The sequence below is a fragment of the Diadema setosum genome, chromosome 19 (genome assembly GCF_964275005.1).
Source record: "Diadema setosum chromosome 19, eeDiaSeto1, whole genome shotgun sequence".
NCBI lineage: Eukaryota > Metazoa > Echinodermata > Echinoidea > Diadematoida > Diadematidae > Diadema > Diadema setosum.
The window spans coordinates 4,161,188-4,305,366 of NC_092703.1; the positions used below are offsets into that span (position 1 = coordinate 4,161,188).

Consider the following 144,179-nt stretch of genomic DNA (forward strand, 5'->3'; position numbering starts at 1 on the left):
TTTACCTTTTTCCTAATACAACACAGCCACATGGATACAGTACAGTCCTTCATTCTTAGCTGCGCATACTAAGGGAGATCAATGACCTTTTGTCTGTTTTGAATTCTGTAATTAGGCAATAATTTGCAGTGTTTGTAACTTGTATTATACCTATTTAGGGAAGAGTAGAAGAGAAAATAGCCTTGAGAAAATAAAATTGAGACTTAACATCACGCATCGCATTGTTCTCTTTAACAATTTATTACACCTTCTCCATAAAGTGTTACTAGTGTTAAAGGACAAGTTCACTTTCATTAACATAAAGGTTGAGAGAATGTAGCAATATTAGTAGAACACATCACCGAAAGTTTGAGGAAAATTGGACAATCCCTTCAAAAGTTATGAATTTTTGAAGTTTTTGTGCAGTCACCGCTGGATGAGAAGACTGCTGCAGTGTATGATGTCACATGCGTACAACAATATAAGGAAAATATAAAGATAATTTCACAAAATTTCATCTTTTAAAAAAAGTACACATTCCCTTGACTTGTTACTGACATATGTTATGGGTAATATTATTTTCATTGCCTTTAGAAAGAGGCAAGTCAAGTGCTCTTTTATTATGTGAAAAAGGTGAAAATATGTTGATTTTTTTTTTTACATTTTCTTTATACTGTTGTACTCATATGACATCACGAGCCTTAGTAGTCTCCTCATCCAGCGGTTCCAACACAAAAAAAAAAATCATAAATTTTGCATCGATTGTCCAATTTTCCTCAAACTTTCACTGATGTGTCCTATATAATTGCTGCATTCTCTCAATCCTTATGTTAATGAAGGTGAACTTGTCCTTTAATGTTAAGCATTATAATTCGGATTGTCGGTCATTCCGTCGTCATTTCGTCTTTTTGCCTTTTCGTCCGTAATAGATTTGATGGCAGACGTGACTAAGGAACTGTTTGAGATATCGATGTGAAAATCGGCAGATCCAATCATAAGTATAAACGAGTCAAGGATTTTTTAATACATATTCTTACTTGAAAATGGTAACTTACGCAATATTTTCAGTTCAACGTGAAATGATTGAGGTACCTGACACCTTATTAGAATGTTTGGTTTGTGTCCTTGCAAACATTTAGATATAGGATGGACTGAGGGAAATTCACTAACGAAGAAGACAAGACTCGTTTGATGATTAAGTTCATCAAATATCCGGCATTGCTCAAACTATGATACATGGCATAAGCGGCGAAAACATTCAGATTGGTCACGCTCCACGCGCAAAAGGATTGGTCTCCGAGTGCTGCAATGGAAACATAACATACGATTCAATTGTCCCAAACCATAATGCCTGATTACCATTGCTTCTCGTCTGCACCTCTTATTTACTTCTTCTTTCAGGACAATGAGAAGACACGGTGACGGAACCAAAATGGGATGTTGCAATTATCTGTTGTTATTTCTTTTATGCTGCCATTTCACTCTTTTTGAATTTTAATGTACAACTCCCCCATTGATGACCTAAAACGGAGAGCCCACAGATTCCTTGATGATATCTGAATAATTCAGTTACCATGGTTACATCTTGTGAATGATCAACTCTGTGCCACGGTGTAAACTCCCGAGCTGTGTGCCACTCTATTCAAGGACCGCAACGCATGTGCGCTTTTGGAAAACATTTTGTGTTTCATGGTCATGTTACATTTTATAGAAACGTTTATGCTTGACATGCAATGAACAAAGTTGTAGAGAAAATCTCAAGTTTTGCTCTGATGTGAAACAGGAAAAGAAGGCATCAGTGTGTTCCAGGAATGCTGCAAAGTTGATAATCCGTATGGCTCTTTTCTGTACCAATAGTAAAGAATTTAATATTGTTTAAAAGCATTTTCGGATCCCCACCCATGCCAGGATTCCATAACCTATACACTATATGAGCCAATGAAAGAGTATACATAGAATGCAATAAATGCAGAATGTGCTCAGGAAAATACTACTTTAACTTATACATCACACCTACATCTTTTGATAATAATTTACACAGAAAATTGACATGAACTTTCCATTCTACAATCTACATAAAGACCAAAATTTTTTATAGATTTAACCTGGATCAATTCCACGCCATTTACAAACAATTTGCCGGTAACGTGAATTGTACTACTGAAAACCATAAATTTTGTTTCCATCAAATTCAGTGACAATTGATTTCATTTCATTTCATTCATTTTATTTCCACACGGTCACTTGTTTGAGCCACAAGCTGTTCTTCCACAAGTTCGTGCATCTTAGAAATTAGACTGAATTAGACTGCTTACACTCAATCCACTTAAATGCTACCTTTAATTCAATGTTGATGCTATTTAGTAAAATTTGAGGTTTTGATTCGAGTAAAAGATTCTGATGTCATTGGCAAAGAGTATAAAATACAACATATGACGAACTGCGAAAATCATTCATATAAAGAATAAACAGCAGAGGGCCTGAAATAGGTCCTTGCCTTACCCCAAAAGTTATAGGCTGTGAACTAGACTCGTGGCTATTCAAACTGATATACTGAGGTCTGTCAGAAAGGTAACTTCTAAACCAATCCAAGGCCCTTCCACGAATCCCATAGTGGTGTAATTTTTACAATAATGTTTCATGGTTAATTGTGTCAAAGGCCTTGGAGTGGTCCAGAAAGAAGCTCACTTTGTGACACCTCGAATGACCGAGGATCGACCTTTCATCCTCTATCACAAAGTGATGAATTTCATATCCATTTCCATCCCAGATGCCAACCCCCTCCCCCCCCCCCATGGACAACCAACCTATAAGCACTCCAAGAGCGCAGACCTCCACCAAGCAGCTTATTTCCACCAATATACACACATGCTGAAAATCCCCCATTTTCCCAACATGGAAGCCTTTGTTCATGTTTACGTCATCAGCTTCTAGCTGCGCAGCGCTGAGCGGAGCACGCGCTTTAGCGCAAAGCTTGAATTCCCAAGTTCCTCTGGCTCTATCCTATCTACCAAAAAACAAACAACAAACAAATAAACAAACAAACAAACAAACAAAAATCTGTCAAAAATTGATACCATTTTCCGGACCACTATTTCAATGCCAAAATTCTATCATCATTCCTTACGTCATTATCAACTTTTCCTGCAAGTCTCATCCAAATCTGTTCTCAATTTTTCTTTAAAATTATTTTGCTTTCAGACAACAAGCAAACAAACGCCTACAAAAACAGAACCGCCTTGGTGGAGGTATAAAGACCCCATCATTATTGGACTTACCTGATGAATTCTTTTTCTTTATTTGTTTTTCCATTGGCCTTTGTCGTTACACTACTGTCAATTCCAGCAACTAATTGATTATTCACATTTCATCTTACCTAAACTTTTTACTTTTAAAATTATAGGCGCTTGGAATATATATATATATATATATATATATATATATATATATATATATATATATATATAGATATATTATATATATATATATATACATATATATATATATATATATATATATCCAATGTATCCCGTACTCACACATACTCCACGCTATCTATCTCTTTTCCGTTATGCTTCGTATCTCTTATCAAATACCACCTATTTTTGAACGGACCTCCATTTTTACTTCATATTTTTTCTTGCATTATGATATCGTCTGACCAAACGATCCCTTTTTTGTACAGACTTTACTTTTTTTTCTGAAATGAGCAACGCCTGATTTAAGAAATTTGATTATGTTTTATGTATGATTGATATACCATGTGTTAGTATTGTTATTCCTTTGAGAAATGTTAACATAGATTAAATTGAAATTGGGAAAAAGGAAGCGGTCTTTATAGAAACTTTGAAGGGAAATGATAGTAATTATGATGAAAGTTATCGTAACATTGTCACAGTCATTTATGATAACGGTAAATGGAAGATAACTTTGGCTCTTTTTCCTAATAACATTACAATTGCTCTTTGGCAGATCCTCATTGCTCGCCTTTAAACTTGGCCTCAAATTAGTGTATTAATACAGGATATGTCTGTCAGGCCATCGTCTATTCGCCAAAGTTTTGACTTCTCTTGGTTGCAAGATTCCTAGCTCTCTCTTGCCTCCGTGAAGCAGTGACTGTGAATCTGGACAGTGTGTACAACGCTATTAGGTTTTTCTGTGAACATGGGCACTAAAACATTCAAAGGAATAATTCAATACATGCCACACCCTGTTTCTGGAAGAAATGGGTGTACAAAGGAGGCCTTTATTATGGGATTGTAAGGAAACAAGACATGCGGCATGGGAAAATGATATCTTTTGGCAAAGTCAGAGCACGTCGTCCTTTAAGGAATTCAAGTCATAATATCTACACAGATTCAATGCCGTTGCTCTCTCTCTCTCTCTCTCTCTCTCTCTTTACTTTGATGGGGAGGAATTATTACAACAAAATAAATATATTCATGAAGACCTGCATCTCATTATATCCGAAAGTGGCATCAAAGCAGACATAGCTTCTATAATGGGCCATTCGACTTGATGACATACCGAGATACTTCATCTTGTCAAGTCGATTTGACATTCTTATCATATTGACGTGTCAAGATATGTATTAAACTCGCCATGTCGACGTATGAACTGACATACGTTATCTCGTCAAGTTGACTTTCCAAGTGTGTGTGGCCATGTCGACTTCCCAAGTAGTGTATATGGCCATGTCGACTTAATTCCCAAGATAGTGCATGTGGCCATGTCGACTTCCCAGGTAGTGCATGTGGCCATGTCGACCTACATTACTTCGCCATGTTGTCAGGTTGAATGACACTTTATCAATAGAAATCTTCCGTACGCTAGGCGCCACATGTCTCATCCCACTTTACAGAAGAACCTCCTGCAGAGAAAGAGAGAGAGAGAGAGAGAGAGAGAGGGAAAAAATGTGGTCTCTTTTGGGTACTGTAATAGAAACTCAGAGAAAGATACAGGGACCATTCATTCTATTGGGATTTATCGTAAGCCTTGCGCTGCATTGTTGCTCTTGAAAATAGCTTCTGATTCTTCCTTGGCTTCGGCGAAGCCAAGCAAGAATCAGAAGGGGTAGTCTGAAATATTTGCTAGCTTTCGCGCCATGGTCGTAAAATCATCGGAATCCATGAGGTTTTGAAAGGTCGTTTTTCCCCCAAAGAGGTGAATCCCGCTTGTAATAATAAATTCGCAATGAATGTGTCGCCAATAGGACTTATGAGTTGCTTCTCCTCTGTAAAGACCGAAAACTGCCGTGGTTTAAAATCTCGAATACTTGTTCTTGTGCCCTGATTCAATGTGTATTAAAGATGGCGCCGGCACAGACAGCTAAAGTCGCTCCGTTACAAGATTCGAGCGATCCTTGGAGATTCGTCGTGTTGGTGAGCAAATTTTGTGTTCTTTTCTTCGATGCGGGGCTGGCTAAATCCTTTGGAGTGCTGATAGCAGATATGGTCTCTCGCTTCGACAGTGATTACGAAACAATCGCCCTTATATGCAGCCTGCCTTCAGGTCTACTGGTTCTTCTTAGTAAGTAATGGTCATTGAATTTGCTATACCGCTAAACATGCTAGAAGCTTTCTTCTTGACATTCATACAACTGACATACCAAACGTACGACTGTGTAACTATCATTGTAACCTTGTGACTTTGTCTACTATTCATTCAAAAACCTCTCGTTTTGGACAACTCTGCAACCTCTTGACTGGAGGAATTCAAGCAAAGAAGAAGAAGTTTCCCTACCCTTGTTTATAGCTTTTGCTCTGATGCCCTTCGTCCCCACCACTTGCCAAATGTGCGTGTCTGTATACATTTGTTAACAATGGTATAGGGGAGTACAGAATGATACGGCAAAATTAGTGGGGGGGGGGGGGCATAAGGACGTCGTTCTGAAATAAGAATAATATAAAAATCGTATTATCCCCCAGTTTCGTAATGATGACTTTTGTGTCGTTGTAAGAAAAAAGACCTGAAGAGAGGCCTACATATTGTCTTGTAGCTTATGTAATGTTAAAAAAAAATAATAATTAGTCTCGGGTGCCACAAGACGTATAGGCCTGGATCCACACTAAAAGAAATGCCCCCTCCCATTATACTTATTCGATTTGGCTTGTTATTTTTCTCTTGGTTCCTGCATTATCAGTGTACATGCATATACATGAACACGAGTACACGTATTGGTGGTTCCTGGATTTACATGCATAAGTGTTTGGCTGTGGGTGATATGCGACTGAAATCATACGAAGTACAAGGTCACTATTTCAAATAGATACAGTAAAAACGTTTGTACAGGCCTAAAGAGTTGGCAGCGCATCCAGGGCATTATTACACAATATACAAGATGTAATGCGTTTTTTGTTTTGTTTTGTTTTTGTTGTTGTTTTTGTAGTTACTGGATAGGAAAAAAGTGTTGATTTATATTTGTAGTTTAGGATGGAATTGATCACGACATAAACATTTCTGGGGTTTTTTTTTTTCACCTTTTTTTTAACATTTATATAACAAAATTATACTGGAATGGTATCGATGGGGAATTGATACTGAGATTACACATTCATTTGAACATACAAATGCAAAACACACACACGCATACATTATTCAGCTTATGAAGCATGCCAATATTAAGAGAAACTTTATCAGAGATTATATTGCTCAAGAACACGAACCAAAAATATCACTGCACAGAAGAGCATATCCATAAGAACATCAATATCAGTAAACAATTAAGGTTAGTGGTCAACATGATGAGATGACTGTTATTCTTGATGATTTATCGATTGTCGTGTTGCGCAAAGATTTGCTTACATAACATTGCACAGTCTATTCTTACGGATAATTGTTATTCACTACATTCAAAAGATTAATATTAATATTAAATCTATTACATCTATCGACACCATACATCATTGTTTTCTGATTCAATCCTTGTGAAATATCAAAATCATCAAGAAATTAAGAACTGTTTGTGTGAGGGGATTTGAATATTTCACAAAGTGTTAAATTATGTTTATGTTTATTTCTTAAGAGAATGCGAGCATTGACATGCAATATACTTAAAGAGTGATCACAGTATACAGTGAAATTGGTAAGTTGGAATTGAACTTGCGAGGTAAATAATCCTGCCCCTGGACATTTCATGCGAGCATGAATTCATTCCATCGATATTGAACATATTAAGAACAACATATCGACCATGACGATACCATCAAATTTTCCCCAAGCCGGCAAGGAGAGAAAGATGAATGTAATTTATTGAAGCACATGCACTTAATCAGGTGCGACCATTGAATATGACAAAATGGTATGGCGGCTTTTGTAACACACCTTATCTGTGACACTGCATTATCCCATGCGTCCTTGCGGTGTAGTTTGTTTCAGAAGTGATATCTCCTCGTTTTAAGTGAAGCCATGGGGAAAAATCGTATTGAAAATTACCTAGATTGAGCTGGTTCATACTGGATCTACATAATGTCAGGAAAAAAAAAACTGCACAAATATTAATTAATCTAAGAGAGAGGGAAAGACAGACAAACAAACAAAGAGGGGACGGGTTGTATGTGTGAGTAGATTTACAATCTTCTAAAATGTGTTGCCAATCTAATGATCCGTTGTAAATAAACCGATTTATAGGTTTTAGATAATTCTGCAAACGGATAGTGGAAAATAGCGAAAATGTTTAGGGTTCAATGAAAGTTTGTATATATATATATATATATATATATATATATATATATATATATATTTGTCAACACCTTACATGACACTTTCAATGAATATAAAAGATAATTGTATTAGAAGATACAACTTAAATGACAAAGGTGGGATTTTGGCCCTCCGTGGGTTTATGAGTGCCAAAACATCAAGCAAAATGACTAAGCAATGTGATGGGTTACTATAAAATACACTTTGTATAGGTTCAGGTCCAGGTTTATTGACATTCATTTCCAGCAATTGTATGCATATAAGTACAAGTAACATGAGATCAACTTGAAAATGCTGGGCACATCTCTAGAAGTAAAAACAAAAAACAAAATAAAATAAAATAAAAATCTTGTGACGAGTGTCTCCTTAAATGAATTAATATGACATTCCATAACATGTAATATCACAGTAAATAGAAATACAAAACCGAGGAAAACACAAAGGTACAGAGACAGACAAAAACAGAAACAAAAACAGGGACATTCAAACACTGACATTGACAGGTAATGACAAGGACATCAACTTGGATTTACATAATAGTAATAGGGACATGAGACCCATCAAACGTGTGATACAGGTGATTGATTATGTAGCTGCATTATAAATAGTCGTGTGTGCTGGGAATTCCTTAGAATGTAAGTCTACTTGAAAAGAACGCTTTCCATCGACTTGTTACTGACATTATTATCAAGGGTAATATTATTCCCATACATTTTGACGGAGGTAAGTCAAGTGCTCTTTCATTACGCTAGAAGAGTGAAAATAATGTTTTATGTTGAATTTTCAATACTATTTCTTTACATTGTTGTCAACAATAACGTCGCAAAGTGTAGTAGTATCCTTATCCAGCGATAACGGTACTGAAGTTAAAAAAAATCATAACTTTTTAATCGGTCGTCCGATTTTCCCCAAAGTTTCACTGCTGTGTTCTACTGATATCAAATTGCTGCTTGCACTCAATCCATATTTGTGTTTATTTGGGGTTTGCTTTCTCTTAAGAATGAAGGCTGAGTAAACGTTCATTTTTTTTTCTCTCTCTCTCTGCAATGGGTATTAGTTTTAGATCATACTACTGCTGCCGCTACTACTTTACTCTAGGAAAAATAAGTTCAACTTTGCACTTTCATCAGTATCACAATGGGAGCACATTTAGGAGTGCAACTTTGCACCTCTCTGGTCTGACAGGTGCAAAGTTGAACCTTTCTTTCTTAGAGTGATATTGGCTGCCTTATAGGGCAAACTAATAATCGTTGTAAGGACAAAATACTTCATATCCAAGTGCATTTCATCAATATGACACTGACGTTCGAGTTCATGCTGTTCACAGGTCCGTTCGTGTATTCACTGATGAAGGTCCTGCCGAGAAGGTTTTTGGCCATCGCTGGTAGCTTCATGTGCGCCGTGCCCTTAATGTGTGTTCCTCTGGTGGAGACCCCAATCTACCTTGGCTGCCTCTTTGCTATACTAGGTTAGAACCTTGCTTTTATAGTAGAATGGTTGATATACTGATGAACTCATTTTTGACACCACTGTGTGTCCCAAAAATCAAGATATGACTTTTCGCATTAATAAATTTCATAATGATTTTAAAAATCCCAATGCTTATCCAAGATATAAAATTACAACTTGTTACCTATATCTTGCAGAATATCCCATTCAATTTGGTTCAGTGGTCATGGAGAAATGTGGATCTTTGTAAAGCATTCCATGTCCATTTCCCAAGTTTAGCACTTGAATGCTCTTGGCATCCATATGAATGGGAATATTTTGCTCACATTTAACTGGCAGGGCAACCAACAAAATAATTCAAATTTTGTGCATAACATTACATCAATATGTGACTATACAAATTTGTACATATATTGCTGTCACGATCATCTTTATAAAGAAGAAAAAAGAAACAGAAAACAGGAAACAGAAAGCCAAAAAGGAAGATAACATCAAGCCGGTCTTCAATGAGTTAATAATGTCATATCTTTCCGTAATCATTCATTTTCATATACCTTATAAATATTTGCAATTTTTTTTTAGTTGATAATGAAAAAAAAACAGTCACTTTTTTTCAAATGAGAGTTCTATGAGAGAAAGCTAATAACAACATGATATTTGGAGGTAGTGAACACAATGGACAACGTGTCTCCCTATACAAAACTTGGAGGAAAGGGATTTCCGACATGCTTTACAACGATCCCTATTTCTCTGTGACCACTGAAGCTAAATTTTCTGCAGGATGTAGGCAATAAGTTATAGCTTCATACCCTGACATTACATTTTGATTGATTACAGAAAGTCCGTTTGATTTTTCTTTTTTTTTGGGGGGGGGAGGGAGGTTGGGGGGGGGGCATACGGTACTTTATCGAAGTGGCGTAGATATCAGGCACCAAGTTACTTGTCTGACCTTCTCTCTGTACGCCCTTCTTCATCTATTCGTCCTCACAAATATTTCTTCGTGTCCTTCAAAACAACAAATCTATTTGTGATTGTTCATGCTCTGCGTTTGAGACTAAAGTCTGTGGAATCCTCTTAGCAAAGTTATTCCACACTATAGCACTAAGACACTGTAAAGAAGTTCTTTAACCATCACATGTTCCAGTAAATCCTTTTTATATTTCTATTCGTGTGAACTATAACTAGATTTATGATATATTATCAATAATGGTACGTTTATGTTGTATATATATATATATATATATATATATATATACGATTTGCCATAGCTCTGTTACAGCTCATACGACCTGTGACGTAAACGCGTTTTATTCACACCGTTCTGCTCCGTTTCGAGTTGGTGAACCCCCTAAAGAATTCGCAGAGAGCCTCAAAAGGTTTCCTTTTGATAGACGAGCGGTTCAACGACTTTAGGACATAACGCTTTGTGTAACCTGGAGACTGATTGTGAAACATAAAACGTCGCACCGTAGCGTTGTACATGCTATCCAAAGTCCCCGATCGACACAAAAAGTGCAAGGCATTTCGCTTGGCAGGAAAGCAGCATTATTGTGCCGAAAGGTCCATTATTATGCCAACCATGACGGGTGTGTCTGAAATTATATCAGCTTTAAAGTTACTGTTTCCCTTTGGGAGCAATGATTTAAAAAATGTTCGAAATGTCATTTTGCACATGCGTAGGTTAGCTGTATCACAAAACACGTACCTATCATTAAAAAAATTTCGTATTAAAGGCTAAACTATAGGGATACATCACTATTTTCCCCACTAAACCATAATTTTAGACGGTTTAGTCTAGAGACATTTTATCATAATTACTGTTCACATTGTATGTGTATGCTTAGAAATACTTTACACTGATTACACTAATTCACATCTTTACATTGGTTGTTTCTATTCCTAAGTAAAATTTTAGAACTATTTTGAAGCACTAAAGCTGGGTTATTTGTTTCATCTGCAAATTGTCAATAATGCCTTTAATCATCCTTGCTTCATCAACTCTAAAAAAATGAAGAATTTTAGGAATATGAGAGAAATCATGTATAGCTATTTCAGACTTACATAAGGAAGGCCTTTGTTATACTTTTCATCCGTCACTCATATTGCATCGGAAGCAAGCTTTGTTGCTTGCAGCCATCTACCGAGGTGTATCGGATCGCAGTCTGATGAATCCGACTCGTGTTGGGCGACTATCAGGTTAGTGTGAGACATGGCTGACGAGCGTGATCCTCGACGATCTTGCCTCATCGGGTCACCGCCCGACATGACTGACACTGACCTGATAGTCGACCAACACAAGCCAAATTAATTGGACTGCAATCCGATGCACTTCGGTGGGTGGCCGGAAGTAAACCCTGCTTCCGACGAGTGACCCCTGAGAAAGAAAAAAAAATCTCTGTGGGATGGGGTGTTAGCTATCTCTGTATTTTATAAAGTTGTATTGAAATTTCCATTGAGATTCATGACGACAGAAATGTGGCAATCTGAAAGCTCTTCCATTATTTTTTTCTGTTTTGTGTTATTTTGTTTTTTTGTCAGTAAAAAGTGTTAAAGATACTTTTTGATATGGTGGCGGGTGAACAAAAAGAAAAGAAACAGAAAAAAGAATATTTTGCTTACTGAGCTAAATGAATATGTCCTTTTGAGGACTTAAAAGAAGGAGAAGAAAAAATCTTTGGTTTCCAATAGAGAAAATAGAGTCATTATGCTACTGCCAAGAGTTATATGGAAAATATATCACCATGCTTTCAAAAAAAAAAAGTATATTATTGAATAGTTTATTCCAGCACTATTTTCTTAGATAAGTGATGCGTATGGTATACCTGGCCCCTTAAAACTTATCGCTTTTTAGAAACTTCTGATATTCATTTTCAATCTTGAGTCTTATTTTCATCCTAACTTAACCTTTGACTACTTCTCTGTCAGGGACTTTGGACAGTGTGTGCAATGCTATGCGACTTTCATGCCCGAATTCATGAAGGTGGTACAATCTTTGTCCATGGTTTAAACCATGGACAAAGATCGTAGTTTTGTACGGGGCATCAAGTGTCGCATGCCCTATTCCGCTAAGAAAACGGTCATTTCGTTGCGAAATGTTAACACTTCGTCGACGAAATGACGGATTTCGTAACGAAATAGGCCATATGCGACACTTGGCGCCCCATACAAAAGTACGGTCTTTGTCCATGGTTTAAACCATGGACAAAGATTTTACCACCTTCGTGAATTCGGGTCTCTGTCTCATTGGCACTCGGTGCAAACAGAGGGTAAGCAAAGGGGTCGGCAAGAGGGTTAGCTTTGCCAACCGGTGGGATCAGGCAATTCAGAATTTCAAAGCGGAAATGTTGTTGAACAGTGCCTTACTATTTAGCAGATGTTTAAGGTCTTCCCATCGACAAGACTAACATCAAGTAAAACAGAATATAACTATAGGTCTGATTAAACACGACGTTGGATCAAAAATTTAACACCGAAAGCACATTTTTCTATGCAACGAAACTTCTAGTAAATATTTTGAAAAGAGCGTGAATGCTTTCATGCCCATTACACCAATACGGCCCATTATAGAATAAATTATCAGGAATGTCCAATTGACGTAATAAGTTGTCATGATTTTGCTTTTGTAGCTCTCTGAAAATCCATTTCTCGAGGCAGAAACTGAATTCTTAGAATTCACAGTTTTATGAACGTGACATTCCTGTAGAACGTATGTAGAAAATATGCAAAAACAAAAGCAAAACAAAGACAAAACAAAAACAAAAACAAAAACAGTCGAAGGGCAAACCAGCTTTGGAGGCATTAACAAACTTATCAGCTTTATCACATCGGTTTTCCTAATGATTACATGCATTTTATGCTTCATTCTGTTGTGTGTGGTAGGTATTATAACTAGTTAATTTTTCTCATATCGTGTGTTCATGTCTTTGCAAAACAGGATTTGGAATGTCCATTGTGTATCTCATCAACTTAGTAACTCTCAACGACTACTTCCCGAAATCGTTCATCTTTTTCAACACATTCAGCACCCTTGGACTAACTCTAGGGGCGTTTTGTCTTCCAGTCGTGGTAGAGAGGTCGTTGAGAGCATACGGATACAGCGGTGCGTTTCTCATTTTGGGAGGAATGTGCTTGAATGGCGTTCCCTGTGCCATGACAGTCCGACCACCGAGAGATAAAGACAAGCTTAGTGTGCATCCCACAACTGTACCGGAAACAGAATGCATTATGGAAGGCGACAAGGATTCTTCAAAGCCACTGCTAGGCTGTGACAGACCGTCGTCTGAAAATAGGAACACGCCACGGACTGGTTCCGGTTTCGGATCCGGTGAGGCCTTACAGCTGTCGTCACTTCTCTCTAAATTGAAATCATGTGCCTGTTTCGCAGAGCCTCTCTATGCCTTGGTTATTCCGAGTTTCACCCTGTTCAACATCTGCATGTACGGCTGGATGCTATTCCTCGTACCCGGGGCGGAGTCCGTAGGTATTGAAAGTTCACGGGCCGTTTACCTAGCGAGCATCGCTGCCTTTGGGGGTGTACTCGGAAAACTTTCTCTGTTGGTCGCTATGCTTGTAAAGTTGGACTTGATGGTTGTGTATCTGATTAGCTGTTCAGTTTTCGATGTCACCATCTTCATCACTTCAGCGAGCGACGCCTATTTCTACCTTGCGATAATGGCATTTATTCAAGGATTTGCCGTCTTCATGCTGGATTCTCTAGGAAGCGTGCTGACGAAATTAACCATTGAGGATGAAGAGAATGTACCAATTGCTCTCACTGCGACGTCCTTTCTAAGTGGCATCGGTAGTCTAATAGGCGGTGCTTTATCAGGTACGTATGTTTTTGTATGAATCGAATATCGCATGTCATCACTTACCCTGATAGAGTCACGCACGTTTACAGAATAATGATTTGGCCTTTAATGATTTATGTAACAATAATGAAATTCCTGTTTCTTAGACGCCTCCTTACCAAATTTGAAAATTTAAGGAACGTTGAAATCGACTTTTTCTTGTTTGCACTTTTTTTAACATGGATCGAGTAGCCTATGTGACATTGCCGTGATTAATGCGTTTTGTGTTTAGCCATGTACATGTGCACATATCTGAAATGACGAATAAAATAAAAGTTATAATAATAATAACAATGAAAATAAAAATGATAATAATCATGATAATGATAATAATAATAATAGTAGTAGTAATAATAATAATAATAATAATAATAATAATAATAATAATAACAATAATACTCATATTACTATAGTATTGTGTTGAATGGAATACTGAAATGTAAACGTTTCTGCAGTACAATCACAAACTTCCGATGTTTTATTTTTCGACGTGTTGCTACATGAAATGCGTCCTGAGCATAAAACCTTAGCTAAAATAATTGTACATTGTCACATTGGACTTTCTTACCCCAGTGTTGTAAGCAAATAATGGATGAACGCTAATACGTTTCGTGTCTTGGTTTTTTTTTTTTCTTTACTTACTATCAAGGTCGTATCTACGACATCACGCACTCGTACAAGGCAGTCCTCGATACGTTGGGTCTTGTCCTGTGCTCCATGATCGTCAACCTCATCGTTGTCTTCGTGATCATTCGCCGCCGAGCTAAAAAGAAAGCAACCTGACATGGAACTGATTGACACATTGCCCTACATCGACGTAAACAAGCATTGAATTGATTAGTGTTTTAGTACTAGCCATGATGAAAAATCATGGGCGTAAGATACGTACTCGAGCAGGATTCGAACCTACGACCTCCTGATCTCCGGACAGGCGTCATCTCCACTAGACCACCGAGCTTTCGCCCGACAGCAAGTGTTGGTTCAAATCCTTATAGCAATTTCTAATCCTTATAGCCATGGTTTTTTTTTTTTTTTTATCATGGCTACTACTAAAACACTGATCAATTCAGTGCTTGTTTACGTGGATGTAGGGCAATTTGTCAATCAGTTGCAATGAAAACATCTCGACGGAAGAATTTCATGAATTTGAATAACCTGACATGGTTTCTTCAGAGTATAAGATTTTGGAAATGATGAAATTTGACATCAGCCGGCTATGAAGGGCGTTTTGCAACATTCCTAGCGAGTAGCGTTGAGGAGTGTTTCTTACACGGCCACATAATTGTTAGGCCCAGCTACCTTGATAAATCCTACCCTTGTTGTAAAATGTCGTCGATCCATTTTGCAAACTTCATGGAATTTTGCATGGTTGAAGAATAATGTTTTCCCAAAACGGGTATGGCGTCTCACGGAAATTTACCTCAGAGCTAAAAAAAAAAACAACAAAAAAACAAAAAAAAAACCCCGAAAAACAAAACGTCCCCCTTTGTATTCAGAATAGCGGTTGGAATTTTTCGGGGTCCTCTAAAGTTTCTTAGTTTTATTATTCTTAGGAAAGGTCTGAATTGCCTTGCTGTAGGCCCTACAACATAAAAGCTGGTGAAAGAAATGTGCTATTCAGGGTTACAAAAAGGATACGCATATTAAACAACAACAAAAAAAATTATTTCAAAGAATTACAGTGTTTCAAAATGTGACTGATAATCAGCTATTAAATTTGAACAAAATCGGGCAAGAAATAAGGATATTTCACCTTGTTTGAATAATATAGGCGGTCATTACCAGACGGTTATGATCAATTATAGGTGACAAGTTCTGATCAACTCTCTATTCACTTAATGTATATTATGATTCTATCCAATTGTTGTTCGTTTTAATCTTTCCGTTTTCTTCCGTCCAAATCAATAGTTTATCAAGGAGGACACATCTCTTAACGTGAGAGATGGATGTATTTATATAGACATTATACGAGAAGTACAAACATATAAAAATAAAAATCATATTGACGAAATATTAGCATGTTATGGAAAACAGACTGTCAACACATTTTCTTGTCCCAGTTTGATGATTACATCAAAGTCCGATTTCGCTCAATTTTTTAGCAAGTCACAAATATTGTCTCGAGGATGAGAAGTATAATGTTCATATTTGCTAGATTTATTCATTGAACACAACAAGATATCGAGTCATTGTGACGCAAATTGACAGCTTAGTCCAATTCAGGAACAGAATGACAGAGTTATGGACGTAGTAGCCTACAACTGCAAGCATCACGATTACTGCGTGTGTGACTTACTAAGTGACTTTTTGAATGATAATGATATTGAGGGAATAACTGTTCAATGAAATTTCGTGCATGTACGTTTCAATGATAAGATAGGCCCATTACTATTGATATGATGATATGTTAACATTGAACTATCTTCCGTTTGAAAATTCAGAATTGTAAGTAGCCACTTATGTTTTCAAATGAATCTGAGTCATATTTCATTTTCATATAACGTACAAGATAGTAAATCGTAGTATATTAAAGTATGTTATGGAATTTCAAATAGAACTTCCTTAATGCCTGATGATAATGCATAATATATAATATTATGTTGCTTGAATAAAAACAGAAAAATCAGAGAAGTCATGGAAGTAGATCAGTGAAAGTTTGGATTTTAAAAAAAGCAGATACAGACACAAACACAAACTTTTAAAATTTAAATCTGAACAGAATAAGGCAAATTGGAAGCTTTGCCAGATGTGTGATGTAGGTGTTGCGTAATTCTCATTTCAGTTCACGCACACACACACACACACACACACACACACAGAAATTTGCTTTCTTTTTAAGATTTTTTTTTCTTTACACCCGTGCTTGGTATAATTATATGAAAGAGTAATAAGTTTTTTTGTTTTTTTTTTGCATGCCCTCCTGAGCGGATAGTTCTTACTGTGAGCAAATATTTCCGAATAAATGTAAATTAGTGACATTTTGTGGACAAGACAAATTTAGAGCTGCTCAACAGCTAAATCACAGTTGCCAATTTGTCCCCAACTCCCTGAACTTTAAAAATTTGTACATCTCTTACATTTCCAAATTCCTAATTTACTCATCTGATTCTTCCGTTATCCTATACAAAGCAAGAACTTAGGATAGAATCTCCTTTGAAAATTCAATATGAAATGAGGAGACATTTTAATCGTAATGTGATAAAAATTACCTTGTAATTTAAAGACACTTATATTCAAATTGAAGAACTTCTTATAAATTCCTTTATCACTGAGGATTTGCATCTTTGAAAGCCGTCAATTTACTTCATTGTTTTATCGTGATTCATTTAATATATCACAATTTCTATTCAGTATATCTCGGTAAATGGTAAGCCCGCGGTTTCGTGTGCTCTGGCATTGACCCTTGAACTCTTCCTCAATTGTCCCTTTCCCCGTTCTCTTCTTCCTGTCCACTTTTGCCTCCTATTTATTATTTCAATGCGTATGTAAGAGAGCTGCTTTGCTGCGATTTTGTATGATTACTAGTATTATGATTACTATGATTTGTGTACACTTGTATGTACGTATAATTATGATCGGTCATTTGTTTCTCCTGCATCTCGGGCAATATCGTTTCGTGTTGCTTATTACTATTAACAATGATTAATCAGTGGCGGATCCAGTGGGGGAGGGGGGAGGGGGGAGGGGGGAGGGGGGAGGGGGGAGGGGGAGGGGGGAGGGGGAGGGGGGAGGGGGAGGGGGGAGGGGGGAGGGGGGAGGGGGAGGGGGGAGGGGGAGGGGGAGCGCACGGTGCATGCGCCCCCCCCCCTCTAATTTTGTAAAGGCGCCCCCTCTTTACGGAATTCCTGGATCCGCCCCTGATTCACTACTGCTCATGAGGGGACTGCATTCTACAATACAAACTATATGCTTTTTAGCAGTTCCCTCCATTTCCGACAACTTCTCCTGAGCTCGGTTTAGTTACAGTTTGCTTATGCATTTCCTTAAACTATGTTTTGTTTTATTGTAAAGAAAAAAAGAGCTGCATTGATTTCGTTTGTATATGCAAATGTCATAATTGTACTTTATACTTTTGCTGGAAAATGAAATAAAATGCAATGCAATGAAATGAAGTGTAATTGAATAAATGAAAGAAGATTCCATTTTTGTCCACATAAAAGTTATCTTCACTTGATTTTTTGCTCTTGCCTTTTGTTTTTCTTGACTATAGAATTCAAGAGAGGAAAATTCATTAATATTTTTTTTTCTGTCACATTGTTCTAGAGCTGTCACAATGTGGCAATGGTATCGCTCTGCTCGAGTTTCCATTTTGGATTTTGACCAGTATTACTTATTCTTCGGCAAACGCTCGATACTCCACTGAAATTTCATACCTTTCTTTTACTACAGTCCTATTTTGAAGAATACATAATCAATGGAAGATCACGAATTGAATATATTCAATGATTTGATGTATCTTACCATGTCTTTTATTTAAGTATCATTTTACACACACACAGAGAAAGACACGCACACACACACACACACACACACACACGCATATATATATATATAAGATGACGGAGTAGCGAAGTAATGCATTTTCTTCCATCAGTGCTATTTATTCAATAGCATTGTTGGACTAAAAATGCATTACTACCCTGCTTCGTCATCTTTTCTGTACTGGTACCAGCACGCGGGGCGGACTGCAAACATCGTTTTGTACGCATGTATACGGGTATATGAATGAACTGTCAAATAAACGCGGTTGACTGGGAAAGAACGAAATATAAAAGTCGTACGTAATTAACCGTTAACCTGTTGTCGTTTACAGTTGTTTAGCAGAGTTTGGCTCGATGTTTCGAGCTCTGTTTTCATCTATTTGTAATTTGTTTGTTTGTTTGTTTGTTTGTTTTACATTATACCGCAGACGAATTAACTCGTCACCTACACCACAGTGCACAACGACGGAGTGCTCGTTGTCAATTTGTGTGTGTGTGGGGGGGGGATGTTTCACAAAAAATTCAAGTTAAGATCTTGAATTTTAAGATCAGCTTGAAATTATGGTAGGCTGTGTGTGACTTTAATAATATTCTAAATTTCATAATTTCATAAGAGTGAACACTTTTGACTTTTTTTTTTCATACAGCATTAAATAACAAAATAAAGTAAGGGACAACAGAATTTTTTCTGTATATTTCGATAGCACTTTGAAGTGGATTCTAAAAACATTAGATAAAACCGGAACGAGAAACCAACGGCCTACCATAATTTCTTCGTGAAACACTCCCCAGGTATGATACTGAAGGACCCACTGACATCATCCCCTTATCCAGTGGTGGATCGGGGGGGGGGGGCGTACCGTGGGCGCGCCCATCACTCTTTGATTTTTGGTTAAAACAAAATAAATAAAAAGAAAAAAGATGAGGATACGTCCCCCCTTTAATTTTGCAATGCCGCCTCTCCTTTACGGAATTCCTAGATCCGCCCCTGCTTTATCCAATGTCTACACTATATGCAGCACAGTTTGGTTGTTGCAACATCATTAGGAGAGCTTTGCTGAAAGTAACGGGTTGCTGGTTTTTCGGTCAAGGATATCTACTTGTTTTCAATCTTCCTAATATGAGTCGTTTAATGCAACAAGTGAAGGCTGCATATACGTCCTACGGAGGGAAAACATCGAACCACAAAGGAGCGTGTGCGCGTGTGTGTATTAAAGTAATCTGTGTGAGTATGTGTATCTGTGTACAGGTCGAAGAAATGAATGTGCGCAAAATAGACATCCCGTTTTCGAGCTTTTGGCATGTTTATGTCAAGAGGATCTGTATATCATTGTGAGCATGATAATACTAGACGGTTTGAGCTACAACATGAGCAACGTGCGCTTAATATACATACATTGGAAAGTACAAGTATACCTAAGTCTCTTCCTATCTTATACATAAGATATGGGCCTACATGTATCTTATAGACCGGTCATCTGATGCTACACATCTTATGTTCATCCATGGTGAGAAATATGCAAGTATGCAAACATGTTTGAGATACAACCGAGTAATGTTGCAAAACATTCGTATGAAACATTCAATGCGAGTTTAAACATACGCAGAAATACATGGCAATTGCTTATAGTTGTATACATGACATGAATAAATACGAACCAGGTAATGAAAAAAAAAAAAGAAATAAAAGCCTTACTATTCCACTTGATGTTCAGAATATGTGAGGATTGTCTCCGCTGTGAAAAAAAAGGAAATATGTTATCTATTTATTCTATACAGAAATTTGTCATCACGTACAAAATGGGTTTTGTGACATTACGGCGTCAACATGGCACCGCCTGTAATTAAGCTTCTCCCTCTGCAGTTTCAGCGGCCGAATCAGGCACTTTTATCAGTTTAACTAATCAATTTGTATTAAATATTAAACCTGCATGTCATGATGTGCACGCAATGTTTCCCCGATTCAGCGTAAAGCCAAAATAATTACCAAAATGATGCACTCGTATGTGCTGTTGTCTTGGCGATTGTATTCTAAGCTGCGAAACATCGTTGCACGCAACAACCAACCCGGAATTGAAAAAAAAAAAAAAAAATCCTCTTAAAGCGCAAGACGAGTCATGTGATTTTTCTCCACGAAATGCTCAGTATTTGTAATTAAAGTCACAATAATTACAGAAATCCAACGAAGAAATATCATTTGGGTAACAACATCAGTCTGTAGTGACATGAATCAAAATAACATATTAAGGCATACTGTATCTATGAACAAAGGAGAAATCAATACAGGGGACCGTCATCATAAGCAGAGCTTGACTAGGATGAGGCCCTATATGATACGAATATAATACAACACCAATTATATACGTATGTACTCATAAAACTCTTAATCTTATTACACGAAAAACATTTTGCGAAAGGAAAACGAAAGGAAACTTCCTTAAATTTACTACATTTACTTCTGACATAATTGTAATTAGCTTCATTTATATCTTCAAATGAATTCATCTCCAACCTTTTTGAAGAGAAGGAAATTCAGTTGGCTTTGCAAACACACACACACACACACACACACACACACACATACACACACACAAACACACTCGATAAAAACCACTTAATAATTCAAACAATATCGGAATTCGACGTACTGCACATAACAATGCTTGTTGCATTTTTTTTTTGTGACTAAAGAATTGATAAATACCATCAGTCAGGATGTCATAAGCAGATGGACAGAAATGATTAATGATTTCATCGTAAAATTAGTTGTAACGCCATTCTTGATAGCTAAAAACGGTAAAGATAGATCAAGGGAAATAAAAGGAAATATTACAAGATGTATAACTTCAAGAATATTCCTTGTTCATCAACAAATAAGAGTTATGAGAAATAACTGGAAATGTTTTACTTTATTCTTATGGGGGGCATTTCACTGAGCGTTTTATCAGATATTTGACAAACTGCTTTAAGCTATAGTGGAATCCTTGCATCCGATTGTCTAGTAGCAAATTTGTCAGATTAAAAAAAAAATGACCAATCGCTTGATGAAATGTCTCTCTCACGTTGGTCTTACTCTAAAATGTTCAAAAAGGGCGCTTGCCCCGTTTTCCGAGCGAACTCTTCATTAAGGAAAATAGAATGAGATTGGTAGATATAGTGCCATATGAAAGGGAATGATAAAGTAATGAATTATACAGAAAGATAAGAGAGACGGAAGGATAGATGAGCTCACTTACTCGTAATTAGTAGCCGAGAATAATGATCCAGATCCCGCGGTCAAGCCAAAGATAGATTTACTGACCGTGTTGACTTTTAATTTGCTGAACGTTACACGCTCGAGTAAAGTTCAATCAATGATATTGACCAGTTTTCCTTGACCCTCAACACTCATTAAAGATATATTTCATCCTTGAAAAAATAGGTATAAGGGAAAACACTAATCCGTTCTTTAATATTATGTACTGCATATTCCTAGTTATGGAAATGGGAGTATAATACAAAGCACAAAATTTAACCCAGTAATCCTTATAAACTAAAAGCAGCCACACAAGCAAAATCTATACAATAACAAATTAAGATTCAAACTTTATTGTCATTTCTTCAACAAAATTCATGTTATTATTGAAGTGCAAAAGTTGAATTAATAAAAAGAAATAGGCTTATTAAGCTGGTAGATATTTGAGCTCAGATGAACAGAAATGTAGATTTTCCTAATCCATTGAATATTATTAATCTTTGCTAATTTTAACACATTTATCTGCAGTCACGAGTGACTCTCTGGCACTTGAATGTGATGTCACAATTACATCATGATTCTTCCTCAATCAGTTCCCCACACTGTGACGTCACTTTAATTGCATATCATCTCACTATAGCAACAGATGCATGAAGATTTATTATTCTTTCCCATGACGTACAATGCCGGCCGAACATGATTATGGAGCTGAATGTATTACATGTATTCATTGAATATCTGCAACATATGTTGCTGTTTTAATCATGCAAGACGAAAATGAAAAGTGCTTAAAAATAGAATTATGTGAAAAGAAGAAGAAGAAGAAAAAGAAGAAGAAGACGGTATATAGTGGGAAGTTAAAGGTTCAGGGATACCATTAAATCCAGTCATAGCCGGTTCTTTAAAAAAAAAGATGAGAAAGGAAAAAATGATGCTGCAAATCAGTAGGAATATTGATAAGAGTAACACATAAAATTATATGAATTATACAAAAGTATTGAGACAATGATATAATAAAGGTATTATCAGCGAAGTAGCATGATTATAACATATACAAAGTACGTTCCATGTAAGCAAAAGAGAGTCATCATATCTAAAAAAAAAAAAGACAAAAAAGACAAGTATAAAACTGTTCTCTTTAATAGCACGGGTGTAATAAATCTGCATGATAGTACATCTTTGAGCTATGTCTACAAATGCCAACGTTCGGATGGGAGTTCTTCGGTGATTTCCGTAATGCAAGAAATTGTTAACCAAAATTAGCATGTCCTAAAGAAAGAAATGTGGCCATAAGTGAAGTAATAAGCATTACAATATGACAGGTATATCAACAAGAAAAACACCGATAATAGATCGCATCTTGTGTAATTTGTGGAGAGAAATCATAAAATCTGTTTTGAAAGTATTTTAAAGAAGAGAAGTGTTTTGAATATTGTAGGATGTTTCACATGAGTAACAGTTTCACTTTACAAAAATGGAGATGAATGTAATTATTGTGCGTGGTTTAATGCATCCATGTAGGCAAGTGTATTAGTTGTAAGGATCAAAGTACGCTATGTTATGGACAAACTGGAGAGAAGTCAGCTGGGAGTAAGTGACATCTCCGGTTTCCAAGGCAACGGTTGCTATGATGTTGGCCATAGAATCCGCCACCCGAAACACGTAAAACAGAATGCCGTCACTTTGGTCGATGTTGACAACTGCACCTCCGTAATACGGGGCGAACATTCCTGAAAAAAAAAAAAAAAAAGAGGGAAAAATTACGCTAATGAAAGTCGCAACGCAACCGTTTCCAATTTTCATCAAGAAAGATACCCTCTGTTACACATCATAAACAGCAGATAGCAAATAGAATAACAGGTTTGACATTTATACTCTCTGGATAAAAACAAAAAACATATCACAATCTGTTTTGCATTCCCTTTCCATTTGTGGTGATGATAATAAAGTCAATTGGTGAATCAACCTTTTCGAAAGCAAGCAATTTGCGCGGGGGCGGGGGGGGGGGGTGTTGCCTGTTCGAAAGATTAATCAGCCGTGTGCTAATTACGATTAGCTTGCTTTGCCTACAAACCTTATATGAATTAAGCGAGACCTGTACTGCGGAAAATATCTATACAAATTTTGTATGCCTGCATTATCATTACGTAAACACAGACATCGTATGATATTGCTGAAGTGAGATTACTGTGAGGTTGCAAACATCGAATTTCTGAATTCAGGCGGACAGCGTTTTTTGGTGTTCTGTGTCTGGTTATTATGGTACATGTACATATATGTTATATCAACAGCAGAGATACATAACTCAAGTTGGTCTTTGTTGTAACAGCATAAAATTAATGGCGTATTCTGTAGGTAAAATATTGAAGCACTTAATGATATTGAATGACGTCACAGTCCATGTCGTGCAAGGGCAAGGTCGAGTGGCGGTAGGAATTTCATTCATAGACAGTTGAAGAATCTAATATTAAAAGCAAGTTAAGCGCCATCTTTAAACATCTTAAAAAACAATTCCATCATCATTAATGGAAAAAAAAAAAACTTTTCCAGCACATACCTCATTAATGTGTCGCATAAGTATGATCTTAAAGTTATGTGTAAGAATATCTCAAGTCTTCTTATTCTGTTTTTGTTATTACTCAAACTAACAAGAATGGAATTAACTCATTTTGCAAGCTTATTCTTCAATTAGATATGAACGCCCAAGTATGAAAGAAAAATGCAACCAATAACACTAAGCTAAAAACTGTACAGGGCTGGTAAGCAGTACACTTTCGAGATGTAAAAAGAAGTTTGACGCTCCTTTAGTCGTTTAAAGAGTACCTTAAAAATGGGTATGTACAATTCACCAAAATATCAGGCAACTGCTGCTGAAATGTGCGGGGTATTTTTGTTGTTGTTGTTGTTTTTTGTTTTCTTCAATAGATCAAAACATCTCTAATGACCTGTGCAAAGGTTTGTGTGTGAAATTTGTGCACTTAATTCCACTCACTGTCGCAGAAAGGGTTAATTAGGGACAGTGATCATAAAACTGATAATAGGTAATGTTAACGATAATGATGATGATCATCATCATAATAGATACATTGATAACTGATATGATTATGATAGCGATGCTCGGGGTGATATTACACTCATAATAACGAGACTAACAATGATAACAAAAAAGACGAATGGCATTACCGTTATTCTATAATTAATTATCTGCACGTAATGTGCTCCTTTAATCAATATCTGGAAAGCAGATGTCTTAATAGATACAATCATCTTTCTTACTCCTGATGGTGTAATGCAAACCTTGAGCCACATTTATCTTCGAAAGACACATAATATCGGGAAAAAAAAAGAGGATCGACTCCTTTCTGGGGACTTTACCTGAGGGCGCTATTTGCATTACGGGACTGACATCACCAGTGTTTGGATCGACAGTGACCAAATACCACGGCGGGTACTGTTGCGGGAACAGTCCGGGCGAAACGGCCAGCAATTGTCCTTCCGAAAGAGAGCAGATGAGATGCAAGATAATGACAAACAACAACAACAACAACAACAACAACAACAACAACAACAACAACAACAACAACAACGGCAACAAACAAGAGAATTAACATATTAACGAAACAAAAACACCAGCAGTTGTTCTCAACCTTTTGATCGACACCACGCCAGGAAGTATGATAGTAAACACTAACTTATTAATCAATGGATTACACGGAAAAACAATGGAATCTGACGCGAAATTTAAATCCATATCATTCTTTAAAGCCGTTACAAGACGTGTACCTTATAGCAGATCATCTCAAGCCAATTCAGAGCTTAATAACATCATAAGTTTTGGAAGCATTTACCTGTTTTCTCGTAAACGTGGATCGCGTTGATGGTGTACTTGGACACGTCGATTTCCACTATCTTTGTAACGTTGCTGCCCAGGTAGAAAGGAAAGGAAAAAAAAATATGAACGAATCTCTACAAATAATGATGAAGTGCGTATTTTACTTTAGGGCATACATAGTTGTGAAAGTGTGGAACTAGATATGAGATGTTATGGTAGATTTCTCAATCCTTAATCATTCAAATACTTCTCTAATGTCACTGCAGAAAGTTCAACATCTCTTTCATGATACATTGTATACCCTATTTATCTTCAAACTGCATCATATGTTATTATAATGATATGATTTCCTTGAACTACACGATTTCGGATTTGCATTAAAAGTAATCAGTAGTGCTTTGTAACTCTTAAATGTAGGCCCTACATTACCAAATGGTAGACACAAAGTCCATAAATATCTGTTACATCAATGCGTCATTACTTTGAAGTAATGTTGTACGAGTGGATGCGTGCATTCAGCTTGACTGGTGCGTTCTCGTTGCCTAGCAACACGTAATACATCTGCCGCTTCAAGTCCTCCGTAGCATAGAGGAAGTTCACGTAGAGATCCTCGATCTTGGGTTCGGTGAAGTGGTTGACGTAATTCCCCATGTAATCCAATGTCCCGAACAAAAACGTGAAGTTACCTGGAACAAAACAAAATGGCAACCATATAACATGCATATATTAAGAAATCGGCAAGGGAGACTGAAACAAGTAAAAAAAAAGGAAAATAAAAACATTACTACTGGAAAATAGCATGAGAGAAACGATTGTCAAAAATAGTTATAGAGTATCACTGTTGGAAAATTCAAAATGCAACGCTGTAATTTGTATCGGTCGGCACCCATTTCGAAGACATCATTAGTTCCGGTTTGCCTTTTTTTCCCCCACGGACACATTATCAAAAGTTTCCAACAATCCCCTGAGTGGAAGTGATACAGTACAGTGTGTGTTTCTGTGTTATACCAAGACAGGGAAATCTGTGTTTCTGATTTGTTTTGAGTTTTTGACCTATATTTATGGTTATTACTAAGTTCATAACAGTTGCTTTATAATGGTATCTTGTTGCAATGTCAATTAAGTGTCATAACCATGATGACATGTTCAAATGTTGCTTTGAATCTTCTGTTTTTGTTCTGTGGTGGGATAGTAAACTAAACAATTCACTTATTTTGTGTGGGGTCATAACATCTATAAAAAAGAAGAAAATAACGCTATTGACTACTGCAATAATTATTGGTCGGATAATGGTACAAAAATCACACAAGCTTATCACAGTCTTTGCTTTTATTGAATAATAAAAATAATGCCAGTTAACATTAACGGTGTGTTAACGTACAATACATCAATGTTTCAAGTTTCAGCTCCGGTTTGGGTGATGTCTTGTGCGTAAGATAGTATGTCGTATTTTACTGTGATATCCAATGTGGGACCAGGGCCCCATTTCATGAAAGAAAAAAAAAAGTTCGTATGATAGCAACTCTTGCTGGAATGGCAATTGTCATGGTAACGACAAGAATCTATAGCTTCCTGATTGGCTGTTGCTATTAGGATGTTGCCATTCCAGGAAGAGTTGCTTCCAAACATATTTTATGAAATGGGGCCTAGGAGATTCCCTACCGGGATTGTTAGGAGTCGGCTGCAGAGCAAACGTCAGGAATGTTGTCCGCTGGTAGCTGTTCAGAGCGGTGATGTGTGCGTCGTCCGCAAGGCCTTCTACCTCGTACTCCCCGGCTACGTCGTACGCCTGCATGTCGATCCAGATGATCTTGTTTGGGCGAGCGTCCAGGTCACCGTTGCGATGCTCGAGGAGGAAAACGTAGGGGATTTCCCGCGAGTAACACGTGATCGCATCCATGATGTATTTCTGCGAGAGGGCGCTGTTTAAAAACAACAACAACATACAGTCATCTAATCATGGAATTACACCACCCCCCCCCAAAAAAAAAACCAAACAAACAAACAAATAAACAAACAAACAAACAACAAACCTTTACGAACAACATCTCGGTTTTAAGATGCCAACGATTATCTACTTTAACCCGTTGAGGACGGGCTGATTTTACTACAACACGCATTTCCCATATTCTCAGATACTTGCCGGAGTATACTCTGTACTCGTCCTCAACGGGTTAATTTGACACCACTCCGTTTCGTTTTGGAGTTTCTAGCGCAGTTTGACTTCAGGTGCTGTATAAAGTATTTCTCTCCTTCTTACCAATTGATGTTGTAAAATGTTAGCTCTAACCTCTGTGAAGCACAGAAAAAAAAAGTTGACAAATCTTTCACTGCCACAACAGAAATACTCATTGACACAAACATAAAGCAACACTAAAAAAAAAAAAATAAATAAATAAATAAATGAAAAAAAAAAACTTTCAGCCCTGTAACGGAATACCTATATCTATGATGGTCGAGATCATAAAAAAAATTCCTCATCTATCTTGAAGTTGATAATCGATTTGTTTTCACAGAGAAAGCATCCTAAAAAAAAAAACAAGCAAAACACAACAAAACAATGCAAACAAATAGTTACACTCGATCTATCAACCTGTTGCTACTAGTAGTTACATTGTGTCTCTGAAATCAATAAGGTTGTCTGTGTTTTTATTTGTTCTTGTTTATGAAGGACTTTGTTACTGCATTTTCTACGTGTAATCCTTCAGATGATACAGCAAAACATTAACACAGGACATTTGATACTCGGTTGTTGTCATGTTTAACAATCTTCGATAACATACCTTATACAAGCTTGTAATTTGTGTAATAACAAATTGAAAAAAAAAAAAACTCGTTTGAGTTGAGACAGTCTTGACCACTGAAGGCATAACCAAAGTAATCTAGAACTTAGGATCATTCAATAAGTAAATGTAAGTAAATGTTGGTATAATTATAATCATTCAAAACAACACCGTGATCGCATGAATTGACGGTGTGGTTACCTTGGTGACGGCGTCCCGTATTGAATGTTCGGACCAACCCCGAAATAGAGGGCCAGCTTAGGTTCGATGGCTCCAGTTTCTTGGTCAATAGTGATGAGATGACTTCCCCTCTCTTGTAACGGGTTCCACGAGATGCCGTACAGGGACGGGTAGCTCAATTTCGTGTCTGATAGTCTGCCGTTTGCACGTCGGGACTCTAATGCATTGCGACGAGTTAATGCCATTGCCTTTGTCAAGCTGTTGGGAATGTTTTTTCGGTCATCTTTCGTGAGGGTCTGTTATCAATACAGAAGTAGGAAGAGAAATCGGCGCATTTGAGCAAATACGAAAAGAAGCAGTAATATCATGTTTTCTCAGGCAAACTACCTGTGTTTATTGCAAAATGATTCGACGAAAGAATTTTATGAATTTGAATAGGCCTATCTTATACCTAGTTCGATTTCGTCCATAGTATAAAGTAGCAAGGCACTAAAATTTAATAATACTATGTTCATCAGTGTGTTAATAGGTAAATATTATTGCCAATCTAGCATCTTTTGAGACACGTTAGACGTTTTGTGCTGTTATGAATATGTCTTTGTTAATAAAAATCTGCGGCCTACCGATACGCATTACAGTGCTACTGTTCAGCTATGATTATGAAAAACAAATTGCAGTAATTTTTAATGCCTTAAAAGTATCTGAAAGGTTTCATTCAATGTTTGATGTTTTCCCTAGAAAGCTTAATTTTACCCCAAAAGTTGGTCTTTTAGCTTCATTTTCGTTTTATATTCTTTACTTGAAAAGTTGCAGAAATAAATTGAAATTGAAAATGAAAATGAAAATGAAAATGAAAAATGAATGCTGAAGTAGTCGAAAATGTAGATGTCGTCATTATTAGGGCAACTGAGATTCCGAGATTTTCAATCGTTGAAATTAATCCGGGGGGCGCGCCCGGTGCGCCCCCGTCCCCTGTACTAGAATTGTCATAAGTGATTTCAAATGGATCAAAGAGAATTTTGACTCACCTCATTGTATTCATAATGATTTGTCTGATTGGATTTTATGGCAATATCAGAACACTGGTAGAAAACTTCCTCTCCTTCCTTATGGCTGACGTAGCGCATGCGCAGAACGCAATGATCGCAGGTGACATTTGGCATGACCTGTAATTGAAACACAAAAATAACAATGACAACCTGTGGTCAGCGTTATACTAGAATCATAGGTCCATGCTAGAACACACCAATGCATTTATTTTTGACTGAAGCGTATATGCGTTCTCTTCAAAATCATCTATCAAATTATGCGATGGTTATGGGGGTGCTGTGACATAGTGGAATACTCCCTACTCCCAACTGGAGGACTCAAGTTCGATTTCCGCCAATCAAGTGCTTACGTCCTTGGACAAGATGTTTTCACCCACCACTTCCCTCTCGATCCAGACGTGCAAATGGGTACATGGTCATCATCATCATCATCATCATCATCATCATCATTATATAGTTCAGGTTTCCTTTCTGAAATACAAACTTTCTTGCTTTTCCGATCAAAAGAGACGCTTCTCATCTAACAGCTAATGGAGTTTTGTTGTTGTTGTTGTTGTTGTTGTTTTTTTTTTTTTTTTTACTCTCTGTGACAGGATCATGAAATAACAGTTATAGACCCACTGCTGCCAGTTTCAACGAATTATTTTGTGTTAGTTATGTGCGATTACATAGTGCCTTCTTTGTGTTTGTATTTATTTCATGGTAAGAATACTTTGCGTGCGTGGCACTGGTGCGGGTTCTTTCTCTTTTGTTAGTCGGGGGGGGGGGGGTGAGAAGAATTCTCACCTCCCCTTGATATAGATGGTTGGTGCATAATCATTATACTCCCGATCTACGGTACTATACAAACTGACAACTTCGTTCGGTCACACTTACCACGGCAACGGTGTAATTTCTCTGGTTCCACTGGGCATATTCGTATGTGTCCCCAAGAGCGGCGAGTGTGCGAAAATCTGTGGACGTTGTGTTCGCGGATAGGGAAATGTCCATGTATCCTGACAAGATTTTTAATGAAACATAAAGTGCATTTAGGTCAGCGACGATAGGGGGACATTTTTTTTTTCACTTCGCATCAACGTATTGGGTGCCCAAAAACTTTGTGGAACCAAAATGTTCTTTTGGAAAGTGTTAATCTATTGGCCATAGTACACGTACAGTGGAAAATGCATTATTTCTATAGGGACATATTGTATTTAAAGATAAGTTAAACATATTATGAGAAGATGAGTTTGTATTATGTGTTTCTATCTGTTTATTTGTAATTATTATCTATTCGTTTTTAATCTTTTTTTATTCATCCAGCTCTTTAAAGCTTTTTATGTCATTTTATAGCTCCATTCGGTTTATTTGTTTATTCATTCATTCATTCATTCATTCAGTCAGTCAGTCAGTCAGTCAGTCATTTATTCATTCATTCATTCATTTAATTCATTTAATGGTCGGAACTGCAGGGTTTTTTTTTTTTTTTTTTTTTTTCTCAAAGTGTCCTTACCTGGCAGTCCGACTTCATAGTGGTTAAGATTCTGCTGGAATCGAATGAGTGCCGTTTGTCCTGCCACATACGTTACCCGGGGCTGCTCCGGGGACTGGCCACCACATGGGGCTTCGTGCCGCACGCAGGTTTTGCTCCCCGGCTGTCCATAATAAAATGAGAGAGATTTATACTACTGTCAGCTGAGTGTTGATAGGTTCCAGATTATATATATCTATATCTATATGTAATATATATATATATATATATATATATATATATATATGTATATATATATATATATATATGTATATATATATATATATATGTATATGAGGGTCACAGTAACATCAGCACTCAACTCCTCCCCCCCCCTTTCCTGTGATGATTACACTCGCTCATTATATTATGTAGTATTTATATGTATGTTTATCTATTTGATTCTCTATCCACACATATATAGGTACATGATATATCACAGTACTCTAGTTATATAGTAGAGGTACATACACGGTGGTGTAAGGTCAGGAGGTAATTTACATAATCATGGGGAACACCCCTCCCCCCATAAGTGGAATCTCCCTGTGAGGGGTAAAGCGGGTCCTGAAGTTATTCAGAAGGGGCACCTCCTTTGATCATTCTTGAGAAGGCGTCCAAGCAGGCAACGTCACTTTAATCAACCTGCTCCTGTGGCTGTAGCTATAGTCCAGTCCCTCATCCTTTGTACAAAGAAGACACCAAGACTTCTGTCAAGTGGATGGACCCCAGCGCACTGCACATGCTGTAATGTCAGAGCTTCTGTGGGAAAGGGACACGGACTTGCTGTATTCTGCGTCGGACAGTCAGCGTTGTTTGCGTTGTTTAAGTTTGCTTTTAACTTTCGTTGTTAGAGTTGCTGTAAAGTTGTTAGAGTTGCTTTAAGTGTTTGCGTTGCCTTTTTGTACTTGTTTTCAGCGTTGCCCTTTTGTTGTTTAAGTTTGCTTTTAACTTTTGTTGTTAAAGTTGCTTTAAGTGTTGTTTTGTTATTAGTTGTTTTGAATTTGTTATAAGTTGCTCTCCGTTGTTTTAAATTCGTTTGCTTTGTGTTCAGTCTAATGTTACAATTTTGGAGTTGTTTGGATTTTGGTTTAGTTTGGAATACTGCAACAAAGTGAAGTAATAAAGACACCCTTCTTTTACAACGGAAACACAGTAAAATCATCTTTGAGCATTCCTTCTTTTCCCAGTCCTTATTAAATAGAACCAGGTGACTGATTTTGTCTAATTGAGTCCGAGCTATTGTAGGCCAACACTGACTGGACGTGTCCAGCCGGTCACATAATTTTGGTGCCGAAACCCGGGATTACTGAAAAGACGGAAGCTCGCATAGACTCAAACTCTAAATTGTTTAATAAATTGATAAGGTTTAAAAAAATAGCAACGCAACACTGTCCAATTAGTCGTCAAGATGGCCTCTCCCATTCCACCGAGTGATGTGAGAACTCCAGCAGACGATCCCCGCAGCATGCCGAGAGCGACGTCGACGCCGGACCAGATGACTTCAGCTACGTGGCAGTACCCGAGGCCAGCTGTAACCCCTCTTCAGATGGCAGGATTCGACCCCGTTCCTGAGCCGACACAGAGACAGGACCAGTTCATTACGCCGAGGCTCGTGGTGTCACATCAAGTGAAGGGCGTCAATGTCTTCACAGGTAAGGGGGGAATCAAAGTAGAAGATTGGGTGCGTGATATGAAGTATGTAATAGAATCTAAGGGCCCAATGCCACCACAAATGCAGTTTAATGAAATTGTTAGGCATACAGGGGGAAGAGCGCGGGACCTCATCCTGAATTTGAAGCTCCGTGGTGACGAGGAGATGACGCCTGCGCTGGCTTTCCGGGAGCTTCTCGACGAGTATGGGGACCGCGACTGGACGACGTCACCCATGGCGAGCTTCTACGCCCGAACTCAGCAGGCCAGCGAAACTCCATCCGAGTACGCCGTTGCACTGGAGGCAAAGCTGAGGATCGCACGAGATAAAGGGGACCAAGCGGCGATGGTTGAAAAGTCTGTGCGGGACGCTATGCTTACGACCCAGTTCATGTTCGGCTGGGACCAGAAGGTCAAGGCTCGTCTAGCTCCTATGAGGCCGAGGGAGATGACATTCCGAGAACTTAGATGGGAACTGCACGTAATTGAATCAGAAGATCGTCTGACCACGGCTCAGATATACCGGCAAGATGTGAAGGAGGCCTCGAAGGATGCACAGACGATAGAGCAACTCACCAGGAGTATCCAAGAGCTGGCCTCCACACAGCAACAGCATATGGCTCTCTTCCATAGGGTGATGGAAGACCAGCAGAGGAGGCTCGCGGAATTTGAGAGTAGGTTGCAGCAACCATGGACCTCCCAAGGTGGCAGTCGGAGAGGGAGAGGAAGAGGTGGTAGGCAACCACAACATAGCAACGCTTGCTATACCTGTGGACAGCCTGGCCACTATTCACGGACTTGTCCCAATCGACAAAACTCGCAAGGCTTCCGTGGACCTCAGCATCCTTTAAACTAGTTCGACCTGCAGACGAGGGGCAGTCTGTGGGTACATTCAACCAATGTAGCCCTGGCAGAACTGGAACAAGCTACCAGACGCAGGTGACAACGGGGAATAACACTGGTAAGGAGGAGCCTGAGGTGTCCCGGACCCCTCCTTCAGATGTGAAACAAGCATTAGACGTGCCAGTCAATACAGCAGCTGAGCAAACGAAGGACGACTCACCCTTGCATCAGGCGGCAGCCAGCCACAACATTAATGTTACACCTGCAGAGCAACATGATGATGGCTCATCTACTTTGTTGGCAGGCGTAGATGTGGAAGAGTTTGCACAGCTGCAGAGAGGGGACGTCATTATCAGCCGAGTCGTCGAGCTCCTTCAAGCCGGACAGAGACCAGCCTCACGTCAGTTGCGAAAGGAAGCAATTGTTGCTCGCTTGCTGCTTCGACAGTGGGATAGACTTCACATCTGCGAGAATGGTGTACTGTGGTATAGTAGAGGAGAACGTAGACTACTCGTTCTGCCTAAAGGTCTGAGAAAGCTGGCTCTCCGTAGGGCACACGTTGAAATGGGTCATCTCGGACTTGACAAGACTTTGGCACTCATGCAAGACAGATTCTACTTACCTGGCATGAAGACGATAGTCCAGCAGTACATCCAGAGGTGTCGAAGATGCACTGTCCGGAAGACGACAGAAGCAAAGTCCAAGGCCCCACTTCAACCCATCAGGTCAAGCAGGCCACTTGAACTGGTATGTATCGATTTCCTTAGCTTAGAAACGTCACGGGGAGGTATAGAGAATATCCTGGTGGTCACGGATCACTTTACTCGCCACGCCCAAGCTTTCCCTCCTATAGAGACCAGTCTGCTCAAACAGTGGCTAGGACTTTGTGGAGCAGGTACATAGTTCACTATGGCATACCTGAACGCATCCATAGTGACCAAGGCAGGTGTTTTGAGGCAGCTCTAGTGCGTGAGTTATGTGACCTACTTCACATACAAAAGAGCAGGACAACGCCGTATCACCCACAGGGGAATGGAATGACGGAGAGGTTTAATGGCACACTCCTCAACATGCTAGGGACACTGGAGCCATCGCAGAAGCCGAACTGGAAGGAGCACGTTGAGTCTCTTACCCATGCATATAATTGCACCAAACACGCATCAACAGGGTTTTCCCCATTCTTTTTGATGTTTGGAAGAGAGCCACGTATCCCCCTTGACCTCATCGGCACACCTCCGGAAGATGACGACAAACCCATCTCCAACTATGTCGACGAGCTTCGCCACACCCTCCAAGAGGCTTATCAAAACGCCCAGGAAAATGCAGAAAGTGCTCGAGCCAAGCAGAAAGGCACATATGACAAGAAAGCCAAGGATGCTCCCTTTGAACATGGAGATAAGGTACTCGTGGCACATAAGGCACTGATAGGTCGTCAAAAGCTGGCTGACAAATGGGGTGAGTCTCCTTACACTGTGATACGCAGGCTCCCTAACCAGGATGTATACACTGTCAGAGAGGACAGCACAGGCAAAGAGCGGACTCTTCACAGGAATATGCTGACTGCGTGCACATTTTGGCCGGGTAGCAGTGAAAGTGAAGACGATGCTGATGAAGACAGTACAGATGTATCGAGTGAAGAGGATGTCAGTATTGCTCCTGTGGACCCAAGTTCGAGTCATCCTCCAGGGAAGAAGCGCAGTGCAGTCGATGCAAATCGTCAGCGACGCTCATCGAGAACACGACGAACTCCACAAAGATATGGAGGCCCAACCTCTTCCCTCATCGTGCAACAAATACGACCTCGACTAAATTCAATTTAAATGTTGTGTTTTTTTTTATTTACATTGTTGGGGACAACAATGGTTTTAAACGGTGGCGAATGTGAGGGTCACAGTAACATCAGCACTCAACTCCTCCCCCCCCCCCCTTTCCTGTGATGATTACACTCGCTCATTATATTATGTAGTATTTATATGTATGTTTATCTATTCGATTCTCTATCCACACATATATAGGTACATGATATATCACAGTACTCTAGTTATATAGTAGAGGTACATACACGGTGGTGTAAGGTCAGGAGGTAATTTACATAATCATGGGGAACACCCCTCCCCCCATAAGTGGAATCTCCCTGTGAGGGGTAAAGCGGGTCCTGAAGTTATTCAGAAGGGGCACCTCCTTTGATCATTCTTGAGAAGGCGTCCAAGCAGGCAACGTCACTTTAATCAACCTGCTCCTGTGGCTGTAGCTATAGTCCAGTCCCTCATCCTTTGTACAAAGAAGACACCAAGACTTCTGTCAAGTGGATGGACCCCAGCGCACTGCACATGCTGTAATGTCAGAGCTTCTGTGGGAAAGGGACACGGACTTGCTGTATTCTGCGTCGGACAGTCAGCGTTGTTTGCGTTGTTTAAGTTTGCTTTTAACTTTCGTTGTTAGAGTTGCTGTAAAGTTGTTAGAGTTGCTTTAAGTGTTTGCGTTGCCTTTTTGTACTTGTTTTCAGCGTTGCCCTTTTGTTGTTTAAGTTTGCTTTTAACTTTTGTTGTTAAAGTTGCTTTAAGTGTTGTTTTGTTATTAGTTGTTTTGAATTTGTTATAAGTTGCTCTCCGTTGTTTTAAATTCGTTTGCTTTGTGTTCAGTCTAATGTTACAATTTTGGAGTTGTTTGGATTTTGGTTTAGTTTGGAATACTGCAACAAAGTGAAGTAATAAAGACACCCTTCTTTTACAACGGAAACACAGTAAAATCATCTTTGAGCATTCCTTCTTTTCCCAGTCCTTATTAAATAGAACCAGGTGACTGATTTTGTCTAATTGAGTCCGAGCTATTGTAGGCCAACACTGACTGGACGTGTCCAGCCGGTCACATATATATATATATATATATATATTAAGAGTTTGTTCGCAAAAACCGATAAGTCCATATTTGCCAAATGGAGATATTTGCGATTAAAGGTCAAGAAAAATAAAGAGAATAATAAGAAAATTTTTGCTTCTTTTGACCATAACTTAAAAATGTACATTTATATGTAGTGACAGATATATCATTTAAAAGGTATTATTTTGTACTTTATGACAGAGACCGTACTTCAAAATCTTCAAAAATGGACTTATCGGTTTTCGCGAACAAACTCTTCATATATATATATATATATATATATATGAAGAGTTTGTTTGCAAAAACCGATAAGTCCATATTTGCCAAATGGAGATATTTGCTATTAAAGGTCAAGAAAAATAAAAAGAACAATAAGAGAATTTTTGCTTCTTTTGACCATAACTTTAAAAATGTACCTTTATATGTAGTGACCGATGTGTCGGGTTTAAAAGGTATTATTTTGTACTTCGTGACAGAGACATTACTTCAAAATCTTCAAAAATGGACTTATCGGTTTTTGCGAACAAACTCTTCGTATATACGTGACATTCTGACATATCATATTTGTGTCATTATTGTAAATAACATTCCCTCTTTTGGTGGGATGTTATGGCAGGGAATACGCTTTATACACACTTAGGAACGTCATCCTTAAAATACTGATAAAGTCTGCTAGATATTTGCGTTTTATACAGACATCTAATAATATTTAACAATCTGTGCGATTATTTTTTTTTTATTTTTAATCTTATAAATCAACATTAGTAGTATAAGAACTCATATAAATGATAAACGAAATTTGCACTGCTTTACTATCAAATCTCTATGCTGAACTTTAGTGCAAGCATTTTGTTTTTTAACCCGGCAAGTTAAATTATCTGGAGGTTATGAAAGGAAACTGGGACATAACCATTAAGTTATAATGTCTGTTAGTAGTCACGAATGTTGCTGTCTCTTAGTGATGACGTCAATTATGGGTAAGTATGTGAGTGATGTGACGTCACTTAAAGCTGACCTGTGAGATGTCGAAGTCACCGCGTTGTCGAGGCGTGATGATGCAGATGTGTGCGCGGGAACCCTCCGGCAGAAATCCAATCGACAGACTGAGTAGTGCCGCGAGCAGGACCAGATTTGATGATGCCATATTGCTTTTGACAACAAACGAGGTGATCTATTTTAAGGAGCGTTGCGTTGACTGCAGGATACCTTTGAGTAGTACTCCTTTAAAATCACATAGTCGGAACAGTAATCTTGGAATTGCTTTTAGCTTGAAATATCCGATTGTATTTCTTATCATAACATGGGAGAAGCATCAGTCCTTTGTCGTTAACGCAAGATGAACCTAAGAAGAAACACACTTTTACGATACTTATAACCACAGTTTGCAAGACCCCGCTATTGACGAGTAATGATAGCAAACACAATACTCGTGATCGCTACGGCAAATATACAAAAATAATCTTTTTACAATCGGACGAACTTTGCTCCGTTACAATCTGAGAGGGAGTTGCTGTTTTCACTACATGGGAATACAATAATCTGCCACTCGGGTCTACATACTACGGCATGACAAACCCATGCATGGATTTTCTTAAAGTTTTATGGGAAATAACGAACATTGATTCTTGTAACGAATGTAACATTTCCGTCGGACACGATCATTGTGAACCTGTACCTATGACCAGTTAGCGCCCTCTGTCGATCAACTAAAACCTAACGTACTCTGACACTGATTGAAATGTCAGTGCAGCGAAAACAAACACGATTCGTTCCCTGTATTTGATTACCTTCTTGTGTTTGTTGGTTTCCCATGTACACATGCCTTTTGCTTTATTACCCCGTGTCTTTTTTTTATTATACTAAGATTCGTACCATAACAACCCAGAGAGGTGGAATATTTTTGCTTCCCTGATGATAACACAATTATTTTGACTTCACGCCACTTTGTACACAGTAGATAGGGGACGTGAACAAACTCAGAACTTTATTGTTTTCTTATTCGTCGTTTTAAGACACGTTTATGATACAATTTACATCATCCTTGCCCATTCTGAATATCATATGACGTGTTCTCGTCGCCCCCCCCCCCTCCCCACACGCACACACCACACTAACACACACCACATTGGACATCATTTGGATTCTTTCAAAACTTGTCCGGCACTTTCAGTCCCTTCAAACAACACCAAAAAAAAAAAAAAATAAAATAAATGAATAATGATAAATATAGGCAGATTACCTCGCACTACCCCCACCATAATAAAGTGCGTCCAAAATAGCACGAGTAATAATGTCAACCTGGTCCTCGTCCACTGCGGATCAACGGGATAGAAGCGGGTCAATAGTAACTCTCAGAGCTAGATATGTCGTTATCAGGCCATTACACGCCACTAAAGAATCGTTCCCTTTGAACGAGACACACCCCCTCACCAGGGATTAAAGCGTGTGCGCGACGGGTAAAGAAGATCAATGTCGTGTAGTTTTAACGTACCCTTGTTCCAGACCTTAGTTTTTGCATTTCTTCTCAATATGACTGCAATGGGAGGGAATATGCGTATCAATGCAGGGACGATGTTCATGATGTCCGGTCTTCAGATGAAGTTTGAGGGGCACACAATGTATTGTGATAAAGAGAATAGCATAACAATATTGTATTCTTCAAATTACTTTATAATGGCTAGACGTCAGACTAGATTTGGTAAAATGCGCTTAATACAATGTCATGTATAGTGAATTGTGCACCTGTCTAACAAGCACTGGTTGTGATTGCCATATCGATTGTTTCTCATCGTAAATCCAGATGAGAACTCAATCGTTGTAAACACGTACCCATTAGCATAAAGAATAACTCTACCCCCCCCCAAAAAAAAACAACAACAACAAACAAACAAACAAACAAACAAAAAACAAACAAACAAACAAAAACACGAAATTAAACTGACCTAAGTCATTAACACTGCTTAATTTGCATGATATCAAAACAGCTAAAGTCTCTTTTATGGATGCCATTTAAAAATGTAAGCGGAAGCCCTATGACAATTTGGCAAAATAATGGATTATGTTGGGGTTTTTTATAAGTAAGTAGGCCTATGTAGATCATCAAAAATGATACAAATACGTGTGATTTTTTTTTTCTGAAACAATAAAATACTAATTTTTATGGGATCTCATGACTCCTGTATACGTTGTCCAAGAACAGTGGTCTTTTAATCCTTCACATACATTGTATATGGACATGTAATCAATGTGGCAGGTCAAGGGTTAAAGATTTTCGTCATCCTGAGCAGTCATTAAAGATGGAGAGTCTTGAAAAGCTGGCTATTTGAGGCAAGGTCTAGATTTTGTTGCATTCATCATTATTATTACCACTTTCAAAACGAAAGAGAGAATGGAAGCGTTAAAGTATAAGCTATGCTGTTGGCACTGATGGCAGTTATGACGAAAATATTATGAACGACTCCCAGCCCGTAACAACAGTTACTATGGGGACCTATACCACTACGCGCACCAATTTCAAAGTCCTACAGTAATTATTATGTGCTGATTACATAAACTTTTTTTTTTTTTTGGGGGGGGGGGGGGGGGGACTACATGCAGCCCAGGAAAAGCAGATTCAACTTTACACCTTTGAATATCTCATTGTGAGAATCTTTTAGGGTGCAATTTTGCACCACTTTGAGACCAGTTCACACCTTTTAAATAATAAAGGTGCAACTTTCCAGTGTGACAAAGATGCAAAGTTGAGTCTATGGGGCACCCCTCCCCCTCAACCAACACAGAACTAGGAAAGCACTCGGAGAATCTCTCCGCCAAACCATTGCAGCTCATTTCCACAAAACACGCATAAATGCCTATAGATTGTTTACGTCACCAACTGCTGCATAGCACAGTGCGAGTCGTACATGTAAACCTCCAGAGCTAGAACTCCTTGAAGTTCATTGACCTTATACGCCAAAAGATGAAAATCTCTTCAAAAAAAAATACATAAAAAATCCCAGGTCGCTATACCAAAATGTAATCATCTATTCCTTGTGTCATTATCGACTTTTCCTGCAAGTTTCATTCAAATCCATTTACAATTTTTTGGTTATTTTGCAAACAGACAAACCAACGCCCGATGATAATTATGATCTTAGGTTGTGAAGCATGGTAGAAAATTATGTTTGTTTGTCTTTTGCTCATTATTTTGATTATACATTGAGTTGAGTTGATATATGTACCACATGTTATTGTAATACACTGGTACCCCTCTGTACCATTTGTGAATGTACTTGTAAATACTGTATATAATTCGTTTGTTTGTTTGTTTGTTTTTGTGTAGGTCACCTACTGTTTGTTTTTACCTGAAAATTTATGTATGCAGCGTATTATTGTATACAGGGCTTTCTTGAAAAGCAGGTCTGCTGGCTGTCAGCAGAACTGAACGGAATGTCCCTGTTAAAAGATGTTGTGAATAAATAAATAAAATAAATATCTTGACCTCCTCCTTCCTTGGCGGAGGTAATAACAGACGCTTTTGATTACAAGGGGAAAATGATGTTGGATTCTAAACACATAAGAAATCTGAAGCAAAGACTACCAAATCAATAATTTCCCCGAATTCAGTTTCCAGATCTCTATACCCCTCACGACTAACCACCCCCATCCCCTCCCCCTCCAGCAAGCGTATTGAGGGTATGAATACCTGACACCCCATCCCGCTCCTTGGGCCTGACAAAGCAGCCGTACCAAACAAACAAAAACAAACAAACAAACAAACAAAAACAAACAAACAAACAAACAAACAAAAACAAAACAAACACAATTTTCGGGCCTCTGTGATCAATGAATGGCACCATTAGTGTCGCTGTAATTCAAGCGGTTTTGTGGTGATGGTAGAAATGTATGTGTGATATAAAGTAATAAAAACGGTAATAATGATAACAAGGAAAGTTATATATTATCTATATATCACCGTTGATAGTGTAATGATTACGGAGTATTGTTCTTATCATCATTATCGCTGTAATTTCCTTTAATATCGTTATCATTATTATTCATCATCATGTTGAGCAGGGCGTGTTGAAGTGAAAAATCAGATGAGAACAAGAAAAAAATTATAGTCTGAAATGAAAGAAAGATAAAATCTTATCAGCACAACAATGAAAGTTTGATCGAAAAAGGATTGAAATTAGGGAAGCTATAATTATGAAATCTTGAAGTTAATAAATTTTCACAAAATAGTTATGAATAGTAACTTTATGAATATGCAAATAGTAAATTGATGATCCTCCCCTCACAAGTTTCCATATAATTTCAATTTTCAATTCAAACTTTATTTCATTTTTGGAAAAGAACATAAACATTTCACATTCTTTGGTAACAGAGAATAAGGTTGCATAATCATAACAAAGTAAATTAAGAAAAATATAATTGTGGAACCTTGGGGTAAGAAATACGTTGTAATGAAATTGACTGACTGAAGTGATAAAGACGATTATAACAATACGCATGTACATCGAAAAATGGAGGGACCCACTAAAAAGACAAAGCTTGAATGTGGGCCCTTCAGGTACAGAATGTCAAATAGAAAAATGAACTGATGCAAAAAGGGGAAAAAAGGCTTGGAAAAAAAAAGTCAGAAAAAAAGTCTGGAAGCCCACTAAGAAGACAAAGTAACAGACAGACACTATACACACGCGACTAAACATTAAACGAAACTGGAACGACGAAACTAATAAAGTGGGACTTAAAGATAAGACAGAACGAGACAAGACTAACATAACAGGAAGACAATACAACGGACAGAAAGGCAAAACAGATCCAGCGATCCTCGACAGAATTATATCGAAAAAATAATGGGATACGGAAGGAATTAAAATAAGCCAACAGGCTATTCTGTGGGATCATAAAATTGAAATAAAAAATACTTTAATCTCCTTTTAAATGAATAATATGGAGGGGCATTTTTTATATCATTATTCAAAAAATTCCAATAAGTTGGGGAAGTATAAATAGGTTTGTTCTGAGCAAAAATCGTTCGTAAAAGAGGTAAATGAAATTCATTGGAACGTTGAGTGGGATAGTCATGGAATGATTGATTTCTTTGTAACATAGAATCGAAAATGGACGGGAGCGAGTACAGATACATGTAGCTACAGTTGTTGCTGTACATGATATAAATTGCCCCAAATTGAATAAAAACAAATCTTTAATAGTAGGGGCCTACCTACAGTATGCACATATAAGGCCCTAATCATGAAAGTTTCAGATTTTTTTTTTTGTTGTTTGTATTAAACGCAGTTATGCCCCAGTCTCAATGAGGGATGACATTATGGTTTACGTTTTAGTAGAAGAAATTGTGAATTTGTTTGTTTGTTTGTTTGTTTGTTTGTTTGTTTGTTTGTGTTTGTGTTTGTTTTTTTTTTTGTACGGATTATGAATAGAAAATAACATTGTGAGGTGATAACATCACCCTCTCGGTCATTTTTGCATTCATATCAACTATAAAGGAACTGATTGACAGAAATTTGAAAAAAAACACACAAACAAACAAACTTCACAATGCCGTATAACTTCTTCTTCTTCTTTTTTAAAATCTGATTTTGGTCCAATCTAAACTTGTGCTTGTAAGAATTTACTCTTTCTTCCGTCAGACTAACTTACAGCTTGCCGAGTTCCCCGTTAACAGTTTATCCATCTCTAAAGTAGAAAGCAAGAGTAAACTTTTAAGTCGGAATTTATCATTATAACTATAATCTAAAGCCTTCTAACGGATTTTTTCATCGGCCTAGAGGTGCACAGCCATTTTGGGAGACATCACCGTGCCCATGCAGACTACATGTTATGGGAATGCAAAAATTAATCTCGGCTTTTCCGGTGCTGTGATGTGTATCGATTGTGCCAATGACTCATCCGGGTCATCGATTCTCCCTGTGACGTCACGAACAATATGGCTGCCATCAGCGAAGCGAAAGGATTGAATAGAAGGGTGTGATAAACCATCATTCGGTGTGATTTTGTCCTCTTAAGCTATCAATTAGGTAGAATTTATTTAAATTTTTGTAATACGGCACCATTGTGCGTGCTTCATCATCGAAACCGACCATGGAAGGGAAATTTCTAACTCCCGAAGAGCAGCTGTACTACACCGAGCTCTTCAGCAAGTCGGACACCGAAGGTTGTGGGCGAGTTGCGGCCCAGCGTGCGATGAAGCTGTTCCAGTTGTCGCCTCAACTTTCCAACGATGTTATTCAAAAGGTTTGTAAAAAGTCCGCCTGTGTGAGTAGCCCTGTAGAAGCAATTTTACTGTTGCAACTAGTGGCGAAGGGTGTGGCTAATTTGTATAGAAGGCAAATGTGAGCAAATGCTTCTAGTCTACTCGTAATCGTATAGGCCTGAGGCCAAGGGTCTAGAAATTTTAAGTCAGCTAGGCCAGGACTCTCCATCTCGCTAACGTAATCACTACTGGGTTCTACTGTCTGTAATAAGAGCAGTTCTCTCAGAGTCTCGACCCTCATGACTCTGCCTCTGGCCAGTGCCAGCTAGCCAGCATGAAGTTGGCTCAGTTAAAATCAAACGCTGACTGAGGTGAGCTGACCGAGCTGAGCTGGCTCCAAAAATTAAAAGGTGATTGGATTTAATGTTTGATGCAGGAGTGCAGACCTGATCAATTCATGACATAGATTCACATTAATCCATGAATCCATTGTTAGGAAACTTGATCACTGTTGATAGCAGACACTCCAACAAATGTTAGTAGTATTTGACATTCCTACATTGTAAAGTCAGAATTCAATCCAGGGCCGGGGTTTTGGAAGCCACCCACCATTTTGACCTCTTCAGTGGCTTACTACATGACACTTTTCAGATATTTAGATTACAGAAATGTATTCTGACATTTCATGATGTTTTCACTTCTCAATGATGCCATTGCAAGCAAATTTGACAATCAATAATGTAATTATTGCCATAGATCATGCCTGCAGAATTGCACTTATGGACGGTCACCCTACTATAGATCCGTAGATGTAACAGTTTCATGTAGTTACCAGTTTGGTACTTACTCACAGCTCACTATTCCTGATATGCATACAGATACGTAGCCATACAATGTACGCACGTCGTCATCATCTGCTGAAGTCACGTAGCCTATGTGATGGAACGCAAGTACACTATCTACGTGTAATGCTAGAAGTAGAACCAGTCGAGAGAAACTTAAAAACGCAAGTCCCCCAAATCGTATTCAACTGTGCGTTCAAACGCAATTTCATTGCTTTAAGGACTTTCCAATTTCGCACAACTTTGATGAATCAAAATCAACATTGTGTTTGATTCTGACCAAACGCAAAGTTTCGGGCCATATGTGTGTGATGTTAAGTTCAATTGCAAATCAGGTTTCTAGCAATGGGGCCATGCCCGGCAGCCCAATACTGTAAACATTACAGAAGCCAGTATACCCCGATGGTAACAGTTGCTGGCTAATTTTAGCAGAATGAGCACATCTGCTAGATATTTTGAGCGCGTATGCATACAAAGAATAACGAGCAAGTCTCAACTCACGGGTACTCATTATTTCTGAGTGCACTCAGCAATGGTTAAATTGCAATGATTTTATCACTTTAAAGGCCAAATTTGCATCGAAATGAGAGATCATAGAGAAGCTGAAACATGAAAATACAATGAGCCTAAACCAAAATATCATTATCAGTTAGAGTTGTTTTATGGTCAAAACAGTGCATGTCCCGTAAACAGTGGGATTGCCATTTGAAATCTACAACACAAGGTCTTAAACATGTAATTTTGATTTTTGTTGCATTATTGAATAAATGTTCATGTGCAAAATTTGTATTTTAAAAAATCTATTTATTTCATTGTAAGTTAAACAGTTGACCTTTATTGGCATAATTTACCATTTGCAGATGAAACAGAAACCCAGGTTTGGGATAGAAACAACCACTGTAAAATTTGAATCCATGTAATGAATGTTTAGTAAGTTGTTAAATACACAAACTGTGAACAATAGTTCTAATAAAGTGTTGCCAGAATTAAACCGTCTACAGTTATGGTTTAATGAGAAAAATACTGACCAGTATCTCTTTATAGGTATTTTAGGCTGTATTGTTCAAATTTTGTATGGTAGGATGTTTTGTGAAACAACAGACCTAAAGTTACACATACATAAACATATGCATCAAATGTGATATCTTGAAAAAAAAAAAATGTAAGCACTCTTCCTAACTAGAGAAGCACCCTGAGAGCACAGACCTCCGCCAAGCATGCAGCTCATTTCCACCACTGATCTTGTTCTTCCATAGACTCTAGAGATGTAGTGATTTCCACCCACACGTACTTATAGCATTGTGTGCTGAAAGTCGCCCGATTACCCAATATAGAAGCCTTTGTTACGTCATAAACCCTCAGCTGCACGGCGCGCCTCGCCCTAGCAGAAAGTAGAGCACGCACTTTAGTGCGCGCATGCAAACCTCAAATATGGGCAGCCTGCACTCCCAAGTTCATTGACCCTACCTGCCGAAATATAAAAAATTCTTCATAAATTCCTCCAAAATTCTTGGATCACTACCAAAAGTTAATCGTTTGTTACTTGTGTCATTCTCAACCTTTCCTGCAAGTTTCATCCCAATCTGTTAACTACTTTTTGAGTTATTTTGCACACGAACAAACTAACTAACTAACGAACAAACACACAAACCTACGGTAACAAAAACATAACCTCCTCCCTTGGGGGAGGTAATTAGGTACAGATTGTAAACAGGACCTTTAAAACTAGACTAGTAAAATCTACCATTGGTTCACCAATAGTATGTACAGACTGTATGAATTTCTTTGTTTCAAGTTAAACAGTTGACCTTAAAACTAGAGTGGTACACTATTTAACTTATCTTGGAAGAATTGGGACAGTGAGTAGGAACATCTGTTTTGAGGCTGATCTCCTCTTTAAAGTTTGCATTGCTGTGCTTTTTAAACTTAACAAGGGCATCACAAATGTTTTGTGTGAAAATTATGTGAGGTCACTCTTAACAGTGACCCTAGGAAAAGAAAATGACTGTACCCCCCCCCCCCCCAAAAAAAAAAAAAAAGTTTATGTTTTCCAGGAGAGGGAAGTGCTCCATATTAATGATAGTATTAGCATGTTGTGAGTGATACTAGTGATGTGGAATGGGGACTGTTTAGAAAGGGATCATTAATAGGTTTGTAGTTGGCTACAATTAAAGTACTGTACTGTCAAAAGGGAGAAAAAAAAATGTACATGGTACACTTGACCAAGTACAGTATAATGGTAAAACCAGGAAATTTTCGTGTGCATTTTAATTTTGTAAATTTTCTGAGAGCTAAGAATTGCCAAAATTAAAATGCAAACAAAAGTTCTCGTTTACACCATATCCATTGAATTACGCTCAATGCAATTATCAAACCACACTGCATGACCCCCACCCTCACCCCTACCCTCCCCCTGCCTTTGCACATAAATATGTGGAGATCTAAATGATGAATTATTACCCCAAACCTACCGTCAATCAGTGGCTGTTGTATAAATATTCTGAAAATATAATTTGCAAGACTTACGAAAACATAGTTTACACAATGTATTTCATGTTGTATTTCATACAATGTACATTGTACAGCATTATGTAGTTTCCACTCTCATCCAGAGTTTAAAGGCATAATTTACCATTTGCAGATGAAACAAAAATCCAGCATTAGTGCTTTAAAATAGTTCTGAAATGTGAGTTAGGGATAGAAACAACCACTGTAAAAATTTGAATAGGTAAAATCAATGTTAAGTAGTATTGTTAAATATACAAAATGTGAACAATAGTTATAATAAAAATGTTTCCAGACCAAACCGTCTCCATTTACTGTTTATTGAGAAATTACAAATATCTCCTATAAATATTATATAGGCTTTATTGCAAAAATATTATATGACAGGATGTATTGTGGTACAACAGACCTACAAGTGATGCATTAAATGTCATCTTGAAAATTTTTTAAATCTTTGTTCCCAAAGGTAAACAGGACCTTTAAGGACTTCATATTCTAAGCTAGAGCTGCAAAGTGTGATTTAAAATGTCATATGTTTGAAATGCTAGATAAATTCTGTAATTATGCTAAAAATACGTGTGTAGAAAGTTATTTTAGTTTAGACAGCCCACATTGCATCTGGTTTTCTCATCAGAGTTCTAGATTGAATATCGACCACTTCCTGGCGAATCTCCCACCGAGGCACTTCTTGGAGGGAACCACAATCAGTGTCGTCAGAACCACAGACAATGTAGTTCTAATATGCCGATCGATGTCAAAAGTTTTCTTCTTTTTTTTTTTTAAATTAGAACTTCCATTGAAATTGCAGTACATTGCAGTACACGGAAGGTAAAGACTGTACAGAGCATGTTTTGTAAAGGTTAATACATTAATTGATGTACAACTGTATGTGACTGTAATCATTATTTCCAGCTTTTGCATATTTTTTCCCCCAACCTTTGCACAGTAACAATACTCCACAAAGTGCAAAAGTGCAAAAGTAAAGGGTATAATTAACATTTGGTTTAATACTGACCAGTATGATGTACATGTCCAGGAATATACTTTGATGTTGTACATGCCCAATTTGTCCTATTCATTTTTCAGAAGAATGTTCAGGTAAATTATAAAAACAGTAGTCTCACAGTATATTTACTGTATGTCATTGAATTCTAAAAAAATTATGCCAAAAATCATTTGTAAACAAAAGTACAAATGTACAAACATTTTACATTGTAGTTTACCTGTAAATTGTTATGCTGCAGTAGAAAAGCAGTTTCATGTTTAACTGTGCAGTGGCAAAGGTATACAGTGTACATTGCCAAAAATGGTATGATTGGTATAATATGCACACCTGTTTCGTAGGCTGTATTTCATACTCTTGCTCAGTATGGTATATTTTCATGATCCTTTTTATGATGAGTCCTCTAACAGATTCTTTCATTGGCATAGAGGTGTAGCTTTGACTGTTATTGATCCAATTTTCACTGTTGTGCTTGCAAGATTTTACTCTTTCTTCTCAGATTAACTATTGCTGGCCTGGAATTTCCCTTTAACCGTAACTTATCCGTAATCTACATTAAACAGTAAAGAGTACTAGATTGCAATAACTATTAACTTGCAATATAAAGCCTTCTAACGGAGGCTACTGGAAAGACAGCTAGACATAAATAGGCTTAATATTAATAAAGTGTGGGAGACTTGTTTGCTCTACAGTATTGATAGTTCTGTGAGTGATACTTTGTTTGTAGAGAAACATAACTGGGCCTTACTCTACTGTGATGAGCTGTTATTTTTGCGTGCAGATGTTTTTCGCGAATGGGGAGGTCACAGACATTTTGCAATTTTTTTTTTCCCCCCGAGTATACTCGCACAAGCATCTACACGTATGGGAAATGTGCGTTGTAGCAAAATCAAACCGTCCTTAACGGGTTAATATTTTTAGTGCACTACAAATGTATAAGCCTAGCATACATGCCAACATTTTTGCATGTTGAGAAATTCATTGTCCAGCTTGTATAAAAAATGTCTGAAAGTATAAAGTGAAGTTCTGCTGGAAGAAGAAAAAAGTTTGATTTGTAATCTTGCAATACAGTACACTGTGTGTATTTTGATATGTGTACAGAGTTGCAGTTTGATTGTAACGATCCAAATTTTTCTTTGTGTGTAAATGTGTGTGTAGTGTACATGTGCTCGAAAGTTCTGTTGTACATACAGTATGCATCAAGGAATAGTCACAGTGTCACACTCACAGCAACACACAGGTTATGAGTGGATCATCATCACTTACCTTTGTCCTTGTTCTATATTGTAGGTGGGTGTACACTACACAGTGTGTGACCTTTAACCCTACTGTGACAGCCAAAGGACATGGTAATGATTTATCACTGTTCTTCTCCACCCCCCCCCCCCAACCCCAACCCCTCCAGATTAACCAGGTCTGTGGAGCAGAGAGGTTAGGATACTATGGACGGAGCCAGTTTTACTGTGCGTTAAAGATGATAGCTATGGTGCAAAACGGTCTTCCTCTTCCAAAGTCGGTGGAATTTGTCATGCAAGGTACGTATCAAAATGAATGCACAGTTACAGGTATGTGATGTGAATTACGGGCCTACCACATCCTTGCCATCTACAATTATCCAATGACCATGTACAGTGTGTAGGAAATTGATTTCAAGAGCAAAAGTTGTATTTGATATACATGTACACATTGTACACTGAATGTCAAGTGCCTATTATGACTTGCCATTATATCAAACACTGAAAGTCACATCAACACAATTTTTATTTCCTTTCCCCCCAGAAGCTTTGAAAATGAATTAGTTCAGGAAGTCACCACATGCCCTGGACAGTCACATGGGTTTATTATGAAAGGCACTGTATACAAGGTGTAGTGCTGGCTGAAGAAACAAAAATAGATTTAAATAAAAAGACTGCAAATTGAGCTTTTTGATATTTTACATACAGTTGTGCAACTATGGATTAAAGCATGAGCAGCAACACTCAAAAGATCTGAAAGTCATGCTGTCTGTATCATGGTTGTCTCTCGCATGACCAGAATTACTATGCTGATGAACCATTTCCTTGACACATTATTAAAATGATTGTTGTTTTTCAATTATATAAATTTACACTGTAGTAAATATGGTATTACTGACAGGTTTTCATTTTCTTGAAGTCTGTGGTGTTTGGCACAGCTCATGAGGAGTGCCACTCAAACTATGTACCACTTCTTCCAACAAATTTTACATTTAAATTTAATACTATACTCAGTACATGTAGTATGCCCAAGTACTGTCAGCTGCAGACACTATGAAAACATAAAACACTCTTTAAAGGGATGGTACAGTATTGGTGGAGATGAGAATTGGGCTTTTAAGTTTTTGCAAGATACCAAGAAAACATTTATGAGTGTAGTACAGAGCATACCATTTTAAGAGGAGTTCAAAGTTTATTTGATGAAAATCGGGTTTGGAATGACTGAAACATCCAAAAACAAAGTAAAACAAAGCGATCGTAATAAAGTGTGGGACCCACACTTTATCGGAATTGCTCTGTTTGGATATCTCGGCCATTTCATAACCAATTTTCATCAAATAAATGTTGAATTCCTCATGGAATTACATGCTCTTTCATATTTCATAAGAGGTTTCTTATTATCTCACCAAAAAAAAAAAAAAAAAATGTTAGAAACCTGAAATTAGGTCTTAACCAAAACTACACTGTATATGATCCCTTTAAAACATAAAGTGTTATTCTTTTGAATTATACTCTGTTGTGGAACAGACATCAGATTTTTGTTTCTTTTTTATTTGAATTGATGATATGAATTATTTATTGTCCATGTCGTGTTTACCACATGCGAAAAGTGCACTGCACTGCTCTTTCTACTACATTGTGATGATAATGATGAAAATTTGATAATTTTGAAAATCATGATGGTCTGATACATTGTAGTAATTGCATCCCAAGTATTCTGTGATATTGTCAACATTGCATTATGAACATGACATTGTTGTGCAATTCATATCCTCAATACTTGATGAAATGTTGCATTTTCTTTACAGCCACAACTTTGTCACTTACAGTGTATGTACATTTACTGTAGAGGATGAGACAGTGCTCATGATATCTTGCTCTTTATTTTTGAAGAAGGAATTTCAGAAACTTTTTTTTTTTAAATATAACAAATCTAAGGAAGTTGAGGTCTACTCCTGACAAGTGTACCTTGAGGTGCCATTGGTGAGATGATATCAAATATGTCATTATTCATAGATAACACAGGAGATGTGTTGCTGTTGTTTTTGGACTGCCAACTGCTGCAATCTGATGCACACACATACAAAATGTACATTGTACATTTTGTTCTCTGTAGTGAACTTGAAATGGTAACAAATTGAAGTCAAATCACTGATTGTTTCTACATCTCTCTGCCATTCTCATTTCATTTTGACTCTGTGAGTTGTTGTTTTTTTCCCCATCTTGAGTATGGTACTTCATAGGGCAAGATACGTGTGTGTGTTAAGGAGGTTGCTTCCCTTGCAGAAAATCTGTCTGAGCGTGATGTGTCAAAAGTGGATTAAGTACCAGGAGTAGGCATGCTAGGACTGTAGGACTAAGAGTGAAGCCTGGATCAGGATGGGAGATGTGACAGTTTGAAATTTTGTATAAAATCATGAACTCTGACTTTGAGTGTAGGAACTTGGGGATAAACCCAGGCATGATGCTGCACAGAGTACATACTGTCATACAATATTATCAATGTTTTACATTTTTTATCAGACATGTACATTGTACATTGTTTAATACATTTCTGCACTGGTCATATCTGTGTATCAGAATGGCATGCACACATTTCATAGCTGTTCACTGAAGATTTGAACAATAATATGAATTTATTGCATCACTATTTTCATCGAACAGTCCTTTGTTAATTTTTTGAGACTTTCAGAAATGACATGCAAGTCAAATACAGTAAATGGAGCACTTACAAATGGAATTTCTGCAGTATATGTGTAATAGAATATTTTGAATTCTTCTCAAAACCTGTCATACTTTGACTCAAACACATTCTTTGTTGTTTAAAGCAGTCATCATGAAAAACATTTTTTTTTTAAATCTTTTGTGCCACTTCATGAACGTGATATAAGCTGCATATGTCATCCTGCTTGATCAGAGCCACATTGTACTTGTAATTGAAACAAGAACTGTGTTATACAACACAGGTGCGAGCCTCCTTTATAACTGGCACTTCTCAAATGATTCAACCCCCTGGCATACAAGTACACATATGCACATGTACAATTGTACATCACATATAATGACTTCATTACCTTACCCTTTTCTGTTTAACCCCCTCGCAGCTGGGATTGAGGTTCCCCTACCTGAGTTTGGACAAGAAGTAGTGCCAACACAAAGACCTCATGCCGATTCAGGTAGGGATTTTAAAAAGTACATATTTCAATTCATATTCTTTCGTTTATCTCTCCATCTTTCTCAGTATTCTTCCTGGTCTCGTTCATTCTTCTGAAGAATCCTTTGCTGGGCCCTGTTTTTTGAAGAGTTAGAATTGATTATATAGTTGATTTCAACTGTAAGTCTATGGCAGCCTGTGTGGTAAGGAAATTAAAAATTGATTTTATCTTTTGATAAAACAGGGCCCTGGGTAGCATTGCTTGTTTTGATGCAATGCACATGCATGCCTGTCAACTGTCCCCATCAGTCTGAACATTTGTATTTCTTGGACAAGTAGAAAGATTTCTTCTTGCTTGTGTTCATGTTTTTGTCAACACCAGCTACACTCTGATAATGATGTGTGTATGGAAGATAGATGAAAATATCTATTTTTGCTTTCATTTCTCCCAGATATTCCTCTTTCCTGAATTTTCCTATTTTCCCTTCATCTTTAATAGTTTAGAATGTTTGTTTTCACTCACTTTTGAAGGTACTCATGATTCTTCTTATTAAACCTATTGAACTGTATGTTTAACAAAAAGCTGATTTTCTGATTTTATTGTCAGAATAAGTAAGTCACAAGTTGGTTACCTTATTTATGGAATTACTCATAAGTGCATGTAGGCAGTGCAAGTGTTGAGAATGTGCTGTATTTATATAGCATACCCACTGTGTGTTTTAGCCACAAGCTATACCCAGCACCCTGTTAGTGTACATGTTTTCATGCACTGGGCTTCCAGATGCACAGTGGTCATTTCTCCAGTAGGAGCCATTACCCAAGCAGTCTTTCCATGTTGACAAGCATTCCCACCAAAGGGCAAGGCCACTGTGTGCAGTACTGGACATTGCATTTGTGCTGTATAAACTGTTATAGTCTGATCAATAAAACACTGTGGAGATTTTTATTTTTTTTTTTTTGAAACAGTTTGTTCTACAAAATATGTGTATGTTACAATGACCATGCCAGTTGTGGTTTCATAATCAAGATCATGTTGTTTACTCACATACTAAAGGCTGTAAATAAACCTTTTGTTTGAAATAAATGCACAAATATACTGCTTGTCAATTTTTTTTTTTTTTTTTTTTTTTTTTATTAATGATGTTTTGCCGTACCCGTACAAGATCTGCTGTGTTAGGCACAAATTCACTTGTCATACTGTGCACCTACATGTATACATTGCACAATGACATACAGTACAATGTAAATAAATTTTGTTCAATTATTACTGCACAACGAGGAAGAACAACTGTACAATTTTGTACCCTGGTGTAGTAGCACTATCCATGGGCCATGTGCCATGCTCAAAATGACTATTAGAATTGATAAATTGTACATAGTTTTCATGCATCAGTTTCACTTTATTTTTTGCTTTAATACTGCATGACACGGATGTATAATGTGTAACAATTATTGTACCATTAGGCATAAAGCAGAGTTAATGGTACACTAATTGTACATTTTTGTGTGATATTTGTGGAGTAGAGCTGTAAATTTAGGTCTTTTAGACCTTCATTTTTTTATTTTCTTTATCATCTAAAGCATTATTCATTTCCTGTGCTGTTTGTCTTGTAAACATGCAGATGCAAGTGGTCAGATGGAGTTTGTTAATCCGGCATTCAACATTACAGATACAGAATTTACCTTGGGGGAGAGGTGAGTGCATCATAAATCATGTTTCTTCTTCATTTACATGTAACAGAGTCGCCAGTTCAGTGGTGTGTGACTGTAAAGTAGGTCTTGCATACAATGTGTAAATTTACAGGATACAGTTACAGTCAAATCTGTCAGTAGTGCATGAAATGTTGCCCAGGGGAGACAAAAAAGTGCCCGTATAGACAGGTGGCCATTATAGACAGGTTCTTTAACCCTAAAGGGGCCAGGCTTTTTTGGCTATGCTCAGGCCGGGGGGGGGGGGGGGGGGGGGGGGAATGGATTCCGCCGCCGCCCCCCCCCCCCCCCCCCCCCGGCCTGAGCATAGCCAAAAAAGCCCGGCCCCTTTAGGGTTAAAGAACCTGTATGGCTTCGCAAAAGTATGCGCAGACGTTGCAAATTTGGTCTCAAAAGTTGCGCGAGACTTGAACGAAGAAAGTCAAGAAGCCTCGCGACGAGGCCTTCTCGCGTTACAGAATTATAGCGCGAAACGTCGCGGGGGGGCGGATTCCGCCCCCCCCCCACCCCCCCCCCGGCCCTTTTAGGGTTAAAATGCTTTTTCTCTCAGAGGGAATTGTTTTTAGTGGTCGTATATACAGCAGGTGGCTGCTATAGACAGGAAGTGGTGTGGAAGCTATGTTGGAAGTTCATCTGATCAAAATCTACCTCATATGATGTAGTGCATACAGTAAGTGATGCCTTCATGGGGCAGAGAAACATTCCTACTCAAACTCTGCAAAACTACTGAAATCCTTGCATCTGATAGGCTGAGAGCAAATTAGAATTTTGTTTGTTTGTTTTTTTTTTTAATCTGATGAATGCTTAATGAAATTCCCCTGGAGCTGCCAAGTCTTTCTGATTTTGTACAATGTAGTATCCTTCTTTTTTTTCTTTTTTTTTTTTGGTCATTGAATGTCATGGCAAGAGAAAATACAAGTCTCCTTTAATAATTTGAGTATTATTTTTGCCCATTTATATACTCTACACATCCCTGTCTTCATGATTGCATTTTGGAATCTTTCTCATTTTGATATGGGAATGTTGGCAGCCCTCCATTAGGCCTATGCTTTAAAGTGGGTATATGTCCAGAGTTATTAAAATAATTTTACAAGCAGGAAAAAAAAAAAAAAAAAAAAAACACACCCCAGAAATAGAACTATTTTGAAATATCATACACTGCGTACATGTGATATTTGCCTTTGGGGCAATGCAATGTGATAAGGAATCTTCCTAAATGCATTGTACAGTGCCTTCTTGCACTTGTTAGATAGTGTAGCTGGAATACCACATGCAACATGGTAATCTTGGAGATCACAGTTAGTGCTATTGCTAGCACTGCTCAGGAGGATGGGGGGGGGGGGGGCAGGAGGGGAGGGGTTGAGCATTTATTGGATTCAATCCCCACTGACAAAGGATGCCAAGCCTGAAAATAATCAATGCAGAATCCTGAGAGCATTCATAATGGAAGTAAAAATACAAAGACAGTTTATGCAATGAGCACTTGAATTTTGTTGCTGGCAAGCAATGGGTGGTAATGAAATTTGATATCTTGTTTACTTGAAGTCAACAGTTTCATCACAGGTAGTAGTGAGTAGCTTTCTAAATGCCAGATGTGCAATGTCTCAACTGAATGTGTGATCTGGCTGTACCGACATCCTATCAGCAAGTCAGAAAAAATCAATTTGTCAAGGGCCCTAATTTAAATGCATTTATTTGTGACTCAAGGAAGTACATGTACGGACGTGTACATGATCATTCTACATTGTACATGCATCTATTTCTCTAAGTGAAACTGAAAGAGCCTATTTCATTTTTGCCCTGGGATTGTGAGATACCAGGGAGGTGAGACAACTTTTCTTCTCACCTCCCTGGATATTCACAATGTAGGGCCTACCTACACTGAAGTATGCATTTGTAGCCTTCCAGTGCATTTTGAAGGCCACAAACTGTGAAATTACATTTATGTAATTATTCAGTGATAGACTGAATACTACCCTGTATGATACTGTATCTATTAATCATTCACCATAATACACTGTACATGTATGTGTAGATTTATTGTTACATGATAATTGTGCATTATACAAAGTGTAAATGCCCATGTTGAAGCTGTATGATGGTAGTAAGTTCAATTTTTTTAGTGTTTATAATTTCCACATGGTATGAAGTACATAACATTGTAAAACACTTCAAATGTACAAATGTATAAACTGCTGTATTCATTTCCACTATAAATGTTAAGCTTACTTTAACCCGCATTTTCAGTTTCTGGATTATTTGTCTCTTCATGAGGCGTAGTTTATTGTATAAATTGATCAATATTTCATTATTTATTTTGATAATGATAACAAATAATGTATAATAGACACACTCATGGTACATTGTAGTAGATTTTTGTAATTCTGATTTAAAAAGAACTGGGTAGTGCTGTTTGGTAGACATTGTTGTCTTGCCCAAAAGTTGCATCCTAATGAGAACATCATACCCATTTTAAACTTTCTCAGTACTTGTCTACATGAATAGTAAGCAAATAATCAACGTTGGTGAAGGTGATGGGACAAACTATCACTTCTGAGGCGATCTGGATGTAGCTATCTTTCCGAAGTGCAGCTGAGGAAAGATAGCGTACACATTCAGATCGCCGAGGAAGTGATAGTTTGTCTTATTGCCTGAAACTAAAAGTTGATTATTTGCTTTATGTTCTACAACTAGGGTCCTAGATATTCCCATTTTATTCCTCATCTGAAATCATTATAACTGTCTTTAGGTACTGAGTATCCTTAGGGCTTAGGCTACGTAGTTTACTGCAGTACTTTAGACGTATGCGTGTAGAGTGATGACAAAACAAAGAATTTGCTCCGCGCACTGCGCGGCACCGTATTAAAAGTGTGTTGCACTGTGGACTATCAAGTAACCTAGTTAAGTGATAGTCCACAGTGCAACGTACTTTTATTTCGCGCGTATTTATCTCGCGTTGGGACTGTGTATGGACTGTAGAGATCAGCATAGAGTGTAACGAACTTTTCTTCTCAGGTGATGTGATGGGCAAAACTACGCTTAATCACGTGATCAGCTCCTGACCAATCCTATAGCAAGATCCTTAGTATGTGGAATATAATAGGGATTATAAACTCTTTTAATATCCATTTTCTATGCCCCATCCCCATACCACTTGCCAGATAGACCGGTCACAAAATTCTCTATGTTATGCTGTTATGCAAATCATATTGCAAAATCAGAGTAAATCAGTTACCTCTACATTGTAGTCAAGCTCCGTGTTTCATTTTTTATGTCAGAATTGTAGTGGGATTTTCAAAGCTTTACTACTGTATACGCTATAATTTTCGCGTACATAAATTTTCGCGAATTGCCGATGTCACACATTTTCGCGAGTGGTTAAGTTCGCGATTTTGGGACCAGAGAAAATATGAAGTGGCAAAGAAAGTGTGAATTTTCAACTTCCTAGCAACGAATGCTACCACAGCGACTGGGCTGTGTATACTAGAGATTCTAGTAGTTAGACGTGGACATGCTATATGTACGTAAATAAGCTTAGCCAGTATGGTCTGTTCGGTAGCCGTAAAATGATCGTATCGTCAAGGCAAGGGATTCATTTTGGAAGGTAATATTTTCGCGTGTTGTTAATTTCGCGAATAGCTCGCGACTCGCGAAATTCGCGAAAATAAAACCCACGCGAAATATATAGCGTATACAGTAATTAGTGCACTTCAGAGGACTAATTCACTGTTCACTTGTAGTATGCACATTTCATATGATCACATACACAAGTTGTACTTGAACCTTGATAATTGTTAGAGAACCACAAATACTGTGATAGTCAATAAATTTCAAGAAACACATACGGTGTATGCACATATAATTCTGAGAAAATTGCTTAAAGGGCATCAAACATGCTCATATTAGCACTGATGTCATGATATTTGTGAATGGTAGTTATGTTGTGATAATGATAATTGTTGCTGCTGCTTTTGAATAATCATCATTATCATTATTACTATACACTGTATTATTGTTATCATTGTTGTAATCATCATCCGTTCCAACAAAATTAATTTGATTAATTTGATAATAAAACAGTTGTTTAAATTCTTTATTGTTTTTTTTTTTTTCATTGTGCCTCTAAATGAAATTTGTATTTTTTTTTCATATTGGGTGATAACTTTTATGTAAACTGTGATATTAATGTAGCGGTACTGTTTTGGGTGCATCAGGTGGGTTGGGAAAGATGGCCTGAGGGCCCAAGTCATTTTATTTGATAGTTTGCTCTCTTAAGACCCGGGCTGCCGAACCTGGTGCACCCATACATTGTAACTCTCCATTGTACTTTTTGATTTTGTATTATGTAATATTGATATTAGTGATTGAACCCCCCCCCCATATATAATAATAAATAGTAAATAGATTAATAATAATAATAATAATAATAATAATAATAATAATAATAATAATAATAATAATAATGATAATAGTAATACTGATGATGATAAGAAAATTAATAATATTCTTGTTTCAATGAATGATTTTATTAATTTATTCATAACTGCAGTGATCATTTTGACAGAAGAGCGAAATTAGAATGATGTGCATAAAACATATATTTTTGCATAATATGGTGGAATAATCGTATGTGTCATTTTCTATTTCTCATTCTTCAGGAAGGGAAGCACAATATCCAGTGTTCCTCCACTCAAGCCGACACGACCCGCTAACAGCAATGTCTTCATTTCACCCCGTGCAGCTCACTCCCCGACCCATATAGCACAGGTAGTGTGTAGAGCACAACAGCAATGTGTATCCAGTGTGAACGGGTCACCTAACCTTTTAGTTGATTTAGCAAGCGCAATGTGCCCGTATTGCACAAACGTAGTGTGTCTAATAGTTTGTTTGTGAGTGTGTATGTTTGCGTGCAGATCATAGATCCCTTTCACACTAAAAGTAAAAATGTAACACTGGTCTGCTTTACTTTATAATTTATTAATTAACAGCATTTGGAGCTAGATAACCTGCCAGGAAGAGAAAGCTAGTGTGTGTGTGAACACACCTATACCAGACCCTGGGATTCTTTAACACTGCCCGTCTGATAGCATCATTCACATTTGTCCTTGCTTTTTATATCCAGAATCATGATGTTGCCAAAGTTTTCGCAGGAAGAGATTCATTTTTTCTTTATGAAAGAGAAATTAGATGGAATGATACTTTTTCAAAAGCTGGCACCCAGTAAAACTTAATGTGTAATTAAATCATTATTGCTAATCAAATAGGCAAGTTTGAGTGTTAGTAAAAGTCAGTTATACGTATCAGGACAACTAAAAATTCCTGCTGTGTTCACATACTAAACTATGATTCTGCATGTTGCTCCTCACTTGTGTCAAGTACAGTATATGATTATATTAACAAATGTCTTTGCCAATGCTTCTTTGATGCAAGATCAACGAAGCCAGTATCTTTATGAAAATTCAAAGAAAAATCATACTTTTGGTAAATGTCTTTATACCAAGCAGATGAGGAATTATGACGGGAGAGAAATCATAGTCAAGTGATTTAAAGATAAATGTCCTGAGTGATCATTCGGACACTGAACCTTGTGTTTTGTGGACATTCGATCATCCCTCAGCATTTTGCTTACATTGCCAAGATTGTCCCCAAGCTTCTGCATTGTGCGATTTGTGTCAGGCTTGACATCTCTCCCTTTTTTTTTTGGGGGGGGGGGATTTCCCTTTTCTAGGGGGCAGTCCATCTTTGCTGCCATAGCAACAACCCTGCTCAATCTTCCAAAGATGGAGTAGATGTGGAAAAGGAGAGTGCTACTCAGGGGAGCTTGAATAATGTTCATGCATTTTGTGCAAGATTGAGATCACAGTTTTCAAGAAATTTATCAGCCTCCAGCAAAGCAAATTTGCTAAAAAGAGGCTTTGTCAAGAAAATTGATAGAGTAAAGGGAATATTGCGGAGTTTTGGAATTCACCTTTGAAGTAGCTGTATTATTTTAAGTTGTTGTTGCTGCTGTTCATTTACTCATTTTTATTCATTTATCCAATACTCATCTACCTTTTAATCTTCAATAATTCATCTTTAGTAACTGACTTACATGTACCGTAAATTCTTGTTTTATTGTTCAAAAATTTATTTCTTAACCCATTGAGGACAGGCTGATTTTGCTACAACACACATTTCCCACAGACACTTGCCCTAGTGTACTCGGGACTTGTCCTCAACGGGTTAATTAATTTCATATTGTGTGTTTATTAACCCGTTGAGGACGAGTCCCGAGTATACTCGGGCAGGTGTCTATGGGAAATGCGTGTTGTAGCAAAATCAAACCGTCCTCAACGGGTTAATGTATGTCTTGTTGTGTTGATTATGCCATTTTGTTTGCCGTGTGTTTTCACGTCTTCCAGCCCCCGTCATCCCCTCCCATCTCGCCGAGCCAAAGCCCGCCAGCATTCATGCAGCAGCCCGCCGGCACCTCTCCGGCCAGGACATCGGGCAGCCTGGAGCGAAACCAGAGCCTTCCGGCCAGCGTGATGCTGGACGCCACCCAGGCCATGGACCCGTCCATGTGCCGGCTCGAAAAGCAGACCAGTGCTCCTCCTGCCCCGGCGCTGTCCAGGACCGAGGAGGGATGGGCGTCCTTTGAGAAGACAACAGAAGAAGGTTAGTCATGTTTGACCATGCTTGGTTTCACTGATTTGACCCATCGAGTTCTAAGAAATAATTTTGTTGCAGAATTTATCATATTGTCGACGTTAAATTGGCAACCCTGAACTTAACTGCAAACTGTGTACCCCATACATTTTGATAAGCAAGTCTAATTTTTCACAAATCACAGCTTCCTGGCAATTTTACAGGTGTTTAATATGTTCGCGATGGTAGAAAACAGTTCTGAATGGAGAAATTATGTGTGCGCGTCACATTCATGTCAGCATCAGGGTTATAATTTCTGCATGTTTTTGAATTTGCAAATAGCACCGTACTCGCGAAATTTGCAAAATGATAACCTCGCAAAAGTGTAATCAGCGTTTACAGTGTCATAGTATGGAAAAGGATGAGATAGAACTGGGCCCTTTTGCATCTAGAATAGATGAGGAGTAAATAATATTTGACTGCATAAACAAAAAGGGCTCAAATTACAGATTCTTATGTTTTAAAAATCTTCCTTTAGAAACACTTGCAATGAATGATAAAGATGTTGATAAAGTGATAATAACCAAATGCCAGTAATGTAGCTCTCGGGACTTGATAGGTTAAACCTTAAGAGTTTGCATTAAAGGAGAGAGAGAGAATGAAAACATGGCTGCACTAATCATGTTCAGTTCCATGTCATCATGCTTTTGTGTACAGTGTATAATTGCTAATCTCTTCTTTTAGATGTGAGGTTTGAAGCGCTTACCTTTGTATTTTTTGTTGTATGCAGGGTAGTCCACGAGGGGTTTCAGCATGTCGCTGCAACGTGCTCATATTCTTGTGCAACATCCTCAAAAGCCAGCAACATGCTATGCAACATCTTCAAGAATTTGCAACAAGCTCAAAACAAAATGTAGTCAAACATGTGAAGAACATGTGCAAAACATAAGAAAATCAAACTACCTGGTACTTATGTATGCCAAACATTTGAGAGAACATTGAATGTAAGCAGCACAATAAGCCGCAAAATATTGCGTACTACGTGCTCGCGATACATATAATTTCTGCAATATTCTCAGATTCTGAGCTTGCAGCGTGCTCAAATTTCAAGATGTGGACCACCCTGTGTATGTAGCCTCATGAAGTTTGGTGGTATCTTTTTGTTAATAATGCACCCATAAAATGGTTTGACCCTTTCTACTTGAGAAAGTTGGGACAGTGTGTACAAAGCTGTGATCTTTTTAACCAGTTGGCACTCACAGCACACAAAAGGTTGAATAGTTTTGATTTTCACAATGTTTATCACTGGCAAAAGGGATGCAGCATTCACCTGATGTACAAATCAGAAGAGCAAGGGTCATTTCAAGAATCTGCCATCCAGTAATGAATGGCTTTAGCCAGGAGCTGCTGTCATAAGTCTGACAAAGTAAGACCACCTGTGACTACAAGTTTTCAGTCTTTGTGAAAGACATCCCCACCTCATGACTTTAACCTTCTTTGGGCAGCAGAGGAGCAGTCGGAGGACACATCTTGGGCCAGGTTTCCCCAGGCAACCAGCCCCACGTCCAGCTGTTCCTCCGCCTCTGCCCCCACGTCCTCCCACCACACCTCGGAGTCGCCCATCGACAGCCGGAGCGGGGTGGCCGACAGCCAGGAGGGGGACGCGGAGGAAGAAGAGGAGGACGACGAGGACGATGATGATGTGGATGAGGAGGAGGAGGAAGAGGAGAAGGAGGAGGAGGAGGATGAGGAGGATGTGTGGCAGATAAATAGCGAGCAGAGGGAGTATTACAACAACCAATTCAAGATGCTGCAGCCAGATCCTGATGGACTTCTTCCAGGTGAGATGGTCTTTGACTTCTTAAAGGAAAACTTCTTTCTTCTGAACAAGTTGATTTCATCAGAGGTGTTCATTCATATAAAAAAAAGACAGAAAAAAGCTGTGTTACTGTTTGTTAAAGAATAGTTCAGTAATAGACTTTTGAATTGCATTTCTTCAAAATAGTCATACTTGTATCACTCAAAATTATGTGTGAAAACTAGATTAAGTGTCCATATGACATCATGCAAGCTGATGGTCTGATCAGTATATGAATGACTTGGACATGTTTGTTTTAAATTTTGTCCAATTTTTTTTTCATGATCTTGTGCATAATTATGTTTCACATGTACATTTCAATGCATACTGTATTTGTTTTTTCAAAAATGCAATGACTGTAGAACATGCTGCATTTACAAATTAGTAAAGAGATCTTTAAGTATTTTCCACCAAACTAATATTGAAATTATTCCCACGATTCTCTGCAGGTGGCGAGGCGAAAGGGTTTTTCGAGAAATCCAAGCTTCCAACAGAAGAGCTGTCAAAAATATGGTAAGTGTAATAGTAGACCTAACTTAACCCATTGGTTTACATATTTTGCATGAGGGAAAAGACCCAGGAATCTTCAAAATGTTGATCTGTAGGTGTGCATTAGTGGTGTCAGTAGCTTTCTCTTGCCAGCCTTCATCCCATTTCCACCAAAAGTCACTTTAGAAGATTTCTCGCTGTATTTGAAGAGAGTGTTGCCAAATGAATCACAAACTATGTGTGTGGACTGACAAAAAATGTACTCCACACTTCTTTTAAAAGTTCCTTCTGTGAATCTTTCAAGTGCTTTGTTGTTGATTTTTTTTTTGGTCATAATAGATCATTGTCAGTAAATTCGCCAACACGGGGGACATTTCTCCAGTTTTCTCTTACTTGTTTGCGTTCAGTTCTTCAGGGTGTGTATATATACAAGTATGATAAAGAAGCAGTCCTTTAGAAGTACCTTGAATCACATTTTTGAAATGAGTGCCTGCTCAGACAACTTTTCAGGAAGAAAGAGGAGAGAATGTTGTGAAAATGAGAAGAATAGAAGACAAGATGTGAAAGTGATAGGATTAGAATGTTCCACATGGATATAGTTTTGTGAAACATGGGGTATTTGTAATTACAGACTGAGTCATTTTGTCTTCCGCCACATCAATGTGCATTGCAAAAGCGTGGTAGGTTTAAGTAAACAACAACCTGTTCCTACGGGAACATGGTATACCAGGTTCCCAAAATGTAGAGTGACTGCATTTGTGACCTGAATTCATGATTGTTTTTTTGTGTTATGTTTATATGATCATATCTGATCATATATGATCATAGAAATAAATTTGATTGAAAGGTTAGAGTTTCTTCTATCAGTGTCTGTTCTTTTTCTGTATCAAAACTGCATGTATTTTTGTCTAATTTACCTTGTTCCAACGTACATTTAGTAGTGCACTTGTTTGGCTATAAAACTCACATGAAGATGTATCCAGTAGCCATCAAGGCTAAGCTTACTAGATTTTGACTTTCACAGACCCCAGTCAGGTGCCCTTGTAATGTGTAACAAAAGAGTTTATGAGCCTATCAGCGCAGGTTCTATTCATATCTCGCGTCAGATCCGTATTTTGCATTGTTTGATGGCACATGCAGTTGATTGTGGAAAGGGGAAACATGCACTGCTTGACTGCTTTCGCAGATAGGCGCATTACTAACCTGTCTGTTCTTTGTCGATGGGCAAAAAGCATCTCGTTTGGGGGCACTGAAGACTTTTGGAGAGTTGCGGGAGGAATGGGGAAAATACTGCTGATACGTATTTACAAAGGTTGTACACAACTATGTGGCATCAGATAAGTAGATATGTTCAAATGTTCTTCATCAAACAGGCAACTGTCAGTATGGATAATTATGGACATTTTCATTCTTCCTCAAATTAACAACTGTCTGTATGAATGCACAAAAAATTCTTCCCTACCCTTGCATACCCTTACTCCATTGGGGCCTTTGTCCTTCAAACTGGAAACTCTGCACATGGAAAGATGAAAATATTCTTTTTTTTTTCTTCTTCTTCCTCAAATAGGCAACTCTCGGATGTCAACAAAGATGGCACCCTGTCACTTGAGGAGTTCTGCACAGCCATGCATCTCGTCGTCCTCAGGAAACACAACATTCCGCTGCCCGAGAGGCTACCAGCCTGCCTCATCCCAAAGATGCCGACGTTTAACGGAAACGGTAAGGGATCCTACAAACCTTGAATATGAGCGGGCGAGTTGGCTGAAGAAAGAAATGAGTCAAAACAATGAAAAAGCATTCATTTAATTGTTGATCACAGAACATCACAAATGAAACTTGTAGAGGATGGTCAATCCCATGAAAAAAACAAATGCACAATGGATATTGCTGCAGTTGTGATAGATATAGAAATGTTTAAGGGACTGTGAGCAAAAAGAATCTGTACCTAACATCTTTACAATGTTTGTCAACCTCACCGCATGATAGAGGGCTGCATTTAAAGTTCATGTATTGATGTTTACACTATGTCTTTTGACTCAGAGAGTGTAGAACACTTAAAGGGTAGTCTGGGGAGTTCAAGAATGTGACTTTGGAGGGGAGTGGTCAAGTGTTAACAGACCCCTCCATAGATAGCAAATTTACTTTATAGTGATTAGTAATATCAGACATGATAATGGGGATGACAGTGATAATGGTGGTGATATGGTAATGTTACGATGATCGTCCTGCGATGTTCATGCCGATAATGGCAAGATACTTGTCTAGGAGCATTGTCAAAATCAGTACTTTAAGTAGCATCACTTCATTCGGTACTGTGCATTGCACAGGACCCGCTCCTGCGGTGCAGACAGCTCCCGTGCCTGCTCCTAGCAGCCAGCCCATCACCACGACAACCATTCATCCCATTCAGCCTCACGCCCACACGGGACGCAGCGTGACCCCGCCCAGTTCGGGATCAGAGATGAAGAACACTGACGATGTAAGTACACATGCAAATGAGAAACACACTTCTATGGTCCCTACCTTCATTTATAGACAGAGTCAAGTTCATAAAATACTGGGCCACAAATACATTTTGAACTTGCAACCAGCCTTGATTGTCAAGGTGGGGCATGCATCACTGGTGAAATGGTAAAGAGGGGAATTCCCACATGCCAGTGGCAATAAGCCAGTTCACAGTTCCAATCTGAGCATGTGCAGATAAAGGTCATTGCAGACCTTTTCTTGAAATGGATTTACGACTGAGGTATTCAAAACCTAGATAGGGCTTCGTGAAAACTGTGTTATTAATGAACCAGGTGCAGATTGGTATTTACAGGTGAATGTGGATTCTTTTCAGCAACATTAACAAAAGCTATTCATGCAGCACTGACATGTAAATTAACACTTCCTGCATGGCTGTTTTCAACTGCTCTTCTTGAAGACCATTCCATGTTTTACAAAGTCTGTGGTTGGAGAGGTCATTGCAGACTAGTGCTAACTGTGAACTGGCTTATTGATATTCACAGGAGGAACAACAAAGTAGCACTTGTGTGGTACCACTAAGGGTACAATGTGGCATATGGCAGATTTATTCCATTCTGCCTTTCAAATGCATGTCAGCCTACAACTAACTACACTGCATACATACAGTGGATTCCTGTTATAACGAAGTCCCTGGGAATAGCTGTTTCCTTTCGTTATATCGAAATTTAGTCATAACTGAACAAATGAACAATAAAGAACAAAGAAGGAATACTGAACATTGCGGACTGAATTTTTACTTCTTTGTAACTGGAATTTCGTTATAACCGTGTTGGTATAATGTGAGTGCACTGTATTTAATAGCTATAAAGCGCTCATTGGAGTCTTGCTGTAGGGATCCATCATCAAAGATTCTGATATCTGGGCTACTAGTATTTTTTTCTTCTTCTTCCTCTTCTTCTCAAGTTTGATGCACCAAGGTTCTCTATCCATTTTGATTAGTTTGCACATGTGGGATATATTTTAACCTGTTGAGGACGGGCTCATTTCGTTATATAACATAGTCTCATTTTTCATAGACAGCTGCTCGAGTATTCTTGGGACTCATCTTCAGTGGGTTGATATGTATTCATTCCAAACTGATGGAAACTAGAGATTCATTCCTCGTCTTCTTCTTGATCTCATGGATTATTTCTTTTTCTTGATTCACTATCCATTACAGTGCAGGAAAAAAACATGTAGTTTGGGGATGTGTATATCTCCCATTCAGTCCTTTGACCAGTCATTGAGCCAAACGTCTGCTCATCTTATAACACACATTTTCCATAGAACGTTGCATCACATCTACGTCCCGTAGCTGTTTTAAAAAGAGGGTTTCCAGGTGTGTACAACACCTGTTGTGTGCATTTAAGAGCCAGAAGGACACTATGTACTGCACACTATATGTAAAGTACAGTAAGTCTTTCTGATACTATTGATGGCATCACAGTGTACATTACAGTACGTACATGTAGCTATCTTTAAGTGCATAACTTCCTCTATCAACTTCCTTCTTTCGGACAACACCATGCATATTGTGAGTACATAGATACATACACAATATGTAACCATGACTGTAATTGTAGAAAGTTCCATTGTGAATATTTTCTTTCTTTTTTTATTTGTGTCCTTGTTGCAAGTCAATTTCCGTCAATTTACAGATAGTCATGCAGATGAGAGTACAGTTGTATACAAACTTCCCTCACATTCCGTAGCTGGTACTTTCTCAGTGGTTCAGTGAAGTGTGATATGAGCTCAAACTTCTACAGGGAGAAAATATGTGACCCGCTACAACAAAAGGATCCTAAAGTCGCTGATGGCTGAGCCGAGAAAATCTAGTTTGAAGTCACATCATCAAAATTGGTCAAAACAATCGGATTTCTGTTTTTGACAAAATTTTGTAGTCTAGTATTTTGTCTATCATCTTGCCGAAATTTCGAAGCTAAATGATCAAAGGAAAGGCAAGAAATTAGTGTTTTTCTGGGCCATGATTTTCTCGCTTTCAGTGTAACAGAAACGTGGCCAAAGATTTGGATTTAGCGCCGCAGCTAGACTCCGCCCCTAGCAACGATTTAGTGATCTTATTGGTCAGTGCGTGGCATTCTGAATACTGATTGGTCATGCGTAGACCGCTGGTGCTAAGCTTGAATGAACATAGGGGAGGTCGCTAGGAGCGTACCTTCTATTGTCAAGAGGTGAAAACTGTCTTGCCTCTCCTTGATCATGATAGCGTCGGAAAGAAAACCTTGAAGGCGTTTTTCTCGAAACTCTGATTTCCACAACCACTTGACATGCGATAATAAAGTCATCGATATCTCCGCAACCGAGTATTTTTATGAGTTGTGCTATATATCAAATTAAAGTAGAAGAGTAAGGGAATAATGTCATGCCATTTTCAGAAAATTGCCCTGCCCCAACTTTTGGATCCTTTTGTTGTAGCAGGTCACATACGCCATTTTTACTGTAGTGTACTCATGAACACATCAAAATGAATACGGTAATACAGAATGTAGCTTTACCTGGAGCATAACCATTATGAGGCAATGATATTTATAGTATTCAGCGCCGGCTGTGTGCTTGCGATTGATCTTTACTCAAGACGTCTCTACGGAAAGGCCTCCCTCGATAAGCTGTGATAATTTAGTCATCGCAGCAAATTGAGTAAAATCTCTGCATGTGAGATGGTTGTACAAGCTGTATGAACGCTTCTGCAGCCCATCACAGCTGTTCTGCTTTATAATCATTTTCATTGAAAACAAAATTTCTGTTCAGATAATTGCATCTTTAGGCTCTTTTCTCTCCTCCTCCCCTTTCAGTATGCATGTTGTATTTTGTTGTGATTTCAGTGCCATTGTGAATTGTCTAGGGATCCCTTGAAGGTCGTAGATCCCTTTTGCAAATGTCTCAAAATTTTGCATGGTTGAAGAAAAATGTCCCCCAACATCGTGTATGAATTTTTATGGCAACACACCTCAGAGTTTTAAAAAAAGGAAAATAAAAGAAAGAGAAAGGAAAAACCAACCCCACATCACTCGAGAATGTGCTCCCCTTTTGTATTGAGAAAAACTTACTTTTTTTTTGGGGGGGGGGGGGGTCCAAATGAATGCAGTTGAAATCTGTAGTATTGTTTCACCCTCCATCATTAAAAAAAAGTTTCCAGCTTTATTATTCTGAGGAAAGGTCTGAATTACCTAGTACATGTACGTCTACAATATACTGTACCAGCTTGTGAAAGGAATCTTATTTTTAGGGTCGCAAAAGGGACATACAAACTTTAAAGGATATTGTTTTGCTTGCTTGTTAGTGTGCCTGTTTGTCTGTTGTTGCTTTTTCTTTCTTGTTTTTATTGTAATTTTTTGCAAATTTGCTTGGTTGCCTGTTGTGAGATGTATTTTTTTTTTTTTATTATAAAGATATTGATGTAGATAGATCGATAGAGAAAGAGAGAGAGAGAAATTGAATTAAAAAAAAAAATCTGCAAAAATGAAATGAAATAAAGGACCTTTTGGCAGAGGGTTTTTTTCAGTGTATGTGTGGGTATATTATGTAGAGAGTGATCTGAGAAGTTCTGCCCTGAGGTTGTAAAGGTCACATTTTGGGACACTAATGAGTCTTTCTTGACTTTTACGAAGTACTGCAACTTTTGCACATGCTGCTACGTACATCATACTTTACAAACTGAATTTGTGAAATATCCACCCAGCCCAGCACTTTGCTTGAACAGTTCAACGCCATTGACACCTACCAGTTGGTTTTAACACATCATCGATGGCATCATAGATGTATGAGTAAATGACGTGAATGTCTCGTGTCATTGAATGACTCAAATGTGTGAGCACGGCATCCACATTCATGAACACATAGTTAATCATTCTTCACATGCACGTAAAGGCACGGCAAATCTCAGCCCATGTACAGAGTATAAGCACAGGATGCAGCTACTTAAAAGTTGCTGCTTTTCCAGAAAGCCAAGTAAGGCGCTGCTCTTCTACTACTTGTTTACAATTAATACAAACCAAACAGAGACAAAATGAAGACTTAAGACGATATGACTGTCTGTGTAGAAATGCGTGTGACATGTTGCATTTTACCTTGGTCTGTTCCAGTTTTTGATTTATGTGAGCATTTGTACGTGCGTTGTATACATGCACTTAAATCCAGCTGCCAAAGTTGTATCAGGTTTTTAAGATACATGTAAGATCAATCATTCATGTGGTGTAGTAAAACACAGATCACATGCACTGTTTTTAGAGTGTGCTCATCACTATCATGAGTTGTATATTTATATGTTGTGGGCAAAGATTCCAAAGATAGCAGGTGATGTAACACACTACTGTAAAAGTGGAAATTTTTGTGCATTTCGCATGACCAGAAGCTAGCGTGAAAATAAAAGCGCGCGAATATTTTTACTTGCCGTATGTTGCCGTAGTTGATGTCTTGATTCCGCGGTATTAAAAACATGCAAAACTTGAAAAATTAGTCGCGCAAAAATATCCACTTAAGATTACAGCATACCATCCTATGATATTGGGGATAGCACTGTTCCATGCTGTACAAGACTGGATGGCTTGATCACATGCACATGGTGTACTATTACAACATACAGTAGCATTGCACGGCTTACTGTTGTACGAGCTGAAATTTTCGCGTACAGATATTTTCGCGAATTGCGACTTGGAGGACATTTTCGCATGTTGTTAATTTCGCGGTTGTGAGGGTCTAACTGAACTTAGTTATTCGCACGTTGTTATTTTCGCGTGTTGTTATTTTCGCGGTTCAAAGGCGATATGCAAAATTCGTGAAAATAAAACCACTGTGAAAATTTCAGCTCGTACAGTATACTGCACTCCACTTCATTATTATTTTGAAGAAAATAATCAGTTTTAAACAAAATTCCACAGTAACATCAGACACCTACAAGGTATGAAAATGTGTGTAAATTTACCACTGTCAGGGTATACTGTACACTATTATCGCTGTTTCCTGTACACATGTTTTCTATGGATTTCTGGTAGATCGCAGTGTGCATAGTGCATACTTCACAAACAATCATGTACAATGTATGCATTTAAATAGCCACTCCGTGACTATAACATCAGTAGGATACCATTCACAGCAGTTTGACTTCCAATTACTGCCTGAATCAAACCATGACACTGTAGTCCCATGTGCCTGTGCCTATGTTGGTAAATATGTGTATGGTACATGTAGATAGAGTGTGCTTTGCTGAATATTGTATGTATCACAAAGTCTGCCAGTAGTCATGGACTGTTGACAAGGGGTTTCCTTTTCAGATGATTGCGTAGCTGGTAACACACACCATGTGTTCATACGTACATATGTTTTCAAAGCTGTGCATGACACATTTCTTGCAAGACTTTGTAAACCAGAGTACATGGAAATTACAGTCAGTTTTCTGCACACCACAATGGGTTTGATTATATCTGCATGAGCTCTATGTCTTTCCGAATCCCATGGATACTCATTAATGCTGATGAAACTCTGGAAATATTAATGAAGCACTGGCGTGACACATTGTAATCATGCATTTCTGTTATAAACCTAACAAGGACAGTATACAGTGTAGTTTTGTTTAGAGGTTTCCTCCCCCTCTTTTTTTTTTTTTCAACCGACCACCAACAAAATCTTCTGAATAGATGATAAAATTGCAAAGCTGAAACTCTGTAGGCAATATTTGCTAAATTTGACACATCAGGATGGGATTCTGCAAAGATTGCTCCAAGCTCGGGATACATTTTGCTTCCCCCACACCACATGTACATGTACATACAAATGTACAATGTGTACGTCCCCGTCCGTTTTCAGTTGCTATATTTATGAGCGCTTCATCAAAAATTGACATCCCAATAATCCAGTGCTCTACTGTACCCCAGTCAGGGGCGGATCCAGGATTTCCATAAAAGGGGGGGGGGGGCACCCTTACAAAAGTAAAGGGGGACGCATGCTCACCCCATTTTTGTCTTTTTATTTCTTTGGTTTTAACAAAAATTAAAGGGGGGCACCCGGTGTCCTCCCCCTAGATCCGTCACTGCTAATTTCAGGATCTGTACTTGTACAAGCTGTATGTGGGCATTTACTCAAGTTTTGTCAGGGCTAACTGAGCAGATACTGTTGTTGACAATGACAATTTTTGTCATGAACCAATGTTCATAAGGCTTTTGTGATTACATACAGTGCAAATTGATGCATATGTGAATGTTTCTGTTTGTTTGTTTTTTGTAATATTACTCTATAAGAAAAAGAAACAAACAAACAAAAATGTCTTCCCTTCCTTTCTCCTATTCTGTACCACTCTTGAGAGCTCAGGCATTATTCAGCGATCTGATAGGTGTTTCAATGTCACATTGTGGGCAGGTGTAATATTGCAAGTGGATGCACAAAGATCACATCCCACGGGGTCCCCACACAAATTTCTATGTAATACCAAACTTGCAAAGCATTTTACAAATTGTGTTTGATGATAATTTTGCAATATCGTTTCAATCACCGCTTAAACTGCATGCCTCAATTATTAAGTCTGGATATTCCTCTTCTGGCTCTGTCTTTTAGTTTCTTTATAAGTCCTATAAGAATAAACAGATTCAAAGCTAAGAGAGACGAATTTTGCACCCCCCTTTTCTGTGCCGTTCCTCCAGAATTGGGCCACATTCGTCGACTCGCCTTTCCCCGGGCCGCCGACCCCTACCTCACAGCCTCCGGTCAGCTTTGACTTTGCCTCCATCTCACCTGACCCAGTAAGTCACATGATCACCAGCACCTGACCCTTTCCTCACCAGATCACCTGACCACAAATTAATACACCCCAGAAAAGTCACACTGCCCCCATCAGTCACCTGACCCAGCTAATCACATAATAATAATGATTCTAGTCACTAACTATCAAAAAGTCACACTACTTCAATAACCACCTTTGATATTTAGCATTATCACTTCATAAAAACACCTAATTTACTGCTTTTATACACAAAAATTGAAATTTCATGTACCATCCACTGACATGATCATCTTGTATTCTCTGATCATTTGACTGTCAGTACACCAGCACACCAGCCTTCACACTTTCCAAAGTGATCACCTGATGTCATTGCTTTACTAGTGCTACCCTAATCACCTGACCAAATATGAAGTCACATGATCATGACCACCTGACCCTTCTTGTTACACGTATACTCTGTTTTGCCTGTGGACTGGTAAATGTAAAAAGAGCATGGTAAAAGCTGATCACCTGACTGCCACGGCTTTGAGCCGCCCCTCCCTCTCTTCTCTCGTGGAATGTTGGTCTCGTGTTTGACCGCTTGCACGGCAGACTCTTCTCTCTCGCAATGCACGGCATGACCATCCTGCACGCATTATTCGAATAGCGCCATCACGCAGATATCGCACCGCTAACGTACTCATTTTGTTCTGCTGATACAATCAGCATGCCTGCAATAATATTGCCTTGCCAATAACTATCATGTATAATTATCGTTACTTTTATTCATCCACAACATTTTAGACCGTGTGAAATTAATGCAGAACTTTACGTGACAATTGTTTTATCAGAGTGATATGACTGATGTCAGTGTCTGTTCGATCTTTGCATTTTTCAAGTCTGCGCGGAACAAGCTGCATTATTTATGTGGTATGGTTTAAGAAAGACTGTGTGTGCATCTGTTCTACAGAATATACATCAATCTCCATCACATGTCTGTTTTGCAATAATCATGTATAATAGAATGGAATAGATGACTCGCAATGAACATTTCAAACATTCTTCTTTTACAGCAAAACTTGACTCATCTGCAGAGTTGTTGTCAAATGTGACTTTTAAAAAAATATTGAAATATAAAAAAATGTGTAGGGATTATTGAAGTGGCTCCCATGATATTCATTTTTTCAGCAAATATAATTTGTATTCTATACATCACCCATAGAAAATAAAAGAAAACAAAGCAAATGATACAATAATGTGCAATCACATAAGCCAGCACATAGTAGAAATAAGAACAACAACAAATAAAAGGTAACAGTGCATTTTTTTTAATACACTGTACACTTGTACTTCTCAGTATTTCCTTTCAACATACCTCCTTGAAATGACTGTGGTACAGTTGTACGGGATTGTCATTTTGTTTGTTTGTCTGTTTGCATGTTTGTTGTTTGTCTTTTATGCATGCCATATTAAAACTCCCTGCTGCACCATGACTTACATTGTGTGGAGACTCTGCAGTGAGAGTGGAATTCATATGATGTAATCCCTTAACTCTGAATACTGCCCTCTATTGTGTGATTGGAATTTGGTTCAGACTGGAAAGCATCATTGTCTATTAAACACAGGAGATGCCCTTTGACCTCATTTTCTCTCTATTCTTTTTCTCTCTATATATGCAACTGTATGTACAGTGTACAAGTGTGTCTCTCCCTCACTTCCATTCTCTCTCCATCCATCTCTTTCTTTTCTTCTTTTTCTCCCTTCTCTCTCTCTCTCTCCCTTTCGAATTTTTCGTATGAAATCTGGTTTAAAATCTATGTCAATGGCAACATCTTCCTGGCTTGGTTGATACCATGACTTCTATTTCATTATAATCATGTATCCAGCATGAGTATTATGACATACAGCACAAATGGTGCTCCAGGGCTGGGAGTACCACGTAGGGGGGCCCTAAACTGTACCTGTACACTTGAAACATCGAACTGGTTTACTAATTAAAGGAATCGTATAGTTTTGGTTGAGACCTAACTTCAGATTTCTAACATTTTTTTTTTTTTTTTTTGTGAGATGAGAAACCTCATGTGAAAGAGCATGTACGGTAATTCCACAAGGAATTGATGTTTATTTCATGAAAATTGTTTTTGAAATAGCTGAGATATCCAAACAGAGCAATCCTTATAAAGTGTGGGACCCACCTTTTATTACCGTTGCTTCGCTTTGTTTTGGATGTCTCAGCCATTCCAAGTCCGATTTTCATCAAATAAACTATGAATTCCTCTTAAAATGGTATGCTCTGTACTATTTCGTAAGTGGTTTTTGGTATTTCACAAAAAGTTAGAAGCCCAATCCTCATCTCTACCACTACTGTACCATCTATTTAATAATATATTCAAATCTATGGGCAGTTTTCTTTCGAAGAGCTGATTCACACATATAATATTGTACATTGTACTCAGTGACCTCATGTATACAATGTAGTTGGGATCCAGTCTGCACCGGTAACTTTGTGCTAGGTGAGGCAAGCCTTGGAGCATTCATGACTGCTATGTGGTTGTCAGTTACAACCTTTGTTTGAAGTTGTAAATTGTAGGAGAGTACCAAAGTGTGATATCACAGTCATTCATCGCCATGGAAACTGGTTCTTAACTACCTCACCTGGCCAGAGTGTTCGTGCTTGCACCTGGTTCCGACCCAAGCTATTACAAAAGAATGTAACATCATCACTTCGATACTCTATACCACGAGAGACTGGTCTATTGTTTTTATAGCGTGTGCAGATTACAAATTGTGTGCGCTTGAGTACATCTGATTAATCAATCAGTCTTTAATCTTTTTCCAATCTTTTTCCATACACACTCATATAACTTCGCTCTTCATATGATCAAGGAATCTCATCTTTCATCTTTTCCTCTTTAGAAGTCTTTCTTGCATTTAATAGTCAAAATGTCACTTCCTGAAGAATCATAATAATATTTTCTTGTTGTTGTTTTTTTCTGTGAACATCATGACCATTAGATTGTTCCTTTCGCAATCAAATATTCCATCAGAGTGCATGCAGAGGCAATACATGTCATTTGCATTGGCCAGGTGTTTAAACTGTAAAATATATGACACCTACGGCTACACATATTGTAAAAAGTGTGAGAATATTTCAGACTTTGTTTCCCCATAAAGGTAAGATCTATAGCCATAATTCAGTATTAGAACATGTGGTCTATTATCAAGTACATGTACATGTATTCAAAGTTTAGGAGATCAAACATACAATGTATTCATCCGTGGTCAACTTCTTCTCAAATGATGTTCTTTTGATTACTGGGTACTTGCTATGGGCAAAGCAATTTTTAGAAATGTAGGCGCCAGAAAGCATGAAAAACATTAAGCCTATTATATCATCTCATTTTTCCCTTTTTACTGGTCTTCGTGACTGGAATGATGGCAGTCGGGAAATATTGCAAAAATTGAATGAACAATACTATTAGCAGGAAAGTGAGTTACCAGATAATACGAATGAGATTTTCTCATGACAACACAAAAGTGTATTGCAGATGAGGATTATTCTCAGATTTGCCGTCATCAGCAGTTCTTACCTATTGATGCATACAATTATCTCATGTACAATGTATTTTGTTCACACTATCAAATAGCTATTGTTTAGCTGTTATTAATTGAGTTATTGTTTGTTTATTTATTTATTTATTTATTTATTTATTTATTTATTTATTTGTTTGTTTGTTTGTTTATCTATCCATCTATCTATCTTTCTTTCTTTCTTTCTTTCTTTCTTTCTCTATTCTGTCTTTTTTTGGCCAATCAGGATGCCAAAATCTTTCAGCCAATCGCTCTTCACCTGTCACCGGATGGCAAACCTGTCCAACCAGATTCAGAGGCCAGCGAATTGAGACCCAGGACGTTTTCAGGTAAGATCAGGAGGAGGAGGGAAGGGGGGAGGGGGAGGAAGAGAAGGCGGAGAAAGGGCGAGGAAGGGGGGCTCAATTCACCCCTCTCAGGTTCTCAATATAGCATCATTATTAGAGAGACAGTACTGTTGCAATCTTCCTTGTCCAAATCAACATTTAATGCTGTTCATGTGACAGTGTGGAAAGTTAAACATACTTTAATCAGACTGGAGCAAGTACAACTTGTGTATGTAAAGCCAACAGAAGTGATGGTCTGTCTTGATATTTTATCTTCAATATATAGTACTTAGACCAGTGTAAAGCTTTGTTGAAGCAATTGTAATTTTTTATCATGAGAAAGTAAATTTGCCAGTATATGTATATGTATGTACAGTACATGTAGTGGACCATAAATCTGCCACCAATACAGTTGTACAATGTACAAATGTAGGTTCAGATTCTGCAAAGGTGGTATTCCTTTTCTTACAACAGAATATACATTGTACATGTCATATATCTTCATTTCATTGATAATGTAAACTCATTGGGAAGAGGAAACTGGGATGATTTCATACAGTCTGTACTTTGCAAATAAGTTTTTTTTTTTTATTTTTTTTTTTTAGGCTTTTTACATCATCTAGAACACAAAACCAATTCAGAGCAACATCTGAAGCTATAGATACGCATAGGAGGAGCTATCTGATGTTGTATTTTGTTCATGATTGTAATACAATATAGGAGAATTTCATAGAATAATGTGAAATGGTGACAACAAAGAATATCATTAACAGTTTTATACATGTGTCCTTCCCGCAGGAGGTGAGTTCATCAAGATACTTTTATTAAAATTATATACATTGTAGATCTCTTTCTCTTTCTCTCTTTCTTGTCTCACACAGGGTGCTACATAAGTACTTGCCCAATTGCCCGGGGCAAGTGAAAAATCAAATTCGGGCAAGTGATTTTGAACAATGAGCACAAATGCTTGCCCGAATTGGGCAAGCAAAAAAAAATTTGAAGCCACCAAAAGACCCACAAAGTCAACCATACAGAAGCCCAAAGATAATGGCTATTTAGTAATGCAACACACTTTATATTTCATTTCAGCAACTTTCCAACACTATAAAGAAGCCCAAATGGAATGCAACGCCAACTCTTGATCAGACCAAGGTTGTTACTCCATTGTGCAAATCAATGTATGCTGTTTATTCAAAATGATAGTGTTTTATTAAGCCTTTGACTAACAAATGATTTTCTATAGTATTTCCTTATATTTTGGACTTTCTTTTCGGGCAAGTAAAATTACTATTTGGGCAAGTGTTTCACAATAAATTTGAAAATCTGCTTGCCTGACTGGGCAAGTGATAAAATAAAGTTATGTAGCACCCTGTCACAATGTTAGCTCTGTTCGGTTCTTCTCTTTGTCAGACATGGTAGTAGAATCACTGCTAAATCTCACTTGGTTCTAACTTGGTGGATGCTTGTTCTATTCACTTTTAGTGGAAAGTAGAATTAAAGTAGTGTGATATCTTGCTCATTTGCATAGATGACGTAGATATTCATGAGGGTTTCTGCTCTGTTCATGTTATTCTCCTTTGGATTGGTCAAACACTTTTAGTCAATGTTACTTTTCTATTAAATAGCAAGCACTAGATTCAAATGTGTAAGAATTGTATTCATACTCCTTGAATTTCAGTATTTCCGGTAATTTTTGTATCATTCATTCTTTGCAACATGGCTTTCCGTCATTTTGCCTGCTGTACTGTGCCACTGGATATGGGAAAACTGTATTTTTCTCTCTTTAATCGACACTTCACCAAACACGCTGATTGATGCATTTTGTAATGGCACCTCTTGGGTGCATTTTGGAAATTTTGCACTTCTTGTTGCTGTTCAAACCTTATTACAGGCCTGTTCTTTGCATACCAAGAGTAACATTTTGACCCCAACACAAACGTCCATGTTTGAACAGATTGTTGTATTCAGACGTGATTGAAATCTTGCTGAAATGTGAGTGTGAGTTGTGATTTGAGCATATTCTTTTTTTTTTGGGGGGGGGGGATGGCACATCTACACGTATACCAGCTGACCAGTTGACTCTACTGTGTTCACACATTAAAGCTCACTCCAAATTGTCACAATCTAAACTGAAAAACTTGTGTTATATCTTTATTTAGCTTTTTTTTTTGGTCATGTGTGAACAAGTAATTGTATGTAGATTGCAATCCAAGCGTTGCTGATTAAACATCATCCAAACTTTACAGTTTTCCTTATGTGTGTGAACAAACCTGACGTGCTTGCCTGCACATTGTCATTGTGCTTTTTGACACGTTCCATTCCAACATGCAGCTGAGGGTCATCTCATAAAATGTAATGTGTTTTTTTGCAAAGAGCCAAACTTGTGTGCTTCAGAAAGTTACCAAAACATTTGAATCAACCTTGTAGTAACTCAAAAAAGTATGTGTTTGCGACACTTGTAGTACCGTGCAATTCCTCTGTTCTGTTCACATGGGCTGCTGTACTCAAGAATAGGTCTAATCCGTCAGTTTATCGGTCTCTACGAAAATGAATGCATCTACCATCAACTGCACTGTTCACACTCAGACGGGATCATTTCGCACCCCACTGTGGACTGACTCTTCCATATTTCTTTATTGGTTGATGAGTCTTTTGTGTACAAATAGTATCCATAGAAACGGCAGCCATTTCGCCTCGTTCGTGCATCGTTACCTTGTCTCTCTCACCCCACCCAACTCGTCTCCCCTAGATCCCGTCCATCAAGAAGCGGTGGAGGAAAGCCACATTGTAGCCCCCACGCCCATCAAACCCCGCGCCATGACGATAAGTACCAACAACTCCGACCACACCCCCGCCAAAATAGCCCCGCCTCCCGAGTGGGGTAAGGCCCGCCCCAAATTTGGTTCAGGTATCTTCCCTCCTTGGTGGCATATATTGATTTGTATGTTTGTGCGTAGTGAATGATATAGGCGAGAAACACTTGCATATTCATACACGAGTGTAATTATATCATTATATACTCGCATTTGTCCAGCAAAACCAAATACAATTTATAGTCCTGGCAATACCAGCATGCATGAATTTTGAAATTCAATATTATCCCCATTACCCACATTTTGTTTATATCCACCCAAGATCGTGATAAGCAATTCGTTGCTGCAGCCTATAAACCCTTGTCCTGCCATCCCAAAACCCAGTTTACCCCCCCCCCCCCCGACATTCGGTCTGCTTACAGTCTCCATTACCCCCACCCCCTGCTGAAGCCATGCAGTGTGTAGCTTATTTTGCATTTCCTTCCAGCTGTTATACTGAGGCCATTGATGATATGTCAAATCTCCATGAATATCAATTACTACTTAAAGATAATAAAAAGTTTTGGTACCTCAAAAGTTTCCCTGAATTTCCGTGTTTCAGGTTAAAGTACCTTTCATATAACTAACACTGTGAGACTTACTCACCCCAAAGTGCTCTCATTTCTTAGTAATCATGCAATTAACTGCGACCAGCAGCCCCATACGCATAGCGACCAGCAGCCCCATACGCATAGCGTAATGGGGCTTCGCATTGTAGCATTCAGGATCATGACAGATTTAGTATCGCGGGTAATAATCCAAAAAATTCTTCAATTTGAAGACTTACCAATTAAGTTGAAGTCTTGAAAACAGGCTTCGGGCAACGTTTGGTTCTGCCAATAGTCCCTTTCTGTTCGAATTGATGACTAAATGTGACTCTGTCGAGAGGACCTTGGGAGAGCTACATACACTGATTACTACGGCCAGCGCATACGCACACATCACATGCGAACAAATTTCAAATCCCTGAACGGATAAGATGTTTGTGTGCGCATGCGCTGGCCGTCAATTTAGTGTAGCTCTCCCAAGGTCCTCTCGACCGAGTCACATTCAGTCATCCATTCGAACAGAAAGGGACTATTGGCAAAACCAAACTTTGCCCGAAGCCTGTTTTCAATACTTCAACTTAACTGGTAAGTCTTCAAATTGAAGAAATTTTTGGATTTTAAGTTGATATTTACCCGCGATACTAAATCTGTCATGATCCTGTAAGCTACAATGCGAAGCCCCATTTAGCTATGCGTACAATGTATGGGGCTGCTGGTCGCAGTTAGCTACAGAGACTCCAACTCTCCCGTTTTCGACGGGAGATCTCCCGCCGAAAACCCATATTTGCAAAATCTCCAGTTCTCCCGTTTGAAATTTAATTTCTCCCGCCCTGGCTCTTTGTCTCCCGTTGGAAAGGATTTCTTACTTATTTCTATTGTATGTTGACAAAATAAGCCTTAGATAGCACCAGAGAGCATCTAGAACCCTGGGAATTTCGCGCTTCGCACACATCAAGTTGGAGTCTCCCGTTTGCTGAGGGCTTCAGGCGGGAGAATCTCCAGATCAGAAGGTGCTTGGGGTTGGAGTCTCTGTAGCTACTCAGTATGCGTATGGGGCTGCAAGCTGCTGGTCGCAGTTATCATGCAATAATGGTTTCGTACAATATGTGTACTACCTCGCCGCCGTACGGCGGCGGCTCTGGTACGAAACCATTATTGCATGATTACTAAGACATGAGAGCACTTTGGGGCGAGTAAGTCTCACAGTGTTAGTTATATGAAAGGTACTTTAACCTGAAACACAAACTAAGACAAGGAAATTCAGGGAAACTTTTGAGGTAATACCAAAACTTTATATTATCTTTAAAAAGAACAAAAAGAAAAAAATAGAACAGCAAAAATGAATGAGAAAAACAGGACCCAATGTGGACTTGCTGAATTATGACAGGCAGGGGTTTTGGACTCTCAACATTATAATTTTACTCAAATATTTTGATCAAGTATAACAAAATTAAGACGACACTGCATGTCTTTGCAATAGACTGTGAACATTGTCCACTACAGGTGGCTGTACAATTTGTTGGCACTCGCTGATCCAGTGGAATGGGCATATAATCTTATGTCAATATATTTTTCATGCATTCCTTTCCCAGAGGATAGATTTCCTTCAGCTATAAATCCCTTTCCCCTCCCCTCCCCACCCCCCCACCTTCCACCACCCGTTTCTCGTTCATCAACCCTCCAAATTCTACCACCAGTTACAATGAAAACCAGAACGCAAACCCTGCCACCAAAGTTGGTTCATACCCGGTTCAGATTTGCTTTGAATGTTAATTTTGCATCCTTTGTGTTCTGTTGCATGTTGGTAGTATGTCTTAGGTGCATGTTACTTATGGTTCCATGACATTTGCTCCTGCGACAATTGCTCCCATGAAATATCTGCACCATAGCCAAACATAAATTCTGTCCTCAAACATAGCCCTAATCCTAATCCTAATCCTCATATCAAACTAAACTTAAGACCCTATTAAAACCCTATAAACCCTGACCCTATTAAAGTCCTTGGAGAAAATAAGACAGGAGCAATTGTCGCAGGAGCAAATGTCATGTCACCACAAGTGAATTGTATCTGTGATTCTACAAAATCAGATTGTTTTTACTCTTTCTTTCTTTCTTGTTTAGTTTGTTAGTTCTTCTGACAAAACTAGAGACACCTGATTATTCAGCACAAATTACAGCTTCCAGCCTCTTCTGCTTACAATGCACACACTTAATTTTTCATATTTCATTTTTTAGACATCCAGGCATGCTTGCTTCTGCCATATCAGTGCCATCCATTTTCTACATGCATGTGTTTAGAGAGAGACTAACTACCATTAAAAGCGGCATCAAATTTTATCAGTCTTCTCTGGATTGACTGACCTGTCCATCCTGGTTAGAGCGTCCTGGGATTCTGGCCATAACTCTTCTCACTGATACTGTCTGCATCTTTTTCCTACACAATATCTATGGTTACTATGAGGCAACTGTGCCGATATGGCTACTCATAATCTGCTCTTATGTGCATTGCTCTTATGTGCATGTACAGTATCAAGCATGCTGGCATTATCCGTGCTAAACCAATTCTATTCCATCCTGTTTTGTGTTTTCATTGTGTCTGGCCATTATATCTTATACATGTTTATGAAATGGTTCTGTCGTCATCCCCATGTTTTCTGTTTGTTTGTTTATTTATTTGTTTGTTTATTTGTTTGTTTGTTTGTTTTATTTGTGTGTCTTTTTTGTGTGTGTGTACATTTATATTTACCCTTCTTCATTGTGTCATACATGTGTAGTGCACAGTGTATGTGCAGTGTCACCATCTTTGTATTAATGTACTATTTAAGTGTGTAATATGACAAAATGGATAAATGAATGAACATGTAGACAAAATGCACTGTCTCTTACAATTGTAGCTTGCCTTGTCGTTGACAATTTACCACAAGGCTGTTGACTCTACTCAGTGTTTTGCAAAGAACCAACTAATGGGGGAAGTGTTTTTAATCTATACATATGTATGAACACTTTATGTGCTGTATATAATCAAATATTATGCTAATACATAATGTATGCAAATTTCAGGAGACTGGCATTCAATTGTATATATTGAAATGAGATTTTTGTGCTGATTTCACATTATCAGGAGTTGGGGTTAATAACAACCCCACAGGTGTATGTACGTATATACCCATTGTACCTAAATTTTTTGCATGAATGATGTAGTTCCACATGCAATATTACCACATACCATGCTGTCATACGTATGTGATATCTACATACAATGAAATATGTCAAGCATTTTTCATGCAGAAGGAAATATTCTTCCTGTTTTCATGACATTCACCAGATGAGTATTACCCTACACCAGGATATTTTTTTTTTCTCGTCTGACACACTAATGGGGTTTTGTGCCACATTCTCTGCTCAAGCTAAATTACTGCACAAGTACAATGCACACTGTATGTTTAAAGCAAGGAGCCACCAAAATGCTTCAGATATTTAGAAGCAAAATATATGTGCATGGGAATGTTACATCATAAGAGTGAAACTTTGCTTGGTCATCATTCATTGCTGCCACAACAATAGCCGGGTTCACACGTACACCAATTAGCGGGATACAAATCTCGAGATTTGCATCGCGATCGTCATCCCGAGTTTTTTGCACGTGTGGACAGAAAAAACCCGAAAATTAGCGGGATAAGCATCGCGATGCTAATCCCAAGAAATCTTGCGCTGGTTCGCCAATTAGTGGGATAATTGGCGCCGCGCTGGTACATGTGAACGGTCGGGATTAGAATCTCGAGTTTTTACATCCCATCATGCAATGCGCACATCACAACAGCGAGGCCTCTGCGAAGAGGTCTTTCACCTCTTTGGAGCACAACAACAACAGCGCGCGAACCACACCACTGACGCGTAAAAGACAATGGACAAAGGTAAGTGCTCGCAGGCAGTGATAGAGAAGGGCGCTGCGTGACCCAGTTTGCTGGCTTTGCTGTTATCTCTATCGGCAATTAGCGGGATAATTCGGTACGTGTGGACGCTCGCCAAATTAGCGGGATACCGATCGCGATCGCTATCCCGCTAATTTGGTACTTGTGGACGCGCGCAAAAAAACTCGGGATGAGCATCGCGATCGTCATCCCGCTAATTTGTACGTGTGAACCTGGCTAATATGTGTGGTGTGATATGGTATCAGTCAAGATCTGAGTTGGACAAATACATGTACAATTGTACAGTACTGTATTGCATGGTCACCTTAATTCTTGACTATTGAGATGTATGTGACAAATGGGGATTTCCCTGATTACTCTTGGGAATTTCCATGAATGCAGGATGTGACATACAGCGTATCGTCGCTGGGGCAACAAAACCTTGTATCTACAAAATGTCAAATATTCAGGAGAGCAAAAAATCATGGCAGCCAAAGCACTATAACAAATGGGATTCCATGGTGGTTTCCTTTTTGGGGTAAGACAGCTGGGATTTGGACAGGACATCACTTACTCGATTATCTTACCATTTATCCAAAAAAGTAATTTGTACCAAAATTTCAGATATGAGATCTTGTCGCCCTAGCGACAATATGAATTTTGGCAATCCTGAAATGTAATATCATTTCATTCCCTTCAAGGATAGGCCTTTGTAGTTACAGTAATTTCTGTTGTACTATTGACTGAAAGATACAGAGAGTGGGAAACAAGATAGAAACATGTATGTCATGGAATTACATATCTGCCATTTCTTCTTTACATTACATATCTATTGTATGGTGTCGTAAAGTCCAAGTAAAGAAAAAAAACATTGACATTCAATGTATGTTTGAGGTTTCATTAATGACACTCTTCAGATTCTTGAATGTCACCTCTGAAACTGTGTACAAAATGTGGCTAGTTTGTAGGTTGATTTCATTACAATATTGTTGTTTTACTATTGGTTTTAAGGATGTATCAGATTATGAGAGATTATGAGACAGTGTTATGAGAGTTCTCTCTTTTCTGCACCGCATTCTTCACATTGTTCACATTCTTCTCCCCCTGGTAGATTCCCTAGCTGCCTCTCCCTGCCAAACTGTGGGGGAAGTGGTCGAGAAGATACCGCCCCACCCCCGAATCCCCCGAAACCGTTCCAGGTAAAACCACCGGTTTGCTTCGAAAAGCCATCACGAGCAAAGACTAACCTTTTGAAATTATTATTCGGTATACCCGTCATCGAGTTCGATACTAATCCTGTCGTACATTCACACAAGAGTATCACATTATGGCTGAAAGTAGCGGAGAGTGTATAACTTTCAAAGCTCCATGCCAATTGAATGAATCGTCAGTACTATCCAGGGAGTCGGAAAGAAGATTGCGGTAGTAATTGTGGCCAAATCTTTTACTTCATTCTTGAGAAATTTCAAATGCAAGAACAATCTAGGTTTAAAAGAGCCCTTTTCTTTGTAGTCTTGTTTAAAGCACCATGTCCAGATCAGGATTACGGTTGAGACTTGGCCGTAAAACATTGCTTTATTCTTTCTTGTGCTCCTCCCTCCCAGGTATGGAAATAAACAAACAAGCTGTTAATTCCTTTGTTATTTTTACAAAGCCAGTATAGTCCTGATTCCAGCAACTGGGCTTGTAAAGTTCCCAACTCTCCACAACATTATGACTTTAACTCTTATGATTTTATTTTTCATCATGCCTGTGTTCTGAAATATTTTGCAAATATTTGTTTTGCTTCTACATACCTCTCTATGATTTGACCAGAGTTTTTCAAGTCTGTTGTTTTCATCTCTTTCCATTTCCCCCCGGTATTATGCTGTAGTCAACCAGAGGATAACGCTGGGTATGCTACTCATGATTTATCTTGATTGTTTGAGTTTTATCCGTTTCCTCATTTTTTATGGCACCGTCACAAGTGTATACTCTGCTGATGTGTAACCTAATGCATGGTGAATAGTGACTATACTGTAATGCATTTACTGTTATCATAAATCACATGACTGACAAAGTTTCTACTATTTGTTGGGTCTTCAAGAAGTTCATGAATCACTATTTAAAACTTTTGTTTTTCTCCACAAGACTGGAAGATAAGCTTACATTGTACATGTACTTTAGTATAACCCTGTCCAAGAAAGTTTTCTTCTTTTCTATAAGACAGAACTGTTGCTTTTGCGAGACAGTGTATTCTAAAGCACACAGCATTCAAGTTTAAAATCATCACTTTACTTTTCAATGTCTAATAGTTGAGTGTTGTGTTGACATCTTTGAAATCACACTATGAGAAGAAAATGGGGGTGATACTATCATCATGGTCTATTGGGCAATGCCAGGCACTGACTAGTTTGCTTTTAAAATTGTTAAGATATTGATTCAGAAGCATTGTATCTTTCCATTTCATGAGTAAATACTTTATAAAAGATGTTGAAGATGTGGCCAATCACTACAAAAGCCTGTTAAAAGTGGCCATACATTGATATTCCGATTTTTAAAATTTTCCATTTTTCCAGTTGGGAAGTTTTCCATTTGTAGTCTCACTTCATTAAAAAAAAAAAAAAAAAAAAATGAAAATTGAAGAGAGGCAATGCTGTCTACAAACACACAGCTGTGAATTCTGTGATGCAGTCCAGCATGTAATGAATTAGACATTTAAACACAATTACATACAATAATTGTATGTTTTGTAAAAACTTACAATTTCTCAGATAACCTTGAAACCTTCTTCAACTTTGAGAATTCTACAGGAGTTAGTTCAAATGTCAAAGTTCTGACTTCAGGAACAAAGATCAAATTTGTTTCTCTTCAGTCAAATCTTTGAACTTCTTTGAGTTTTCTCAATGTTGATGTGTATGGCTTTGTCAGGGTATTGTGATGAGGGGTTATTCCTGCTAATTGAAATATTTTCCATGGAATATTGTGTATTTTTTTATTGTTTTCTGTGTGTTTTTGGAAGGTTCTACTAATGTGCATTTCACATACTAACATGGCATGAGTAGGCGTGACAGATAATACGCCATTGAACAGATCCTTTTAAAAAAATATATATATTCAGTCATTATCAACAGACAGTAATTATTCGCTGATTGTAATGGCACATAATTTAAGTGATTTAAAGTCAATTTGATTTCAAGTATTTTAACACTTTCACCTTGTGTAACTAATGACACATGTAAGATGTAATGGTGTATGATTATTAATTTGATGCATTCCTTATCATTAATGCACATAATTACATGTATGTAAATATTACATGTATGTCATTGAGATGTAGCACGGTGCAAACTCTTACATGTGCAAAAATGATGATAATATGATTTGCCCAACCTGTATTGAGTTTAGTGCAAATGAGACCCTGTCATTCATACACTGCTTGTATATCAACCCGTTGTGGACGGTTTGATTTTGCTACAACACGCATTTCCCATAGGCACCTGCCCAAGTATACTCGGGACTTGTCCTCAACGGGTTAAAGTCAGTTCACATTTGACAATGGTTTGTAGTGACATTGGTACCATACACCTTTGAAAACATAGTAAACGAAGAGCATTTGGTTTTTCTGTTGTTTAAGTGGGCACTTGGGAGATGTTATCTCTCTCTTGTATATTTTGCTCTTCATAGTTGTCTTCAATCTTTACTATAATATGAAATAATCCTTAATTTCACATTTGGTTTTCTGGTATGAGGTGGGTGACTAACATCTACATGTAACTCTTTGAATATCCAGCACTTTCATCATTTTAGTTTTTTTTTTTTAATCTTTACTCTGGTTTACTGTGTTTTGATAATATGTCATGCTAGTGGTAAAAGGGTGCAGTGTTAATTTTGCAGTGTTTAGTCTGTTTAAGGCATATGTCATATAAGCCCTTTTACACCTGACAGGATGAGACTGGCAGTCTGCACAACAATTCTTACTTAATTTCCTTTCATCCCTGATGAGTGTAGAAAGTAAAACTGGTGATTATGGAAATTAGCAGCCCTAATTAGCCTATCCTAATGGCAGTCTTGAAAAAAAAAATCACTGCAGCTTAATATGGGTATGTAGGCATTACATTGATTTAATTCCTGAGCAAGCTACTATATTGCATTTAAGTTCTTAACCTCTCTTTTTTGCTGTTTTTTTTTTCTTCTTCTTCTTCTTCTTCTTCTTCTTCTTCGGGGGGGGGGGGGGGGGTGGCAAAGCACAAAATTATTTGATAGACCGTTGGTGATCATGATTTACTGTTCAGCTGCCAGCTACTCTGTGGAGTTTTCAACTTACAAATTGTAGTCTAACTCCCACAGACCTTAATATGTGCTACACAATTGCACTCACTATATGCAACACATTTGAATTACAGCATGCCCTTCATTATTACATTTGTATGCAATTGTACATACTAAAAGTTTGGCAAATTTTTGGATGTGTCCATAGACATGCTGTGGGTAATACAAGAGATTTAGAAAATAAATCTTTAATAGAATTATCATTTTATTTTTAGTTGATATTTGTTTTCTTACATGTATCATCAATGATGTATTGTTTGTAGCCCCATAGGCCCGAATTCACAAAGGTGGTACAAATGAAACCGTGGTACAAATGAAATCATGGTTTAAACCATGGACAAAAACCATGGAGCGCCAAGTGTCGCACGGGCTATTTCATTACGAAATTGGTCATTTCGTTGACAAAATGACTGTTTCGATAACGAAATTATCATTTTGTGGACAAAATCTTCATTTAGTTACAAAATAATGATTTCATCGATGAAATGACTGATTTCGTAACGAAATATTCCATGCGACACTTGGCGCTCCATGGTTTTTGTCAATGGTTTAAACCATGGTTTCTTTTGTACCACCTTGGTGAATTCGGACCATAGTGGTGGAACATGAAATACTGAATACAAATTTTGAGAAATGGCACCAGTCCTGTGCAATTCTAGACATTGAAGAGTTGGGTTGATGGTGCAAGGTGCATTTATCGGTACAGGTCTCATTCAGGTGTGACGAGCAGGACGCAGCGAGTTGAACGTCTGGCCGTTAGTCGTCAGCAGAAGGTGCGTGCGGAGAATGCGATGGTGGCAGAGCGGGCGGCCACCCTGCCCCGCCCACAGCCCAAGAAGCGGGGCGGGGCCAAGCAGTTCCACCACATCGTCCACGACGCGGTACCGCAGAACTCCTCGCTGCAGGGGAGCAACGGTGCAGCCCCTCCCTCTGATTCCCTGCGCCTCGCCCTCCCCCAGGCGACGACTGAAGAGGGTGGGGCATCCTCGGTGGAAAAGTCGGCAGAGTCTTCCCAAGCTGTCCTCCCTGCCCTCCTGTCGGCCAGAGACATGAAGAAGCTAGAAGGACAGAACCAGCCTCGCCCCAATGCGACAGACTCCCAGGGTGGGGTGCCATTCTCTGGTGCCTCCCTGCCCCGCCCTAGGCCGTCGGAGTCACTGAATGCTACCCTGGCGGCGGAGGGGTCTCTGCCCCTCCCCAAGCCAGAAGGGACTGCTCTGCCAGCCCCTCCCCCACCCCCTCGAAAGCAGCGCAATCATTCACGGTCTAACTCTCTCGATCTGAATCTTGTGTTCCAAGGTGGTAAGCCTAATAGAAACCCTCACTCTTAACTATAATGAGCTGTGATCAGGCATGCTCAATTATCAATGATATCTACATGAGCCATGTTTGAAAAGTTAAAGGTCATGTTCATTCATTTATCCATACACTGTGTGCTCAATGTATTCATATTGTTAAGTGTGCCATTCCCAGCATGCCTCTGGTAAACAGAGTACAGCATTCGTACTCTGTATGTTTGCATGTGTTTGTGTATGTGTCAAGATAAATTTGCAACCTTGCGATTCACACTGTATGCAATGGCCGAATTGAAGTACAGTTTACCAGTCACCATTCATACAGTATCACCCGTAGAGCAAAGTGGAACTGGCAGATTTAATCAAAAGAGGAAGTTCTGCTTCCAAAAGTAACCTCTAATACAAAGTTCTATCCTCGTGTTCAGGTATATATAGATGATGACACAAAAAATATTTGCACATAAATCAGTTTGACAGGGTACAGGTTTTGAGTTCTGAGTATTTGAATATGTTGCATGCAAATGGTCCTGTCTTCGTTGATACATGAGAGTAAAGGGAGTCGTACGTAAATGTTTTCTTTGCTCATAATTCAAGCGTACGAAAAAGTGATTGCATTTGTATTCTTTGTCAGAACCAAGATATCTCTTTGTCATTGTGCTGAGATGTAATGTTGCTATGTTTTTGCCGCATCTCCTTCTTGTTGTAACACAGTGTATTGTCAAACCTGTCAAATCAATCATCAAATCCGTGTTAGCTGTGACCCATTGCTCTGTGCCCGCATTCATGCCTCCTGCATGATAGACCTAAGCACCTCCTCTGTAAATTTGATTGCTAATTTCAGACTGCTTGCTTCTGATTGGCTAAAGACTGATTTTAATGCCTTCCTTTGTGTTCCTGTTTCTGCTAATTGTGCCTGCAATCAACATCAATTCTCTCTAAATTTCTTGATTTTCATGCAGTTTGACTAAGGAAATATATGTTCCTTTATGGGTTTCTGTCAACAATGTCTGTTTTTGAACAAAAATAAAATTGTCTTTCAATATTTAGAAAAGTCGGGCAGCACCTCATCGCCAAGGCCTGTCATACCTCCAAGACCGACAGCACAACAAGTTCAGGTAAATTCTAGCACAGTCCGAGTCTTGACCCAGGGTAGCCCCCTTTCCCACTCCCACCCCGCCCCCCTTTTTATTTGGGGGGGGGGGGAGATGGGAGGGGGTATTTTTGTTCTTTTTTTTTTGGACGTATGTGTGTACAGCTTTCACCAGTGGGCCATTTCTGCTGTGCTTACCCCTGGGATAAACACAACAGAAACGGTCTGCTGGTAAAAGCAGTACATACACACACACACACACAAAAAAAAGAACAAAAAAATCAGCATTCAGACATACCAGTTTACATACAGCTAGATAAAGAGAGACAATGTTGATGTAGACACTTTGCCAATGGATGTAGGCACCAGGCTGGAATTTAACTTGTGACTATGAGTTTGAAAGTACAATGTATATGATTATCCACTCTACCGCAGTGCTTCCAAAGTCAAACTGGATCCTACACCCCGGCAGGTGGAGGTACTACAGATTGAGTGTCAGAAGTTTATCAAGGATCAATAGAGCTTGCGATATACAGATCCTATGTAAAGATTTTTTTCAGTCTCGCTGTAGTCATGTTAGAACGGATTAGATTTTTTTTTTTTTTTTTTCAAGCAAATAATATCTTCCTTCATAGTATGTGTTATGCACATGTTTATTGTGAATTTGTGAGTGTAGAAGGTCATTGGGCACTCCCAACAGAATTGTCTAAAAAATGAATGGGTGCAAAAACTGGGCATCATTTTGAGGGTCTCTTACTCTTAGTTTGAAATTTGGTGTGCCTATGATTAAAAAAAAAAAGCAAAGAGAAAGAGGAAGTAGACAATGATAGCATGTTGTGTTGCACACAAATGCCTTTGCAGAAATTATAGTAACTAATTAGAACTCCCACACACAGCACTAATTAGAACTCCCACACACAGCACTTAGCCTGGAGTCTATGGTCAATATGGACATGTGAGATATTGACCAGGAAAGACCATATTCAGTTGATGCTGGCCACATTTGACAGGTGGCCACTACAAATTGTATATGGAGTGTCTTTAATCCATAGCTTCTCTCTAGGGAGAATTTGTACTGTAGCATGCAGCAATTAGCCACTGTACAGACAGACATAGATAGGATGGCTACTACATAAAAGATGGGTTTGACTGTACAGTGTATATCAATAAACATTCTTGATGTTTCCATGGTGTGTACAGCACACTGTGTGTATTAATTACCAAAACAACGATGCCAACAAAGCCAAAACGTGACTAAGCACAGACAATCAAAACCGCACTCAAGTGTAGCTTGCTTGGAATCAGTGGAAACTAATAGGAAGTGAAAGCTGCTATTTAGGCATCCAGGTTATTCAATTTTCTCTTCACGCTGAGTTACGACACAGTGTCATAAATCTTCAAGAATGATTTGCCATCTCTCGAGTTTCGCCCACTCTGAAAGCGAAAGTCCATTTGTAGTGTAGTCATGTTCCCTTTGTTCGCCGTCAGTCTCCGTTCTTTCATCCTCGCAAGATACAACTGTACGTCTCTCATCGTATTGCGGTGTATGACCCAGCAGATCGTTTTGTGCCCGATACCTTCACAGTGTCTGCTGTATCTACTGCTAAAATATCATTCTGGCCATTGAGATGGCATATATTTTAGTGCGCATATTTTTACTGAATGGTTAGCTCTGGTATGGTTCGCTGCCTGAGACAATCTTCAAGCCATCACGGTGGAAGCGGCATCCAAACTCGCGGTAGTCTCTGTCGGACGGGAAATGGGTGTGGAAGCCAATGAGGAAATCCTTCGCATTAATGTGATGAGTGGCCAGCATTAATGATAGTGAATAATTATGTCGCGCCCTATGTCAGATAGCGAAGATAGAGGGAGTGGTTTGACCAAGTCGTCGATATTAAATTGTACAAAAATGGATCATATACTGAGGGTAGAAGTGACTTTTTCTTTATATTTGTAGAAGTAGAATCGATACTGTCACAGGAAAAGTAGTTTCCAGTGTCAAGTTTCATTCTAATTCAAGCCAGTTTTCATGCATGTATTCTTTTGGTGTTGCATTATCTGTAATATGATGATATGTATGTCACTCAGATCCCAAGTTCTCAAATCCTGAACTGTTTTAAAAAACAATAAAAACCCCCATTTATTTCATTTAGCTTGAACTCTCAGTAATTTCATAAGTATACAATGTTCTACAATTATACTGTTATGTTATGTGGTTTCCATTTCAGATGTTACACGCCAATGTACTTTCTATGGATATTTTTTGTATATAAAGCACTTTGAAAACCTACTTTTGAGTTGAATTGCGCCTTATAAAAAACATTATGTTATCATGTATAATACCTTTTCTGTTTTTTTGTTTTTTACTTTTTTTTTTTTACTATTTGGTACTGATGTAGATTTTGATTCATCCAGGTGGTATGATAAAAGTGTGCATATAAATCTGTTCGACTGGACTTGTGAAAATCACAGCGAGAACAGTTTTGTGACTCGTCCGAGTCACTCCTTCAGCTCCATCTGGCTGGCGAGCATTCACCCATGATGGATGAATGGGCGATGTTACTGCCTCTGGTCTCATTATCGTTATTACTGTTATGAAAGGAGATGATGATGATTGTGATGATGAAAGCTGTGACTATGATGGTTACCCTAGATACCACTGTCATCGGTGTTATCATCCTCATCATGATCTATGACATCATCTTTACTGCGTTATCTTTTAGGGTTGTATTCATATCATACCATCTGGAAGTTAGGACATGTAGCATCCATGGTTACGCTTTGCCAACATAGGGTTGAAATTTGCATGGCAGTGAGTGGAATGATCAGCTTCAGTGTGTTCATTTCACTGCACAAAGCCAAGTGTGATAGATCTCTTAAATACTGAAAAAGATATGCATGTACCTTTCTTTCTCTCTCTCTCTCTCCTCTATCTGCCTATCTATTATCTTTCTATCTTTCTAAAATGTATATCTATCTTTCTGAAATATATATCTATCTTTCTAAAATGTATATCTTATCTTTCTGAAATGTATATCTATCTATCTATCTATCTATCTATCTATCTCTATCTCTATCTATCTATCTATCTATCTATTTATCTATCTTTCTATCTTTATATATCTTTGTATATCTTTATCCATTTATCTATCTGTTTTTCATCTTTTGTTGTGCAGCAAAGCAAAGCTATGAGCATGGATGTTTCGATGGAGCCAGGCTTTGCCGACTTCAGCAAGTTTGAGGCGATGAAGACGAAATCGTCGAGTCTGAAGGCCGACAGGCGTGGCGTGTCACTCGATTGCAACAACAAGGTGGTGAGTTCCCTTGCATACAATCTCTCCTGCAGGAATCGCTGAAATCACGAGAAAGCCGTCCTCTTGTGTCCGCTTGCCTGTTGCTGTTTGGATAAAGTTTGCTGCTTCATGCCTGTTTAGCATGAAATTGGCATGAAGGAATGAGAAATGAAATTGTCTCCCTCTGGTACACTGTAAAACTAGAAATGTTTGCATGCATTTCAATTTTTGTGAATTTTGCAAGAGTCAGAATTCGCAAAATTAAAATGCACGCGTAATAAGTTCTTGTCTGCACTACATGCACTGAATGCCAGTGGCAATTCGATAAAATTTCATGCTGCAAAATCCATCGGCTCCAATTTTTGCTTGATGGACAAGTAGAATCAGAATCAAGTCCTGTGCAAACAGTGGACATCTCCAGTGGGTTAACATTGGGTGATATTTCATTTCAGGCTGTTACCTGTGTCTTTGCAGAGAACACAGTAACACACCTTTGCTTTACATGTATTTCATAAAAGACATTTGCAGTCATTGTGCAGTAGAATACCTGCAACTGTCACAGCTACAACTTAACTGCTTACACTTAATTGCTTATGGACGGGGTACTGCTGTGGTAACTGCATTTCAAAGCAAAAGGAGAAGAAATCAAACTGTTCTGGACAATGTGCATTTACAAATGTGCACTGTGAACTTTTTGTTCAAAGTTCTTTAGAGGATGGAATTAGTCTTACTGTGAGATGCAAAGTGAAGAAACAGTACAAGATTTTACAAGAGTAGTACAATTTATGTTGCAGTATACAATGTTTGCTATCATTTTTAAAGGACAAGTTCACCTTCATAAACATAAGGATTGAGAGAATGCAGCAATATACGTGTAAGTAGAACACATCAGTGAAACTTTGAGGAAAATTGGACAATCGATGCAAAAGTTATGAATTTTTAAAATTTTTGTGTTGAAACTGCTGGATGAGGAGACTACTACAGCTTGTGAGTCATATGCGAAAGTATAAAGAAAATGTAAAGAAAATTCAACATATTTTCACTTTTTTCGCATAATAAAAGACCACTTGACTTGCCTCTTTTTAAAGGCAGGGGGAATAGTATTACCCATAACATATGTCGGTAACGAGTCAAGGTAATGTGTACTTTTTTTCAAAAGATTAAATTTTGTGAAATTCTCTTTATATTTTCCTTATATTGTTGTACGCATGTGACATCTAAGTTATTCATACACTGCAGTAGTCTTTTCATCCAGCGGTTACTGCACAAAAACTTTAAAAATTCATAACTTTTGAACGGATTGTCCGATTTTCCTCAAACTTTCAATAATGTGTTCTACTAATATTGCTACATTCTCTCAATCCTTATGTTTATGAAGGTGAACTTTTCCTTTAAAGGGGAAGGCTAGTAACCGATCAGTGGGAATCAGTGGAAATGCTGGGAGATGATTGTTCCAATCCTTATGGGATTCATTCAAGAGGTCATTGTATATCTATTGTTGTGTGAAAATGATTTGCTTCAGAATGGTCTCATATTCAAGTAATGTGAAGTTTAATGCTTCCAGGTTAGCGTCCCTGGTCAGTGACGGAGCATTAATCTGCACATTACTTGAATATGAGACCGTTCTGAAGCAAATCATTTTCACACAACAATAGATATACAATGAACTCTTGAATGAATCCCATAAGGATTAGAACAATCATCTCCCAGCATTTCCACTGATTCCCACTGATCAGTTACTAGCCTTCCCCTTTAAAGACATTGACATCTATCTACAAATTTTCTTACACTAAAATGAGCACTAACTGGACTTTTAACCCATTGAAGACAAGCCCCGAGTATACTCGGGCAGGTGTCTATGGGAAATGCGTGTTGTAGCAAAATCAGCCCGTCCTTAATGGGTTACCACTTTGGATGTTGTACTTCACAAACCCTCTGCCCACAATGATCTAGTGAGTCCTGTACAAAGTGAATGGGAATTTCAGACTTTGGGAAGAAATGGGTTAAATCTTTGACCAGTGTAATGCTCTGCCACATTGTGAGATTCAACCTTGAAGAGTTTTCAACCATCTCTGCTCAGCCACAGGACCAGACATTCCCTCCTGTCCCGCCCCCACGGCCGTCGGCCAGCGAAGAGAACTTAATAGAAGGCAGTGAACAGGTAAGATACACCACTAGCAAATATCTTTTCTTGGGTCTAGGGCAATTACCTCCTGGGCAATTACCCCGGACCCTCCCCCTGGCCCCAATCCCCCTAATCCTGAACCTAATCCTAACCCTAACCCAAACTCTAACCCTAAACCTAACTCTTACCCTAAACCTTACTCTAATCTTACTACTAACCAGTATTTAGCAGGGGGGGGGGGATTGATTAATTGCCCTTTCTTCCTTTACAGAAACAGTGAAAAGATGGTAATAATGGAGAGGATTAGGTACTGATCCCCCCAAAGTCTAATATTCCCATTCCACAGAGATTTTCTCTCATCAGTCACTCATTGGAAGAAAAGTTTATCACTTCCAGCCATCCACCAAAGTGTATTGGATGGATGTCTGATGAATCCGACTCGTGTTGATGGACTATCAGGTCAGTGTCGGGCATGTCTGGCGGTAATCCGACGAGGCAAGATCATCCGATGAGGATAACCCACGACACAATCACCTGATAGTCAACCAGCCGAGTCGAATTCATCAGACTGCGATCCAAAACACTTCGGTTGGTGGCCAGAAGCAGCAAACTTTGCTTCCGATGAGTGACCAATGAGAAAAATCTCTGTGGAATGGGGGTATAAACAGAGAACTGCAAGAAGCGGGAGAAGTGGGGTCATTGACATCCGTGTAATAAAGAACAGCACAGCCGTAGATAGCAATAGTCAACTGAGTATCGCCATGCTAGATAGACAAGTACGGAGTTGCAACTACGTGCCTGTACAATGTTCATGTGGTTGATAATGGAACCTGAGATGGTATACTGTACGAGCTGAAATTTTCGCGTACAGATATTTTCACGAATTGCTACTTGGAGGACAGTTTCGCGTGTTGTTAATTTCGCGGTTGCGAGGGTCTAACTGAAACTTAGTTATTTGCGCGTTGTTATTTTCGCGTGTTGTTATTTTCGCGGTTCAAAGGCGATTCGCGAAATTCGCGAAAATAAAACCACCGCGAAAATTTCAGCTCGTACAGTAGGCTAAAGCCAACTAGTAGTAGTAGTACGTAGTAGTACATAGTAGTAGTAGTAGTAGTAGTAGTAGTAGTGGCAGTTATTTAGCAGTTAGTACTGTTTCAGTATTAACATGAGTTTTAGTTTTGTTCAAGATGCATTGTATAAATCCATAGTCAATGAAATTTCATGTATGCATGTTTAGACACGTTGGAGCACATGTACCAATGTTATTCATAAAGTTACTTTACTAGACACTGTAAATGTGTCAACATTTCACCACTGCTGCAAGTCTATTGAGGCAAAATCGCTCACCATACGGGCACATTTTTTCTCATGCAGTTATCACCAGACAGCTTAAGCAGCAAGGGGAGGCATGCCTCGGGCGACCCGGACGCTGCCGAGAAGAAACGAGAGCAGTTCTCCAAGGAGCGGACAAGGCATATGTCAGCTCCAGTTCCCCTTGGTGTAGCAGAGTGAGTAACCTCTCCCTTTCTTCTCCTGGAACCTACAGTCCTACTCGTGACAGTGATGTTTTGTTTGTTTGGATTAATTTTACATGGCCACTATTTACTATTGGCAGATGAAACAAGAACCCAGGTTTAGTGTTTCAAATGTAGTTTAAAGTGTGAGTTTATGATAGAAACAACCAGTGTAAAAACTGAATCATTGTATCATTGTAATCAGGTAATCAGTGTTAAGTATTGTTTAATATACAAAATGTAAACAATAGTTATAATAACAATGTTTGTAGACTAGACCATCTACCGTTATGGTTTATTGAGGAAAATAGTGCCATATCATTATATTTTGGGCTTTATTGCAAAATTGATGTGATGACGAAGGTGATGATGGTGTGATGAAGATGATGGTGATGATGATGATGATGGTGATGGTGATGGTGATGATGGTGGTGGTGGTGGTGGTGGTGGTGGTGGTGGTGGTGGTGATGGTGATGGTGATGGTGATGGTGATGGTGATGGTGATGGTGATGGTGATGGTGATGGTGATGGTGATGGTGATGGTGATGGTGATGGTGATGGTGATGGTGATGGTGATGGTGATGGTGATGGTGATGGTGATGGTGATGGTGATGGTGATGGTGATGGTGATGGTGATGGTGTGGTGTGGTGTGGTGTGGTGATGGTGATGGTGATGGTGATGGTGATGGTGATGGTGGTGGTGGTGGTGGTGGTGGTGGTGGTGGTGGTGGTGGTGGTGGTGGTGGTGATGGTGATGGTGATGGTGATGGTGATGGTGATGGTGATGGTGATGGTGATGGTGATGGTGATGGTGATGGTGATGATGATGATGATGATGATGATGATGATGATGATGATGATGGTGATGGTGATGATAGAGCTGATGATGGTGATGGTGATGGTGATAGTGATGGTGATACACATAATGATGTGATGCTGTTGATGGTGATGATGAAGATGATGATTGTAATGACGATGGTAAAAATGATATTCCTGATTGTGATGATGATGGAGAATATCAGATGATGGTGACATTGATGATGAAGATGAAGATGATTGCGATGATGATGCAGAAAATCAGATGATGGTGTTGGTGATAGTGATGATGATGATGATGGTTATTAAGATGATGGTGATGGTGATGATGGAGATGGTAATGATGGTGGAGATGATGGTAATAATGGTGGAGATGATGGTAATGATGATGATGATGATGGCAATGATAGTCGTGATGATACAATACCTTGTTACTAGTATACCAACCAAAAACTCAATAGACATATGAATAGAGACCAATGATCAGTGCAAAGAGGATGATATGAGGGAAGCGGGGTAAATTGGGAGGATGAAATTGGACAAAAAAAAGAAGAAAAGTAAATAGAGCTATAAAAGAAAATAGATAAAGAAAATATCAAGGAGCAGAAGGAGAAGAAAGCAAAGAGTGGAGAGGGAGAGTGTAGATACATTGTACACTGTATATGAAAGCAGACTCCCTGCCACGTCATTGCATAGCATGCCAATGGAGAATAAAGTGCTTTCATTATGTACAATGTAGTAGTACAGGAAGGTAACATTAATCACGTTTGGGTACGATGAAGGTGCCATTACTTGAAGAGTGTGTCCATGTTTTTATGGCTCATTGCCATTGTCACGTGGTAACTCTCACGCGACCAGTCTCTCTATGGTCTTTAGCAGTAGATTTCTCTTTGCATGAGAGTATACAAAAAGTAAGGTCTTATTAGTCATCTTGTTTATCAGTGGAAGAAATGACCAATAGATACTTCTCTCATATTGCCTTTTTTGGGGGCCAGACTGGGGCATTAGCTCTAAACTGGCTTCGATCTGGCTCTGATTAAGCCCCTGCTTTGGATTAGGGTCAGGCTTGCAATGTGTTCATACTGAGAGAACTCAAGACTAGGCAGGCACAAGATCTGGGGCCCATTGCATAAAAGTTACAATTATGGTAACTTTGCCATCCAATGGTAACTTCCATGGAATTCTTGATTTTGATTGGCTGTTGAGTACTGTTGCCATGTTAGTTACCATTGGATGGCAAAGTTACCACAATAGTAACTTTTATGCAACAGGCCCTTGATATCTCCAGAGTCTGATCAAATTCCATCCGGAGACAAATCAATTGAATCTTTCTTCCTCATTCAAGCCTGTATAAAAAGGAAAGAATAAATAAGATGTAATTAATATTATATATATATGTAAGCTAATATGTAAATGTGGCTACAGATACATCATGTGATATGCAATTTATGAATAGATCAATAGATTAATACATGTTGATAAACTGAATACATAACAAAATAGGTTCTTTGCTTTGCCTACTTTGTAATATCTTGCCAGACGAGGAAAAAGTGTTCCTAAATATACCGGTAACCAGATTCTGTAGAGTTGAAGCAAGAAATTGAAAAGCAAAAATGGTAGATATTCTTACGAGTTTGTTTTACGTTATTTCAAGTAAATTGTGACTGAGAAATTTAAAAAAAAAGCAAACAAAACAACCTTTGTGTGAATTTTAAAAGTGGTGTGGGATTAGAATAGATAATGCTTGGATATTCACTGTAATCAAGGTGGACAGAAAAGACTATTTTACTTCCCCAAACTCCACTCTGGTTTTTCCTTTCACTTTGCTAACTTGTGTCTTATCTGACAAAATATCAGAACATGTATAATTTGTAATGGATTTTTATAATGGATTATAATCTGTTTGTATTGCGAGAGAATTGTCATCCGCACAAAGGTTGATTTTCCTATAACTCCTCATCATTTTCATCTCCTCTACTATAACCATATTTATTTCTCTCCCCCTAAGGATACCAGGGGCATTATCGGAGATTTTGGAATGTGATTATCATGGCTGATACTTAATAAATGTTTCCTCCTCCAAAGATTTTATGAAGTAGTAATGAGGGAAAGTACACAATGTATGCTGCCTACTCTAAACTTTGCCCTGGTCATGCATTGCAAACAGCTGACCTCTACCTCTTTTGTCCGTCTGGCTCTTGAACCCCCCCACCCATGCAGGCTGAGGACGGGAAACAAGAAGTCTGTGCAGGCGCGGATTCGCCAGGAGAAGGAGGAGAACACGAAGCTCTCCCGACACAACGGCGAGATGCAGCAGGAGCTGCGAGCGCTGACCGACCAACGTCTTGCCCTGGAGATTCAGCTGGAGAGGTTACGACCCTTCTCCAACACGGCCAGCTAGCTGGTTCCTCCCCCTCCGCCCTGTCTCCGACCCCCCCCCCCCCCTCCAAGCCCCCACCCAGAGCTCCCCCCAAGCCTGATGACTGGAGATAGCTGAAACTCACTCTTAAGGGGCTGCTTTGTCATGGCTGGACTGTGTCAACGCTGGGTAATCCCGTAAATGCATGAGCGCAGCGTCTGAGGGTCTGTACAGTTGTACATGGAGAACCACAGGCATTAACAGCTGGACTAACTCAAGGATGGTCTTTTTCACTGAGGAAACATATCAGTGTACTTTTTTTGCCATCATGGGCACATCGATGGAAGGCCAGTAGCCATGCCCTTGCAGCAACAAGCAGCATCTAGTTGCTCGATGTTGCTGTGCATTATACCTACGTACATACCCTGAGCCGTAACATAAAGCCCTCTCTTTATAGCATATTGTGCTCATTTGTAGAAGTCGCTTTATTGTAATGAAATAATTATCTAAATTACACGTAACTGTAATGCTAAAAAGAGACTAAATACCGGCCTGTCATACATGGGATACTTGCTTCTTCTTGTTTAAAATTCGCTTAGTTAAACTTCGTTGTGGAGACGTGCATTCAAGTGTACACATTCTGCTGAATATTAAAGTTGTGTACACAGGTTTTCTTTGCGAAATTGTAAATGCATAGTTTGCATGCTTTGGTAATGTGCTTTCCACAGATTGAGCTTTCCCCATTTTGGTTGTAGTATGGGACGCGGGATGGTGGATGGTTTTGGGTCAGAATTATCAAAGGTCAGTAGGAAAAAGGGGTCGATAACTTATTTCATGATATTAGTCGGTAATACTTGGTTCTCGTTGGTTTGTTCTTCGCTGTGATGATCAGATCATTCTCGTGTGTGTTTACTTGTGCAGCAGTCGGCTTTGGACGTCACTTTCCTTTCTGTGTGAGTGGGTGTGGATGTGTGTGTGAGTGTGGGTGTGTTTGTTTGTTTGTTTGTGTGTGTACTGAGGCTTTGTATTTAGTTTTCTGGCAAAGGTTCACCAAATTCTTTGCAGACCTCAAACATTGAACCACAAACTGTTACATTTTATAGCAGGGCACAGAAAATCTGTGGAATCCAAGTAAGGTCTAGGGTGTTCTGCTGAATATGAAAGGTGTACACATGTTTTACGATCTTGCAAAATTGTCGATGCAAAGTTGCATGCTTTGTTTAAAACTTCTTTCCACAGCTCAAGCTTTCCTCGTTCAGTTGCAGAAGGGTCAACTCTCAAGCCCGCCGCACACTATACGACTCATGACTATCGCATAAGACCAGGTCATACAGCCTGGCCACGCACACCATATGACCTGACCTTACAACTACAACATGTAGTCTTACGACCGTTCTGGCTTCAGTAGGTCACCATTGAGTATACAAGTGCACACAGTGCGCATTGCGTGCGCTTCTACAAATCGTATACTCTTTGCATAATACTGTATTGTGACTGGCTGAAAGCCCACGACCGGCCGTGGAAATTCAACATGTCAAATCTCTACGACTGGCGCTAAGACCTGGTCGTACGACTGGAAACTGGCAAGACTGGTGACGTCACACTTCTGGTCTTGAGGTCGTACGACCGGTCGGATCGTAAAGTGTAGTGTGCGGCGGGCTTTAGTCACTGATTCAAAATTAGTTTGAACTGAAGCTATAAGAAATATATCCATCAGGCTTTGCCTGCTCTGTTGAGTTAGGTCTTCTCCTTTAAGCATTCCTAATTGTACCTGAACTCCACCTGTGTTTACTATTTTGACATCATGCACCACAAGCACACATTATGCGTACACAAAGAACCAGATAGTCTGTTTAGGTGTCCAGTACAACTCAACTAATAATTTTTCATGAATTTCCCAACAATTCTGCGAGTGGTTAAATTCGTGATCATGGAGAACTTTAATGTATAGAGCAGTTCATGTGTGCTCGTCGCTTTCACATTGGTAGCAGAGTTGGATACTCTCATGTGTTTTTAAATTCCCGAATAGCACCCTACTCACAAAATTTGCAGAAATAAAACCCTCACAAATGTATGGCGTGTACAGTATTAGAGCACATATCTTACTCCACACTAAATATGACTTTGACAGCCAGAGAAGTGTTTATGTGCCTCTAAAAGTGAATATTTAATCTAAATCCATGAGAAAGACATAGTAACTGTGCAATGGGAAAAACAATATTTCTAGATATTCTCCTTTTCTACTCCCTCCCTCTGAAATACAACACATACACAATATACAATGTACACGAGTGATTCAAGGAAATACTCATAAAGTATCATCCACCCATAAGCACCCAACTGCTCTTACTGCATGGTTACAACATCCTCGCACACAGCAGAAAATGAGCTATTTTAGCAGACACATGTAGTTGTGAACAATTTTGTACGATTGTATGTAATCAACAATTTTTCTGCCTTGATTTTGAAACTGGCACAGGCCAGTGAACTTGACTCATATATGGCACATTTCTTTTAATATCAATTTTCTGTCTTCCTTTTTTTCACCCTTTTTCTCTTTCTCTCTCTTTTGTTTTGTTTGTTTGTATTTATCATTGGTTTGACATCTATGTCTGTGAACCAAAATTTGTAGATTTCCTTCACGGCTCTTTCCCTTCAAAACCTTGTGGAAATTTTGATGCCAACTCTGGCAAGCTCTACCATACCATTAGGACATCAGGATTATGTTTGCTGATTCTATGATTGTATGCCCCACATCATTAACTTTTCTGTGGTGTGATGACTATGTGAAAAACAGATAAAACAGTGTACATGCAACAGACATGACAGACTAGTCCACTAGATATAATTCTTGTGCCTGTGGGTGTTGCAGTAGACGATATTATATCAGTCATGAATAAAACACAATATGGCGTGATAGCTGATATGATAAATACTTGTACCTATGAAACTGAAGCATAAGTTATTATATTGATGTGCTAGCAATGTCTGCATTACAACAAACAAAATTACAATATAATTCAAGACAGTTTATCATATAGTAACTTTTTCTTCTCAGCACGATTATTTTTTGTCTTATATGTGAGAACCCTTGTGGAATTATTCTATGAAAATAAAGAATTCTGAAGAGATAATATAGGATATGTAAAATCATTTTTATACAGTCATAATTGGCATGAACTGCCATGCTGCTCAGTTAATCAGCTCACATTTAACAACAACAACAAAGATATGATATATCTATGAACAAGTCACAGTTCTTTTGCTTTGGGTTATACTTAAGGCATACATATAATTCTAGCCATGAATAATTCCTTCATATTACAGCAGACACAGCAATTTGGGCAGTGGTCTTACATATAGGGCCCCTTTTCCCCTTGTAAGCAGTAAGAGGTGATCTGACCTTTGCCCTTTCAGTCAAGGTGAAAGCACTTTTGTAGAATGTGAAATGCACTGTGCAATCTCCACTCGTAACTTTTGGACAATGAGAGAGAGGCTGGTATGTACGTATGTAAGTTTTATCTTTTGTTTGTTTGGGTATTTGTTTGAATTTTTTCTGTCTCAGAAGTATGTGCGAGAGTCAACAGTGTTCAAGAGAAGTATTAAGACTAGAGAATGTAACAAATATGTCCAAGGCATGAAGCGTATTATCTGTTTTATAGTGTTACGTGTATATTCATTTGTGTTGAATGTGATGTGTTGTTCATCCAAAGGCCATTAAGTTTTACAGCCCTCCTCTACCCGTTTTCTTGTTATCATTGTTGTGTTTTCTTTTCCTTTACCTACCGCTTATTTAAATTTAATTACATATACAATTTTCTAGATATAGCAAACTCAAGACATAGTGCATACATGTTCCATCACTTTCTGTTCTTTTCCTTTTTTTTTTTTATTGTAAAACTGCTGCAGCTTTAGCATATGTACATTTACCCCAAGTATTCACCGGGTTATGAATCCTGAACTACTTGTAGGTATCCAAATGCAACGGTCCAAAAGACATGAAATGTTCTATCAACATACAGTGGACTCCCGTTATAACGAAGTCCTCGGGACTGGAAGTTTTCTTTCATTATATTGATATTTTGTTATAACAGAACAAATAAACAATAAAAATACATAGAGTGGATAATGTTGTGGCCTGAATATTTACTTCGTTGTAAACAGAATTTCGTTATAATCGTGTTCATTATAACGGGAGTGCACTCTTCCTATGTCCTGTAACATGATGGTTCATTTGAAGAAAAGAAGAAGAACAACAACGACAAATGCTTTTCGTAGGCTGCTTTCATTTTAAACTTAACATTAGGGAGAGATTGTAAGTACATATAACCAGCAGACAATAAGCTAGGTTTTCTCATGTGTGACTCTGTTCTCCTTTACACCCCTACATCCCCACCCTCTTTACCACCCCACCCCCCTTCATGGCCATGTCATACATATATGCCACTCTCAAAGCTATTGTGTCATAATTGTAGCATCCATAGGTACAAATGTACCATTGTATAGAGGTTGTAAATGATGCAGTATGCTGCGGGCAGGTCCGTTGTGCAGGGCAAAGAATACTGTATACACCAAATATTTTGCGAGGTTTTTATTTTTGCCAATTTCGCAAGTCGATTGCAATTCGCGAAATTAAAGACATGCGAACATATTTACTCTGATCCCGATGTGGATGTGACATACATTGTATGCGTGTACATTTCTCCATTCAGTACAAGACTCCACGATTGCGAATTTAACCACTCGCGAAATCGTCGGGAATTTACGATTCGCAAAAATTTAGACTCGTGAAATATATGGCGCATACAGTACTCTAGAAATTATCATGAAAATAAGAAGGTAGATTTTCATGATGAGAGGCATGGCAAAGAATGACATTAGTTATAGATAGGAAAATGGACAGAAGACAAGAGAGATAGACAGACAGACAGACAGAGGAAAAGTGTGTAGTTTTGTTCATCAAACATTCGTCAAGTAATGTCGAATCTCAAATATTATATTTGCTGTACTCGATTTTTATATCCATTATTGCTACCATCCTTATGATTGTTATCAGTTATTATTTAGTCATATTATCAACTTGGAGATAGCTTGCTGTATGGCGATGCCTTCTTGGATACAGTAAATGCATTTGTATTTTGTTTCCATCAGATTACAATGTAGAGTTCATACATCCTTAAATATCATATTAAGGTATGTCATTGAATTATGCATGATAAAGGATATCATTCTCATGACTTCAGTGTATTTCCTGCATTACAGACTGGCCTGCTTAAATAGGACCCGTACACAAAGGCATTCAAGCTGGGTTGAATGTTGGTTTGACCACAATTTTGATTCTAATAGCAAAATGTAGAAATCATGACTTTGTTTTCAAACAGTTCTATGGCTCCAGGGATATTCTGATGGATTTAGAGGCATTATTCTGACACCTCCTTTTTCTTTTTCTTTTCTTTCTTTTTTTTTTATGCCCCCACCACGAAGTGGTGCCGGAGGCATTATTTTTGCATAAAATCATCTCCCTGTATCTCATAAATGTGTGACACCTTTCACAGACTGTTGCTTAGCGTTCATTCCTTCATAACAAAGGAGTCTTCTTCCTGATGAATCAGTTTGTCTTTGTTTGTGTAATTTCTTCAGGAGCCTGCTCTTCTCAAGAAACAAAATGCAGTAACTGTTGTACATCGCTGTTGGGGCAACAAAACCTCATATCTCGACAATGTCACATATTCAGGAGAGCGAAAAAAACATGGCAGCTAGAGCACTATAACAAATGGGATTACCTTTCCTTTGACGTGCTGTGGTAACTTCTTTTTGGGGGGTTAAGACAGCTAAGGTTTGGACAGGACATCACAAAAGTGGTGATGTGGCAATTAATCCAAATAAGTGATTTTCACCAGAATTTGAGATACAAGGTCCTTGTCACCCCAGCGATGACATACATCTTTGCCCGCTTATGTTGCACGCCATGCAGTGTAGTTGGTTCAATTTGTAGGCCGTTTCGTTTCCAGTATGATGTAGAATCTAGAATATAGGCAAAGTTCAGTTTGCACAAATTCAGATTGAAAGTATCTTGTGTTGGCAACAAAGTAGAGGCCTACTCAAAAGATTTCCTGCTTACTCTTATGTTAATGAAATGTTCGAGATTATTTCCTCATTTAAATTTCCTGTTAGCCAATATTCCTTGTTCCATTTACGTGCAATTTGTTCTTATATTGTTATGCCTGGGTCAGTGACTGGATCTATTTTGGTAATTTAATGCATTCAAGAAATGGGGTATCTCTCGTAAATCCTCAACAATGTTAATGTCTATTGTATGACTCTTAATCAGGAAGTGTCATTGATAAGAAATTATGTGTATGTTAAGCATGTGGTATATAATTGAAAGCAACTAAAATGTTCTTGTTTCCTTTGCAATGAAGGCACACATTCAGTAAGTTGGTGCGCAAACTATCAAAAGAATTACATTTTATTCCTTGTGTCTCCAATGCAATGCACTTTTTTAAAAATCTTTATTTTATTGCCATTGTTGTGCACCATGTTGCCTTCATTGAGTTGTATGTTTGCGCCTGTGTATGTATGCGTGAGTGTGTTTGTGTGTGTGTGTGTGTGTGGGTGTGTGTGGATGGTTGTTTAGGGTATGCTTGAAGGGGCTACCTGTTACGGAATGTTCAGTTCAGCCAATTTGTTAGCCATGGTTGAACTTAATATCTACAGCAAACTTATGTATTTAAACTGCTCTCTCTCTCCGCATTATTCACTGTGGTTGATGGCAAACCCTCCCGCAAGTGTGAGTCTTAGGGCGCATTTACAAAGAGCAAGGGAATGGCAACGGTCTGGTTTTTTGCTATTTTGCACCAGAAGGAACCAAGTATGATTCTATTATTTAAAAGAAAAATCAGTAATTTGGTACAAAATCACCCAAAATGGTATTCGTATGTCAATATCAAGAGCAAGAAAAAATCACCAGTTGAAGATTAATTTTATAACCAAATTATTAGCGGGGAAGTGATATTGTAACAGAAGCAGACATGGTTCCTTTTGGTGCACCATAGCAAAAAACCAGACCGTTGCCGTTACCGTGCTCAGTGTAAATGTGCGTTAAAATCAGAGCTACATACACTGTATGTATGCACCTTGTCTCCCAGATTCCACAGGAGGCTCTCCAGAATTTTTTGTGCCTCGTGTCCTGGAGAGAGAATATCATAGCGTCCCTCATTTGGGAATTACATGGCAGATTGATATTATGTGTGTTATCACAGAGGTACACTGTATCTTCCTGATTGCTCTGTAGAATCTCCTCAGTGTGTAGAGGTTGGTAGCCTGGCACACTGTACAGCTGTACATGCACTGCTGGTAATAGTGCATCAAATTCTTACATCTCTTTAATAAGTAGACACCCACTGCTTACAGAACTGTATACAGCAATATAACAAATATTCAATATGCCCCCACTTTCATGGACTTTGATGAGCACATTTTCCCTGCAAATTATCTCTTTGCTCATGTTACTTCCCCAATTCATACCTAGTTTGTTCCCAATGCTAGTAGCATGTGTGTAATGAGGGAAACATTGATGGGTTTAAAGTGGAATAACTTTGTTTTGCTGTTCAAAGAACCTGTCCAGTGCCCTGAAATATATGTGGTATTTCATGATTGTTTACTCTTTTCCTTTTTTTTTTGTTTTGTTGTGGTTCTTCCTCCCCCACCCCGCCCTGCTGTAAAGTGTTGTTGATTTGATTTGTTATGAATTATGTGCTATGAAATGGCCCAAGATGTCCACCTGTGTTGCCGTGGTGACCGAGCATTTTTTCAAGACGACTTGTTTCATATCAATGTGACATTGTTCCATCTATATTGTATACAAATTAAGCGGAACAAAACTGTGTAAAGTACACTTTGACATTGTAAATTCATGTAGCTCTATTTATAATCATTACAATTACTATCATATTATGTTGATGTACGATGTATGTTCACCCCCATGTTATGCATATCTCCTATGTGGAAGAAGAATAAATCTGAAAACAAATTCAAAGACAAACATGGATTTCTTCTGTGCCATCTTTTAAAAGTTGTAAAGATTATTATACAGTGTGTTGCAGTTTACGTGATATTCAGGTTGAGTGATTTCAGTGTAAATCAAAATGAACATTTAAGTGAGGATAAGTGAAGTTGACTTTTATTTATGACATATCTGACATATCATAAGTGTCCCTTCTCTTCCGCAGGGATTTTTTGTTTTTTTCTGTGTTTAATCCCTGTAAGTGATGTTTTCCTGGCATCTACTAGCACAATAGAGACCATATAAGGTAGTGCATGATAACGTCTCAAAAAAAAAAAAAAAAAAAAAAAAAAAATTAAGTGACAGATTGTGTGGGTCTGGACACACATGATGGCATTTTCCTATGCACATTACTTTTTCACATGGCAGCCGGGGGGATGGGTTGGGGGTGGGGGGGGTGGTGACACCCCCCAAAACAAATTAATTCCATTTTTGTCAATTTGAGATATTTGCGATCAACCTGCTGAAAACGAAGAAAATGATAAAGAAAATATGTGGTATTTTTCATTGCCATAATTTCAGTAATATTGCTTTTTGTGAAGCCAGTGGGGGATCATTAGAGAGGTTTGATTTTGCTCCATCTGATGATGGACTCGTTTTAAAGGGAACGTAAACCCAAAGAACAATGTAGATTGAGTGAAAGCAGCAACATTAGTAGAACACATCAGTGAAAGTTTGAAGAAAATCGGACAATCGATGCAAAAGTTATGAATTTTTAAAGTTTTGGTGTTGGAACCGCTGGATGAGGAGACTACTAGAGGATATGACGTATGAGTGGACAACAATACAAAGAAAATATAAAGGATATTCAACAAAAATTCATTTTTCTAGAATTATGAAAGAGCAGTGGACCAACCGCTTTCAGAAAGCAGGGGGAATAATTGCTACCCTTAACATATGTCAATATCAAGTTGATGGAATTTGTAATTTTCATGAAAAATGGATTTTTGTAGTATTTTCTTTATATTTTCTTGATATTGTAGTCCACTCATACGTCATAACCTCTAGTAGTCTCCTCATCCAGCGGTTCCAACACCAAAACTTTAAAAATTCATAACTTTTGCATCGATTGTCCGATTTTCTTCAAACTTTCACTGATGTGTTCTACTAATGTTGCTGCTTTCACTCAATCCACATTGTTCTTGGGGTTTATCTTCCCTTTAAAGAGTTTAAAGATGGCGCTTGACCCATTTGGCAATTAAACTCTTCAAACATTGTTGCATAAAATTCTCCTGATCCTTTCCCCTAGCTGATATTCCACCTGATCTCTGGTTCTGATCATTCCTAAAAAAAAAAGATAAATAAAAAAAAAGATGTCTTCAATACCACCCTCAACAACAGATAAAGTCAAGATAGGCGGTCCGAAGGTCACATTGAGACACGAAAAGGGCAATGTTCACAGAGAGAACGGAAAATGTCAACGGTCACAACGTAAATAAAAGGACATCAGGCATGGGGTTTCAGCTATAACAAATAACACTTCTGCTAGTAAATGCTGTATACATTTCTTTCAGCCAGCATACAATTACTGTACTTTGTCCTGTGAATCTTCTTGGTGAAATACTATGTCATACTGTCGTAGCCAAGTGTGCTGTGCATGATTTGATGTGCTATTACCGCTGCACTCGGCTAAAACAACTTTAGGTATCTGTCATCCTCAACAGCAAGAGACCGATAACTTCTGCACAGTCACGGTATGTCTTGTCAGTAGTAAGGGAGTAATGAATTTGTGTTATACAGTTGATTAATGGTAATGTTATACTGTTTGTATTTAGTTACATTACGTACAGTATTAGTGAGAACTTAAAGTGGTAGTGGTACAATAGAAGTAGTACATGTAGTACTCGATCTGTATAGTCAAAGTATTAGTACAGTAGAAGTAGCAGCAGCAGTAGTAGTAGTAGTAGCAGTAGTAGTATAGTAAGTGGTGATGGTGGTGGTGGTGGTAGTAGTAGTAGCAGTAGTAGTATAGTAAGTGGTGATGGTGGTGGTGGTGGTGGTGGTAGTAGTAGTGGTAGTAGTAGTAGTAGTAGTAGTAGTAGTAGTAGTAGTAGTAGTAGTAGTAGTAGTATATAGTAAGTGGTCATGGTGGTGGTGGTGGTGGTGGTAGTAGTAGTAGTAGTAGTAGTAGTAGTAGTAGTAGAGTAGTAGTAGTAGTAGTAGTAGTAGTAGTAGTAGTAGTAGTAGTAGTAGTAGTAGTAGTGTATAGTAAGTGATGATGGTGGTGGTGGTGGTGGTGGTAGTAGTAGTAGTAGTAGTAGTAGTAGTAGTAGTATATTAAGTGGTGATGGTGGTGGTGGTGATGGTAGTAGTAGTAGTAGTAGTTGTGGTAGTAGTAGTAGTGGTGGATCCACAGGGGGTGCACTTGGCACATGCCCCCTTTCCCTTATTTTTTTGCTAAAATAAAAGAACAAAAAAAAAAGGAATGAAAGCGGGCGCATGCGCCCCCTTCATTCCCCCCCCCCCCCCCCCCTTTCCGGAATTCCTGGATACACCCCTGAGTAGAGAAGACAAAGTAGTTGTATTAGTGGTTACCCAAAGTAGTTGTATTAGTGGTTACCCGTAGTAGTAGTAGGAGGAGGAGGAGGAGGAGGGGCGGGGGGGGGGGGGGGGTGCTACAGTGTGGTAGTATAGTATATTAGTTGTAATGTATAACAGCAGAAGTAAATTGTGTTAGTAACATAGTTATAAATTACTGGAGTTGTAATAGCCGCGATGAAAGTTATGTTCTTGGTAGCTGAAGTAGAATCGATGATAATACCATGTACTGGTAGTAAAGGGAAATGGTGGTCATAACTAGCAGCAGAAGTATTGCTTTTATAGGGATCATGCAGGTATTCGTACTGATATATAACAGTGGCGATAATGTCCACCGTGTCAAGCTCTGTGACATTGCATGAACCCAACCATTACAAAATCATAAAAGACTTGGTAATCTTCTTCGATACTCTAAAACCTATAAACATCCATATGTGATTCATTAGTTATTTGATATGATTATCTAATTCTTATATGTGACTCTGAATCACAAAATAACCACCATAAAGTTGCCAAACATGTATATTTAATTGGTTTTGAGGGTAGATTCTGAAAGTATAGACTCTATGCCCTACAATCATGTAGCTCAATAAAAATGGAATTTCATAACCCACCTTAACATTGAAATAAAAGTAAATACAAACTCTTGAAAAGTGCTTCATGAGAAAAGAGGCTTTGAAGTTTAGGGTCACCCAAATAATGTTCTTGTGGGGGGGGGGGGGGGGAGGTTAAAACTTCCCATCTGGTTTGTGATCACAACTTTTGGAATTATGCAGAAGAAGTACTGCTCTAACATAAAACATGAAAAACTAACAATATTGTCTCGTTTGACCAGCCCAGACCTGTTTTACATATTTCGACTCCTCACGTAAAATCAGCGTGTGCGACTTTTTGTTGGTTTTGTGATTCACGCGATCACATAATTACGTGTCTCGCAGAAGGAAAAACTTGTCGCGTGAAATTATTCCTAGTCTTGGCAAAATGACTACACTGGCTTTATTCTTACCGCCTAAATCTAGGTATTTGTTTTATTTTGTTTGTTTTTTGTTTGTTTATTGTTGATAATACATTTAAATCAGCCCATTTCAGGGGCGATTGATTCTATAGCTCTCCGCCTCGCAATACAGCCGAAGTGCCATGGATCGATGGGAGGGAAGAGTTGCCCTGGTTACCGGCGCTTCAGCCGGTATAGGTGCTGCTGTTGTCCGGCTGCTCGTCAAACACGGCATGAAGGTGGTTGGATGCGCAAGAAACGTGGACAAAATGAAGGTAAATGAGATTCTAAAAAAAAGAAAAGAAAAAGAATATCAAATCTCGCAAAGATTAAAATAATAATGTGGTATTGATAGTAATTACGCACTGCATTCCTTGCCATGTTATTTCTACATGGTTCCCGTTAATAATAATGACAATAATAATGATAATGATAATAGTAAAATTACCTATATGTCAAAATATCGACTTTGAAGTTATCTATATACTCTCACACGTGTCTTTGCTAACAACATTCAAAACCTTAATTCGATTTTTACCGTAGACGCTTATAGCTCAGAAATGAAATAAAGATAGGGCCTATCTTAATCTATTCTAAAAGAAAGGACGGAGAAGAAGAAGAAAGAAAAAAGGGCGGAAGCTGGTGATGACTTAATTAGAGTCCTTGAGATTTGTTATGTTCCTTATTTTGCCTGAATATTTCCCCTAAGAAACATCGCTGTTCTTCAGTGTTGAGTTTTCGCAGCTTTATCGTACTTACATAACTACAGATTACTTGATACCAACCAATAGACCAAACGGACTCCAACGTAAACGAGTGACTCGCCAGTTCTATACTGTAAATCAATATATCCAACAACAGGAGTAAACTATCCTACCCCAATCAGCTTGCTTGAAAGTGAGATGGATTGTGAATTTGGCAAAATAACCAAAACGCCATTATAGCAGCCACACATATCCCAGGAGCCAATATTTTCAGTGCACGCAACATAGCATAACAATTAACTTGGCACCTGACAACTATAAGAAACCTTGTATTAGAAAAACAAACAAACGAACAAAAAGAAAAAACAAATCCTCCCTGGCTAAAAGAATAAGTAGCCTACCCTGATTGACAATCTATACAGTCATAAAGGGGCAACACAAAGCAACCAATCACCGGACAAACGAAGTATCATCGAACAATCAAACGAGTAAGAAACCCTCTCATTGGGCATGCACCTTTAACTTTCAACCAATCATCGTTCGTCTTTCAAAATCTACACAGGCACTCGCCGATGAGGTCAACGGCGGGAAGGGCTCTTTCCATCCAATCCAGTGCGACCTCTCGAAGCGGGAACAGATACCTACCATGTTTGAGACCATTAGGACCGAGCATGGCGGAGTGGACGTGTGCATCAACAACGCCGGGCTCTCCTTTAGATCGCCGCTCCTTGAAGCACCACCTGAAGAGATGGAACATTCCCTGAACGTAATTGATATTCACAATGAATACTCATATTGACTGAACAAGAAGGAGTTCTATATAGGGTGGCTAAGCAATACTGTTTTAAACCCAATTTTCAAACAGTGATTCAGACACATTCAAGAGTTACATTGAATGAAGGCGGTATTTACAAAGGCAGCGACACAGTTGAAAAAATTCTATAACCAGTGAACGTTACGAACATAAAAAAATGTGTACAATCGACTCATTATTTTGCCACAATATGTAATTGGAAATTGAAAATATAATATAATTGAAATTACTGCCGCTGCATATTCCCTTTGAAATTTAATTCACAAAATGTAAGGACTTTCACATCTATCTTTTAGTTTCAGACACAATTCCTTTCTTTTCAAAGATTTATTGACTTTTTTATACAGTAATAACTTTTTTATTATTATACTTCGCTTGAAGTTACATGAATTTCCATGCTGGTCTCACCGAGCTCCATCAATACAGGTTCGCGTCGTCAATTCAAAATCTACCTATCAAAGATAACGACTCGTGATCCCTAATTAGTTACATTCTGTTTTCCTCTAATTTCTCTCGCCTGATTAAGCCTAGTATGCATTGAACGAAGGTTTATGCAAGCATAATGTTCATGTGATGTCTATTCCTCTTGACCTACAGGTCAATGTTCTCGCTTTGTGCATGTGCACTAATGAATCGATCAAACAGATGCGAGAAAGGGGCGTGGACGACGGACACGTCATCATGCTCAACAGGTGAGAATTTGACACGATGGTATAGTATGGTTTTGGTTGAGATGGAGCTTCAGATATCTAATCTTTTTGTGTGTGAAATAATAAGAAACCTCTTATAAAACGTGGAGAAGAAAATTATATAATTCTGAGAAGAATTTGCAAGTTTATTATTTTTCATGAAAATCAGTTTGGCAATGGCTGAGATTTCTAAATACAGATATTCTCTAATAGAAGGTGGGACCCATCTTTTATTGGGACCACTTTGTTTTACTTTGTTTTTGGATACTTTGTGTACTATACAGTATGTTGATTTGCTTATCATAGAAACACCATCGTAAATGGTCTACAAAACTTAAAGTAGGACTACATAATACTCCACACAGAGGTACGATCATAGGTGAGCCTATTACCTTCTTGGTGTTACCGATTTCGACAGCAATGCTCATATCTGATAGCATTAATTACGATTGTTTTGTGCATTTTATATTTATTTTGAGTGTGTGTGGGGTTTTTTTCCAAGTATCAGAGTATCTCCGCATGCATCACCTCTTTCGTCGTCTATAATCATTATTGCTCAGTCATGGTTTCAAGTATTATTTGCTTCTTTTTTTTTTTTTTGGTCAATTGAAATTATTATGACCCGTAGTACCTCTATCAAAACCAAAGATCAATTGCTTATCTTCAGCTGCTTTACGTGTTACTGATTTCTTTATTTCTTTCTTTATTTTATTTTATTTTATTTTTTTGGCGGGGGGGGGGGGAAGGTTCTCATCTTTACAGTTTTTCACAATGTCGTCGTCAGTGTTGCTTTGCTCTGTTTACATTTGTTGTTTATATTTATATGTGTGGGTGTGTGTGTGTGTGGTGTTTTGGTTTTTTTTTTTTCATTAATCTTATTAGTTTAGCCGGACATCGTGTAATCGTCGGGGTGAACAGCCTCCACTTCTACTCGGGTACCAAGCACATGGTGACCGCCCTCACCGAGGGGTACCGGGATGAGCTTCGGCAGCTGAAGTCTAGGATTCGAGTCACGGTATACGCGCATCTATCATTGGTTCTTGTATATTGCAACGTCTTAAAGGTTCCCTGAAATACACATGCATGTTGATTTGTGTTGATTTATGATACCCTCAACATCACCTTTGCGTTGAAACGAATATCCAGAAACATTCCATGTATTTTTAACTAATTTTTCTTCTATTTTTCTTCAGATTAATTGGATACGCCCACAAAAAAAAAAAATCCTCCCAAACCAATATTCCTTTTGTGACCAATCATCTGTCAATCATTGCTAAAGTACTGATATGTTTAACAAAAGACATAGGAATGCACCTTCCCCTCGACTCAGCATAACTTTATTTCTTTGACTAACAAAAGACACGGCGAGGGAACATGCAAGTTATGCTGAGTCGAGAGAAAGATGCATTCCAATGTCCTTTGTTAAACATATCAGTACTTTAGCAATGATTGACAGATGAGACCACAACAGGAACATTTGTTTGGAAGGATTTTTGTGGGCGTATCCAAGTAAACTGAAGAAAAATAGAAGAAAATAAGTTTAAAAATATATGGCATGTTTCTCGATATTCGTTTCACCGCAAAAGTGATGTTGAGGGTATCATAAATCAACACAAATCAATATGCATTTGTATTTCAGCAGTGTTCAGGGAACCTTTAGCCGTGACACTTTGAATTCAAAACATCGTACAGACAAACTGTCTGACACTAATTGTTCATTAAAATGTCAACGAGTAAATTATATCCTGGAATCGACCATTACTTTTGTATCTTTACTGACTGTCCTTTTTAAGATGAACTTATAGCTAAATTATACCTCCACATCAGCAATCAGCAGTAGATTATGAGAAAATTATTTCTCAAGATTTTGGGTTATCACCGTTCATTATGCTTTTGCCTGCATGATAATTTCAAATTTGTTTCCATTGCCAACTCCTTAGTTTTTGATAAGTACAAACCAAATGATTTACGTGTCTTTGCGATTATGTTCAACAAAATAGGGAAATGTACTAACTAATAGGTTACATCCGAACACCGTTGTGTGGCTTTTTTTTTTCCTCCTGCCCAGGCAATTTCGCCCGGTCTCGTCGAGACCGAGTTTTCGATTCGCCAAAACGCACATGACCCGGAAAAGGGGAAAAATCTTTATAACGAACTGCCGGTGAGTAAGCATATAAGAAATTCACTAGTTTTTATATCAAAGTAGTTCCTTTCTTGTTGACAATTACATACTCTGTACATTGAAGATAATATTCTTATTTTACTTCTGGTACAAGACACCCCCCCCCCCCCCCCCCCCCGCTGAACTCGTATACCACACCCTCACTTCTCCTTAGTTGTAAACCGTTTGGGTGCCACTCGAAAAAGGAAAATAATTTTTCAGAATTTACGTGAACATCCTCTCATACAATCATGTATAAATTTCATACTTTAAATGATAAGGCTTTTCGAATATGTTAATGTTTTTTTTTCTTTAATCCCCTTCAAAGATATTCCGTAATAGCACTGGCAAGGTCAGTGATCTCAAATCAGCCGCTGCCATTTTGTGCTAACCACACCGTTTTTAAGAGTTCAGGTATATAACACACGTTACACAATCGTATGACACGTGGGTCTGTAAATTATAATCATTATGTTCACTCCTGTGATAGTTTCCTCTTTATTTTTGACATAATGCAGTGTCTAAAGGCGGATGACATTGCAGAATTAGTGGCCGTGGTACTTCAACAACCACCGCATGTACAGGTGCGTGTGATAAACATTATTTTACATATATTTACCTTTTGTCATGTATGGTAATGATATGAATGCCCTTGAAATATCACACTTTCTATGTAATTATATATATATATATATGAAGGGTTTGTTTGCAAAAACCGGTAAGTCCATTTTTGAAGATTTTGAAGTACGATCTCTGTCATAAAGTACAAAATAATACCTTTTAAATGATATATTGCTCACTACCTATACAGGTATATTTTTTAAGTTACGGTCAAAAGAAGCAAAAATTTTCTTATTATTCTCTTTATTTTTCTTGACCTTTAATCGCAAATATCTCCATTTGGCAAATATGGACTTATCGGTTTTTGCAAACAAACTCTTCATATATATATATATATATATATATATATATATATATATGAAGAAAAACCGATAAGTCCATATTTGCCAAATGGAGATATTTGCGATTAAAGTTCAAGAAAAATAAAGAGAATAATAAGAAAATTTTTGCTTCGTTTGACCATAACTTCAAAAATATACCTTTATATGTAGTGACCAATATATCATTTAAAAGGTATCATTTTGTACTTTTTGACAGAGATCGTACTTCAAAATCTTCAAAAATGGACTTATCGGTTTTTGCAAACAAACCCTTCATATACATATAATCGAGGCAATGTAATGATGACAGAAGATGTCGCACGATGCCGGCTGGTGGAAGCTCTAGACCTTCGGTCTTCTTCAGCTTTATTGTCTGTTTATACGAAATGAAATAGATGTTTTGAGCGTGACAATTCATAATTATTATGGAGTAATGAACATAATACATTGAATACAATTTCAGCATGAGTTAACAGCTTCAGAGCATACTTTGCAACATAGCAATTGCAAATCATTCAACAATGTATAATTGTAAGTGGATATAATAATGGGTATGTGTATATAATATATGTAAATATGACAATGTGATATAATACTTTATAGGAGGATACGATGAAAACCTAGATAGTTTCTAAATGTTTATAAGATTAGATATCAAAGTGTAAGTAATTCCTTGTGAAAGAATCATACACTTCGATACGGCTTTTTATAATATCTTATCTTGTGATTTGTATGGGAACAAGTTAAACCGACGCACCAACACACACTTTTTCTACACTTACAGTGTACACATATCCCTTGTTAGCATCATTGACATTGACCTTTTTATTACTCTTATTCATATCTTGTTAATATTAATATAATAATCACATTTTGCTTTATTACTGCGCCGGGATTACCAAGTCACATGAGTGACGGTGATTTGTGCTATTTCATTTATACGATATGTGCATTTCATAGTCATATTTCTTTTCCCGGCCTTGTCTGTCACGACATACGTATAATGTACGCACGTTGTATCATCTTCTGGTTGTTAACTCTCAGTAATGTTGCTCTTGCCTAATTCCTTTTCATCAATACATGACAGATCCATGACTTGCTCGTGCGGGACACCGATCAGAAGTATTGACGTTAAGGACATTCGTGCTTTCCCGGCATGCAGTATATTTTTGAAATAGACCGATCGGTTCACGGTATCCATAGCTCTTTTCTATGCTAAAAAGAAAAAAAAAATGGTGGGAAGTGATGACCGAAACGATTTCGAACATTTCAGCGAAACTGACGCACGGCGTGGACATTCTGCTGCATCAACCCGAATTAATCCTTAAGATAACTTGAATGTGGCGAAATCTTTCCTTTAAGTCACGTGAAAATACGTTTTTTTTTTGTTTTTTTTTTAAGCTTCCATCAGGAAGGTGTCCATCAGAACAACTCCTGCTCCCATTATTATCCTATGTCATGATCAATTTTGCAAGAAGTGCATGGGCCCTCTACATGCCCAAAGCAGCTGATACTTCGCATTGTTGGTGCCATCTTTGACATTGAGCCAATTGACAGTCACCTGTTCGCCAATTGACAGTCACCTGTTTTATTTCGTCAAGGAAATGCAGAATATGTGATAAGAATTTAGGAAAGTTTAGCAAAAGGAAATAAGATAATTACATTTTGTCTGGCGCTATTATTTTGATAATGCCTTGAACTGAATATGTCATCTCGCGCAATGTGTGTGAATTTTCGGTTAGTTTACATAATAATTATGCATTTTCAATTCAATTCAATTTAAGTGATTTTATTTCCACATAAAGTAATACAAAGCAATATACATAACGCTTACATTAGTACATAATATTTCAAGGAATTTTGAATCGCATAAGTTTCAACAAAACATGGATACAATTGTAATAATATCAACTTTGTTTTTAGATAAATAGACAAGTAGGCAATACAATATTATTTGGTAACTCAATATGGAAAATTCACAAGAGAAGCATAGCTTGTAAATTTGTAAAGATCCATCAAGGACTCCATGTATGAAGATTTTGATATCATGACTTCAGGCGAAACAAACAGGATGGACTATGACAAGGACAAGAACGAAAGCAGGGACGGAACAGGCAGGAAAATAATCTAAAGATGAGCATAACAAAGACAGGAATAGAAACAAAAACGAGTGTGGTTGTTAGTTTAGGTGTTTTTGTGTTTCTTTGTCTTCGTCACTATTTTTTTTTTTTTTTGGTGATTTAAATGAGCGGACGAAATATCAAAGACAAGAAAAAAAAAAAACCCGACCAAGTTCAGCCAAGGATTCTGAAATACTTGTAGCCTTATCAAAATTCAGACGTTTTATTTTTATTATTCTGTAGCTTTTGACAGGCTTATAAGCCTGTCTATTAGCTAGACATCCCCTCCCCTGTGTAAGGTATTTCTGTGTGTTTATTCTATATCGCAGCTTTAATCATGATTTTGTAATGCCCTCGTGAGAAACACATGGAGTGAAACTTCTTTAGTATTCAACTCTGATCGCATTAGGCCATCAACGTGGGAAGCGGTACGTGCCTTGTGATTTTAGTGACGCAAATGAAACAGCGCCCCCATCACCTTCCTAGCGCAACGGATATTACCTTTAATCAGAGACCGAAGTTTTATCCGAGTCCTTAATCTTTTCAGTGTTATGTAATCGTTTAACCTTGAATTAGAATTGCCACGTACAATTCTGATATGGTGTGCGAGTGTTAAGGACACTGACCATAAACAATCACCGTAAAGATGCAGAAGAATAAAGAAACATTAGTTATTTGGAAATTCCTCTTCTGTACCAGAAAATGACAGTCTTTTTTTTTTTTTTTTTCAAAAGATACATCGGTGTTTAATAATTTGCTGCATGTTTGTTTTTGTGCGTTTGTGGGCGCGGTGAGTGTGTTTTGTGTAATTGGCAAAAACAGTTGATAAACGAAACCCTGATCTGCGCGGAACATCGTGGTAATTTCTAGCCAGAAATATGACGCTCTTCTGAAGCTGATCATCACTATTAAATATCAATAAAGAACGTGAATAATTATGTCTCGTTACGCTCTAAAGAAAGGGTATTACATAAGGGAAAATAATACATTAACAAAAGTACGGACTCATTCAAAAGTCCAACAACACTGATTACAAAGCACAACATCTTCTGAACAATTTTCCAAAATGTCCACTTTCTGTGATATAAAGGTTTCCGAAAACAAATTGAAATGATACTCATGGGTATGGGAATAATAACGGGAACAATAACTGCTACCACCATCTCCAGTGATAACCACAACCATTTCCAACAATGATAACAACCACAGTGACCACCGTCTCCAACACCAATCGCCAACATTAACTACTGGGCCACCACCATTTCCAACAATAACCACTACCACCATTTTCAACGATAACTACTACCTCCATTTTCAAGAATACTACCACGATTTCCAACAACAACCACTACCACAATTTTCAACGATAACCACTAGATTACCACCATTTTCAACAGTAACCACTATAATCAACCACGTGCTTCTCCAACAATAATCACTACCACCATCTCCAACAATATCCTCGACCACCATATTCTCCAACAATGACCACTACCACCATCACCCCCCCCCTTTTGTACCACTGCCCAAACCGCGCCTACCCCACCCCACCCCCCCCCCCCCCCCCCCCTCCCACCACCACCACCATCACCACAATCACAACCTCACGTATCATCCCAGGCCCGGATATCCAGGGCTCGCTGATGCCCTGGGGCTCTGCATGGTTGTGGCCGCTGCCCCAGGTCAGAGCTGCAGCGCATGCGGGACAGTGCGCGCTGAGCTGGTAGCTGGCTCCTGACAATGTGATTACGACTTAGTCGTGATACGGAGTCGAGTACGACGAGGGTAGGGAAGCGCACCCTTTACAGTTTCTCATCCTGCTGCGCTAGAGCTTGTTTCTTCCCTAAATGATCATATATTACCGTAATTAGCCTGGCCTGCCCGTAGAAAGCGTACATGTATCTCGTTCGACAGTCACAACATCAACACCTGCTTGATTTGCATTTCACCACTGCAGAATCGAGTGCTGTGTGGCTGGGTGGCTCACGGTCTCCCGACACACCGCGGCGGTGTTCTCAGTACTTACAGTACACTGAATGAACCTGTAACGAGACCACTGTAATCTACTGGTAGTAGTCGGCAAAGGTACACAGTGAGTGAGCTGATGTCCGAAGCATATTCAATGTGATCGTGTTTCCTCTGCCCTGAATTTGTGGAACTTATCTTCAGTGTTACGGAGATTTATCAGACTCGATGGCTGCCGCCAAAGGAGCGAGTCTCGAACGAAAGGACTCGAAGAGCATTTTACCAGACGGGTAAGATCGGTGCTTCTAATCATATTAGTCCCATGCGCGGTAAACTGTGTGATGTGATTTGTATACAAGATGATGCATTGGCATTGCGTTGCATTGCGTGCGTGATTAGCGTGAATAGTTAATTAGCAGCCTGTTGTGTTGTAGTTCCTTAGAAGCTTCTGCTAGTTTGTAGTCAGAGCCGTAGAGTTCACGCGTTGGATGAATCATACTTAATATGTTCGATTTAATTTGAATGTGTTTGATTTTGCAGAGTGGTGTTCTTTTGGGGCCTGCAAATAAAGTGCTACTATACAATAAATAGCATAATTGTTAGCAGCTGCATTGTGGATTTGTATGTTGTTTTTTGTCAAAAATTGATAAAATTTTAAAAAGTACAGACAGTGTAAAATGCGTATGGTGTACAGTACGTATAGTATGTTTATTTTTTGCTGCAGAATTTATGCTTACTTGCAATGTATGGGCAATCCTTTTGATCAGGAAACACTGATAACAATGTAGAGTCATCTTCACTTCAAGATGAAGTTCTGGCAGCCATCCCAGTTCCAGTTAAAAACCCACACCTCCAAGGTTCAACCTCCCATGAGAAAATTTAAACACATGCAAGAAGCATAGGTTTCTACATGTACATGGACTGTAGTTGATACTTAGTGTAATCTCTCCTGCAGCTCTAAGAAGCTACAATGTAGCTGGCGGACAAATCTTGGACGGCATTATGGTCGAATTATTGGCAGCAAGATGACATACAATACATGTAGATGAAATATGGTTTCTGGAATATCCTGAAATAATGCATGGAAGAGAAGTCTTTTGTTGTATACATGGGTTTACTGATATGATACCTTTTTGTGTTAGTTCTATAAATGCAGATCTCAATCAGTGATCTTGTTAAAGTAATGACACAAACAGAACTTATTTCTTTATATCAAGGAGGTACTCCATGAGTCTCATCTAGTACCTCCCTGAGATGAAAGGCAACAGAACAGCCAGCAAAAGGTCAGTCCTTTCCCTGCTGGTACATGCGCCAAATTACTTACATTTGTAACCCTATTCCCGCCGGGGGGCATTTTGGCCTCCCCTCAATGTTTCGCATGATTATTCCGCAATGTGTGATGCTCTCGCCGCAACATTTTATGACTTTTTTCTTTCAAGCATTGCGCAACTTTTGAGACCAAATTTGTCACTCCCGGGCATACCGTTTCGAAACCACGCCCCTTTGAAAAAAAATTGTCAACCCAAAAATTGCTCAAAAACATGATTTTGTGTACAAATCCAATGATGTAAATTGTGTTTTTGCAATTAATTCACATAAAAATAAATATTTTTACTTTCAATGACTGATAATGATTTATTTTAGCCTGATTATGCTTTTAAAAGTTTCTGCGACAAATTGTGATGAAAAAACAACAAAAACAAAAAGTGAAAAAACAAAGAAATACATAAGAAATTCAGTCAGCTGTAAAATACATAAATAATTATGAAGCCAAATTTTTGCTTCAATATTATTGTTGAGGATATTGAAAAGAATATGTTCACCAAAAATTAGAAGTCTTGGAGCTTTTTTTTTTTATTTATAGGTAAAAAAAATATTTTTGCATAAATTAGCATGAATTAATTAATATAAAATACATAAATTAAAATTTGAAAAATCTAACTATACAGTCTTGTAGATTACATTGGCCTCTACCTTAGTGCAAATTTTCGCGAGGATCGCGCGATCCACGACCGAGATCTGAAGGGGGGCCATCCCCCCCCCCCCCCGGGTGGTTTCAAGTCCCTCAAAAAACCCGGTGGGATTAGGGTTAAGCGTTTACCCTTCAACCCGTTGAGGACGAGTCCCAAGTATATGGGCAAGGATCTATATGGGCAAGGATCTATGGGAAATACAGTACGTGTTATAGCAAAATCAGCCCATCCTCAATGGGTCAAGTGCTGATTGGCACAGAGAACCCCATACAGTGTTAGCATTGTGTAGCCCAAATTTCCTGACACAGAAAGGGTTAACTTACTCCTAGTGTGACTAACGTACCCAAGGTATGACTCATTTTAACAGAGTGGCACACATTTTTTTTTTTTTAATCAAATGCAATGCATTTTGTCCAACTTGTGATTTTGGATCAAAAAGATGCCAATCTGCTCAACTGAATCATGTGTTCTTTAATGTGTATGTGTGGATGGCATGGGGAAAAATATAATCAGAATGTTGTGGAAATTGAATGTGCGCGGAGTGAACATTACACGCCTCGTGGTGTGCAATATTTTGCAACTTATTTCCTGTTACTAGTGCTGCCTATGTTCAATCCTCTGTCTTGATGTTTTGCGCAAAAAATTACTAATTAGAAAGTAAAGATGGTAATTTTGATGTTGCTTTTAAAAGTTTTGCACATATGGTTTTCTGTCTGACTACCATGGTACAATTTATTTTGAGCATGTCGCCATTTGTTGAGGATGATGCGTTACATGTTGCTGGCTTTTGAGGATGTTGCACAAGAATTTGAGCGTGTTGCAATGACTTGCTCAAATCTTTTGTGGACCACTCTATATATGAATGACATGAAAAAGACAAGAGTGCCCCAGGTGACTTGGGAAGAAGATGAGTAGTCACATGTCATGCACAGATTTTACATGAGGACTCAAGGTACATTGTAGGTGAAATTGTTTGACCTAGAAAATCTTTCAAAAATAGATTTTTGTATTTTCTGAAAATGCAATTCTTCTACATACAGCTGTAAGTTTGGGATCATGAAACAACTTGAAAATTTTGAATTTTGAATTTTTTTTCTTCTACAACACTTTATTGGGGAGTACCTTTAGTGCACATGATTATGCAATGGCCCCTTTTTACACACCCTTGACTTTCAACTCTAAGAACTTTTGATTGGATGATGCTACTGCTTTGAAAGTTAGTATCAGTGATTTATAGCATTTGTATTGATTGATTGTGCAAACAAAATTGCTTAATCTGATAAAATTCTGTCATTGTGGTTACTATGGAGTTTTACTTCAGTATGTTGTTTCGTCCCATTCATTGCGTGAACCACAGCAAGATGGGGATTAATCACTTGAAAAGACCCTAAATTTCAAAGCCTCTTTTTCTCAGTAAACAGTTTTCTAGAATGTGCTTTCTTGTAACTATTTAGATGGGTTAGAAAATTCCATTTGTATTGAGTTGTTTAAAGAGTCTGCTCTTTTAGAATGTACCCTGAACTAAAAATCCACATTTGGCGACTATTTGTTGGTTTCGTGATGCAGAGCTGGTCACATAAATTATTAGCAGGAGGAAGAGGAGCATGGAAAAATGGTACTTTTGCAGCAAAAGCACTGCCTTCATCCAAGTGAATGTGAGATGAATTTGATGTGTAGTACGTTACAACAGTGTGCATCAAAACACAGGGGGTATGCGCTAGTGCACATAACAAAGCCATGCTTTCAGTTTCATTTAGGTTACTAAATATTGTCATCCACTAAAAAAAGAAAGAAAGAAGTGAAGCGGGGCCTGAGTGATGTGTTCAATGCTAACGAGAATGGGAACTTGTAAATGTGCAAAGCATAAACCCAACATATATACACTTGGGGAAAGGCCCATGTGCAAGATATGGATTCAATTTGGGTAATTGCATGATTAAATTATATTCTGCAGGCCCTACTGTTGTGTGGAATCTAAATGGCCACAGTATATATTGGTTTGGCAGCAAATTATTGATTTACACTACGTGTAAGTCATCATTAGCGGTATACTTAAAATGCATAAAAGCTAAGCTGTTGATGCATTTTCCTGCCTTTTTGTACACATGCATGGTTTCTACTTTGAGGGTTTATAGAGCATACAATTTTTTTTTTTTTTTTTTTTTTTGGGGGGGGGGGAACTCTTCTTACACTGTATATCATTTGATAGCCTGAAACTGCTTCCCCTTCAAATTGGTTTGATTTCTTACCTGAAGATTAATGTTCGGTTTTGGTTAAAATGGATACTATACAAGTCTTTTCCATGGCAAGCTATTCGAGTATGAAGTTACCTGATTTGAAGGCAAACACTAATTTACTATTAGAATATGATGTACATGTATTTGTGTTCACAGAATTTGTCATTGATTTTTTTTTTTTTTTTTAGTTCTACAGTTTGCATTGTAATAATTGACACAATTAAACTGATTTATGGATTTTCACTAATGTGGATCACTGAGTGATTACACATTACAGTATGTCTGCCAGTGACAATTTCGGTGACTTATGGGTTGCTGTTTATATCATGTAGAATTTATGATGTTGTCATTGTGGGGTATCCAGTCCATCTGATTTCAATATATTAAATTTGTTCCTGACATAGACAATAAAATCATAATTGATGCGATATTTCCACAAGGGAAGTATAAATCATCAGAAAGTGAAACGATTTCTGAGTTTTGCCTTGAGAAGTGTATCATGATTTTCAGTAGATATCATACCCAGTGGAATGTGGCAATATTGTTCCTCAGTGACCCAAAGATATGGATTTGCATGTTTATAAGGAGCCGTGCATTTTTATCAGTTTGTCCAATGATGGATGCATTAATTTAGTCCGACTCTCATTCAAGAAGCCCTTCTGTAATATATGTAATACAGCCTCCCCCCCCCCCCCCAAAAAAAAAGAAAAGAAAAGAAAATAGCTACCTGTTCTTAAAAAAAAGAAAGATACGAGAGCCTTTCTGTCAGCACCAAGAGCAAGAAATAATGAGAGACAATATTCTTTCTGTTTCTGCCTGGGTTTATTTTGACAAATTTTATGTAATGGCTTTTGGATAATGAATTTAGTTGGATGGCCCACAAGCTTTTGCTCTAACAAGCAGCGTCATTATTGCACTGCTTCTGGGTAGAGGGGAATGGAGTGTGTGTGTAGAGTAGAAACGAGGCCATTCGATGTTGTCTAAGTTGTGTCTTGGCACCCTTTCACATTCTGTGGCCCCAACATGCCATCGTCTATCAACATCACATTGTGTTGTGAGGCTCCCAAGCAAAACTCTGTCTGTTAATACTATTTTAGAAAGGTTTGACACCCCCCCCCCCCCCCTTTTCTCTCCCTCTATCTTTGGGTAAATACAATTTGTAGTCAGTATTACATGAAAATGCAATTATTTTTGTTGGACTTCCCATGCATATACGTGTATTCCATTACATGTACAGATGTAAGTAATGCCATCACCCACCCCCCCCCCCTTTCTGCCTTTTTTCACATTCCCACGCAAACACACACATACATGCACAATCATCAGAGTAAGTGATGGCACAGTATTTTTTTCTTTTTAATTGAAATTTATAATGCAGATAATTTGATTAATTAGTAATGATATAATGTACATGACATTCATCATGAATTAATGTGTACAACAATCAAACGGATATGATCATCAAAACAAAGCATAAACACTGGAAAGCAAAACAAAACAAGCAAACACACTCACACACACACACACACATGAGTAATAATAGATTAAAATTACTGACATGCATGCAGGATTTACCTGCAGAATTTCAATGGGAGGCCACCAGTGAGATCACCAGTAAGATGACTGCCCCATGTATGCAGGAGAATGGGGTAATCTTGAAAGGGGACATCGCGTCTGTCATTGAAGATCCAATTAAGTTCCTGAGAAATCGGTTTAAGTTGATATGATCTCTGAAGAAATATCCTTTTAGCTCTTTAAGGGAGTCATGTTACAAATGAATCGCCTCCTCAAGCCAAGGGAAAAAGGATTGTCTTTTAACCCCTGGAACACCATGGCCCGTTGCATAAAACTTACCGTTGAATTTCAATGGTAACTACCGTCAAAATTAGGCGTCACAGCCAATCAGCATCAAGGATTATAAGCTTTACCGCTAATTTGAAGACTTACCGCTAGAAAGGAGCGGGAAGTCCAGCGGTAAGGGTTTTATCCAAAAGGGCACTCTGATGCTGCTTGTGTACTGGCATAATGTTCCTGTGGGATCCGTGTATAATGCTTCAGTAGAATTCAAAGCCTCAAAGAGTATGATACAATATTATACCGGTAATATGTTGAATTCAGTCAAATATGCTTCTGAGAGATATCCGAATTAGAAACATTCAGATTGTAAGCACATTTCCTTTTTCTCCAACGCTGCACACTGGCACTGGTCCGACGGTCCCTGACCCATAGAAATTACTGTCGGACCAGTAACTTTTTCAGGAATGGACCAGTAAAAGATGGAAAAACTGGGCACCTGCTGATCTGACTTCAGACAGGTGTAGACCAGTAGAAAAATATTGGTTTTTACTGTGCAGCCCTGCTTTGACCAAGAATTGCATTTAACCCACAATCCCATACTGCCATAATGCTCCTTTTCTCTCTCTCTCTCTCTCTCTCTCTCTTTTTTGGTCATATTTTATTCTCTCTTTTTCATGTCTTTCTTACTTCATGCTGTTGAACTACTTATGAGATTGGTTAATTATTGCTTGTTTATTTGTCTGTGTTTTGCATATTTGCTCAATTCTCTGCTGCTATGCTCGTAAGGTTGACGCACAGGCTGCCTGTATACCGGGTGTCCCCAAAAAAGCAAAATGGTGGATTTTCAGTACCTTGCACTCTAAAAGTGATATATCTTTTGACATCATTAGAAAGAGCATCTTCCGCAGAAGACAATGATACCAAAATCATTAAATTTGGTTCAGTACTTTTTATTCTACACCAATTTCTGTAAATGCAGTCATTTCAAATTTCGCTGGATTTTTGCGACTATAATAGTTTGGGTGCGACACACGTTCCATTTACTGTGAATTGTGCAAGCTCGTTGATCCATGTCAACAAAAATATACAGCTTTCACATTGGGCACACACATACACACACACTGTTTTTTTCCTGGCCCGCGCCCAATGTGAAAGCTGTATCTTTTGTTGACATGGATCACCGAGCTTACACAATATTCACTGTATGGATCGCGTGTCGCGCCAAAATTATTTTCTCATATCAAGTCGCAAAAATGCGGCAAAATTTGAAAATGACTGCATTTATAGAAATTGGCGTAGATTAAAAAGTACTGCACCAAGTTTTAATGATTTTGATATCATTGTCTTTTGTGGAAGATGCTCTTTCTAATGATGTCAAAAAATATCACTTTTAGAGCCCAAGGTACTGAAAATCCACCGTTCCACTTTTTTGGGACACCCAGTATAGTGCTTGAGCTTGAAAACTTTGCCTACACTAATTTGTATCATAGCTTGAATTTCCATCATGTGCGATTAGGAACTTTTAGAGGTAGAGACACAATCTATCATGTAGGTAAGATTTGTACTGCCAATATTACTAGCAAAATCTCACTCTGTAACCTCTTGTGAACAAACTGTTTAAAGTACTGTTTACCATAGGGAGCAGTGATTTAAAAAATGTTTGAGATATCACATTTGATGCATATAATGTGTAGGTCAGTCGTATCACAAAACATCCTACCATGTAAAAATTTTGCAATAAAGCCTAAAATATAAGGAGATTATATTGCTTTCTCAATAAACCATAACTGTAGACGGTTTAGTCTAGAATTTTTTTTTTCATAACTATTGTTCACATTTTATATATTTAACAATCTACTTTATAGCATTATTTTACTGATTCAAATTTTTACATTGGTTGTTTCCATCCCTAACTCACATTTTAGAACTAAATTAACTATTTTGAAGTGCTAAAGCTGGGTTTTTTGTTTAGTCTGCAAATGGTGAATACAAGCATGTAATGCCTTTAATCATTGTTTTATCAAGGTACAGAGAAAGAAGAGGGAACATCCCCAAATGTTCGGCTCTGAAATTGGGTTATTTTCAATCCATGCTGACTGACCTAGAGCTCTTCATCTGTTAGACATAGCCTGGCTGGAAGCCTAATTACTGGTAGAAGAGTTTCCAGCTAGCTGCCTGATAAGGTTAATTACAGGCAAGAGGACAGGATGCGACAGGCATGCATGCTGAACTGTACGATGCCTGCCTGACACAAACCGTAAGGCAATGTGTAAATTTGTCGGCTTGATGACCCGTGATTTTGAGAATGCAAGGAGGTGGAATCCACATAATGTAGGTAGATCATGCCAACAGAAGACTGTGGATTAAGGTTGTATTATTACAATGCTTAAGCAATCAGTCAGATTATTAATGAAACTACATGAATTGTATAGTATATTTTCCTTTAAAAAAGAAAGAAACAAAAAACCTACTACAAAGTAAAAAGCTATTCCATACCCCTACACAGAGCCGCAATAAAAAGCATAGCATAACTGCGTAATATGTAGAAATGTGTTCTTCTTTCACAATCATGTAAAATGATTTTGTACCCTAGTGAGTACTTTCGCTTCCTACTGGTGGCTTCTTCGGACTGCGTCATAGATGGCGGTATGATGCAGCTAATTAGGAGGCGAAAGTACTCACTACATACCTACAAAACAATTTTACATGATTGTGAAAGAAGAACATATTTCTATGAAATCACCAATCAGATGAACCTCATCCAGGAGTTGAGTAATATATTTCACAAATTGTGAGTTTGGACTTGTGCATGCCTGTGTCTTTATTTACAACTGAGAAGCACAATGATAGAACAAAAAAGAAGTATCTTGCCTTTTCAGGAGAAACAATAATTACACGTTAGAGATGGTTGGTACAATATAGTGTTTCAGGAGGCACTACTCCCACAAGTTGGGAATTTTCAAAAATATAAACACCTCACGATATACCCCACATACAGTGCTGAGGGCATTTCAGTATAATATGCTTGAAATGTACTTTGCATGCATAAGTTATTTGCCACATCAGGCAATCCTCAGGCAAGGGCTGGGTGAGCTTTCTGGACAGTCGAAAACACCTTTCTTTTCGAGACAGTGCATCAAATTTGAATATGTTTGTAAACTGGTGTACTGGCGATTATATTTCACCCAGGGGCTTGAATAGCCATTACCCAGCAATGCATTTACAGCTCGACATGTTCCTTCCAATTTGCCTCGAGTTTACCGTGTACATAACTGTAGATAAATCTTGTCTGCTCCATTCAAAATGATAATGTGCCCTTGAATTTATGCATATTTTCCCTTAATACACTGTAGTCTGTATACCCTATAGCAGATTGCATTCCAATATTTGGAATTCAGTTTGTATTTAATTAGTCGTTGCTGTATCAGGCAAGCCTCCAGCAAAGGCTCTAAGTGACATGAAGATGATTTGGTGTAAAGATATTCATACATTGTACATGGACAGTAACCTTGGCTATCTCAGGCAGTTTACAACAGTAGAATTCACATTGTATTATGATTTTAAAAGTGCTCAATCATCTCTTACAATACAAATCAAAACTTTAATTTTCTGAAAAGCTACAGTACTTACTTAAAATGATTTGTGTTGAAATGTAATCCTGTTCCTGCTTTGAAATACTCCATGTTCTAGGATATTACAGAGAATGTTTAAATGCCAAGAAATCACCTGAGTACAATATATAGTATTGTGATGAGATTTTTGAGCTCTTGTTCAAAGCAAGCCAAAGAAATAGTATACAGTCCAGTATACAGTCACTTGAAGCCAGGCAAACCAACCAAAACAGACTGAATAAAAAAAGAGATTCGACTCTAACAAGCAAAATATCAACTTGAGAAGCACTCAGAGAGCACAGACCTCCCCCAAGCAGCTCATTTCCACCCACGCTGAAAATCGCCCAATTTCCCAATGATTAAGAAGCCTTGTGTTTACCTTACAGCTTCCTGCACAGTGCCTTGAGGAGAGAACACACTTTAGTGCATGAACAAACTGTAAATACGCACAGCTGAATTCCCAAGTTCATTGACGCTATTTGCCTAAGACAAAAAATCCTTAAAAAATTAGTTAAAAAATGAATCACTACCAAAATTTAGTCATCCGTTTCTTGTGTCAGTATCAACTTTTCCTGAAAGTTTCATTCAAATCTGTTCACAACTTTTTGAGTCATTTGCAAACAAACAAATAAAGAAACAAACAAACAATTGACAAACATACACTTTGTAACCTCCTTGGCGGCGGTACAAGTGTAATAAACGAACTAAACCTATGATGGTAACTGTACAATGCTTCAGTTTGTAAACGTCCCGAGGGGTTATAAGGCGTGGGTATGATAAGACAAACAAGCAAGAGCAAGGGGTACAATGAATTGAACGGGCCATTTATTTAGAACCCACAAGAACAACAGACGCGAGAAGTTGTCTAAGTGCTCTTGAGTCAACTGCCGGGAGGGAACTTTTCCAAGACCCGAGGAGACAAGTACCTTGTGTCTGCCTCATGATGTATGCATGAGGGGAAAGAGGAGCAGACGATACGTGGGACACTTAACGCAAGTCCCCGAAGGCTTTATCGGTACATCATTTCTAATCCGCTGTATGGAATTATGGCTGATAGCTGTATCTTGTGGACATGATAGACCTGGCTAAGGGGTTGAATGTTCGACTTTCTTGTTTGCTGCATAAATGCTGTTCAATTGCTGAGCTTTGTCAACAATTTTCTAGATCAATTGAAGCATAAGCTGTGGGTTACCACACATAGAAAATTCAATATAATCTTCAAAAGTTTGATACTCTGCTTGTATGTATAGTTTTCATTCATTGTTACAATTCATTTTCCTCATGTACTCTCATTTCTATTTCTTTGTGCAGCAGTCTGTCGCTAAAACCATTGTGCAGTAGAAGTAGAGTGGCAAATAGTTAAAGATATTTTTGATTATCTTCTGCTTCACCTCACTTGCATATTATGCCTTCTGCGTTATTGTCTTTTCAATGAGAGGTATATATTTTAATCATAGTGAGACTAAGCTGAAGAGAACTATCACAATAGCTCTTGTTGTCAGTATCTTTCCCTTTTTTCACCTATACTCTATTTTGAGTTTGGGAAGAGAGGGATACCACAATTTACTTGAAAGCTAATTGCAGCAGACCGTGATGACCTACGTTCTGACCACATTACCATATTGGCTGGAATCCACAAAAGGTAGTCTCGTCATTCAGTCCAATGATTATGCCAGTTTCGGCTGCGTAAATGCGTGTGACAGAATTTGTCCGCCGACAAACTTCCAGTAATGAATGCATGCTGACAAGTGCTTACGTGCAGGGTACAGTGTCTGCTTATTTTGTGCTTGTTTAAGCATGGATTAATTTAACCATGGATATGATCTTACCTAAATTTGTGAATTCGGTACTCTGAAATGATATTCAATTCATGTTTGATATTGCATTCAGTAGTAAATGCACCAGGCTTTGTGTTAACTAGTGATGTACCAGATGTCTGAACACACCTCTCAGTATTAAGCATTGTGATGTCATCAAGTAATGAAGGGTGCAGTCTGCCTAGGAAGAGAGGTGAAAGAGACATTGGAAAGATTGGGTTAAAGGGGAACAGGAGAAGGAGGGGGAAGAGGAAGGAGAAAGGAGAGGAGGAGGAGGGGAAGAGGAGGGAAAGGTAAGAGAGGAGGAAGAAGGGGTGAGGAAGAGGAGGGGAAGGAAGAGGAGGAGGATGGGAGGAGGAAGAGGATGGGAGGAGGAGGAGGAAGATGGGAGGAGGGGGAGGAGGATGGGAGGAGGAGGAGGAGGATGGGAGGAGGGGGAGGATGGGAGGAGGAGGAGGATGGGAGGAGGAGGAGGAGGAAGGGAGGAGGGGGAGGATGGGAGGAGGGGGAGGATGGGAGGAGGAGGAGGAGGAGGAGGAGGATGGGAGGAGGGGGAGGATGGGAGGAGGAGGAGGAGGATGGGAGGAGGGGGAGGAGGGGGAGGATGGGAGGAGGGGGAGGATGGGAGGAGGGGGAGGATGGGAGGAGGGGGAGGATGGGAGGAGGGGGAGGATGGGAGGAGGATGGGAGGAGGAGGAGGGGGAGGAGGAGGATGGGAGGAGGGGGAGGATGGGAGGAGGAGGAGGAGGATGGGAGGAGGGGGAGGATGGGAGGAGGGGGAGGATGGGAGGAGGAGGAGGAGGAGGAGGATGGGAGGAGCAGGAGGAAGATGGGAGGAGGAGGATGGGAGGAGGAGGAGGATGGGAGGAGGAGGAGGAGGAGGATGGGAGGAGGAGGAGGAAGATGAGAGGAGGGAGAGGAGGAGGGGGAGAGAGGAAGAGGAGGGAGAAGAGGAGGAGGAAGGGGAGGCAGAGCAGGAGGAGGAGGAGAAGAATTAGAATGGGAACGAAGAGGAGGAGGGGAGGATGAAGAAGGAGGAAAAAGAAGAATTAAAAAAGAATGGGGAAAAGATGATTAACAAGTAGAAGAATGGAAACGAAGGAAGCAGAGATGGAGACAAAACAAGAAGGATAAGGGAAGAAGAAGATGGAAAGGAAGAATGAGAATGCGAGGAAGAGGAACGAGAAAGAAGAGGAACGAGAAGATGGATAAGAGAAGGAGGTAGAAGAAGGATGAAAGAAGAAAGAAGATGCAGAAACAGAATGATGAGGAGAAAGAAGAGATTCAAGAAAAAGAAGAAGAAATAAAAGCAGTACATGGCGAGGTAAACAGCAGTAGGAAGATGCGTATAGCAACAATAGAACTTACAGACTAAAGAAGAGTATTCAGCTCACGTTATGAATGCATATTGGTGCTTAGGGTATAGTTTGAGTGTAATTGTCGAATCATGATGGAAGATTTAAAGGGATGGTACAGTATTGGTGGAGATGAGAATTGGGCTTTTAACTTTTTGCGAGATATCAAGAAAACACTTATTAAATAATACAGAGCATACCATTTTAAGAGGAATTCAAAGTTTATTTGATTAAAATCGGGTTTGGAATGACTGAAACATCCAAAAACAAAGTAAAACAAAGCAATCGTAATAAAGTGTGGGTCCCACACTTATTAGAATTGCTCTGTTTTGGATATCTCTGCCATTTCAAAACCAATTTTCATGAAATAAATGTTGAATTCCTCATGGAATTTCATGTTCTTTCATATTTCATAAGAAGTTTCTCATTATCTCACCAAAAAATGTTAGAAACCTGAAATTAGGTCTCAACCAAAACAATATGATCCCTTTAATGTTATAGAGAGAAAAAAAAAAAGCAAACCTGGAGGGCAGGGGCTGAATGTAGGGACCTACGAACTACAAAGCTTGAGGGGTGTGTAGGAATGTGTGTCTAAAACAAACCTTTGACAATTATACATTCTAAACCATGCTCACACTAGGTCCCTGTTGACGCGATATATATAACATGTTACATTGTATGTAAAGTATACACAACAATGTGCATTTTACGTTAAGTGCTGGGATGTCTTGTAAATTCATGAATTTATACAGCTCCCCGAGCCAGCCCCTCTCTAGCCTTGGGCAGGATTTCCTGGCCGACTTTGTGTTATGCTGTGTGACAAGAAACCAGCTTCTGCTGGGGCTACGTTCGTCAGCCCAATTGCATTAATGCTCGCTGCTGAATTTGTGCATTGCCACAAGCCATAATCTCGTGTTGTTGAGGTCTACTGTACGGATGAACGCCTATTTAGTGCCAGGCCATTGCACGGTTTAGTGCAAATTGTTAACCAGCCATATAGCCATGTTTTTGACTGTCTGTAGTCAGTGTTTTGTACAGAGGAGTAAAGTCTTGTGAGGTGTACAAAATGCTTGAAACAGAGTGTGTAGAATTTAGGTGTTGATAGTGCAGGGTGTGTTTTCAGTAAAAGGGCTCCCTGGCAGTTTCTGGGGTCAAATGCATTCATTTCTACAATTAAGATTTCACTGACAGGATTTACCAAAGTTCTTTGCTGAACTTTTTTCTTGACGTGAATTCAGCATATCACTTGTAGAAAAATGACAGAAGATGCACATACATGTACAGTGAATCACCAAGTTATTGATGGTCAAGAAACATTATATTTGCTCTCAAATGTGTATGCATTGAGGTCAAAATGCAACAAATATGCAACAAGATTGGATTCCCAGCGTTTGTAGGAGGTATCTCTAATTTCCTACAGTAGGGTGTTTAGCATCCAGTGTCTTACACACATTCACACACACACCAAAAAAAAAAAATCCCGACTGATCTTTTTTAACCTGTTGAGGACGAGTCCCGAGTATGTACTTGGCAGATGTCTATGGGAAATGCGTGTTGTAGCAAAATCAGTCCATCCTCAATGGGTTAAACGTCGTTGATCTGCTCACCAGAAGCATCTTGTTTGGGATCTCATTCTACATACATGATGTATGTGACCCTGCATCACAAAACCAACAAAAAATTTGCAAGACAGGGATTTTTAGATATGGGCAGATTCTGAAAAAGCAGACTCTAAGCTTTATAATGATGCACAACTCAATATGAATGCATTCTCCTAGCCTATCTAAATATAGGAAAGAAAGATCACACTCTTGAAAAGTGTGAACTGAGAAAACAGGCACTGAAGTGCAGGGTCTATTCAAGCATTTAATCATTACCAAGCCATGGTAGCTGTGCAATGAATGGGACAAAAAACAGGATGTAAAACACTGTATAGCGTTGACAATGAAGAGATTATCCTAAAAAAGCTGAAATTATGTATGCTGTATTAACACATTCTATCTATGACTAGTTCAAATTTCAAATCATATGCATCATCCCTTCAAAATTCTTTAGAGTTGAAGGTGAGGAGTGAGTAAAGGAATCTACCTTTAACTGAAAATCCAGCAACTTTTTGTTGGTTTTGTGATGCAGGGTCACATAATATTCTCATAATCCATAGAGCACATGTTATGCTATAATTAAATAGGATTTACTATCATGGCCCATGAAAAGCTTTATGAGGCTTTGCAGTTTTCTATGATGTATTTTATCATCTCACAACATCGCTACCCTTGAAATGAGCAGTGTGGTTTAGGGGGGCACCTTAAACTGTCTACTGCAGATGTGAACACCCCCCTTATATTATTTTTTGTTGTGAACCCTTAAAGGGACTGTACAGTACTGGTTGAGGTGGGGATTCATGTTGTGCACATTCCTAAGTGAGATAATGAGAAACCTCTTAAGAAATACGAAAGAGCATGTAATTTTAAGAAGGATTCAACATTTATCTGATCAAAATTGGTTTTCAAATGGCTGAGATATCCAAAAAATTGATAATAATAAAAGGTGACAGACCACACCTTTTATTAGGATCTCTTTGTTTCACCATGTTTTTGGATATCTCAGCCATTTCAAAGCCGATTTTCATCAAATAAACTTTTGATACCCCTTTAAGAATTGCATGCTCTTTGACATCTCATAGAGTGGTTTCTGAATATCTCGCAAAACGCTAAAAGCTACATTGTAAATCCTCACCTCAACCAGAACTGTACACACCCTTTAATGCAAGATATTTTGTATGATATTTGTGTGTGTGCTTGTGAAGGTGTGTGTGTGTGTGTGTGTGTGTGTGTGTGTTATCAGGTCCATAGATTTTATCTTTCAAGAGTGCTCTACTTTTATAAAATATTTTGTAGGGAGATATATGATGTTATTTATGTTGTTTGATTTTATTCTAAACCAAGGGAAATGACATTGAACTATGTTTGAGGAGAAGAACTTTTAAAAATGTAACAGATCTGGGCCCCGTTTTATCAAAAGATAAAATCAATTTTAAATTTCCTTACCACACAGGCTGCCATAGACTTACAGTTGAAATCAACTATATAATCAATTTTAACTCTTCATAAAACAGAGCCCTGGGCCCTGTTTTATGAAGAGTTAAAATTGATTATAAAGTTGATTTCAACTGTAAGTCTATGGCAGACTGTGCAGTAAGGAAATTTAAAATCGATTTTATCTTTTGATAAAACGGGGCCCAGTACACATTAGAGGAAAGTAATTTGTCTTGCAGTGTGCTACAGCATCACAGGAATAAATTTTTGCAAAATTTATTATTGACAAACATACAAATTGTTGACACTAAATGCATGGAGTTGAAAAGAAATCTCTAAATTGGAAAAAAAAATCAAGACCAACACAGGACTTTGAAACCAAGTCAAGTCACACTGCCATTTGAAAAGTCCTGTGTGTGAAAACCATCTCATGCGCTATAGAAATGCAGCTACAATACATATTTTGTTGTTGTTGTTATTGTTTTAATCTGAACAGATCAAAGACATTTTCTCTTCTCTTACAAAAATTACAAAAATTTACTGTACAAAATTAATTCTTCATTGGTGTAAATTTGGTGTTTTGTTTTGTATTTTTCAAAATCCCCCCTTTAGTCTTCTCAAATCCTGTACTTATTGTGTTGTGATTATAAAATGGACTTTCATTCCATAGCATCATGTAGACATGGCAGAGATATAAATCTTCTCTCTCTCTTTTTTTCTTCTCTTTCTCTCCCGGGTGTCCATTAGGTCATTAGTTTTAATGCAGATGTTTCTGTTTGGACAGTTCCTCTTGAAGTACATTCCAGTTGATGGTAATCACACTTGCTCCAAAATGAGAGGGAGAGAAAATCTGTGTGGATGTACTAAATTGCAGTAGTTCTAATTAGATATAAAAAGCACCACTTGGATAAGATAGGGCACCTAATTTTTTAAGCAGACACCATGTTCATTCTGTAATTGAATCTATCATCTTCAAATGAAATGAAAGGGATACTTTATAAAGTTGTTTGTTGTTTTGATTATCTTGTAAAAGCGTCTCTTCATGTAATTGCAAACTTGTTATGTAGAAACAAAAAGGAAATAAGAAAGTTAGCAACACCTTGTTATTGAATGTAATTTATAAACAAGATAAACATGCTAAATTTTTGTCAAAGTAGTTCTTTGCAAGTTGAAACTTGTACTCAATAGGATGTAGTGCATGCCTGTATATACTCTTTGAGAAACTAAGCATACAGTTGTAAAATGCAACAAGAAGTGTAACCACCTCAACCATTTTAAAAGGGTGAACTATGAGCAAGGATTTTAAACATACTGTAGAATTAGAAACTGTGATATCAAGAATTATCATAGCAGCAAAGAAACCCAAGAAATTATGGCTTGGGATTTGGGGATCTTATGTTGGCTGTTCCTATGTACAAACACTCATTTTTTCATATTTTTTTTTTGACATGTTGGTTCCAAGCCACCCCATTTCTCCCAAATATTTCGGGAATTCATATTTAAAATAAGTTGTTTTCAAAGACTTACTAAAAACAAAATTTTTGACATGGAATTGGGTATTTGGATATTGGTCTATCTTTTTGCTGTCTCCTGCATAACATCAGAGAAAGAAATGTCATAAATTGGTGATTTACTACCCTATCCTGCCAACAGAAGACAATTTGACTGCCTATAGAATGGTTTACAGATTGACCGACAATTAACCCGTTGAGGAAGAGTTGAGAGTAAACTCGGGCAGGGGTCTATGGGAAACGCGTGTTGTAACAAAATCAGCCCGTCCTCAATGGGTTAACCATTCAGCATGTATGAAGATTGTATGTCCTGAACATAGTACATACATGTACCAATAGTTCGCACAGTCTGTAATTTCAGCTACACCTGTAGATGTTTGTGTGATATGTGCATTCGTTTGATAATCAGTTTCATTTTGTCAGAAATAACATTGTTTTGCAGACAATGAATTTCATTATAAAAAAAATCTTACAACAATAAAGCTTCACAGGAAAACTTGAAACAATACAGTATTCATCGCATAATCGGGCATCTGATAATCGGGAACCTCGCTTAAATGACATACGCTTCCCAGAAACATTTCCAATGCACGTTATTTTCACTGGATAATCGGGCGGGGACCTCTGATAAACGGGACAATTTTTCTTCAAGCGATCTTTGATTTTGTTGAAATTTTACACAAAAAATCTACCAAAATACCACAACAATATTTCAAAGATTCCCTATCAGTTGTCGTTTACATCAAACTTACAAAGCAAGCTTGGGACTGGTGTGTTTTGACCTCCGTCCATCCAGTACACATACATTTCAGCTCGCTGCCCGCCTTCGCTTTTCTGTACATTGTGTATACATGGCGAGCTAGATCGCTACAACACATGTACAGTGCAGTGATCACGGCAAGTAAACAATCAAGCCGTGATGATTGAATGATTGAAGGACTTTTTATTGACGTTCTCACATCAGTTCTGGGTAATCATTTCCCATGGTTGTGGATATGTGGATACAGAACGCCCTACGTGTCCAAGAATTCTACGAATGTTTAAGAAAGTGCTAGCTTTTAATCCACATATTTCGTGTTCGAAGAGAGGTGACAGAAGAAGAACCCGGTTGCGATTACTCTACATCATTGCGAGAATGCAGGGACAGCTAGAGGGTCGCGCGCACCGAGGGGTAGCGTGGTTGTGTATTCATGTACATGCACAGTACGTCAGTATGCGTGTGTGTGTGTGTGTGTGTGTGTGTGTGCACTACATAATGTACATGTCGTATGCCGTTAGTGTATGGTGAGTGCTCATCGCGAAATCGGGCACCCCGCTTAAAGGGGCCGTGTTTGCTACTCCCAACCTGTCCCGATTATGCGATGAATACTGTAATACATTTTGAAAACAGAAAGCAGTATGTCTGCATGTAGCTATAATGAAATATCTTTACATGCCAACAATTTCCATGAATATCTCATAGTACCTCACATAGAGAGAAAGAAGAAAAAAAAAATCAATGAAACCTTGTTTGCAGTACTCCTTGTTGCTATTCATATGAGTGCAACTCAGTTTATTCCTAACAGGTGATAGGAACATAATAATCAATATTCTGTGGAAGTTCTTTAAGATATGTCAAGAATAGAAAACTGATTATTGACATTCTCCTGGCAACTGCTAATGTTTCCCTGTAGATTCAGTTAGTAAATGACTGCAGGATGATAAAGCAGTGCGTTTTTTTTTTTTTTTTGGGGGGGGGGGTGGGGGGGTGGGGGGTGGGGGGGGGTTGGAGGGGTAATTGAAAAAAATGAAATATTTGATACATAGAGGTATGAATGTGATGTGTATTGATTTTTTATTTTTTGCAGCTCTGGCTTTTGATTGAAAAGCTAACCTACTGCTGTGGCTATTATGAAAGAATACCATTACAAGTAAATTTTGTTGGGGGGGGGGGGGGTAGCAAGAAGAACAACTCAATTGGATAGTAGAAATTGCCCAAGAGCTAAAAGATGACATAGAAATAGATGAGCAGATTGTTAGAAAGGAAAGTTATAAAACCAATCAAAACCCCAAAGAAGAAGAAAAAAAAAAAACAACACTTCCATTGGTATTCAGGCAGAATCCATCCACAGTGTTCTCTTGTTTTAAAATTCATTCTTGATTCATAGTGTGTAAGCTGATCAGCTCTAAAACTGTGAGATAATCATACATTCTAAGGGCACCCGAATAGGGTCAGTGAAAGTCTGTTAAAATCTAGTAAGCTCAGCCTTGATTGCTGTTTACATCTTTGTACTAGTTTTATAGCAAAACAAGCACACTACTACATTGTACTTTGGAAAAGATAAATTCAGAGACAAAAAATACACCTATGCAGTTTTCATACAGACAAAAAATCCCCCAGATATTGATAGAAGAACTTTGGTCTTTCAGTTGACGTAAACAAGCAAACATGAATTTAGGTCCCAAGTGCAGACACTCCTTTCTGCATTTCAGGATCCTGATATACCAGGTTCCCATGAGGTAGGGGTTAATAGAAGAAGGATCATGCATTATGTATGATCAAAAGTGGGTCAGAACTGAACCACTGGAGAGGAAAAAATAAAACACCTGCTCACAGTGAACCTAACCAACTGTACACCTCTTGGCAGCTGAATGCATAGTAATGATGCATTTTAAAATTTAAATGTGGATATTTGCATGCGAGTCTTATATGAAAGCATTTGAAACAAGTTGTCTTTATAGCCCCTATTTTTTTTTTCCGGGGGGGGGGGGGGGGGAGGGGGAAGGGATTTGATATCAAAATGTAAAGCTGAGGTCCTCGATTTATTTGATAAAACCCTGTCCTCTTGGCCTGGGGTTGCGTCATTGTACATATTTCCATGAAGAGAAGGGGTCCATAATTATGCCGTAATTAATAAGATGATTTGTGAACCTTTCTTATGCATTGTCATTGCTCAAGGAGAGTGATGACTGCAAAGAAAAAAAAATAACTTTTATTTGGAATATAGCAACTCGAATGACTCTTGTCTTGATTTCCTTTCAAAGTGGCTTGTTCCAGTTTTTAAATCGTCAGCCATGATAATTCTTATCTGACAGCTCAACCTTGAAAGCATTCATAGTGTGTTTGTCGGTGTGTGTGTGTGTGTGTGTGTGTGTGTGTGTGTGTGTATGTGCGTGCGTGGCTGCCCTGCATTAATCATTGAAATGTCTGAATGCTCGCGCCAATTGACATTTCAATGGCGTGCAGAAGCAGGGCGGGTCTTTACACGCCAATGTTTTTTCGTCCTCCTGTCGTAGCCATCAGTGAAGTCGTATACATTTTGTTGTGGCACCGGGGAGATGCTCCGGCCAAGCAGATTTGAAAAACACACATATCATTTTAATGCCAGTTTAAAGCCCACTCTTTGTTTTCGTAAATGACACTACCATTTGGAACAGCTACTGCAGTATCCCAGTTTTGCCGGCTGGTTTGTTTGTTCGCTTGTTTGTTTGATTTGTACACTCGGATTGGGTGATAACTTTCTATGGATCAACAGAGTATTTGTTAGCACAATCAAAAATAGTTTGAGTAGTATTCAAGTTATGCTACAAGTGTGAGAGAGTAAACGTGTATAAGGTGTACAAATACTCCCCTTGCTCTTTACCATACATGACGTGTAGATCAAGAAAGCTATTGCATTTTTCAAAAAAAAATTGAAGAAAAGTCAGTGAGGGGTGTAGAATCCATTTAGTAGCAGAGTTTTTTTTTTTTTTTTTTTTTTTAAGGCTTTAATGAAAAAGTGTGGTTTTCATTATCACCACTAGCTGAAATGCTTACTCTCCTTTCACATGGTTGCTGGCTGAATGAAGTACCATACACATACAGTATCTTGCTAGGAACCATACTCTATTGGTCGAGCCATTAGAAAGTGGCCCTCGTCCCTATTGCCGGAGGTTTTTTAATGAAATACAATTCTTCAAAAATCATCCAGTCAGAAATTAATGCTCATTTGGGACCTTAGGTTATTGATATACCAATGTCTAGCAAGAGACCTATTTCCACTATTCAGCATCTTTCACACTAGACACAGGTTTAAAATAAATGGATGCTATTAGAATACAACTGATTTATCAGCAGTTTGTTTCAGTTTGTCTTTAATCTTGGCCTTTTGCTTTTACAACTCCAAATTTGTCTAGCTTGGACCCATAGTACCCCACGAGTTATTACGAGCTCCTACTAACTTCTGTTTTATTGGTCTTGGGTCAGCTGACGTATGTAAATTTATCTCACCCTCTAGCCAATGAAAGGAATATATTATAATGTATATTGCACTGTTACATAAGAAGTGAATCTCTGTATTTGCGTATAAAATGGATCTCTGTGTTTGGTACATGTACATGTGTGCGAGTGATGTAGTGCTATTTAATGGTTGCTCTAGTCATGTTCCGAGACATGTTTTGACATTTCCCGATGATAATTTAGTCGCGCTGGCTCATGAATCATCAAGACATTCACTGGAGTCAGTTTGTTCCCTGCACCCAGGTCTTTACAGATCACTCAGAGTGTATTAAAGGACAAATCCACCTTCATAGACATGTGGATTGAGTGAATGCATCAATATTGGTAGAACACACCAGTGAGAGTTTGAGGAAAATTGGACAATCAGTTTAAAAGTTATGAATTTTTGAAGTTTTTGCGCAGTCACTGCTGGATGAGAAGACTAAAAATACAGCTTGTGATGTTACATTATATGTACTATGATATAAAGAAAATGATAATGAAAAATCGACATATTTTCATTTTTCTCGCATAATAAAAGAACACTCGACTTGCCTCTTTCATAAGGCGGGGAGTAATATTACCCCTAAACATACAGTTGTACGTCAGTGACAAGTCGAGGAAATGCGCACTTTTTTTTCAAAAAATACAATTCTGTGAAATTCTCTTTATATTTTCCTTATGTCGTTCTACGCATGTGACATCATACTTTGTAGTAGTCTTCTCATCCAGCAGTGACTGTGCAGATCTTGATACTTAAAACAGGGCTCGACACTAACGCTGGCCCGGGGCCGCCAAAAACGCACATCGGGCCACCAAAATTTCAGAAATGAAGAATTTGGTGGCCTGATCGGGCCACCAAAAAAGGTTGGATGTTTGCCTTTGGGCCACCAAAAATAAAAGTTAGTGTGGAGCCCTGCTTAAAAAATTCATTACTTTTGAACAGATTGTCATATTTTCCCCAAACTTTCACTGATGTGTTCTACTAATATTGCTGCATTCACTCAATCCACATGTGTAGGTGGACTTGTCCTTTAAAGGGATCGTATAGTTTTAGTTGAGATCTTACTTCAGGTTTCTAACATTTTCAGGGGAGATAATGAGAAACTTTTTATGCAATATGAAAGCACATATAATTCCAAGAGGAATTCAACATTGTTGAAATGAAAATTGGTTTTGAAATGGCTGAGATATTCCAAAACAGAGGTGGGTCCCACCTTTTATTACGATTGCTTTGTTTTACTCTGTTTTTGGATGTCTCAGCCATTCTAAAACCGATTTTCATCAAATAAACTCTGAATTCCTCTTAGAATGGTATGCTCCA

General features: G+C 38.4%; 4 protein-coding genes across 4 annotated transcripts; 3 read left to right on the forward strand and 1 right to left on the reverse strand.

Annotated features, from left to right (window-relative positions):
• Positions 1-5,288: 5,288 nt before the first annotated feature.
• LOC140242909 (monocarboxylate transporter 5-like) lies at positions 5,289-14,762 on the forward strand. The gene is made up of 3 exons (XM_072322656.1): positions 5,289-5,508; positions 13,064-13,957; positions 14,629-14,762. Exons 1-3 carry the CDS (start codon positions 5,289-5,291, stop codon positions 14,760-14,762), a joined length of 1,248 nt encoding a protein of 415 aa, XP_072178757.1.
• An 8,297-nt stretch (positions 14,763-23,059) lies between these two features.
• On the reverse strand, positions 23,060-37,566 carry LOC140242910 (uncharacterized). The gene is made up of 10 exons (XM_072322657.1): positions 37,438-37,566; positions 31,032-31,173; positions 30,416-30,534; positions 29,519-29,656; positions 28,512-28,786; positions 27,190-27,449; positions 26,009-26,213; positions 25,544-25,617; positions 25,071-25,187; positions 23,060-23,425 (listed from the first exon to the last, which is right to left on the reverse strand). Exons 1-10 carry the CDS (start codon positions 37,564-37,566, stop codon positions 23,226-23,228), a joined length of 1,659 nt encoding a protein of 552 aa, XP_072178758.1. The 3' UTR covers positions 23,060-23,225.
• Positions 37,567-43,372: 5,806 nt separating this feature from the next.
• On the forward strand, positions 43,373-101,486 carry LOC140242647 (uncharacterized). Its single transcript, XM_072322403.1, has 21 exons — positions 43,373-43,661; positions 49,376-49,505; positions 52,310-52,381; positions 53,982-54,054; positions 58,728-58,836; positions 60,471-60,726; positions 62,202-62,537; positions 63,004-63,067; positions 64,611-64,762; positions 65,371-65,522; positions 72,202-72,300; positions 76,078-76,180; positions 78,927-79,058; positions 84,600-84,687; positions 85,362-85,382; positions 88,506-89,101; positions 90,142-90,209; positions 93,361-93,498; positions 95,558-95,638; positions 96,977-97,110; positions 100,153-101,486. Exons 1-21 carry the CDS (start codon positions 43,509-43,511, stop codon positions 100,331-100,333), a joined length of 3,138 nt encoding a protein of 1,045 aa, XP_072178504.1. The 5' UTR covers positions 43,373-43,508; the 3' UTR covers positions 100,334-101,486.
• A 10,545-nt stretch (positions 101,487-112,031) lies between these two features.
• LOC140242912 (dehydrogenase/reductase SDR family member 11-like) lies at positions 112,032-118,326 on the forward strand. Its single transcript, XM_072322659.1, has 7 exons — positions 112,032-112,163; positions 113,155-113,358; positions 114,004-114,098; positions 114,978-115,110; positions 116,164-116,256; positions 116,775-116,840; positions 118,285-118,326. The coding sequence occupies exons 1-7, from the start codon at positions 112,032-112,034 to the stop codon at positions 118,324-118,326; spliced, it is 765 nt and encodes a 254-aa protein (XP_072178760.1).
• Positions 118,327-144,179: the final 25,853 nt, after the last annotated feature.

Coding starts and splice junctions, on each gene's coding strand:
- LOC140242909 (XM_072322656.1), top strand. CDS start 5,289: ATGGCGCCGGCACAGACAGCTAAAGTCGCTCCGTTACAAGATTCGAGC. Junction 5,509..13,063: donor AGGTCTACTGGTTCTTCTTA/GTAAGTAATGGT, acceptor TTTGCAAAACAG/GATTTGGAATGTCCATTGTG. Junction 13,958..14,628: donor AATAGGCGGTGCTTTATCAG/GTACGTATGTTT, acceptor CTTACTATCAAG/GTCGTATCTACGACATCACG.
- LOC140242910 (XM_072322657.1), bottom strand. CDS start 37,566: ATGGCATCATCAAATCTGGTCCTGCTCGCGGCACTACTCAGTCTGTCG. Junction 30,535..31,031: donor CTATGAAGTCGGACTGCCAG/GTAAGGACACTT, acceptor AAATCTTGTCAG/GATACATGGACATTTCCCTA. Junction 23,426..25,070: donor AATGCAAATAGCGCCCTCAG/GTAAAGTCCCCA, acceptor TTTTTTTTTCAG/GAATGTTCGCCCCGTATTAC.
- LOC140242912 (XM_072322659.1), top strand. CDS start 112,032: ATGGATCGATGGGAGGGAAGAGTTGCCCTGGTTACCGGCGCTTCAGCC. Junction 114,099..114,977: donor CACGTCATCATGCTCAACAG/GTGAGAATTTGA, acceptor TAATCTTATTAG/TTTAGCCGGACATCGTGTAA. Junction 116,841..118,284: donor AACAACCACCGCATGTACAG/GTGCGTGTGATA, acceptor AATACATGACAG/ATCCATGACTTGCTCGTGCG.
- LOC140242647 (XM_072322403.1), top strand. CDS start 43,509: ATGGAAGGGAAATTTCTAACTCCCGAAGAGCAGCTGTACTACACCGAG. Junction 89,102..90,141: donor GAATCTTGTGTTCCAAGGTG/GTAAGCCTAATA, acceptor TTCAATATTTAG/AAAAGTCGGGCAGCACCTCA. Junction 97,111..100,152: donor GTTCCCCTTGGTGTAGCAGA/GTGAGTAACCTC, acceptor CCACCCATGCAG/GCTGAGGACGGGAAACAAGA.